Source organism: Mustela nivalis, assembly GCF_964662115.1.
Source record: "Mustela nivalis genome assembly, chromosome: 19".
NCBI classification, from domain to species: Eukaryota; Metazoa; Chordata; class Mammalia; order Carnivora; family Mustelidae; genus Mustela; species Mustela nivalis.
The window spans coordinates 15,144,150-15,285,254 of NC_139038.1; the positions used below are offsets into that span (position 1 = coordinate 15,144,150).

The 141,105-nt window shown below is 40.8% G+C and overlaps 1 protein-coding gene across 5 annotated transcripts; it reads right to left on the reverse strand.

Annotated features, from left to right (window-relative positions):
* Positions 1 to 9,923: 9,923 nt before the first annotated feature.
* Positions 9,924 to 115,463, reverse strand: TPST1 (tyrosylprotein sulfotransferase 1). Of its 5 annotated transcripts, XM_082714405.1 has the most exons (7): positions 115,268 to 115,432; positions 89,632 to 89,709; positions 76,538 to 77,483; positions 41,156 to 41,354; positions 19,694 to 19,744; positions 12,313 to 12,359; positions 9,924 to 10,463 (listed from the first exon to the last, which is right to left on the reverse strand). In XM_082714405.1, exons 3-6 carry the CDS (start codon positions 77,380 to 77,382, stop codon positions 12,342 to 12,344), a joined length of 1,113 nt encoding a protein of 370 aa, XP_082570531.1. In that variant the 5' UTR covers positions 77,383 to 77,483; positions 89,632 to 89,709; positions 115,268 to 115,432; the 3' UTR covers positions 9,924 to 10,463; positions 12,313 to 12,341. The 5 variants fall into 5 exon arrangements, with proteins under 5 accessions (XP_082570531.1, XP_082570530.1, XP_082570532.1 ...); XM_082714404.1 differs by lacking the exon at positions 89,632 to 89,709 and having other exon boundaries at positions 115,268 to 115,463; XM_082714406.1 differs by lacking the exon at positions 89,632 to 89,709 and having other exon boundaries at positions 9,924 to 10,823; positions 115,268 to 115,463.
* Positions 115,464 to 141,105: the final 25,642 nt, after the last annotated feature.

Genomic DNA, 141,105 nt, shown 5'->3' on the forward strand with positions numbered 1-141,105 from the left:
AGCTCTCGCTTTTTAAAAAAATTGAGATGTAATTGACATATAACATTATACTGGTTTCTGGTGTACAGTGATTGAATATTTGTATGAGTGGCAAAAGGCTTACCGCAGTAAAACCAGTCAATATCTAAGTCAGCTTCCTCTTCTATTTCCAATCTGATGATTCTCTCCAAGATCCCTCTGCACCCCAGGAAATCGCTCCTCCTTCCAGCTAATGGCAGTCTGGCTTTTAGCATAGAGCAGCGAGGCTATCAGGCCTAAAGAACTCCCTGCACTTCCTACCATCTCCCTTGCGCGTTAACCCTCTTCTCTGGGTTTGAGGCTTAGTCTCCAAAGCAGGCTCTGACTTTTCCAGGATTGCACTTGCTCCATCCAGTATCCCTTTTTTCTCCTGAATTTTCAGTCTCTTCTACATCATTTCTTTTGCTACAGGCTATATTTATGTGCCAGCTTCTCCCAGCATAATAAATACAAATTCTTCTTCAGCACTGCATCCTTCTCTAGGCTGCACACCGTTCTCTGTCTCTTCATAGCCAGTATCCTGACAAGAGTCCTCGCTGCTTCCTCCACTTCCTTATTCCCATCGCGAGGTAGACTTCTCCCCTTCACGAAGCTGCTGTCCCCAAGATCAGAGTGGCCTCCTAATCGCCAAGCCCAACGATCTGTCCTTCTTGAACTCTCTGAAGCATGCCCCTGTTGGCCAGTTTCTCTCTTAAAACTCCTTCTTCCTCCTTTGAATTTCATGAGCCTCTTCTGTCTCTCCTCTCTCTTTCCCATCTCCTTTGTATGGTTCATTCACCCTTCACCTCTTCAGAGCTGTTGCATCCTGGAATTAGCACTTGGCTTTCTTCTTTCTTGTTTTACATACACTCTCAAGGTGATTCTGTCCACTCCCATGGTTTCAACCACCATCTATATGTTAAAGTTCCTCAAATTTAAATTTCCAACCCAGTTGTTTCTCCTGAACTTCATATCCTTATCTTACATAAAACTGCTTCACATCTCTAACTGGATGTCCCTAAGGGCAATTCAGACTGAATCTGTTCAAAACCTGACTCAGCATCTTCCCACCAAATGTTTCCATCCTCTTATTTCCCCCAATTCTCGCTCAACTCCTTGTTTCTTATCCATTGTACACGAAGGGAGAAATACCATGACTGAGAGGAGGGAGTTAGAAGGTTGGCTTTCCCTTGCTCTCCCAGCCTTGAGAAACAAGGCCAATAGTCTTGTTTGCCAACAGCTTCCCAAGGCACAAAACCTTGGCTAATGGCCCACTTGCTCTCAATCCAGCTCAGCGCTCCCCCAGCCTCTGGTGCACCCCATTCATTACCCACCTCTATTCCTTTGCCTGGGCTTCTCTTCCTATCATCTGCTTGGAAAAATGTGACCAATGTTCACACTGGCTCTCTTACTACTTTTCTGGTCCCTCTCAAGTGTGCCTCACTGAATGGTAGAAGCTTGAAATCTAAAAGCTACTTTTCCCAGAGTACCTTGTATCCTGGATTCCACACATGACCTAATTTTCACCAAGATCAGTGCACTTGACATGTGGAGAGGGAAAGTGAACACTGATTTGGAGGCCATGATTCTTTCCCTTTTGGGAGGCAAGCTCAAATGTGGAGGAGTTGAAACTTTTCCTTTTTGCTGTGGCTGTAGCAGACTTCCTGGTTTATACCTTCCTGGATGTCAAAAAGCAGAGTGGAGGCATCTGTTTTATTGTCTTACTATATCTCTCAAGGTCTGGTACAATGCACGTCACACAGGAACTCAATAGAAGAATGCCAAAAGAAATTTGTGCAGTGATCACATTCAAATTATTATCACCATATACTTTTTCCTCTTGTATTTTATTGGTATTAGTACATAGGGTTTATATTATATTATATATATTATATATATATATATATTATATTAGTATTAGTATTGCTGTTATTAATATCAAAGAGGTAGGGAATTCCAGAATGCCATCACTCTGGGCTGGTGGGAAGGAGCTCCCGTCAAGCTGTAAGAAGTCCTAGGAGTGAACAGTAAGGGAATGTTCTTTGGTTTTGGGTTCACACTGGTGACCGTGGACATCACCGTGCAAGATGGCATGGACCCTGAAGGACTCTCATCCCAAGCTCTTTACGTATAGGCTTTTGATGAATGTTGTTTATATTTTCACTTATTAGTTATAATTAAAACAAAAATAACATGCAACAAATGTAAAAATAACATCTAGAATTCCATGAAAATGGTGTTTCATGAATGTGGTTTGAGGGTCCGTCATTGTCCTACCTACTACTGCATGTTACTTTCTTGTATCTTATGTCTCTAAGTGAGGCTGGTTCCAGTTACCTCTGGAAGCGTTTTGGTTAAATCCAGTGGGTGAACGTAATGGAGCCAAGTCCCCAGTTCTCCCACCTCATGCCCACTTCGTGTGGCATTTTCTCTGGTTTATCATTTCAGGGTTAAGCACTTCCCAGCTTAAATATCTATGACCTCCATATGATTCTAGCAAGTAGAAAAAGAATTTAGGGGAAACACAACCCTGCACCTGAGAAAACGCACCCTGTCTCCTGCTGTTGCCTTTTTTTGGGGCCTCTCCTCCATTCTACATTCTTTGTCTTCCTAGGCATCCCAACCCGCTCAGAGACTTTGTTGGGTTTGGCTCTGATGTTTGTTCTGACATTTCTTGGAATTGCTGGCCGAGAGCCCCTTTGGTTGGCTAGAAACATTAAGGTGTAATGAAATATTTAAATATCCTGAGGCAGGATAGGATTAAAATAAACTCTAAGAGGAGGGGTTTGTGTATTTTTTCTATTAAGGGACACAGAGGAATATTTTCATCTTGGCAGACCGTATAGTTTGTCTCTACTCAGCCTGCAGCTGTAGGGAGAAAGCAGCCACAGACAAGACATACACAGCACATGTGGCCAGACTTGCCTCACTGGCTCTAACTTGCCAGCCCCATGTAAGTTAAATAAATGCATCCAAATGCATTGTGATCTTTTCAAATGTGCTCCGTCCAAACATCCAAATGGCTGATAGCCTGCTTCATTTCTGATTCAAGTCTCAGTTATTTATTTGCGAAGAACAACAAATAGCCATGTCTTCAGTTTATTAATATTCCTAACTAACCATCTGAAGGCTGGATACATGAGACTTACTAGAAAACGAATGAACTGAAAGTCACTGTTAAGCCTAACTAGATGTGTAGTTTGGGCTAAGTTGCAATACTACTCAAGACCCCAATTTTCTGTTTCTTTTTTACCTGTAGGATTAGGCGGTTTGGTCTCTTATTTCTTTAAAAAAAGTATTGTTTGGGGGGTTCTCCTTGTGGTGGCAGCATGAGAGCAGAGTAGGCACTGTGGCAGCCAGTCACTGCAGAACAGCCATTGAGAAAGTTTTCTTACCCTCTTTAAGTTTAGTTGCAAGGAGTGCAGCCAAAACTGTAACCAAAAAAAAAAGCATTTGCTTCCAGAAAAATCTCAGAGAAAGTATTGTAGGCAACAGTAGTAGCTGTTGATCGGGCTCTAAAGGGACATGTGGAGAGATTCAACCAATTAGCCTGAAACTTGGGAGATAAAATTCTTCTCCCAGGATATGGAGGCCTCAAAATAGTATTTCGAGATGGTGACATTCTCGGAAAATATGTAGACTGAAATAAATCACTATTGAAATGGCATCACATGAAGCTGTCCATTCCACTGATGTTCTGAAACCTTTCCTGTAAATAATTTCCATGTCTCTTTTTCATAAACTAATGATATCTAAGAATGTAATAATAATTCATTGTTTACTTTTTTACAAAAATAATTCATGTTGATCATAGCATGTTTGGAAAACTGAGTTAAGCAGAAAGACAAAAACAAGCATCTCCACAATTCCACCACAAGACATAACACTTAATATTTTGGAACACGTCCTTTGAGTTTACCAATTTAGCTATTCTATTTAGTTTCCTACCTATCCTTTAAGTAATAAAAATGGGATCATAATAAAGAGCTTTGTGATCTCAAGTTTTCACTTAATGTAACATGAGCGTTTTTCCATGTTATTAAATGTTTTTCTATATTTATTAGCTCAGTTCTATTATGTGGATATACCACGATTCATTTAACCAGCATGCCCTTTTGCTAGATTTCTTAAGCTTTTTTATTTCCATAAACTACTGTAATGACAGTTTCTTACAGAAAGCTTTGCGCACATGCCAGAAGTATTTCCTTTTTTGTTTTCAGCTCGAAAACTTTTTCCTACGTTCAGCAGTCATTCCATGTTCGACCAGTAGGGGGCATTTTAGGCTTTCTCAGGTAAGGCCTTAAAATCATTTTTATAACACATAAGAACAAAAATAGTGGTTTTATTGTGAAAATGATTCACTTTTGGATCTTCAGTAATAATCAGCTCCAAAGGAAGAATCAAAGTCATTTATTTTTATCTGTAACAAAACTACTCTCACTCACACACACACACACACACACACAGCCCAATACTCAAATAATGAACAGCTTTGTTAGGATTTCAACACAAAATGAATAAAACTTACCTCTTTTGCCCAATTCAGAATAGCTAAGAAGGGAGCGCTTTGCTTCACACAAAGACCTAGAGTCTCTGTGGAAGACGGCAGTGGGTAGTGACGAGCAGGAAAGGGAACTCAATGCTGAAAATATGGACCTCTGGAGGAAAGACCAGACAGCTCCATGATCTACAGTTCCTCTAGAAATACAGATTTGGCTGTAACACTGAATGGAATCTTGCCTAGACCATTACTTACATATCACCGACTAGCCAGGTTTTGGTAGATGATACTACATAAATTTTGTTAGAACCTGAAATAATTGTATTATGGGCATTTTCCTTGATTTTTACCAAGACCATAAATTCCTAAAGGCAATCCTCTGCCTGTACTTTCTGGCACACCACCCAACTATACCCAGCAAATTACTAAGTACAAGGGAGGTACTTAAACAGTTGCGATCAATGCTAACGGCAAGCTTCTATTCTAGTATAAAGATTATCGAAATGCAGGGTAGTGGTTAAGGTGTTGGCTCCGCAGCCAGGGTGCCTTTGTTTGAATCCTGACTGTCACTAGCTGTACTCCTTGCTTTACCCCCAAGCCAATGTTTGTAAAATGGAGGCCATCATAGTACATACTTCAGATGGTAATTATGAAAATTAAATTATTTTAAACATATAAAATGGTTAGCGCAGGGCCTGGACCATGACAAGTTCTTGATTAAATATTACTAGATGGATTGCTTGATTAAGGGATTACTGAGGGTTCTTTTTTTTCCTCTCATTTTTAAATTCAATGATTTTCATGGCTGATGCTCTCTCCAAGCTCTTCCTGTGGCCTCCAAGGACACCAGCCTCTCTCTGGCCTTGTGGGTTCACTTGCTATGGCCAATGGCTAGGCTGGCTCTGGGAAGTTCTCGGATAGTCAGTCAGAGGGCATATGTCTACCTGGTCCCTTCTTGTTACCTCCTTTTAAATTTTACTCCAACCATCTTTCATCTGGTTAACAGGAGCACCACTTGATTTCACCAAATCACAACATCTCATAGACGGTCATCTTCATACATGTGATTGAGGAGTCAACAGGAAACAGAAACACTTTTCTCCATAGGGTGCAAAAGAAATGTGCTTGGGCCAGAAAGCAAGCAAACTTTGTGAAAGAAGGAATGTCAGCACGGATGGAAATAGCACGGCATCTGTTTCTCCAGGCCAGTTACGCTGTTGTTTCCTTCCCAGTCAGCCATTCTGTACCGTGGTTCTCTGCCCTTTTCCCATGCGTGCCCACCGCTAACACCGGAATCTCTAGGGTGGGCAGGTGTGGGGAATACAAATCCAGTCTCCTTTGGGGCCAGTCCTGGAGACAGGCTGCATTATGGTTTAAAAAAAAAAAAAACCCTTTGGGGTGCCTAAGTGGCTCAATGGGTTAAGCCTCTGCCTTTGGCTTGGGTCATGATCTCAGGGTTCTGGGATCGAGCGAGCAGCGGGGAGCCTGCTTTCCCCACCCCTCCTCTCTGCCTGCCTCTCTGCCTACCTGTGGTCCCTGTCTGTCAAATAAAATCTTAAAAAAAAAAGTCCTCCTCTCCCATTCAGATAGGCTCTAGAGGAGTATGTGACCTCCTCCCTACAAAGTTAATGATGTAAGAATAACACAGGTAGTAAACAAATCATGATTACATTAAGCTGAAGCGGACTTTGTTACTATTGGGAGGCTGCAGCAGTTGTATAGGAGAAAACGGCACTGAATACAGCCGAGCCCTTCACGAGGCTGGGATTTCCCAGGTGGAGGGGAGCGGGTTTCTAGGCATCTGGAAGAAGCAAGGAGTGAAGGCAGGAGGCGTACCATACGCGAGGAAGTGGTGAGGTCACATTGTGGAGGCAGGACGGTTTAGTGGCAATGTGTTTGGCAGCAGAGAATCAAAGAAGGCTTTGAACAAAGGATTGATTCGGCAGCAGTATTCATTTCCAACTGAGGGGGAGAGGCCTGGGCAAGTGGACTGGAAAGAGGGATGTTGAAGTCAGGCTTGGACTGAAGTGCTGCTCACCATGATGCATGATGGCACTGCCTGAGGGGCCTTGTCTAAGGGATTGATCCAGCTGAGCCTGTTTTCTCATCTGTAAAATAACATGCCAGAGGTTTCTGGGAGAATTGATAATTTACCAAGTATTTTCCTGGGTTCCTGGAATGTGCCAGGCACTTTGCTAGGTGTCAGAGATACACAAAGGGACAAGAAAAGATACAGTCTCTATCTTCCAGGAACTTACCTCTCAGGACAGGAGACTGAGAAATTAAAAAAAAAAAAAAAAAAGTCAACAGATTAAAAACTGCAAAGTCTGATAAGGTGATACCGTGAAGAAGAGAAGCAGGAAGGGCATCTACTTTTTCGTTCAAGGGGCCAGGAAAAGTCTCTCTGAGGAAATGGAGTTTATGGAGACCAGACCTGCGAAGGAGGCCTGAGGCAAAGAGCAAAGGGAAGAACATTCCAGAGAGAGGAATAGTATGTGCAAAGGCAGGAAAAGTTTGGTGTGTTTCCAGGAGATGCAAAGAACCCTAGAACATAAGGGGTGAGGTGGGGGAGGCAGAGAGAAGGGTGGTGGCTGGGTCATGGCAGTTAACATGGATTCTATTCTGAGAGAGGGGAAGGGGAAGGATAACTATGTGCGCATTGTAAAACTATTACTCCGCTGCGTGCTAAACAGAACTGGGGGGGGGGGGGAGTAGGGAAGGGATATTATCTAGGAGGCTCTCTACGGCAACAGTCTGGTAACAGATGGTACTGTCTTACGTTACAGTTGGGGCAGTGGAGCTGAAGCGAAATAGATGGCTTCAAGAAATATATATATATATATATATATATACACACACAGATATTTTTAAGATTTTACTCATTTTATTTTTATTTATTATTATTATTTATTTTATTCATTTATTCGACAGGGATCACAAATAGGCAGAGAGACGGGGGAGGGGGGGCAGGGAGTAGGCTCCCCGCTGAGCGGAGAGCCTGATGCAGGGCTCAATCCCAGGAGAGCTGAGATCACGACCCGAGCCGAACACAGAGGCTCAACCCACTGAGCCACCCAGGTGCCCCTCAAGAAATATTTTAAAGGTAGAATCAAAGATCTTGTACATGGGGAAAAAAGGGGAAGAAAAGACTCTTGGGTTTCTGGCTTGAGTGACTAGGTAGAAAATATTATTTGCTGATGGGTAAGACCAGAGGATGCAGAATTCTGAGGCCAGGTATAAGAAAACACATAAAACATCTTGTTTGGTGCCTCACACACATAAGAAGACACTCAATAAATAGAAATTACTATTATTATCTGGTCATTCTGTATTGTAGAACAATGACTTCCAGGAAACAGCTGGGAACAGAAACTTGTCCTTAAATGTAATATGTAGGCATGAAACAGAACAAGATTTGAGACAAATGGATGATACCAAGTCTTTATGAAATAAAATACAGCCAAATCTTAAGATGTTAAGATGCATGTCAATCTTCAACAAAGGAGGAAAGAATTGCATCAATGGAAAAAAGTCTCTTCAATAAGTGGTGCTGGGAAATCTTGCCACGTGCAAAAGAATGAAACTGAGTCACTTTCTTACACAATACACAAAAACTCAAAATGCATTAAAGACCTAAATGTGGAAAAAAAAAAAGACCTAAATGTGAGACCCGAAATCATAAAAACCCTAGATGAGAACACAGGCAGGAATTTCTCTGACATTAGTTGTAACATTTTTCAAGATATGTCTCATGAAGCAAGGGAAATAAAAGCAAAAATAAACTATTGGGACTTCATCAAAATAAAAAACTTCCGCACAGCAAAGAAAACAACGAATCTAAAAGGCAACCTCAGAATGGGAACAGGTATTTGCAAATGACATATCTGACAAAGGGTTAGTATCCAAAATATATAAAGAACTGATACAACTCAACACCCAAAAAACAAATAATTCAATTAAAATGGGCAGGAGACACGAACAGACATTTCTCCAAAGACATACAGATAGCGAACTGATAAGTGAAAAGATGCTTAACACCACACATCATCAGGGGAATGCAAAATAAAACCACAATGAGATCTCACCTCACACCTGTCAGAACAGCTAAAATAAAAAACACAAGAAATGACAAGTGTTGGGGAGGATGTGGAGGAAAAGGAAAAGGAACCCTTGTACACTGTTGGTCGGAACACAAACTGGTGCAGCTACTGCGGGAAACAGTATGGAGGTTCCTCAAAAAGTTAAAAATAGTATGAGCCCAATAAAGAAGATCTGATACACACACACACACACACACACACACACACAGGAATACTATGCAGCCATCAAAAGAAATGAAATCTTGCCATTTGCAACAGCATTGCTGGAACTGGAGGGTATTATGCTGAGTGAAATAAGTCAATCAGAGAAAGACAACTATCATATTATTTCTCTGATATGAGGAATTTGAGAGGCAGGGAGAGGGGTTGTGGGGGTAGGGAAAGGAAAAAAATAAACAAGATGGGATCAGGAGGGAGACAAATCATAAGACTCTTAATCTCACAAAACAAACTGAGGGTTGCCGGTGGGTGGGAGGTTATGGAGAGGGTGGCTGGGTTATGGCATTGGGGAGGGTATGTGCTATGATGAGTGCTGTAGAATGTGTAAGCCCGGTGATTCAAAGACCTGTACCCCTGGGGCAAATAATACATTAAATGTTAATAAAAATAGTTAAAAAAAATTGTATGAACCCAATAATTACACTACTGGGTATGTACCCAAAGAATACAAAAACACTAATTCAAAAGGATACATGCACCCAAATGTTTACAGCAGCATTCTTTACAACAGCCAAATTATGGAAATAGTCCAAGTATCCATCAACTGATGAATGGATAAGGAAGATGTGGCACACACACACTAACAATGGCTATTACTTGGCTATAAAAAATGATCTCCTGCCATTTGCAACAACATGGATGGAGCTAGAGAGCAGAATGCTAAGCAAAGTCAGAGAAAGACAAATACCACGTAATTCCACTCCTGTGTGGAATTTAAGAAACAAACGAATGAATGAAGAAAAAAAAGAGCAACAAACCAAAAAACAGACTCTTAACTCTAGAGAACAAACTGATGGTTAACGGAGGGGAGAGAGGCGGAGGTGGGGGATGGATGAACTGTGACAGAGATCAAGGAGAGCCCTTGCAATGAGCACTGGGCATCGTAGGAAGTACCGAATCGCCATACTGTACACCTGAAGCTAATATAACACTGTGTGTTAACTACACCGGGATTAAAATAAAAAAACTTAATTGAAGCTATGATGCAGAGAAGGAATTATCTACAATAGAGCCAACTGAAGAAACTCCGGTTTATCAGTCACCATCTGATAAGGTCTTACTGCTTCTCTGAAGTCACAGTAATGAAAACATGTAAACCACCAGAATGCTTTGCACATTTAAAGCTTTTATTTTGAAAAATAAAATACAAAAGTCATTAAGTTGTAAATGTATACGGTAATTCCTCAACTTCTCAAAAACAATACAATGAATTATTTAAATAATTAAGATATTTAATATTATCCACATCAATACATTTAAACAGGAAGTGCTCTACAAAACATTAGAACATGTACAGATAACCTATCCCAAGATGAAACTGCCCAGTTTTGCTTAGAGAATTCCATTTAAAACCCTCCCCTTAAAACAAGTTTGGAATCTGGTCAGAAAGGAGGACCAGAGCAGTTTTAGCAGAAAGCACATGCTCCCTCTGGGCTTCCTATGCAGCGGCCGTGCACGCCATGGGGATCAGGAGGGCCGCACGGGGAAGCAGATCACTCGGGAAGGCCCAGATGAGCACGGGCAGCGCACGCTCTCAGTAGAAGGAGGCTGGCAAGTGAGCGGGAGATGCGGGCCGCGCTCTGCTCATCTCAACGGGGGACAGCCAGTCCTAGAATCTCCCTCCTGTTGAAAGGCGGCAGTCTTCCCTGGGGCAGACAAACAGAGCTCGGTTACAAGCACGGAGTCACACTTTGTTCTCCCCGCACCACGCTGCCTCCTTCCCAGCTGGGGTCCCGGCATCAGCCAGGCAGACAGGGAGGAGGACAGCCGGTTCCGAGAGCAGCTGCCTCAGAAGCACTGTCCTCCCGGAGATGCTCTGTCGCCTTCCTTGCTTCTTCCCAGTCCTTCTCTCACCGCAGGTGGCCCCTACAGGCCGCAACAAGCATATGGAGGTGCAGTGATGCTGTCGAGGCAACTCAAAGGCCGAGTCCATGGACACTATATTCCATCTTGTAAAGTATTCGATACGCGGGTCCCTGTGTGTGCATTTCGTGGACGGAAGTTATCTATAAGAGGTGTGATTACTGCTGCTACATACGTCTACAGAGTGTGTGTCTAGCACCTAGCATTTCCTCCTTAGCAAAAAGGTAGTCATAAATCTTGAAACCTATTATTATTAGCTCAGAGTCTTCCATGATCTTGACATGGCATAGCCGTGTTCATGTGCTTTTTCATTCTATTATCCACTAACCCAGCAAGTCATAAAAATCTTACTCAAATCATTCAGTCTTCATTTTCTCATCAGTACAACAGGGATAATACCACCTACTTGCCAGAGTGGTTTGAACCTTGAAAGAATTCACTCATATATGTACATATATGAATATAATATTATATATTACATAGTGTGTCATATAATATGTCATTCAAAAAAAAGATTTTATTTCTTTATTTGACCTAGAGACACAGCAAGAGAGGGAACATAAGCAGGGGGAGCAGGGGAGGGAGATGCAGACCTCCCACAGAGCAGGGAGCCCGATGTGGGGTTCAATCCCGGGACCCCGAAATTATGACCTGAGCCAAAGGCAGAAACTTAATGACTGAGCCACCCAGGCACCCATGTATATGGCATTTATATATTACATATATAAAATGCTTGATATTCTATGCCTTGAACAGAGTATGCAGTCAATACATTGTTATTATATAAAATAAAATAAAACAGCAAGCAAAACTATAAGAAAAAAACAGTTTTTTAAAAAAGTTTTTCAAGTTCCAAATGATCTAAGGCATTACCACATCATTCAGAACAAAACAGAATCTTAAGGACGTGTGGGAAAGGGGCATGAGCTCTGAGAAGCAATGTTAGGAGGTCTGGGTTCAGAAACCAGCTTTTCCACTAATTGGCTGGTGTCCCTGGACATGTACGTGATGATACTCAGATATAAAGGGGACTGATAGGTATGGCTGGCCTAGCCCAACTGTAGCCCCCACCTACAAGAGACAATATAGGTTACCAACATAAGATCTCATCGTACATTAAAACCAGCAAGCACAGACTTGACCAATTTCCAAAAATACTACTGCAAAAACATTTGCACATCCAGCATGCACAGAAGCAGCACAGGGTGGTGGAAGAAGCTTTCACCTTCCTTCGATGTCACTTTGACAAATAACCCGCTCAGTTTCCTTATCTGCAAACAGGTTATTGGGATTAATGGTCTCCAGATTTCTTTCAGCTAAAATATCTTAGTATCTTATACTCCTCCTCATATTAAAAATAAAAACTAACACTGTTTGAGTGCTTACTAGGTGCCAAGCTTTTTGTAGACATTATTATGCTCAATTCTTACTACTACTCTCTTACTAATATTGTCCTCGTTTTGCAGATGAGGAAGCTAAGACACAGAGAAGCCATTTGTTCAATGCCACAGAGCCCAGATTCCAACTCGGCCAACGGACTCCAGAGCTGTGTTCTCCACTCCAGCCATACTGCCTCCTAAGAGAGCTTAAGCAGGGAAACCCAAAGACCAAAGAATGTCCCCCAACTCTCACCTCATGTATGGAAGAGGTTCCTGGCTCTGCTACTCCACTTCCTCAGTCTGTCAAAGGAAGCAAACGATATTTTAAAAGACCTTGGAAATATCAGGGATAGCCTGTCAGCTCTGATCACAGATTTTCCAATGAACTCAGTCTGCTACAACTATATAATAAAGAACCTGACTGGCCTGTCTCTAGTTCCTGGTAGGGAGACTCTAAATTCTTGGATTTTCCCGGGTAAAGGGAATATCTTCATTATTCAGGAGCTGCTTGGATCATACTGGAGTTTAAGCTACAAAATGAGATAACTCAGGATGGAGGCTGGTCACACAAAGATCACACCTGTGGTGAGAGACTTGGGACTGAGTCAGCCCAGCCTTGGGGTAGCGGATGACTGGGAATGACTTCAACTACATAGTCAATGATTCAATCAATCATGTCTATGTGATTAGATCCCAATAAAAAACTACGGATGCTGCAGTTCAGTGAAGGCACAGATGTGCTGCTGAGGGGGAAAAGTACCCTGATTCGTGGAGAATGGGCACAGCTCTGTGTCTGAGAACCTCATACCCCTGTCTCTTCATTTGGCTGATCCTGATTTGTGTCCTTTATAATAAAACTGTAAATACGGCACTTCGCGGAGTTCTGTGAGCCACTTTAGCTATACCAAACCTGAGGGTTCTGTGAGTTTCAATTTTCTAATTTATTATAAGTTAAATAAAAGTCTTTTACAGCCTTTTTCTAAGTATTTGCGTGTGGGATGCATTAAACTAACCATAGTAAGGGGCTTAAACTCCTAGTAAGGCTTTTGTGCAATTTTTTTTCTGATAGATTTGTAGAAATCCTCTATAGTCTACAAATGAATCCTTTGTTTCAAATTATTTTATCCCACTTAAGGTATACTTTTATACTCTTTATGATGCTTTCTAATAAGTAAATATTATCAATTTTAGTGGCGCCAAATTATCCATTTTAAAATTAACAATTAGTGTTTTCTATGATCTAAGAAATCCTTCCCTTTTAAGGTCATGAAGATATTCTCCTTTGTGGTCTCCTAAAAACTTTATTATTTTTGCCTTTAACGTTTAGGTTTATAATTGGCCTGGTTATGACTTTTGTGTATGCTGTGAAGCAGAGGTATCCCTTTAATTTTAGACTCAAATTTCCTTTCTTGATTCCTTCAAACTTATTATGCAAAACAGTCTTTGGATCTGACATTCCTTCAAGACTTGCCTCTTGGATTATTCTCTGGCTCCAACTGCCACACCCTACAAGTGACTGATGGCTTATTCATGACTCCATCCAGGTTTTGGGGGCATCACGCCTAGCCCAGGCTCCGGGCCCAGGGCCCCCTTGCCTGTAAAAATTGATCAGTCTTCAAGGGAGATCGGAAGTTCCTTAAAAAGACCTTTTTTCTCTCTGACTCTTGAGGACTCATTCCAACTTCTCACCCATGACCGAAATTGAGTAAACATTTGTTGAATAAATGAATGAATGGGAGGATTAAAATTGAACATACGCTAATAAGAATATGCCTTGGAAGTAGTATGAAATTCTCAAGTAATACTAATATCAACTACTAATGGCTGACTGTTATTGGACAAGGATCTGAGAAGACAGAGCCTTCAACCCCGGTGTGAGATGCAGCTTCTCCTACAGGGCCCAGCCCACTCAGTTCAGGCGCGCTTCAGGCAACACGACCTCACAGAGTCTGTGAGGAGGTATGACTCCCTCACCAATCCAATCCTTATCTGGAATGATTTTAGAAACCAAGTTCAGTGCTGAGTCTTCATTTCCTATTTACAAGCCAATTACTGATAGCAAATTCCCAGTAGTATGATTGCTGGGTCGTAGGGTTGCTCTATTTTCAACATTTTGAGGAACCTTCATACTATTTTCCATAGTGGCTACACAAGCTTGCATTCTCACCAACAGTGTAGGTGGGTTCCCCTTTCTCCGCATCTTCGCCAAGATCTGTAATTTTCTGACTTGTTAATTTTAGCCATTCTGACTGGTGTGAGGTGCTCTCTCACTGAGGTTTTGATTTGTATTTCCCTGATGCCAAGTGATGTGGAGCACTTTTCCATGTGTCTGTTGGCCATCTGGATGTCTTCTTTGCAGAAATGTCTGTTAGTATCTTCTGCCCATTTCTTAGATTATTTGATTATTTGAATTTGATAAGCTCTTTATAGATTTTGGATACTAGCCCTTTATCTGATATGTCATTTGCAAATATCTCCTCCCATTCTGTTGGTTGTCTTTTGGTTCTGTCAACTGTTTGTTCTCTTTGCTGTGCAAAAGCTTTTTATCTTGATGAAGTACCCATATTTCATTTTGCCCTTGGTTCCCTTGCCTTTGGCAATGTTTCTAGGAAGAAGTTGCTGTGATAAGTTGAAGAGGTTGCTGCTTGTGTTCTCCTCAAGGATTCTGATGGCTTCCGGTCTCACATTGAGGTCTTTCATCCATTTTGAGTCCATTTTTGTGTGTGGTATAAGAAATGGTCCAGTTTCAGTCTTCTGCATGTGGCTGTCCAATATTCCCAACACCATTTGGTAAAGAAACCTTTTTTCCATTGAACATTCTTCCCTGCTTTGTTGGAGATTAGTTGACCATAGAGTTGAGGGTCCATTTCTGGGCTCTTTATTCTGTTCCATTGATCTATGCATCTATTTTTGTGCCTATACCATACTATCTTGATGATTACAGCTTTGTAATACAGCTTGAAGTCCGGAATTGTGATGTTGCCAGCTTTCCTTTTCTTTTTCAATCTTCTTCTGGCTGTTTGGGGTCTTTTCTGGTTCCATACAAATTTTAGGATTATTTGTTTCATTTATGTGAAAAAAATCAAAAGTATTTTGATAGGGATTGCATTAATATGTAGGTTGCTCTCAGCAGTATAGACATTTTAACAATATTTGTTCTTCAAAAACCATGAGCATGGAACGTTTTTCCATTTCTTTGTGCCTTCCTCAATTTCTTTCATGAGTATTCTATAGTTTTCTGAGTACAGATCCTTTGTCTCTTTTGTTAGATTTATTCTTAAGTATCTTATGGTTTTGGGTGCAACTGTAAATGGGATTGGCTCCTTAATTTCTTATTCTTTTGTCTTATTCTTGGTGTAGAGAAATGCAACTGATTTCTGTGCATTGATTTTATATCCTGACACTTTACTGAATTCCTGTATGAGTTCTAGCAGTTTGGGGATGGAGTCTTTTGGGTTTTCCACGTAAAGTAGCATATCATTTGCAAAGAGTGAGAATTTGGCTTCTTCTTTGCTGATTCAGAGGCCTTTAATTTCTTTTTGTTGTCTGATTGCTGAGGCTAGGTCGTCTAGCACAATATAGAATAGCAGTGGTGATAGTGGACATTCCTTTGGTCTTCCTGACCTTAGGGGATAGCTCTCAGTTTGAGAATGACATTTGCTGTGGCTTCTTAAAGATGGCTTTGATGATATTGAGGTATGTACCCTCTATCCCTACACTGTGAAGAGTTTTGATCAAGAAAGGATGGTGTACTCTGTCAAATGCTTTTTCAGCATCTATTGAGAGTATCATATGGTTCTTGTTCTTTCTTTTATTAATGTAGTGGTATGACACTGATTGATTTGCAGATCCTGAACCAACCTTGCAGCTCAGGAATAAATCCCACTTGGTTGTAGTGAATAATCCTATTAATGTGCTGTTGGATCCTATTACCTAGTATTTTGGTGACAATTTTTGCATCCATGTTATCAGGGATATTGGTCTGTAATTCTCCTTTTTGATGGAGTCTTTGTCCGGTTTTGAGATCAAGATAATGCTGGCCTCAAAATGAGTTTAGAGGTTTTCCTTCTCAGGAATAGGTATTAATTCTTCTTTAAATGTTTGGTAGAATTCCCTGGGAAGCCGTCTGGCCCTGGGCTCTTGTTTCTTGGGAGATTTTTGATGACTGTTTCAATCTCCTTATTGGTTATGGGTCTGTTCTTCCTGGTTCAGTTTTGGTCATTTATATGTCTCTAGGAATGCATACAATTCTTCCAGATTGTCAAATTTGCTGGTGTACACTTGCTCATAATATGTTCTCATAATTGTTTGCATTTCTTAGTGTTGGTTGTGATCTCTCCTCTTTCATTCATGATTTTAATAATTTGGGTCATTTCTCTTTTCTTTTTGATAAGTCTGGCCAGGGGGTTATCAATTTTATTAATCCTTTCAAAGAACCAGCTCATTAGTTTCATTAATCTAGTTTCATTAATCTGTTCTACTGTTCTTTTGGTTCCTATTTCATTGATTTCTACTCTGATCTTTATTATTTCTCTTCCCCTGCTGGGTTTCGGCTTTCTTTGCTATGCTTTCTCCAGCTCCTTTAGGTGTAGGGTTAGGTTTTGTACTTGAGACCTTTCTTGTTTCTTGAGAAAGGCTTGTATTGCTATATTCCTTCCTCTCAGGACCGCCTTTGCTGCATCTCAAAGACTTTGAACTGTTGTGTTTTCATTTTCATTTGTTTCCATGAATTTTAAAAATTCTTTAATTTCCTGGTTGAGCCATTCATTTTTTAGTAGGATGCTCTTTAACCTCCACCTATTTGAGTTCTTTCCAACTTTCCTTTTGTGATTGAATTCTAGTTCTGAAGCACTGTGATCTGAAAATATGCAGGGAATGATCCCCATCTTTTGGTATCAGTTGAGACCTGATTTGTGACCCAGGATGTGATCTGTTCTGGAGAATGTTCCATGTGCACTAGAGAGGAATATGTTTTCTGTTGCTTTGGGATGGAATATTCTTAATGTATCTGTTAAGTTCATCTGGTCCAGCGTGTCATTCAAAGCCCTTATTTCCTTGTTAATCTTTTGCTTAGATGATCTGTCCATTTCAGTGAGGGGGGGGTGTTAAAGTCCCTACTATTATTGTATTATTATTGATGTGTTTCTTTGTTATTAATTGGCTTATATAATTGGCTGCTCCCATGTTAGGTGCATAAATATTTACAACTGTTAGATCTTCCTGTTGGACAGAACCTTTAAGTATGATATAGTGTCCTTCCTTGTCTCTTATTACAGTGTTTGGTTTAAAATCTAATTTGACTGCCACCCCAGCTTTCTTTTTATGGCCATTACTATGATAAATGGTATTCAACCCCCTTATTTTAAATCTGGAGGTGTCTTTGGGTCTAAAATGAGCCTCTTGCAGAAGTGTAATGATGGGTCTTGCTCTTTTATCCAATCTGATATCCTGTGTCTTGGGGCATTTAGCCCATTTAAATTCAGAGTAATTATTGAAAGATATGTACCCTGTATTGCCTGTAAGGTGACTGTTACGGTATATTGTCTCTGTTTCTTCCTGGTCTATGTTACTTTTGGGCTTTCTCTTTGCATAGAGGACCACTTTCAGTATTTCTTATAGGGTTGGTTTGGTGATCACAAACTCTTTTAGTTTCTGTTTGTCCTGGAAGCTTTTTATCTCTCCTTCTATTTTCAATGACAGCCTGGCTGGATATAGTAGTTTTAGCTACATGTTCCTCTCATTTACTACCTTGAATATATCATGCCAGTCCTTTCTGGCCTGCCAGGTCTTTGTGGATAGGTCTGCTGCCAATCTAATGCTTCTCCTCTTGTAGATTTCAAACCCCTTGTCCCAAACTACTTTCAGGATTTTCTCTGTCTCTGAGATTTGTAAAGTTGCACTAATATATGTTGGGGTATTGACCTTTTTTATTCATTTTTTTTTTTTTTAAAGATTTTATTTACTTATTTGACAGAGATTACAAGTAGGCAGAGAGGCAGTCAGAGAGAGGAGGAAGCAGGCTCCCTGCTGAGCAGAGAGCCCGATGTGGGGCTCGATCCCAGGACCTTGGGATCATGACCTGAGCTGAAAGCAGAGGCTTTAACCCACTGAGCCACCCAGGCGCCCCCCTTTTTTATTCATTTTGAAGGGATTCTCTGTGCCTCTTGGATTTTGATGGCTGTTTCCTTCCCCAAATTAGGGAGGTTCTTTGCTATAATTTGCTCTAATATATCTTCTGCCCCCTCTCTTCTTCCCGATTCTAATACTGTTTCACTTTATGGCATCACTTATCTCTCTAATTCTCTCCTTGTGATCCAATAGTTGTTTATCTCTCTTTTTCTCAGCTTCTTTATTCTCCATCATTTGGTCTTCTATATCACTAATTCTCTTTTCTGCCTCATTTATCCTAGCAGTTGGAGCCTCCATTTTTTATTGTACCTCATTAATAGCCTTTTTAATTTCAACTTGGTTAGTTTTATTTATCCAGGAAGGGATTCTCTAGTATCTTCTATGCTTTTTTCAAGCCCAACTAGTATCTTTATAATCATTACTCTGAACTCTAGTTCCGACATTTTATTAATGTCCATGTTGATTAGATCCTCGGCAGTCAATACTGTTTTTTCCCCCCCTGAGGAGAGTTTTTCCTTTTTGTCATTTTCTCCAAAGAAGAATAGATGAACAAGAGAACAAAATGCTACAAGGGTAACAGTGACCCTAGAAAAATATACACTAAACAAATCAGAAGAGATCTGGAACCAGGGGATTTAAAAAAAAAAAAAAAAAAGTCTGGCTGGTCAATAGGACAGAGCCACCCATTAGCTTTTGAATTATTTTGGTCTGTTAGAAGAAACTGCCTCCAAAATTTTAAATAAAGGAAAACTTACATATATAGAAAAATAAGGGTAAATACAATGAAGGGATGGAATAGGACTGTAAAAATGAAAATTAGAAAAAATTTTTAAAAAGGAATTGATAAGACGTTGATTAAAAAAAAAAAGAAAGATTTAAAAAAAGGGGAGAATATGATCAGTCAGGTTAATAGAACAAAGCCATACACTAGATTTAGGGTATATTTTGGTCTGTTAAAAGAATCTGCATCCCAAAATTTTAAAGAAAAAAAAAAAAAAATATATATATATATATATATATATATATATACATACACACACACACAAAAGTTAAATACAATGAAGGGATAGACTGTGACTTCCAGAAAGTGGTCATTTTTCTGTTCATAGAGTTGCTGCTATTCTTTTCTTAAATCTCCTGTTGTGTTCGTAGGTGTTCAGAATGGCTTGATAACTCTCTAGCTGAATTCTTGGGACCAGATGACATTTAGGTCTCCTATTCCTCCTCCATCTTGGAGCCTGCCTGCCAGGCTTCTTATATGTGGAATACTGTATGGTTTATACACCTCCGGCAATCAGATTTTAGTTATCGATAAAGTAGTTCCTTAATTCTGGAAGACATTGACACTGAGCTCTCTCAAATTAAGACACTGACACTGAGCTCTCTCAAATTAAAACCAACAGCTACCAGAGGCCAATTTTTACCACCAGCACAGTACTCTTTAAAAAGATCCCTCTGACACAAGAGCCCATCTATCACATTAAGAACAGAAGCAGATATAGTACCTGAGGTTTTTCTTTAAGAAATTCAGGGAGCTGAAATTCTCCTTTATAGACCTGGGGGGAAAAAAAGCCAACTGTGAATTTAAGGAAACAGTGTCATCATCACTTCACGATACTTGCAATGCCTGATGGTGGATGGATTTACTGCTTCATTCTCAGTGAGTTTTAGAATGTTAGTTTAAAAACAGTTAACATTGAAGGACTGAGTGAAATTCCCACTCACTCTGGTCTCAACTCTTGTACATTTGCCTGTGTGCTCCCAAATGTGGGCTGGCTTGGAGAGGCCTCAGAGTATCTGAAGTAGAAAAAAAGCATCCTAACATTCCAAGCCCCAATCATTTTAGCTGAGAGAGAAAACAAGCCCTGGGCCATCTCTCTCAAGCAACCAACAGAGAATTCACACAATTCAGGAACAGACTCCTCAGATATCCTTTTGAAATCTTCACCAATACAAATCTTAGATTTATTTCAAATTTTCTTTTCTTTTTGTTTTTATTCTTTCTTTTTTGTTGTTGTTGTTAAAAATTTTACTTATCTGAAAGAGAGAGAGAGTGAAATAGTGATAGCGATAGCAAGAGAAAGCATGAGCAGAGAGAAGTGGGAGAAGCAGTTTCCCTGCTGAGCAAGGAGCCTGATGCAGGGGTTGATCCCAGGACCTGAGCCAAAGTCTTACCTAACTGACCCACCTAGGTGCCCCCTGCCAATTTACTTCTCTTAATGTCCCCTATATTCTCATAATAATTTGAATATTAGAATATGAAATGATAGGGCGCCTGGGTGGCTCGGTGGGTTAAGCTACTGCCTTTGGCTCAGGTCATGATCTCAGGGTCCTGGGATTGAGTCCCGCATCGGGCTCTCTGCTCAGCGGGGAGCCTGCTTCCTCCTCTCTCTCTCTGCCTGCCTCTCTGCCTACTTGTGATCTGTCAAATAAATAAATAAAATCTTTAAAAAAAAAAAGAATATGAAATGATATATAAAGTTATATACTTTAAACCTCATAAAATCTTATAATTAAAAACTTACACTTTTTTTTTAAGATTTTATTTATTTGAGGGGCACCTGGGTGGCTCAGTCATTAAGTGTCTGCCTTCAACTCAGGTCATGATCCCAGGGTCCTGGGATCGAGTCCCATATCGGAGGTCCCTGCTCAGAGGGAAACCTGCTTCTCCCTCTCCCACTCCCCCTGCTTCTGTTCCCTCTCTCCATTTGTGTCTCTCTGTCAAATAAATAAATAAATAAATCTTAAAAAAAAAAAAGATTTTATTTATTTGAGAGAGAGAGAGCATGAAAGGGGAAAAGATCAGAGGGAGAAGCAGACTCCCCGTGGAGCTGGGAGCCTGATGTGGAACTTGATACAGGGACTCTGGGATCATGACCTGAGCTGAAGGCAGTTGCATAACCAACTGAGCCACCCAGGTGCCCTACCCTTTTCAGTATATAAAATTAGGTTGCTTTATTTTATTTTAAATATTTTATTTGTTTTTAACTCAGAGAGAGCATGTGCAAAAGCAGGGGGAGTGGCAGGTAGAAGGAGAAGCAGGTTCCCTACTGAGCAGGGAGCCAGATGTGGGACTTGGTCCCAGGACCCTAGGATCATGACCTGAGCCAAAGGCAGCCGCTTAACCTGCTGAGCCACCCAGGCAACCTTAAAATTATGTTTTAATACAAGCAATATTAAGGAAATAACTTTAGGCTAGAAGATTCAATATAGTAAGGATGTTCATTCTCCTCAACAAAGGAATTCCAATCAAAATTCTAGCATACATTTTTTTTAAAAAAGATTTTATTTATTTACTTATTTGACAGAGATCACAAGTAGGTAGAGAGACAGGCAGATAGAGAGGGGGAAGCAGGAGGGTCCCTGCTGAGCAGAGAGCCCAAAGTGGGGCTCGATCTCAGGACCCTGGGATCATGACCTGAGCCGAAGGCAGAGGTTTTAACCCACTCAGCCACCCAGTTGCCCCAATTCTAGCACACATTTTTGGGCAGGGGGGAAGAGGTGATTTTAAGCTGATTGCAAGTTATATGGAAATGCACAGAGCCAAGAATAATCAAAATAATCTTAAAAAGAACAAAGTGAGGGACTTACTCTACTAGATATTAAGGTGTATTGTTATACAGCTATAATAAGCCAATTATATAGCTCATACATATACACACATATAGTTATAATTCTTATAATATACTTTAATATATATTATTACATATATAAAGATAATAATTAAGTCACACAGAAGACAGAAAAGCTTTGGTACAAGTATGGACAAACATATCAATGAAACAGAATGAAGAACCTAGAAACAGACCCTTGTATATAGATACTTGGTTAACAATAAAGATGGCATTGCAAGCAATGCAATTAGAATGAATGAATAAATAAGTGTGGTATATAATGATACTGAATAGCAATTAAGTAAAATGAACGACTGCTATGATAACAGCACAGATGAATCCCAGCACATATGAGGAGGGGGATAAAAGCCAGGCCCCTAAAAATGACATACATGTCTCCATTTAAAATACTTCAAAGTTTGTAAAATGGCAAAACAACTTCATGATGTTAGAAATCAGGATACTGTTTACTCTGTGGAGGAGGGAGGCGGTTGTGATTGGGAAGGGTATGAAAGAGGCTTCCAGGGTACTGGAAATTTTCAGTCTTTATATGGGTACCAATTGTGAAAGTGTACTTTTTTTTTCTTATAAAGGATATTTATTTATTTATTTGTCAGAGAGAGAGAGGGCAGGCACATATATGGGTACCAATTGTGAAGGTGTACTCTCTTTTTTTTTTTTAAAGGATATTTATTTATTTATTTATTTGTCAGAGAGGGAGAGAGCAAGCACAAGCAGGGGGAGCAGCAGGCAGAGGGAGAAGCAGGCTCCCCGCTGAGCAAGGAACCTGGCAAGGGACTCAGTCCCAGGACACTGGGATCATGACCTGAGCTGAAGGCAGATACCGAATCAACTGAGCCACCCAGACATCCCAGGTTGTACCATTTATATAGCTATGATTTGTGTAATTTTTCTGTAAGTTATACTTCAAGAACAAAATTGAACAAATTAAGCCAGTAACTTAATGCTAAAAATTTACTGCCAACGCACACAAATACACACTCTTTAAATACCAGGATGTTTGTTTCAACACTGCAAAAGCAAAAAAGCTGGGAACTATTTGTGCCAATCAAAAGTAAAGAAGGTCTCCATGAGCCAAAGTTTGATAATTGATGAACTTGAGAAAGTATGGTGAGAAACTACAGATGGTTACTGGGAAGACAGTCACTGAATAGTCTCTCCGAGCAAAAATAAAGCTTCTGAATGGTGAATCCTAAAGCCCACAGACCTAAGGGATTCTTCCTTGGTTATAAGATGACTGATCGACTTCTAAAAGCAGCATTCCCTAAGAAACTCAGAGAATGAATGTACTTTCTGCCTGTCTCTTTCTCTGCAGTTTCTGAAACCTCCGTTCTTTCCCGTCCCATAGATGACTACATTAAAACAGAGATGTCGGATTTTTGGATACAAACACGTCTTCAGAGACGCATCACAGTGGAAGTTAAGGGGGTGCAGGATAACAACACCGCATCTGTCAGGGCTGTTTCAAAAGCTACTAGCATCTCTTTCAGACCCTTGAATAATCCCAGGTCATGGGGGGGTCTGGTCTAGTTGCTCCCTGAAGAACTCCTCTTACTCTGCATGTAAGAGTCTTTTCTGTTCTACCCTATCACCACAGCCCCAAAATTGTTCCGGCTTTCTGCACAGCGCTCCTCGTACCCCCAGATTACTGAGCTATAACTGCCATACAACATCGTATTACTTTCTGATTAGCTTTCTGATGAGGAAGGATCTAAGCCCCTGGAGTTGTGTTTCATGTTAATTCTGACTTCCACTGTGCCTGTCTGCAAGCGAACACAAGAACCAGTGCAGGGGCTCAAGCCAAGTGGATGTTTTTCTTGTTCCTCTTTGTGTGTTTGTTTGTTTTTTCCCACCAGATTCTCAGGTAGGGAATCTCTCCTTCTCCCTCTAGTCACGGTTCCCAACCCTTCCAAGCCCCTGGGGCATACGCTACTCAGGCTTAGTTAGGGTCCTGTGTCCTGGCTGCATCACTGAACAGAACAAGGCTCATTTGTCCTAGTCCCTCTTCCAGTTAGTGGGTTAGGTCCCCATGCAACTTTTCTTATATTCCTCATATCCTCCGACTCCCAAACCCGGCTCTCCTCTCCTTTAGCTAGACTCTTCTACCAGAATTCAAGCAGAAGGTTCAGTGAAAGCCCAGGGGGTTACCCAGCACTTCGCTGGCAGAGTGAGGCTTAGAAGGCCCCACCCAGCACTGTCAGGACAGAAAAGATGAGTAGGAACATGGAATATTGTGAGTCTTCCAGGAAGCAATAGTTCCAGAGAGATAAGGCTTATATGAAAGGGGGAAACACCCCAAATTACATGTCACAAATTTCATAAAAACAAACCAAAAAGGGGTCAGGATAAGACATCAGATAAAAGGCTAATCAAAAAATAAGTGGAAAGCTGCCTCCTTCATTATCCTTTAGGGAGCAAATGCTTCACAAGAGAGAAACTATGGCACATAGAAGAACACTTTCTACTGACAAAGCAATTCCTAGTTAGTGCAGGAAACCCAGCACTACGTTGCCTGTAAAAACTGCAAAATCAGGGATGGAATTTCCTTTGGTTAAATCAACAGTAATTTTGGACATGCTATTCTCTGGTACTAATGGACTGAGGACTGTGCTTGACAGCAATGAGCCAGGCACTCAGAATCCAAACCTTCCTACTGATCCCTCTCACCTCAGGCCCCAAAGGCATGATGAGGAGGAAAAAGTAGGCTCCTGACATGGAGGGCTCACTGGGGGATAAAAGTAGTAAGAACAGCAGTTAACAGTACTGCCTCAGGTTCGGGTTAAGCCCGTGCTTCCTATGTATTATCTCACTGAATCCCACAGTCTCTGCAGGGAGGTGTTGTTTGTTCTTATTTTACAAATGAAGCAACTAAGTCACAGAGAATTAAGTAGTTTGTCCAGTGTAGTGAAATGGGAAGCAAATAGGTACCATGATTGAACTTGCATTCTAAAAGGGTCACCCTAATTGCTCTGTTTACATTGTAGAGGGCCTAGGACAGCAGGATGGAGGTTACAGCAGTAATCCAGCCAAGAGAGGATGACAAGGAGGTGGTGAGAAGTGGTAAGTATGTCGGTCTTTATTTTTCTATATTATACAGATCAGATGTGGGGTGTGAGAGAGAAGTAGTCAAGGATCATTCCAAGGTTTTTGGCCTAAGCAACTACTAGTGGAAATATGCAGTTGCCATTAACTGACTTGGGAAATGTTCTGGCTCCAGCGTATTTTCAGGGGAAGATCAATAGCTTAGTTTTGGGTATGTTGAGCTTGAGATGTCGACTGGACAATAAATGAAAATGTCAAGTCACCAACTGGATATACAAGCCTAGAGTTCACAGAAGCCTGGGTTGGGATATATATATTTGAAAATCATCAATTTACAGATGGTGTTGAAAACCTTGATACCTGAAAAGATAACCCAGGGGCTCAGGGTAGAGAAACAACAGCAGAGGACTTAAGACTGAGATATGGGGGCATTCTGGCATGAAGAAGTCAGGGGGAAGTGGAAGAAACAGCAAAGACTGAAAAGAAGCTACCAGTAACACAGAAGGAAAACTTAAAAAGTGGCGTCCTTAAAACCAAGTGAACGAAACCTATCGAGGAGGAAGTAATCAGTTGTACCAAAAAGAGGCTGGGAGCTAAGACGGTAATTGACCAGTCAATATAGCAACATGAAGGTCACCGTCCATTTGACAAGAGCAAATTAAGTAGAATGGTAGCTGTGAAATTCTGTATGGAGTGGATGTAAAATAGAAAATGGACAGGAACTGGAGACAAGGGAGTACAGAAAACGTCAGTTCTGATGTAAAAGGAAGCAAAGAAATGAACGGCAGGGCTGGACAACGAGAATCAAGGAGCATGGGGCTGTGTGTGCGTGTTAATTAAGACAGAAGACCTAAGGGTTTATCTGTTGGTTGACAGGAAAGGTCCTGCTGGAGAGCAAAATCCAATGATGCAGGAGACGTGCGGAGATGGAACTGGGTACCCACGGGAAGGAAACGCCTTCAGATAGGAGCATGGACACGGACTCCTGTTACCCACTTTCTATCATGAGACATGAGGCTATCAGGGCTGCGACACTCCCCTCTACTACTCTCTCAAAAACTACGTAATAATTTCTGGTTAAGGTCACATTCTATAAGTTTCCACTATTAAGACAATATAAATACCACATATTTACATTTTCTTACACAACTTATTTGTTGTTGTTGTAGCTAGAGTTAGTAATAACCTCATATATTTTTAAATTAGACTCGACTTTTTAAGAGTTTTTTTTAAAGATTTTATTTATTTATTTGACAGGATGAGCAAGATCACAAGTAGGCAGAGAGACAGGCAGAGAGAGGAGGAAGCAGGCTCCCCGCTGAGCAGAGAGCCTGATGCAGGGCTCGATCCCAGGACCCTGAGATCATGACCTGAGCCCAAGGCAGACACTTACCCCCCGAGCTACCCAAGTGCCCCTTGACTCTACCTTTTAGAGCAGTTTTAGGTTTATGGAAAAACTGAGCCGAAAGTAGAATCCCCATGTGTCCTCTCCCTCTCCTACAGTTCTCCCTATTAAAATCTTGCTCTTATAACTGCGGTACATTTGTTGCAATTAATGAACTGGGATTCACTGACTGTTACTAATTAAAGTCTTCAGCTTGCACTAAGGTTCACTCTTCGTGTTGTACTTTCTATGGGTTTTGATGAATGCGTAATGACAGATACCCACTGTCCATCAAATGCAGAACCGTCCCGTTACCGTAAACCCCCTGCCCCACTTACTTACCCTCCCTACCTTCCCCCAATCTTTTTACTACCTTCAATCTTGCCTTTTCACAATGTCATAGAGTTGGAACAATAAAATATGCAGCCTTTTCTTTTTTTATATAAGAGATTTAAAAAAATATATATTTTATTTATTTGAGAGAGAAAGAGCACAACACAAGTTGGGGGGTGCAGAGAGAGAGGGAGAAGCAGATTCCCCATTGAGGAGGGAGTCCAATGCAGGGCTCGATCCCAGGACCCCACGGTCGTGACCTGAGCCAAGGATAGGCATTTCACCGACCGAGGCACCGAGGTGGCCCTCTATAGCATTTCCTTTGGAGTCTGTCAGTTCCATGTCTATGCGTACATTTCCCTGGTGTTCTTGCATGTCAGCCATTTCCCATCAAAGTCCTTACCATACTCATCATAGCTCTTTTAAGAATTTTTTTAAAATTTATTTATTTGGGGGCGCCTGGGTGGCTCCATGGGTTAAAGCCTCTGCCTTTGGCTCAGGTCATGATCCCAGGGTCCTGGGATCAAGCCCCACATCAGGCTCTCTGCTCGGCAGGAAACCTGCTTCCTCCTCACTCTCTGCCTCTCTGCCTACTTGTGATCTCTGTCAAGTAAATAAATAAAATCTTTTAAAAAATATATTTGTTAGAGAGAGAGAGAGCAGCACAGGCAGACAGAGCAGCAGGCAGAGGCAGAGGGAGAAGCAGACTCCCCGCCGAGCAAGGAGCCCGATGTGGGCCTCAATCCCAGGATGCTGGGATCATGACCTGAGCCGAAGGCTGCTGCTTAACCCACTGAGCCACCAAGGCGTCCCTCATCATAGCTATTTTAAGTACTCAGTCTGGTAATTCCAAAATTTCTGGTATATATCCAGTTTCAATACCTTCTATTGTCTCTTCCAACTGTTTATTTATTTTTTTTTTTTGCTTTTAGCACACCTTGTAGGTTTGTTTTCGTCACAAGTGGGCATGATATACTGAGTAAAAGGGGTAGGGCAAGTAAGCCTTCGGTGTGTGGTTTTACGTTTACCTGGCTAGAAATGAGCCCGTGATTACTGTTTGTTGGAGCTACGTATCAGAAGCTAAAATTTTTCAGGTGTCCTTGTTTTTGTACTCCTTGTTGCTCTTCTTTTAAAAGTAGAATCTGAGCATTGTAGTTCTTTTAGTAGCAACGCACTGCACAAGAGCCTGACTGGCGTGGTGGTAGGGCATGTGTGTTTAAGGACTGGGGGAGAAAGTGTTCTATAATCCCATAATCACATCTAAGTATTTTAGTGAGCCTGTGTGCCTGGGTCGGAACCATTGTAAGTGCTTCTCAGCTTCCCCTCTGACTCTTTTAGGTAAGACAGGAAAACTGGAGGGTCTAGAGTTGGGTAGTTCCCTTCCCCCAAGTCGGTTGGTTAGACTTTGGCAGAACAGTCTACTCGAAGGCAAGCTGTTCTAAGTGTCCCAAGCTTATTTTAAAATGGTTACTTTCCCCTTCCCTCTGTCAGAGCACCAGAGGCTTTATCTCTGATCTTTATTCTGAGAACCTTGTGGGGCTCCCTAAGACTGTGCCCCCAGAGCTTCTGAACTCTCAATCTTCTGAACTCTCCCCGAGCCTCTGGCGATTCATCGTTGACGCGTCTATGAACTCCCAGCAGCACTGCCTTCAGCGGTAGACTTCCGTTCTAGGCATCTACGATTCTTGGCGTTTACATTCCCTCTTCCATTTTCCCCCTTTCCCCAAACGTCCTTCCTGAATCCCTCCATTCACTTCCAACTGAACTGCTTGTTCTCCAGCCTTCCCACTCAGGTGTTGTCTTGGGATTTTTCTAGGAACATCCATCTTAGGTATTCATTCTTCATACCTCTACGGTTCTGATTCCCACTTCCTTGCCCAGGTCTTCCATTTACTTGGTTAATCCTCCATCTTTGGTACATTCTTCAGTAGCTCCTGAGAAAGGGTGTAATAAGAAGCAAATCTTTGTGGTGCCTGGGGGGCTCAGTCAGTTGTGTCCAACTCTTTTTTTTTTTTAAGATTTTATTTTTTTATTTAACAGAGAGAGAGAGAGATCAAAGCAGGTAGAGAGAGAGGAAGGGAAGCAGGCTCCCCGATGAGCAGAGAGCCGGATGTGGGCCTCGATCCCAGGACCTAAGATCACGACCCGAGCCAAAGGCAGAGGTTTTAACCCACTGAGCCACCCAGACGCCCCCAGCTGTGTCCAACTCTTGACTTCAGATCCAGTCATAGTGTCAGGGTCACGAGATCAAGCACCAAGTCGGTCTCTGCTTCAGATGCTCTACCTCTGCTCTCCCCCACCCCCTCTTTTTAAAATAAATAAGTAAATCCTTTTTAAAAAAAAAGGCAAATCTTTTGTGAATATATTTATTTTATCCTAATACTTGATTGAAAGTTTACCTGGTTATATAATTCTGACAAATAATTTTCTCTTTGAAATTAGAGCATTACTCCACTCTTCTCCTTTCCCATGTTTGGGTTGACAAGGCGGATATGATTCTAATGGCTGGTCCTTTCTATGTGACCTCTGCTTTCACTCTAGAAGTTTGAAAAATTTTCTTCCTATCCCTAGTGTTCTATAATTTTATGATAGATTTAAGATTTGTTTTTAAAGATTTTGTTTGACAGAGAGAGAGAGAGCAAGAGAGGGAACACAAGCTGGGGCAGTGGGACAGGGAGAAGCAGGCTTCCCGCTGAGCAGAAAGCCCGACGCGAGGCTCGATCCCAGGACCCCGGGATCATGACCTGAGCCAAAGGCAGACGCTTAATGACTGAGTCACCCAGACATCCCATGATTATGTGTCTTGATGAGATTAGTTTTCTTCACCAACTTACTGGAGATGCATGTCTTTCTGTTTCTGGAAATGTCCTTTTATTAAAATTTTGATAATTTCCTCCTTATCACTTTATTTTTCTTCAATTAGTCAAACACTGGAATACCTAAATAAAGCTTCTAATTTTTTTCCTCCCTCCAAGTCATCTGTTGGTCTTTTTGCTCTACTTTCTAAGAGATTTTCTCAACTTTACTTATTTTTTTTCTTTTATTGATTTTAATTTTTATCTTATTTTACTTTATTTATTCATTTGACACAGAGAGAGAAAGATCACAAGTAGGCAGAGAGGCAGGGAGAGGCAGAGAGGGAAGCAGGTTCCCTGCTGAGCAGAGAGTCTGATGTGGGGCTCGATCCAAGACCCCTGAGATCATGACCTGAGCCAAAGGCAGAGGCCCAACCCACTGAGCCACCCAGGTGCCCCAAATTATTTTAAAGTTACAGATACCATGCTCCTTCAGCATACACCTCTAAGAATAAGAGCATTCTTCTACATAAACCACTGTTTTAAAATTTAAAGACACACGTATGCTATAAACCCAAAACATATATAATTTACTTTTTTATTTGAGTGATTTCTTTGGAAATTGTGTCTGTTGCCAGTCGTAGCCTCTCAAATGGAAGCACACTGTCAGTACCACAAGTAAAAGCTGTAAAGCTTTTGAATATGTGGAACTCACATACTTACATGCATTTCTTTCAGACTTTAAGTGTTTTGCTCTATGAGTGGCTCAAAAGCAGTGCAGTAACCTTTATAACTTGTTAGACACAGACCTGGAAGGCCTACTAGAGAGGGCAAAGGCAGAGTTGAGCGAGCAATCCCTGTGTACTCAGGCTTTGAGCAACTGCCTTCAGACTCACAAAGTATTAGAGCTCAGAGGGGAGTAGTTTCAAACCTCTTAGTCTTTCCTTATACCTCCAGTCTCTTACAGAAAATTAACAGTAAAGCTAAAGATTTAGCTTAATTTAGAGAAATTACATTTCTCTCCTTTTTAAAAAATCTTTTCCTCTGTACAACATAGAATGTGTTCCTCTATTTAGCAATTCCATAAAAAGTGGTTTGCAGCCTCCAGACACAAGTTACCTTACCTAACTTCAGAGAATGTACATAGTATGAGTGTGCCTTCGTACATGAAGAACGCTGACCAAAAAAAAAAAAAAAAAAAAAAAAGCCGGCTGAGAAAACACACCTATAGTTAACCTCAATCTTCATCTACAGAACTGCAGTCAACTTTCTGTGCTTCACAGCCAAGATGCACAGGAGATTTGCAGAACTTCTCTACCATGAAAGAGAGAGACCAAAAGAAAGAGAAAAAGGGATCACAGAGGAAATAAAAACAATATAATGAGAAAAAGAAAATGTAAACGAACTATAATTAATATTCTTGTAGAAATAAGATGAAGGAATAAGAACAATATGGGTTTGTTTGTTTTTAAAGATTTTGTTTATTTGCGAGAGAGAAGAGAAGCACGGATTGCTGTAGGCAGAATGGGCAGAGCAGGCAGAGGGAGAAGCAGGCTTCCCGCTGAGCAAGGAGCCCGATGTGGGACTGTCATCCCAAGGCCCTAGGATCATGACCTGGGCCGAAGGTAGACGCTTAACCAACTGAGCCACCCAGGCATCCCAAGATGGTTTTTGTTTTGTTTTGTTTTTTTAAACAACAACAGAAGCAGAGAATTTAAAATTTGGAAACTTAAGAATAGGAGACCTGAAATTTAAAATCAGTAAAAGAGGGTGCCTGCTCAGCGGGGAGCCTGCTTCCCCCACTCTCTCTGCCTATTTGTGATCTCTGTCTGTCAAATAAATAAATAAATCTTTAAAAATTTTTAAAGTAATTCAGCAGCAGCAACAGCAGCAACAAAAAAAGCATGTATGTGTTCACGCACATGTACATGGAGAGATGAACAGATGAAACAACTACGGCAATATTTCAACTAATGATCTAGGTTAAAGGCATATGACGTCCTTCAGATTTTTCTCTAAGTATAAAAAGGTTGGAGAAAATCAGGGGACCAAGACAATTTTCAACACAACAAATAGATTAACTTTACAAAGCTAACTGGATTATAAGAAATATACAATCTGCATATGGGCTGAAACTGAGGATTACACTCAGATGTCGGCAACTTACTCTGTAAAAGGCCAGTGAGTAAATATTTAAAGCTTTGAGGACCACACAGTCACTTTCTAAGCTACTCAATTCTGCAAAAGTGCAGAAACACAGATAGACAATATATAAATAAACAAACACAGTGAACTCTAATAAAACTTTATTGACAAAGGCCAGATTTGGCCTGTGGGCTGTGAAGTGCCAATCCCTGCTTTAACTCAAAATCTTCTTTCAAAATAGAGAATTTTCAACAATCTCCAGAAACAGATACTAATGACCATATTATGTGCTAAGCACTATACTAGGCACTACAGACTTTAGGTGTTGCTTTTGCTTATCATTTTCTATAAAATGTGTGTGTGTGTGCACATACAAAGGTTAAAAGATTAGTCTCACAACCCATGGTTTTGAGTTCAAATTTCACTGTAAACTCTAGTTTACTCTTCCTTCTTTCTGTAAACCCACTATAAACTCTATAATATAATCCATCTATCCTTTTTTTCCTTTCTCCTTCCAATTCTAGACAAATGAACAAAACTGGATTAATCATAACCCTTAGTTCATGACAAACTTTCATCATTGGTCTATACTTGGTCTGCTATTTATCCTGTATTCACTGTTTTTAATAATGTAATAAGTATCCCTCTTGAGAAATTATGACTTGGTATTTTCACATTCAGAGAAAACAGAACTCCAGCCAGATATGATAATACAGAAAAGAATCTAGATTTTGAAATTTACATCCTTAATCCCACTGGGCTCTTGTGGCTCATTAGAAACTTATTATCTCTGAAACACAAATATGAAACAGTTGATAACATGTATGTTTACATATTCTCATTTGTCTTAAAATATTTTGGCAGCTTTGCAAATCTCAGATTGGGTTCTTGGAGAGCTCCATGGTCTTGTCTGCCTAGAAGCAACTAGGTAAATGTTATTTTCTGTATCAAGAAGAAAATTAAGGGGTGCCTGGGTGGCTCAGTCATTAAGCATCTGCCTTTGGCTCAGGTCCTGATTCCAGGGTCCTGGGATCGAGCCCCGCAACCGGCTCCTTGCACAGCAGAAGTCTGCTTCTCCCTCTCCAACTCCTCCTGGTTGTGTACCACTCTTAATGTCTCTCTCTCTGTCAAATAAATAAATAAAATCTTTAGGGGCACCTGGGTGGCTCAGTGGGTAAAGCCTCTGCCTTTGGCTTGGGTCATGGTCTCAGGATCCTGGGATTGAGGTCCGCAACAGGCTCTCTGCTCAGGGGAAGCCTGCTTCCCCCGCCTCTGCCTGCCTCTCTGCCTACTTGTCATCTTTCTCTCTGTCAAATAAATAAATAAAATCTAAAAAAAATTAATCAGCTCAGAAGCATGACCATCCACTCCAACAATGGTTTTAAGAAAACAACATGTTTCAGTGTATTGATTTTTAACTGAAGTTTGAAAAGATGGGTTGGAATGTGAATTGAATTAGGAAAGAGTAATAACTGAAATAGGAACTTATTTCTATTATATAAAGCAGTTTAACATAGCAAACTTAGCATTAAGACTTTGATTTCCAGGGGCGCCTGGGTGGCTCAGCTGGTTAAGCATCTGCCTTCCGCTCAGGTCATCATCTCAGGGTCCTGGGACTGAGTGCCAGGTCGGGCTCCCTGCTCAGTGGGGAGTCTGCGTCTCCTTCTCACTCTCCCTCTGTATATTCTCCCTCCCTCTCTCTCTCAAATAAATTAATTAAATCTTTAAAAATAAAAAGACTTTGATTTCCTGGGGAATAAGTTAAGCTTGCAGAATGATTGAAAAATCACAATATTTGACTACAGGACACTTATCAGGCAAAAGTGCAAAATCGTTTCTCTTCAAAGGTACGAAACTGAGTTTTGAGACACTGGAAGATAGTTAATACGTACAAGTACCATCAATACGGTGCCCTCGTGGCATCCTAAATGGCCTACTTTTATGGCAGTTATCACACTGAATTACAGCTAATTACAAATGTATCTTCACTATATTTCTTAAGGAGAGAGAAAACCGATCATCCTTATATCCTGGATATAGGAACAAATGGACAGTTGGGTGAAATACAGTACAGTTTTTTTCATATGTTCTTTAGAAAATAGTAAGCCCTTTTTATTCTTCAAGTATTTTCAGCCTTAGAAACTTTCCTACAGTGACAAATTTAATTAATGCTTCTGTTCTATTTCTTCTGATTTTTCCTTTAGAGATTACTATGATTCATTGGTTAATTTCTAATTTTCCTTCTCTCATACGTATACTCTCCTTTCTCCTAACGTTTTCATCTCTGTCCTTGCGCTATGCATTCCAGAAGGGCACTCCAAATGTGCTCTCTGTGTCATGCGAGTGATTTTTGTAGCATCCATTCTGCCCTTTATCATATGGTCCTTATTCTCCAGACGTGTTGTTTTCCTGGAGCTGGGACTTCAGTGGATACAGAAAGACACAGTGAGGGCACCTGGGTGGCTCAGTGGGTTAAGCCGCTGCCTTCGGCTCAGGTCATGATCCCAGGGTCCTGGGATCGAGTCCCGCATTGGGCTCTCTGCTCAGCAGGGAGCCTGCTTCCCTCTCTCTCTCTCTGCCTGTCTCTCTGTCTACTTGTAATCTCTGTCTGTCAAATAAACAAATAAAATCTTTAAAAAAAAAAAAAAAGAAAGACACAGTGACCACAGAAAGAGGGGAGATGATAGGGTTAGGATTTAGTAGACTAGCTAATTACTCTAACTTCTTGACTCTCTAGTTAGGGCAGCCCTTCCGCTCTGGAGTTGGAAACGGATGGTAACGGCGAGTCCAAGCGTTAGTATGCCTTCTTTGAGGCCACTGGTAAACTTGGGTTTAAGGAAGTAACATGGATGTGGTCCTCAATGTAATCAATGATTTACTTATTAGAAAATTTCTCCATTCTTCAGCATAAAGCTTTTTCATATCTTTGTTTTACAGTGATGTTTCTCTTTATTCAAGTATCTTTATGGAATTTTTAAAAAAAGATTTTATTTATTTTGAGAGAGAGAGAAAGAAAGTGTGCGTGCAAGTGTTGGGGAGGGACAGAGGGAAACAGACTCTCAGGCAGATTCCACACTGAGCGCAGAGCCTATGGCAGGGGTCCATCCCAGGACCCAGAGATCATGATCCGTATTCTGGTTTATTATATTCCCATTACAGATATGGATTTTCTAAGAGCTGAGTATTATTGTTTAGTATATCATTTCTGAATGTTTAGAATAGGTCTTAATTGACATAAAGAGAACTGATTTCTTTCTTTAGAATTCCAAGGAGAGTGTAAATAGCTACCCAAACAAACCTCTTGACTTCAAATGTTCTCTCTCCCTCAAAAGATGGTTTCACTAATGAAAGCAGAAAGAGAAAGATGAGAGGAAGTATGGAAAGTGCTTCTTTTAAGAGACTGGATTCCCCACAGGCCTTCACACAGGATCCCATCTGAAGATAACTGTTGTTAAAAAAGATAATTTAAATGTATTATATCAGGAATGACACAAGTAAGGAATGTGTGGCTTTTACACATAACAAAGGGTCTCCGCTGACATTTGATCTAGGCAAGTAAAAGACAAAGAAGACACTCTTTACACAGCAAATACAAATGCACGAAATTCATTACTGCGAAGAGGATTTTTGGCAGAAAATACAAGTTATTGTGACACATTTGTGAATGACTGTGCCAAAATGGTGACAGAGAAGATGAAACAAAGATTTGACTTAGATTTGACTATTCCCTTGGGATAGTCTCGGGTTTTGAGAATGACCTAGTGGACAAACTCCTGAGTACTGACGACCAGTTTTCATGCTTTTAGAACACAGTGGAAAATTTTCTGTCACCTTATCATTACCTTATTATTATTTCTATTATTTCTACCTTATTATTTCTATGTCATATCTTTTATAATTACCCACATCTTCTTCCTGTATACAAACCCAGTCTTTGCTTCTTCTGCAGCAACTAGGTATTATGCCTAGAGCAATTATTTAGTAATTATCTGTGTAATAATTAAAGTCTTATGGGGCTCCTGGGTGGCTCAGTGGGTTGGGGCCTCTGCCTTCGGCTCAGGTCATGATCCCTGTCCTAGGATCAGCCACATTGGGGCTCTGTGCTCAGCGGGGAGCCAGCTTCCTCCTCTCTCTCTGCCTGCCTCTTGCCTACTTATGATCTCTGTCTGTCAAATAAATTTTAAAAAATAAAATAAAATAATTAAAGTTTTTAAATGATAGATCTAAATATAGACCAAGGTATTCTGAGAGATGGTAAAATGTACTGCTCTGAACTTCCTCATATATTCTTCATAAAATGCCCAAAGGAACAATTCTGCCCGTTTTCAAAACCAAGGCAAAATACTGGGGGGGGGGGGGGGGGTTGGGGAGCTGGAATAAGGAATAGAATTTAATTCTACAGTTTTTGCTTTGAAGGTCTACGAAAATCTTAAGAGAATATAGTAAGTATTCCTTTAACTAAAACAGCTAAAATTTGAGTACAAGAAATCAAGAAAATGAGGAGGAGCTGAAGATTTATCATTCTTCAAATTCACCAAGCACAGCATTAGTTGGAATATTCCTACTATGTATGTCCCAGAAGCCCAATTACAGGAAAGGAGTCCAAGGGGGGATTTTTCCCTGGATGTGAAGGATGATGTGGCAAGAGCAGAGCTGAAGACGATCTTCACAGACAACCAGCACTCCAAACAGATCCAGACTCTCTCTTGGACTTGCTCTGCTTGCCTCACTGGCTTGGCTTTGCTTCCTCCACACACCCAGGAATAGGACTCCACTAGCAGTTAAGATATAATTACAGAACAATTGGTTAAAAGTAGTTCAAACACATAAAAAGTCCAGAGGTAAGGTAGATATGGTCAGTCCTGAGCTAGGCTCAGTAGCTCAGCAATCAAGGGTCCTAGGCTCTCTCTGTCCTCCTCCCGCCATCTTCAGAGTATAAGCGATATCTTCTCTTACAATCTGCAGGAAGCTACAGAAGAGCCACACATGATTTCTTCCACAGCAATGTTCAAAAGTAGGAAGGGAAAGATAAGCTCTCTTCATACAAATCTTTATTTTCTCAGACAGTTAAATGTCTCCCAGAAAACCCTAGCAGACATCTCCTGATGAAATCTGGTCACATGCTTACCCCACCCATAAGAAAGTCTAGAAAAATTAGTATCAGGAATTTTTAGTTTATTTTTTAAGAGATAGTTCCTACTAATAGGAAAAGATGGAATAGGGAATCAACAATCTCTAAGACTTCTATCACTAGTTCCTATGCCTTCTGTCAAGCTCCTTCTTGCTTGCTACAGCTGATACCTGCTTTTCCATCTGATTCCTCGCTCGTTACTAGGTCTGTCTACTCAGCTTTTCAACACGGGCAATTCATACTTTGATCTGCTTTTCAGCTCTCTCTGCAGGCTTAGTAGCTAGGTCTTTAAGCTGTTTTCTGGCTTGACTCATGTGCCCTGAGGACTCTACTCCTCCCGTCTTCTCAGTGGCACACAGATGCTTCAAGTGTAGATGAGCTAGCCTATCCTACCCCTGCTCTGGATTCCTGCTCAGTTTAGTGAACAATTCCATCGAGCTTCTGCCTACCATGGAATAAGTCTGGAAAATAAGTTCTACTGTGGTCACTGAGTTTGAAGTCTTCGTGAGCATGTAGGTAGAGATACACAAAAGGCAGCTGGAAATAAGGAACCTGGGGCTTACGAAAGAAACCCGCTGGGGGATACGGATTTACAGTCATCAACGAATAGTCTATAATCAAAGCCACATGAGTGGACGAGCTTGATCATGGGGACTACAAAACAGAAGTCCTTAATGCGAGGGGCTTTAAGGGATACCTGTGAATTCACAGAAATTGTGGATAAAATTCTGTGCATCTCTTTGTCTCTATTTCTAAGGTAGGGATCCATATATTTCATCAGATTCTCAATTAGGTTTGTAAATCTAAAAAGATTAAAAACTTATGGGAGAGTGGAAGTCTAAGACTGCAACCAAGAGGCCACTATTTACTTAAACGTGCCAGAATTTGGGATTAGAGACTATGATGGGAAAGAGTATGGAATATGTTAGCATTTAATTTCCAATTTACCATCTGAGTCATAGCAACCATCAAGCACATGATTTTCTATTCAAAATTGGGCAATATGTACCCCAAATATGTTGACTCAGATACCAATACTTCTAGACTACCCAGAATTGTATGAAAACCAGCACTTTTAGGCCTGGAGTTTCAGATTCTACATTCCCAGTCAAAATGTGAATTTCTTCCCACTCCCATCCCATTAAAAAAAAAAAAAAAAAAAAAATCTCCCTAGCTACCTTCCTTCTTTGGAGCCATTCTCACATCACACTTGACAATCAAAGATCACTTTTTAAGCATTACTTTATGAAACTTCATGATCTTCAGTGCTGGATATATTAGCCTCTGAGTTTTTGCAAGCAAAGAAGCTTTGAAAAAGACACAGATTTGGATTACAAGAAGGGCTATGAAGTCCTGCCCCACAAAACGAGAATGTCAGCTTGTATGTTTTATCATGAAGTGCTCAAAGATGCAATTATAGTTCACACTTCATCTTTTTTTTTTCCTCAAAATTATGTGTCATTTCAGAAATAGAAATGAGGGGAAGGTTTTTTATTTTTTCCCAGTGTGCATTCAGAAACCCTTTAAAAAACCACAAGTGTGTATGAAACAAATTCTCTAGTCACATGAATTCAAACCACAACATTCTTCCCAACCTACCACTCAAGCAGGCCAAGAATAATCTAGCCAGTCAGTTTGCATGTAGGAAAACTACTACTGCCTGGAAAACCCTAAATATCATTTGTACATGTTTCTGGCTTATAAGAAACATTTCACTATTGTACAAAAGAGAAAGCTATGAATTAACAATTACCAAGAGATTATCAAGGACTATGATTATGGATGTTAGACTGATGTGTACTTCATCTTTAGAATGTAAAACTTTTTTAAAACTTCAAAGATGGTTCATAAAAGAATATATGCATGTAGGTAATAACTGGGAAATGTTCAATTATATTAATCAATGAAACCTATTAAAATTAGCAAAAATAGAAAATAAAATTATTATACAGATAGTTCATATAGATAATATAGATAGATATAGATAGATAATATACCTATTATACAGATAGATTAAAAAGAAATTCTCAACATATATCGAGGAACTTAAAAAGTTTCAGGCATCTGTACCTGGTTTAATTCTACTTTCATTAATCTAACCTTAAAAAAATAATCTAAAATGTATTTTGTGCAAAGATGTTCACTGTAGCGTAATCTGTCAAACAGAAGACTGTAAGCAACAAAAGGAAAATGATAAAATAAATTACAGAACATATACTCGGGAAATATATTTTATTTATTCATTCATTTATGGACCTGCAACTGTGTTTCAGAAAGGATTTGAGGTGGTTCATATGATAATATATTATGTAACTATGAAAAATTATGTTTAAAAAAGGGAACCTACTGAGGGGCACCCGGGAGGCTCAGTCAGTTAAAGCATCTGCTTTCAGCCTGAGTCATGACCCCAGAGTCCTGGGATCGAGTCCCAGATTGGCTCCCTGCTCAGTGGGGAGTATGCTTCTCCCTCTGCCTCTGCTCTCTCTCTATCATATAAATAAAATCTTTTTTATAAAGAAAGCAAAATGCTCATGACTATTACAAGGAAAGGGCGGGATACAAAATTGTGTTTGTGTGCAAAATTAACATTATAAAACAATGCAACCTTACCTTTGTTTAACAATATGGAGAGAAGGAAGGGAAAACCACTGAAATATTAAGAACGGTATGTGTATGTAAGACACACCATAACAGACATAAGTCTATTTTCTTCTCTTATCTATTTAATTTTATGTTATATACACCAAGCTTATGTTTTTATAATTTATAAAATTTATAATTTTATATTTATAAGATTTTTATAAATAAATAAAATAAGTATTATAAAATTTATAATTTTGTAATAAAATATCTGTATATATGAAATCATAAAGAGAATAAAGGTTATTTAAAAAAATTTTTTAAACTAGCTATATATATGATGGTTTAAAAGAAGTTAGCTCTTGGGGCACCTGGGTGTCTCAGTGGGTTAAAGCCTCTGCGTTCGGCTCAGGTCATGATCCCAGGGTCCTGGGATCGAGCCCCGCATTGGGCTCTCTGCTCCTCAGGGAGCCTGCTTCCCCCCCCACCCACCCCCGTCTCTCTTTGCCTGCCTCTCTGCCTACTTTTGATTTTTCTCTCTCTCTGTCAAATAAATAAAATCTTAAAAAAAAAAAAAAAAGAGAAGTTAGCTCTTCCTACACATAGCCACTAATGTGAAAAAGGAAAACTGAAGTATGTAATACCTAAGGAAAAAATCTGCATGGAATTAACCTCATGAAATGTGTGTTTGTCAATTAAAGGTATCAAAAGAAAGACAGAATCAAGAGATGATGTAAGGTTGTAGGGAAAGAAGGACACTAACATAAGCAAGAGGATACCCGAGAAAAGGAAGGAATTTTAATCTTGACATCAAGACTATCACTAAACTTATGCTAACATAGTTGTGTTGTTTAAACTGCAGTTTTAGAAAAGAATGCATGCAGGGACAGAAGGTAGAACCATGGTTGCTAGGGGCTGGACGGAGGGGAAAAGGTAATGAGTATGTACTTCCAGTTTAGGAAAGATGAGAAAGTTCTGGAGATGGACGGTGGTGGCAGTGCACACAGTGTGGATGTACTTACCACCACTTAACTCTACACTTACAAATCGCCAAAATGCTAAATGTAATGTTACGTATATTTTAAGCAATAAAAAAAGAAAATTCTGATTTGATAGATATTATATGGGAAAGGTATACATTCAGATTAGCTCTGTGAGTTTTCAGCTTTTCTGAAACAATATTTTAAAGATCTGAGCACAATTTATTTTTTAAAAAGTTGTGATTATACTTTATTATTTATTTTTAAAGATTATTTATTTGATGGAGAAAGAGAGAGCGAGGGAGAGAACATATAAGTAGGGGGAGTGAGAGAGGGAGAAGCAGGCTTCCTGCTGAGCAAGGATCCCAACCCGGGGCTCGATTCCAGGACCTGGAGATCATGACCTCAGCCGAAGACAGATGCCCAAGGACTGAGCCGCCCAGGCTCCCCTATAATTACACTTTAATAACAGCTTTCAGTCAGAAGGTAACTTATTACATCTGTTTAATAATTCTTCTGATGTAGTCAATGTTCAGTTTTCAAGCATCAAGAAATCATGTCCCATTTAAACAAAGGTTTAAAAGTAAAGTAGTTACTAAGTTCAAAGGAAAAAAAAACCTACAAGTTGAGATCACTAATAATTCCGTTTTTTTCCTGGCAAATTTGTGGTAATCATCTATGAGAATAAATTTTCCCAACAATAAGCACCACTTCTAGAAATTGGACAAAGGAGATTAAAGAACTGTCCCCATAATTCCTGGGAAAAGTCACAGTTACCCTTCAAATGCAGTGGAAGTGTTCTCATGATAAAGCATTCTACAAATAGAATTTTTCAAACTTAAATTTCTGATCATAAAAAATAAGGAGGAAAATAAGAAAAAACCTTTCAAGACCCAAATTCCATATCCAGTTTTCTCAATTTACTTTGAAAATCTCACTTACCCTTCTAGTGTTTTCAAGGATTTTGGGATCAGGTTTTCCATAGTTCGGTGGATTGGCATACGGGTCATATCCAAGTTTGGCGAGCATGGGTGCAATCACTGCCATGTCTTGTAAAACATCCGGGGGTATCTTGCCAACCCATTTTGACAGTGCTCCCACATTGACTGGCTTGATGACTTGGTCTGTAGATCTTTCCACTCTGAAAACAATATAATATGAAGTATTTATTTAGAATACCAAAACATAATAATGTTAAAAGGCCAAAGGCAATTATTTTTGATAGCTTTAAAAACTGTAAGTGTCTGGATTATAAATCTATTGAGAAAGGGGATACTAATCAGCCTTAACACTTAAGAGCAGACCTTTTTTTAACGTCCTAAATTTGATAGCTATTATCAGCAACTTCATTTCTAGAAACAGGAAAAATGATCAGCTGAAAATATCTGCACAAAATGGGTTAACAATTATAACATACACACACATGCAAAAATAACAAAGCTAAGACTGCTTAGAAAAACAGCTGCTCAACTTACCTGAAAGGCATCAAAATTAAACAAATAAATATGTAAGATGGGCTGATGAATGACTAGAGGGACAGAGAGATGGAGAGATGTGTGGTAAAGCAAATACAGCAATAATTAATCAAAACTAGTAGGTATAATTCTTTCAATTCTTTGTATGTTTGAAATTTTTATAATAAAATATTAGGGGGGAAAGAGCCAACTATAATCCAGTAAGTAGGCAAAACATTCATTTTTCTATTTTTCTGTTGACTTCCTGAAGAATCCTTTTTTCTAAAGAAAGAAAAGAAGCACTACTTATGATTTCCAGTATTACAGAATAAATGTATCCTATCTCTTGATCTAGAAATTAACGTTGTACTTGTATGGTTATACTCCCTATATTTGACTAAATAACTCATAATCTTAGGATAAAATAAATAAATACAAGTGAAATAAACATGAAATGACACCTAGATTTAAACTGGATCTGAATTAGCAGATTTTGGCCAAATGACTGCAAAATGAAAGTGCTTAAGAAAACTTAAGAGAGTTTTACATCATAATACATAAGAAGTCCTTCAAAATAGTGTTCTAATAAAAGGTAAGACCTCCTTTTTAAAAGTATATGAGCTATCACTGCAGATAATCATTATCTGACAATGAATCCGTCAAAGGGAATCTACTCCTAAACAAAAGACAAGAGAAAATAAAATGATTATTCCTTGGGATTCTGTGAGACTACACCTTAAGGGCATGTAGGGTCTGTGTGTGGGTGTCTCAGGTGACACCCTTCCTTATAGAAGGACCCCATCAACTTTAACACAAGAGAGACCTGCTGCACTTAGAGAATGGAGACCTACATGTGGAGAGCCACCCCACTTGTTTCCAAATGGTGTATGACTGCTTTAGCTTTAAGTCAGCTGAATATGCCAACAAAAACTGAATGGCTGGTCAAGCGAAAAACACCTGGCCCTTTACAGAAAGTTTGTTGATCTCTGTTCAAAAGGATACAGTCATTAGAGAGAAAATGAGCTTTGTTCAGAAAGCCTGCTAATCTTTTCTACACAACAACCTGCAGCTGGATGGAGCTCATCAAATCCCCCTTACTCCTTCGGTCTTTCTAGAAATTAACCAATAGTTAGGCGTGAAGTGTACTAGAGCATAATTTAGTTACCATTCCAGTACCCACCAGTTTCACTGGGACCTTAAGACACACAGCCTACCAGACTAGAATTTTTCAACATCCACATCCCAGGCAGAGCACTGCAAGGCAAGATACCTGTGCATCGGCACAGTCTTCTCCAGTCCCAAGTGTCAAGGCTCCCTTCTCTCTGCAGCATTCATGATGGAAGCCATTCGTCCTCAGGGAATGGGGACAAGGCCAAAATCCTAAATAACTGAGGTGTATAAAATCTTCCAAAACACTCATTTTAAAAGCATGGATCTTACATGAGTCTTAGTTAAACACTACAGCCAGGCAGGCTGCCAAACCACAGGTCTGAATTATGATACACAGCAACTACTACAGGAAACCAAATTCTCTAGACTAAAGCAAGCGTCAGGGCTGCAACGGACATGAAAAAAAGGAATGGGTAAGAGTATACAACCCATATGGTTATATTCATTAGATGAAAACGAAAGACGAAATACAGTTAAAACTCGTATTTTCAGGGGCACCTGGGTAGCTCAGTAGGTTTAGCATTCAACTCTTGATTTTGGCTCAGGTTATGATCTCAAGGTAATGAGGACAAGCCTCACATTGGGCTCCACACTTGGCAGGGGAGTCTGCTTCTCTCTCTCTCAAACTCCCTCTTGTCCCTCCACCTGGTCGTGCACTCTCTCTTTCTCTAAACTAAATAAATATGGGGCGCCTGGGTGGCTCAGTGGGTTAAAGCCTCTGCCTTTAGCTCAGGTCATGATCCCAGGGTCCTGGGATCGAGTCCCGCATCGGGCTCTGTGCTCAGCGGGGAGCCTGCTTCTTCCTCTCACTCTGCCGGCCTCTCTGCCTACTTGTGATCTCTGTCTGTCAAATAAATAAATAACAATATTTTAAAAATAATAATAACAAAATAAAATAAATAAATCTTTTTTAAAAAGTCATGTTTTCAAAGACTATTTCATTCTTGACAATACTTAGGTTATGTCTTGTGAAAGTGGATTTTTTTTTATGTGTACACAACAGAAATTCAATTTGATGTTATAGATACAGAATCATATCAAAATATTAACAATGACAGTGATAGGATTGTGAATTTTGTATTTTTATCTAACTTTTCTGTATTTTCCAATTTTTTATAATAAGCAATGTCTTTTTCAGTCCATGGAATAGTGGAATTATAAAGATCCACACAGAAGTCTAATAACTATCTTAGCTCAACACAGTCCAAACTTATCTCCTGATCTTATCCTCAAAGTCTACTATATCCATGGCCCTCCCAATCTTAGTTGAAAACAACTCCATTCCTCTGCTATGCAGAATAAAATAAAACTGGAGCTGTCTTTTGACTACTCTGATTCCACATCCAATCCATCTGAAAATCTTATCAACTTATACTTCAAAATATATCCAAATATGATCACTTCTCATTAAATCCACAGCTACTCCTCCCCACCTCCCAGTCCAACCCAACATTCATTATCTCTCACTTGGATTTCTACAACATTCTTCTAATAGTTTCCCTATCTTCCTTTACATCCGTGCGGTCTATATGCAGTATATACACCAGATAGAGTTAGATCGTGTCACTCCTCTGTTCAAAATTCTGCAATGCCTCCCTAAGTATTCCAAATCCAAGTCCTGAAAATGAGAGGGAATCTGAGAAGCCACAAGAATAGGTCTTTTATTTTTTTCAAAGAATTTATTTATTTATTTATTTATTTATTTATTTATTTATTTGATAGATGGAGATCACAGGTAGGCAGAGAGGCAGGCAGAGAGAGAGGAAGGGAAGCAGGTCCCCCGCTGAACAGAGAGCCCGATGTGGGGCTCAATCCCAGGACCCGGGATCACGACCTAAGCCGAGGCTTTAACCCACTGAGCAATCCAGGAGCCCCAAGAATAGGTCTTTTAATCTTGACAAATCATCCACGAAAACAAAGAAACCAGATAGCAAAGCCAAAAAAACACAAACATTTAAAACAAAACTAAGTGAAAAGGTTGCCCTATAAACTCCAAAATACCCTACAAATTCCAAAATTGGTGGTTGGAAACAACCAACACAACCATAATACCTGCATGAAATGAATGAGCGGCGGGAAGGCCAAGGAAGCAACAGGACGTCTGAAAGACATCTATATGGCTGAACACTGCACACGCCATGTTGTTTACCACTAAATACCACGGTATTTAGGGGTGCTGACAGCGACCTATGCACTTGAAAATTCTTGTACAATTTTTTTTCTTTTGTTAACTAATCTCTACACACAATGTGGGGCTTGAATTCATGACCCTGAGATCAAGAGTCACATGCTCTACTGATGGAGCCAGTAGACCAGGTTATCTCCCTTTCCGTTCCTTGGGTAATCTTTAATTTCTTTCATCAGTGTTCTATAGTTTTCAAAGTACAGGCCTTTCACCTCTTTGGTAAGTTTATTCCTAGGTATCTTATTATTTTTGTTGCAGTTGTACATGGGACTGGTTTCTTACTTTCTCTGCTGCTTCATTATTGGTGCATAAAAATGCAACAGATTTCTGCACATTGACTATGTATCCTGTGACATTACCGAACTCATTCATTCGTTCTAGTAGTTTTTTGGTGGAGTCTTTTGGGTTTTCTACATATTGTCTCATGTCATCTATAAATAGTGAATGTTTTTACCTCCTCTTTACTGATTTGGATGACTTATATATTTTTTTGTTATCTGATTGCTGTGGCTAGGACTTCCAGTACTATGTTGAATAAAAGTGCTAAGAGTGGACATCCTTGTCTTGTTCCTGACCTTAGGGGAAAAGATCTCAGTTTTTTCCCATTAAGGAGGACATTAGCTGAGGGTTTTTACTGTATGACCTTTATTATGTTGAGGTATGTTCCCTTTAAACCTATTTTTGAGGGTTTTCACCATGAATAGATGTTGTACTTTGTCAAATGCTTTTCCCACATCTATTGAAATGATCATATGGGTCTTATCCTTTCTTTTATATTGATTTATTTGTGAATATTGAACCACCCTTGCAACCCAGGAATAAATTCCACTTGATCATGATGAATTACTTTTTAAATGTATTGTTTGCTAGTATTTTATTGGGAATTTCTGCACCCACGTTCATCAGGGATATTGGCCTGTGGTTATGTTCTTTTAAGTGGAATCGTCCCCTGTTTTTGGTATCAGGGTAATGCTAGCCTCACAGAATGAATTTGGAAGTTCTCCTTTCTTTTCCTTTTTTTGGAATAGTTTAAAAAGAATAGGTGTGAACTCTTCTTCAAATATTTGGTGGAATTTACCTGTGAAACTATCTGGTCCTGGACTTTTGATCACCTACTCAATTTATTTGCTGATTATCGGTCTGTTCAAGTTTTCTATTTCTTCCTGTTTCAGTTTTGGTTTGTATTTTTCTAGAAATTCATCCATTTCTTCCAGGTTGCCCAATTTGTTGATATGTAGTTTTCCATAACTTTATCTTATGCTTATTTGTATTTCTGTGGTGTTGGTTATATTTCTCCTCTCTCGTGTGATTTTGAGTTCTTTCTTTTTTTTCTTGAGAAGCCTGGTTAGAGGGTTATCAATTTTACTGATTTTTTTTTTTTTTTCAAAGAACCAGGTCCTGGCTTCACTGATGTGCTCTACTGTGTTTTTAGTTTCTAGATCACTTATTTCTGCTCTAATATTTACTATTTATTTTCTTCTGATGGTTTTAGGTTTTCTTTGTTGTTCTTTTTCTAGCTCCCGTAGGTGCCAAGGTTAGGTTATTTGAAATTTTTCTTGCTTCTTAAAGTAGGCCTGTATTGCTATAAATTTCTCTCTTAGAACCACTTGTGCTGCATCCCAGAGGTTTTGGACCACTGTGTTTTCATTTTCATTTGTTTCCATGTTCTTCTTTTAAGATTTTATTTATTTGCGAGAGAGAGAGCCCATGCATGCACATGCACACATGCAAGCCAGAGAAGGGAGAGGGAAACAAAGAGGGACAAACAGACTCTCCACTGAGCATGGGGCCCCATGTGGGGCTTGATCTCATGACCCTGAGACCATGACCTGAGCTGAAATTGAGAGGTGGCCATTAACTGACTGAGCCACACAGGTGCCCCAAGTTTCCATGTACTTCTTTATTGCTTCTTTATTTCCTAGTTGACCCATTCACTGTTTAGTAGCATGTTTTTTAATCTTCATGTATCTGTGGTCTTTCCAGACTTTTTCTAGTGGTTGATTTCTAGTTTTATACTGATGTGGTCAGAAATTATGTATGGCATAATTTTGATCTTGAATTAGTTGAGGTTTGTTTCGTGGGCTACTATGCCATCTATTCTGGAGAATGTTTCACATGCACTTGAAAAGCTGTATACTGCTGTTTTATACATTTATATAATCTGTTAGATCCATCTGTTCCTGTGGATCATTTAAAGCCACTTTTTAAAAAATATTTTATTTATTTATTTATTTGACAGAGAAAGACAAGCAAGAGAGGGAACACAAGCAAGGGGAGTAAGAGAGGGAGAAGCAGGCTTCCCACTGAGGAGGGAGCCCAATGCAGGGCTCGATCCCCAGGACCCTGGGACCATGACCCAAGCCCAAAGCAGATGCTTAATGACTGAGCCACCCAGGTGCGCCCAAAGCCATTGTTTCATTGTTGATTTTCTGTTAATATGATATGTCATTGATGTGAGGTGTTAATGTCCCGTACTATTATAGTATTATTATCAATTAGTTCCTTTATGTTTGTTACAGTTTTTGTATATTTGGATGTTCCTATATTAGGTGCATAAATATTTAAAATTGCTATATCATCTTACTGGATTGTCCTCTTTATTATTATTTTATTGACAGAGAGAGAGCACGAGAGAGCACAAATAAGCAGAGTGGCAGGGAGAGGGAGAGGGAGAGGGAGAAGCAGGCTCTTCAGCAAGCAGGAGCCCGATGCAGGGTTCGATCCCAGAACCCTGGGATCATGACCTGAGCCTAAGGCAGTGGCTTAACCGACTGAGCCACACAGGCGCCCTTGTCCTCTTTATTATTATACAGTGCCCTTGTCTCTTGTGACAGTCTTTGTTTTAAAGTCTGCTTCATCTGATGTATGTATTGCTACTGGCTTTTTTTTTTTTTTCATCCGTCTGTATGATAGATGTTTCTTCATTCAATTTACTTTCAATCTACAGGTGTCTATAGTATAAAATGGATCTCTTGTAGAGTTTATAGTGGTCTAGAGATGGGACAATTTGAACTTCAACAAAATAATAATTGCAACAGATTGAAATCATCAAATTAGTCTCTCAGAAAGATATGAAAAGAAACCAACTCATTATCTTGGAAACTACCAAATAAAGAATAACAATCAAGTATTTATCATGCTTTCTCTTCCTGTATGGCTTATAATCCTGGGTAATCAGATAGTAGATGCAGGGATATATCTCTTTATAAAATTTTTCCAAATAATATTGAGAAATGAAATCACGATTTTGCAAGATGAAACAAACTAATGGATATAGGCACTGAGGATCAAAGATTGCTAAAATCACAAAAAGAAAGACAACTATATATAACAGATAGCCTTGCCAAATCAGATCTTGAGTCTGATTAAGACTCTAGATTCAGATGCTAATTTGTATTAAATACAGAATTATGAATATGTTGGACAATCAGCAGTCCTATTGAAAAGATTTTGCAATTAGCAAAATTCAGATGGTAAATAATTTTCCTGGCTGAATGACATAGGCTCTTCAAAAGATAGTGTATGGTTATGACAGGAATTGAGCATTTGGAAATCTATAAATCAAGAGAAACTTAAAATATGTGCTAGGTTGTTTTTAACGGATGAGACTATAATATATAAGCTTGCATATTCAGATGATAAAACTGTGAAGAAACATCAGGAAGGACTTCTAAGTGTCAGAATAGTGTATAGTTTAGGGGGAAAGCCTGAGATTTATTTTGAGGTCAAGATACATGGAAAGGCTTCTGGACTGACTGGCATAGTTAAATTTTTTGACATGGACAGTAGCTATATAAGGGTGTTTGCCTTATTAAAATTCATTAAACTAATTTTTATTTTTTAAAAGATTTTTTTAAAAATTTATTCATTTGATAAGAGATCACAAGTAGGCAGAGAGGCAGGCAGATAGAGGGAGGAAGCAGGCTCCCTGCCAAGCAGAGAGTTTGATCCCAGGACCCTGGGAATCATGACCTGAGCTGAAGGCAGAGGCTTTAACCCACTAAGACACCCAGGCGCCCCTAAACTATTTCTAATTGGTCTTTACAGTGGTCTACAAGGCCTGATAGAACCTAATCTGACTTCCACACCCTCCTACACCCACTCTGCTCCAGCTCCATTGACATTTTTGCAATTGTTTGGGTAGACCAGGTATGCTCCTCACTAGTGTCTTTACAATGCTATTTTGTCTGCCTGGAACACTCTTTCCCAGATGTCTACTTGGCTAACTCTTCACCCCTAAGATTTCCTCAGATCTCATGCTGATGAGGAATACCATGATCACTCTATTTCATATTATAATCTGCCCTTCAAAATCCCCTTGGTCCATGGGACACCTGGTTGGCTCAGTCAGCAGAGCATGCAACTCTTTATCTTGGGATTGTAAATCTGAGCCCCATGTTGGATGTAGAGATTATGTAAAATTAAAAAAAAAAAAAAAAACTTTTAAAAGTCCTGGATGCCTAGGTGGCTCAGTTGGTTAAGTGACTAGTTTTGACTCAGGTCATGATTCCAGGGTCTTGGGGTCGAGTCCTGCATCAGGCTCCCTGCTCAGTGGAGAGCCTGCTTCTCCTTCTTTCTGCCCGCTGCTCTGCCTACTTGTGCTCTCTTTCCATCCCTCTGTCAAATAAATAAATAAAATAAAATAAAATTTTTTTTAAAAGTCTACTCTTTCCTAGTCCCCTTTATTCTCCTGATTTTTCTTTTTTCATAGCATTTATAACATCCTAATATGCTGTATGTTTTTCCTATTTAATGCGGTTTTGGGGGTTTTTCGTCTTTGCCCACTAGATTGTGGGCTCCATAAGGCAGCAGTTTTATGTTTTTTTTCACTTGCTCTTGCTCTCCCCTAGGACTCTTGCAGAAGTACCACCTTACCCACCAGGACTTCCCACTATCCCCTATACCCCAACTCTTAATAACCTATCTTCTACTTTCTTTCTTTCTATAGGACTCATTACCATCTGATGAACCAGATATTTAACTTGCCTATTTTTTTAATGAGATAGCTCCCAAATGCTAATGTAAGTTCCATGAAGAAAGGGCTTATTTTTATTTGTTTTGTATGTTTTGTTAACTGCTATAACCTCAGCCTATCGAACATAACCTGTGTTCCATGAAAATATGTTAGGTGAACAGTCTTTATCATATTTAGGCAGTTTTTTTCCTATTCCTTCTTAAATTTTTATTATGAATCACAACTATTTTACCAAGAGCCTTTCAACATTAAATAATATGATCATTTGGTTTTAATTTATTGATGTAATGAACTGTGTCAATAGATTTGTCTGATATAAAACATTCTTTCATTTTTGAAATACATATTATTTGGTCATAAAAGCTTATCAATCTTTCATACACTACTGAATTCTGCTTACTAATATTTTACCTACAACTATGATTTATAATTTTGGCATCAATATGGTTAAGAAAATTCTGGTTTTCTTTTGTGTAATTTCTATTGGGGTCTGGTTTCATAAAATGACCAGGAAGTTTTCTTTTCTTTTTTTTTTTTTTAAGATTTTATTTATTTATTTGAGAGAGACAGAGACAGTGAGAGAGAGCATGAGCGAGGAGAAGGTCAGAGGGAGAAGCAGACTCTCCATGGAGCTGGGAGCCCGATGTGGGATTCGATCCTGGGACTCTGGGATCATGACCTGAGCCGAAGGCAGTCGTCCAACCAACTGAGCCACCCAGGCATCCCTCCTTCTTTTTTTTATGACCTAAACTTGTTTAAACAGCACCGGACTCATTTGTAAGAAATAATTCAATTCAATTTTGGGGGTGCCTGGGTGGCTCAGTAGGTTAAAGCCTCTGCCTTCGGCTCAGGTCGAGCCCCATGTCGGGCTCTCTGCTTAGCAGGGAGCCTGTTTCCTCCTCCCTCTCTCTCTCTGCCTGCCTCTCTGCCTACTTGTGATCTCTGTCTGTCAAATGAATAAATAAAATCTTTAAAAAAAAAAAAAGAATTCAATTTTGAATCATCTATGCCTTTTTGAATATTCTCTCTTGGTTACCTTTTCAATCTCTTTGATGTTAATCAATGTATTTAAGTTCTCCATCTATCATGAAAAATTAGCTACTATCTCTGGGCTTTCAATTTATTACAAAGGTATCTTCACATATAATTCTTTTAATTTCATTTATACCTGTATTATTTCTCCTTTTTCATCCTTTAGCTGGTACACATTTGCTCTCTTATACCTTCACTGATATAGCAAAGGGTTTACCTTTTCGTCGATCATCTCAAATCAGTTTTCATTTTTATTTATCCTTTCTACCATTTTTCTCTATTTTAGTATTTTCAAGTTTATCCACATTGACTTTAGGATCCAAGACTATGACAGTGGTACCCTCTTATCCACCAGGGATACATTCCAAAACCCTCCGTGGATGCATGAAAGCACAGATAGTACCAAGCCATTTGTACACTATTTTTTTTTAACCCAAGATAAAGTTCAATTTATAAATTAGGCATTATAAGGATTAATAATAACTATTAATAAAATAGAACAATTATAACAATGTCTATGTAACAGTTTTGTAACATGGTCTCTCTCTCTCAAAATACCTGATTATACTGTATTAATGGTTTTAAGATGGTAAGTTGCCCATGTGATGAGAAAGTGAGGTGAATGATATAGGCATTGTGACACAGCATCAGGCCACTACTAACCTTCTCATATGTCAGAATGATTACTGGCTTCCAGACTCTGGTTAGCCATGGTTAACTGAAAGTGTGGAAAGCAAAACTGCCGATAAGGATGGGCACTACTATACTCCTTTGTTTACGGTATCATACCAATGTCCTAAATTTCCATATAATTTCGGTCTATTTCTAATTCTTTTCTTTTCCACTTATGAAGACAAATCAATCAATTCATATACAAGAAGATTTTGTTATTTAAGTACTAACAAGGGTCTCAGAAAGGGTAATGGGCCTAAACAGCAGCATTAACCTGGAGGTTCCAGCAGGAATGGACAGCTAAAGGTTAAACTGAGAAAAGCAGCCACCTAACAGAGACTCACTGCAACATGTACAATGTATGTACGCATTCCTACCCCATCCCCACTCTCAATATATGTTCTGTAAGGGCAGGAATTTGTGCCTCTTGTTTGCTGTTCTATCTCAAGTATTTATAATGATGCCAAGAACATAACAGAAGGTCAATAAATATTTGTTGAATAAATGAATAAACTGGAGAAATCTGTTTCTGATTCTTCAGATGAAGTCAGCATTTCTAGGTTTAGATTAACAGTTCACACAAGGTCAAGTAAAAAATAAAAATCTCTCGACTCCCTTGATTACTCTTCCTCTGCCCCGTGCCTGGTCATGTCCCAGTCCTTATTCTTTCTGTCCTTGAACATTCTGGGATGAAAGCAGCTCTGTTGTGGTTTTGTCTCTGGTTGTTTTATTTTCTCTATGCAGCAACATCTTGGTGTTTGGCCAAACTTGCATTCTTTGTAAGGAACAGATTTCGTTTCTTTTTTACAACCTACAAGTAATTGTGAAAAACTGGCACGTTCTTTCTTTTTTTTTTTTTTTTAAGATTTTATTTATTCATTTAACACAGAGGGAGAAAGAGAGAGAGAGACAGCCAGAGAGAACACAAGCACGGGGAGTGGGAGAGGAAGAAGCAGGCTTCCCGCTGAGCAGAGAGCCTGATGTGGGGCTCGATTCCAGGTCCCTGGGATCATGACCTGAGCTGAAGGCAGTTGCTTAACGACTGAGTCACCCAGGTCCCCCGGCACTTTATTTCTTGAAAGTTCACTTACTTGCTCATTCTCCTTTGGCCCTCCAGCATGAAATAACAACACATGGTAAAATGTTGGTAGTAATTGCCCTTAGCCCATTCAGGACTTTAAGATTAACATATGTATGGGGCACATTGGTGGCTCAGTTGATTAAGCATCTGCCTTTGGCACATGATCCTGGGGTCCTAGGATCAAGTAACACTGGGATCCCTGTTCAGTGGAAAATCTGGTTCTCCCTCTCCTTCAACCTCTCCCCTGCTTGTGCTTTCTCTCTCTCAAATAAATAAATAAAATTTTAAAAAATTAACACATGTGACCAAATAATATTTATTACCCTAAGGTCAAATAGGGTAATCATCAGATTATTAAAACTAGGTTTATGTTTTTACATCAAAGGTAAATTATGTTAACAAATTATATCTTAACTAAGACTTTTAGCAGTTATAAACAATGCAATTGTGGTTGAATTTCCTTCCACATGATCTAATTACATACTATTATTTACCCCAGATTTGAACAACACTGACAGAACAACGATATATATTTCAAGATTTTAAACTATCTTACATAATATAAAGTACAAACAGAGCTTTAAGAACGTCAACATTTTTTAGCATTTAATTCAAAATTTTATGTGTATACCCAGTAACTACCCTATACCAGTTTACAATCCCACCAACATTAAGAATTCCAGTTGCTTCACATCCTTGCCAACACTCTGAATTGTCCATCCATTTAAAATTAACCATTCTGGTGGACATGCAGGGGTCTCTCGCTATAGTTCTAATTTGTATTTCCTGTAATAACCCCACTCTTTCATTTACCTTTTTTTTTAAGTAGAATTGGAATGGTGAAAAGATCTCGCCTCATTAACCTATTAAGAAGTCATATGCTGCATGATGGAAGACAGCAGGGCTCCGGAAAGGTGGAAAAGACTGAAGTGCGACTTTTATCTTTTCTGTCTTAAAGTAAGTGATCTCTGGAAGACTTCCTTTTTCTATGGACCATCTTGGCCAGTGGTGAGTCAACCTATGTAGTTGACTTTATCCATGTTCTCTAATTTTTATACAGGGTCAAGTCTAGTGTTCCTTCATCTCGTCCTGAAGGGATTACCTTTAGTGTCTGCACAGGCAGATCTACTGCTGACAAATTCTCTCCGTTTTTATTTGTAAGGATTGTCTCATTTCTTCTTCATTTTTGAAGGACAGTTTTGGCAGATACACAATTCTTGAGTTCTGCCTTTCAGCACTTCGAATACACCCTCTTATGCATTCTGGAATGAATTTTTCTTTTTTAAAAGATTTTGTTTATTTGATAGAGAAACCTCACAAGCAGGCAAAGAGGCAGGAAGAAAGAGAGTGGGGGAAGCAGGCTCCCCGCTGAGCAGAGAGCCTGATGTGGGGCTGGATCCCAGGACCCTGGGATCATGATGGGAGCCGAAGGCAGAGGCTTAACCCTCTGAGCCACCCAGGTGCCCTGGAATGGATTTTTCTAATGAAAAAGGCAGCTATGGCACGAGTCCTTTTGTCCTACTGCTTTAACGATTTTCTTTGTCTCTTGAAGTTTGATTATGATGTGTCTAGGTATGGATGTCTTCGGTTTTATCCAACCTGGAGTTCACTGAATTTCTTGGATGCATTAGATACACGTTTTTCATTAAAATTGGGGTTTTCATCATTATTTCTTCAAATATTCTTTCTGCTCATTCAGTAAATCTTCTCACTGTAAGATTCCTGTTATATGTCTATTAGTACACTTAATGGTATCCCACAGGTTCCATATATATTTTTTCTATTGTTTAGATTGAATAGTAGAAATTAATTTATCTACAAATTTGCTGGTTTCTTTCTTCTTTCAGTTCAAACCTTTAGGTCTAATGAGAGAATTTTTCCTCTCACTTATTGTCAACTCCAGAACTCCTATCTGATTTCATACAGTTCCATCTCTTTACTCTCTATTTTGTGAGACACTGTTCTCATACTTTGCTTTATTTCTATTTTTATTTTTTAAAAACTGTATGTATTTACAACATGTATAATATGATATTTAAATATGAACACTGTGAAATAATAGCTACACTAAAGAAAAACATATAAAGCACCGTTTTGTGTGTGTGGTAAATATACATAAGATCCTCTCTTCACACTTCTTGTGAGTCCTTAAGTCTAAAATGAGTCTTCTGTAGCCCCCAACACCAAAATAAATCAGTGGATCTTATTTTCTTAATCCATTCAGCCACTAAAGCTGAATACATATTGAATAATTGGTAAATTTAAACTCTTTACATTTATTCTTGTTTTTGTTTTTGTTTTAAGTAATCTCTACACCCGACATGGGCCTCAAACTCATAACCCTGAGATCAAGTTACATGCTCTATCAAATGAGCCAGCCAGATGACCCTAAAGCAATTCTTGATAGGTGAGAGCTTACAGCTATTTTTTGCTGTTTTGCTACTGTTTTGTTTCCCTCTTCATTTCTTGCTGACTTCTTTCGTTTTTTGACGCCTTTATGTAATGGTTTCCCTTTGATTCTTTCTTTTTCTCTTCTAAGTATCTATGATAGGGTTTTTTTTTCTTTGTGGATACAAGGATTCTATAAAATTTCTTATAGTTACAATCTTCTGTTTTAAGTTGACAACAATCACATACAAAAATTAACTTCAATCACATACAAAAATTAACTTCAATCACATACAAAAATTCTACACTGGCCTTCACACATACATTGTTTTTTCATAGTCAGAGTTTGCATCTTTCTATAATGTATATCAATTAACTAAATTTTGTGTTTATAATTATTCTTAATGTTTTTGTTTTTTAACTTTTACATTAGGGTTAAAAGTAATTTATATACCACCATTATACTATTACATTGATTACATATTTACCTTTACCCATGAGACTTATGTTTTCATCTGGCCGTCTAGCTTGTTTTCATTTGAAATTGAAGAACTCCCTGAAGCATCCATTTCTTGTGAGGCAGGTCTAATGGTAATGAACTCCCTCAGTTCTCATCTGGGAAAAACTTTACCCTGAATTTTGCCTGAAATTTTGCCTGAATTTTAGTTCCTCTTTGGCAGTTTTTTTCTTTTGAAATTTTGAATATATCACCCCACCCTTTCCTGGCCAGTAAGTTTCTGCTGAGAAATCCACTGATATTCTTATGGGGCTCCCTTCTAAGTGATGAAACACTTTTCTCCTGATGCTTTCGAAGTTCTCTTTGTCCTTTACTTTTTTTTCCCCTTTATTTCACTTTTTAATGGAGATATAATTGACATATAACATTGTGTAAGTCTAAGATATACAATGTCCTTGACTTTTGGTAATTTGATTATAATATGTCTCAATGCAGTTTTCTTTGGGTTGATCCTTATATGGAAACTTCTGAGCTTTGTCAATCTGGGTATCAATTTCCCTCCATGATTTGGGAAATTTTCAGCCATTATTTCTTAAAAAAGATTTCTGTCCTTTTCTCTCCTTCCTCTCCTTCTGGGACTCACATAATGCCTATATGGTTTTGTTTGATGGCAGCCCATGAATCTGATAGGTTTCTTCATTCTTTATTCTTCCTTCTCTGGGTAATTTCGAGTAATATATCCTTGAGTTCTTGTCTCCTTATTGGAGAATGCTTATTTGAGTATGAGGTTAAAGCTCTCTATTGTATTCTTTAGTTCCAGACTTTAATTTTTTTAAATGATTTCTTTTTGTTGAAGTCTTTGTTTTCTTCATGTATTGTTGTCATGATTTTGTTGAGTTCTCTATCTATATTCTCTTGTAGCTTATGAGTTTCTTAAAAACAATTATTTTTAATTCTCTGACAATTTATAGATCTCCATTTCTTTGGGTTCAGTTACTGAAGTTACTGTGTTCCTCTGGTTGTCACATGTTCCCTGTTTTTGTGTTCCTTTTAGCCTTGCACTGCTGTCTTTTCATCTGAAGAAGCAGTAACTCCTTCCAACCTTCCTTAGTTAGGGAAAGATGTCCTCCAGGAGAAGACGTGAGGTCATCAGCTGGGTTAGATGTATAGCAGCTCCAAGTCCAGATGTGGAGGTGTGCCAGTTCTGGGGTCAGTGAGGACACTTGGTCTTCCAGCTGCATATGTGCAACCATGGCAAGCACCTAGTGCCATGGCTGTACATGAGCAACTGTGGTGGGCTCATCATCTCTTGGACACATGGATGGGTGTTCAGTGGTACCTGCATATGCTGGAAGCTATGCTCAGGCTTGCACATCAAGGGGGGCACGGGGGCTGGTAAGGGAGAGTGACTGTTCCAACTCGTGGCGTGGGGGCAGCATCTGGCAGCTCTGGTTCCAGGGGATGAAACGTCTCTGGCATGAGAAAGCTCTAGCAGCTGGGGTTTGCATCAGCAAAGAACACAGGAGTCCTCCGCCGTGGTAACTGTGGCTGCTGACTCTCCCTCTTTCCCAATCAGGGGAATTCATGGCCAAGGGAACTCCCTGCAACACTTTGCTGGCCTGAGGGAAAGGGCAACATAGGCAGAATGCTACCTATCCCATTTATGCAGTCATCTCTAGTCTCTGCACCCCTCTGGTTCACTGCAGTCCCCTAACTGCACCCCACCATTTTCCCAGAATTTTCCTCATCTGTGATAGTTGACTTTATCATTATTTTGGGGGGAGGGTGAGGGTTGGGATCTCGTAGTCTGCCATCCTGCTAACATTACCCTCCCTCATACTTACCCTTAGTTTTTTAGATATGGTTTGATTCCTTGAGGAACTATTTAAAATAGCTGATTTAAAGTATTTGTCAAAGTACAATATCTAGGCTTCCTCTAAACAGTTCCTATTGATATTTTTCCATTTTTATTTGCATGCCTGTACTTTTTTTGTTGAACACTGGACATTTTGCATATTATACTGTGGCGTTTCTGCAAATCAGATTCTCTCTCTTCCAGAGTTTCTCATAACTGCTACTTATTAAGTAGTTATATGTTTAGAGACTCTTCAAAATCAATTTTGTAAAGTCCGCATTCTTTGTTTATGTATGCATTGATCTATGTTCTGTTAGCTTAGAGGTCAGCTAATGATGGAGAGTTTACTTTAAATCCCTGGAACCAAAAAATCTCCCAATCATTACAGAGGACTGTTGGTTCAGAGTATACTTTAAACCCTCAGTCAGGCAGTTCACAACTCTGTCTTAGCCTTCACTTCCTGCTTCCACAGACCTTCAAGATGGGCCAGAGATGAGGCCTTAGGGCCCTCTTAGAAGTATTCCCTAGGCGTGCATATAGTCCTGCCCCAGTATATGGCTTTTAATATTCCCAGGAATATGCTGGGAGTTTTCCAAGCTGTATGGACATCTAATTCTAGGACTTTGTGTCTATTGCTTGACCCAACTATTTTCTATTGTGTCAGGTAGCAGTAATAAAATTATTTGCTTATAAATATATTTTTTTAAGATTTTATTTACTTATTGGACAGACAGATCACAAGTAGGCAGAGAGGCAGGCAGAGAGAGAGAGGAGGAAGTAGGCTCCCTGCTGAGCAGAGAGCCTGATGCGGGGGCTCGATCCCAGGACCCTGGGACCACGACCTGAACCGAAGACAGAGGCTTTAACTCTCTGAGCCACCCAGGCGCCCCTGCTTATGAATATTTTTGACAAATGCTGCTCTTCCTGCTCCCAGCAGGTTTAGCACTTGGCCAGTTGTGAGTCAGAAGAAATAACGACAAGGGTTTAAAGTCAATCTTCCAGGGAGCCTCCAACCCAGGCAAAACAAATAATTACAAATCTTTGAGCATTAGTCTGTTTTCTCAAATACCGAGAGCACAGGCTGTTATTTTAGGCTCAGCTGATCTGGGGACAGGAAATGGGACTAGTGTAAGCGGAAATGACATGAAGCTCACTCTTCTTACTGAGATTCAGCCACTCTCCATGAGTAAGTATTTCCCTAAGTTGTTGCAGACCTTTGCTTAATTACCAGAGTTCTGAAAAGTTGATTCTAACAACCTTTGCCAGTTTTTCTGTTGCTTTTACTGGAAGTACTAAATTTCAGATTTCTTGACTCTGCTATTTTTGCTTACGTCATCTCAAAATAAAACTTTAAAAGCTACTTTAAAATGCATCACTCCTAGTTTCCCAATAACTCAATTTATCAAACATTTGCTAATGACAGTTTATATTGTTGTGTGGCTATAGGGACAACTAAGAAAACTGTTTCCACTCAAGTAACATGAATTCAATAATATAAGATTTCATGTGAAATTATTAATAATTATGACACTGGAACAGAGTCCAGAAAGCTGTAATTTTAGTAAGCGTCCCAGGTAGTTCTGATATTGTAGTCTGGCTTGGAGAAAAACTGCCTTAGGTTTTCTATGGCTTCTGCATCCTAAGACAATATACTTTTAAACATAAACATATGAAGCATACATGTATTATAAAGACTTAGCTATAGAGCTGGGCAGTCGGGACAGGAGAGATGCTAACTGCAAGGCAGGGAGAAGAGGCCACGACAGAGCCTGCCTTTTGCATCTGTTCATAAGCAGTCTTGATGTTAGTTTTGTCAAGACTCAAAACAAGTCCTGAAGGGTTCCGATCTTATTGCCTCAGAGAAACGTTCCTTCACCTCTATCTAAATTGGCAAACCCACCTCTATCCCAGAATGTATTTTTTCTTTTTAAATTTATTTAATAAATACAGTATTTCTAGGTATCTTCCAACCTGTGTTTCCTTGTCAGGAAGCTGGTCATACTCTCCCTGTACCAGACCTGCCACTTTGCCTTAAAAAAAGCGACACAGGAAACAGAAAGCCTGCTCTGCGCGGGCTCCTGGGGACTGCTGGAAGGACAAGAGAACAGGGGGAAGGAGACAGCAGTAACACACGTCTATACGGACCTCCTTCCTCCATAATAAAGTCCTGAAAAAGAAAAGACATGCTATAGGTTGAAGAAAAAGCTAAAAAGAGAGGGACTTTAATTTATTTCCCAGTTGGGGTTCTGAGAGGAGACTGCTCTGTAGCCCCTCTTAATAAGCCAGGGAGCCTTACATGATCAGTATAAAAGATGAGGAGTAGAGTATGAATTTACATATCCAGAGTCCCCTGGCTCCCACATGGCGTAACCGCATTCAAAGTTTTCTGCATGCCCCAATGAAAAAGAGTAAGGGAGCACAGGATTCTTAGCAGAATTTTATTACTGCAAAATTACCATGAGAAAGGAGTTTGCCCTAGGGGTGGCAAAGAGATTCTGTAGCTGAGAGCTGTAGGTCTTACTGCCCAAGATCAGGGCTTAAACGAATATGACAGCCAGACCTCTAAAGGTCAGTATGAGCCAACAACTCAGCCACAGTGTAGAGGAGATCATGACTTAATTTGCCACAGAATGCATCCAGGAGGCCAGGAATTACCAATATCCCAGAACGAATAAGGACTCAGAGGAATAAAAGACCACACACAATCACCTAATCTTTGTCAATATATGTCACTTAAGAAAGGTTAAGTGGTTCTCTCTGCATGTATACGTGTAGTAATATATGTAGTGGTAGTGGTAAAAATAACACAAGCTGACATACTTTTATAGCGGTTGTTATGTGCCAAACACTGACCTAAGATTTCTACATACATATTAATTAATATTTCATAATATTTTACAAGCATTTGAGGTAAGCACCAGAAGTATCACCATTTTACAGATGAAGAAACTGAGGCATAAAGAGTCCTGACTCGGGGTGCCTGGGTGGCTCAGTGGGTTAAAGCCTCTGCCTTCGGCTCAGGTCATGATCTCAGGGTCCTAGGATCGAGCCCCGCATCGGGCTCTCTGCTCAAGCAGGGAGGCTGCTTCCTCCTCTCTCTGCCTGCCTCTCTGCCTGATTGTGATCTCTGTCTGTCAAATAAATAAATAAAAATCTTTAAAAAAAAAAAAAAAGATTCTGACTTGAGGCCCCATAGTAAGGGTAAAAGTCAGGATATGAACTCAAACTGACAACTTATGTATTAGGGGAAAGAAAGTGGATGTATCAAATGTATTTTTTTAATGTATGAAAATGATAAACACCTAATCTAGAATGAGTCTTACAGAGATTTTTCTAGTTCAAAAAAAAATCCAGGTATTATATGTCTCTGGATCCAGGACAACATAAACAAGTTGAAGAAGGACATAATGGTGTGATTTTGATGTGGGGTCTGGGAGGGAATGATCAAAAAAGAATTCCTGAGGGGTGCCTGGGTGGCTCAGTGGGTTAAGCCGCTGCCTTCGGCTCAGGTCATGATCTCGGGGTCCTGGGATCGAGTCCCACATCGGGTTCTCTGCACAGCAGGGAGCCTGCTTCCCTCTCTCTCTCTCTCTCTGCCTGCCTCTCTGCCTCTCTGTCTACTTGTGATCTCTCTCTGTGAAATAAATAAATAAAATCTTTAAAAAAAAAAAAAAAGAATTCCTGAGGTGTCTGCAGTGCAAAAGGGTTTTTGTTTTTTTTTTTAAGATTTTATTTATTATTTATTTGAGAGAGAGAGAGGTTGGAGGAGTACAGAGGGGGAGGGAGAGGGGAAGCAGACTCCCCACCAAGCAGAGAGCCCAACACAAGGCTCTATCCCAGGACACTGAGATCATGACTTAAGCCGAAGACAGATGCTTAACCAACTGGGCCACCCAGGTGCCCCAAAAGGTAGTTTTATTAAAGCACAGGCACAGGACCTGTAGGCAGAAAGAGCTGCACTGCCATTGTGAGGGGCAACTGATTATATACTTTTAAGTTGGGAAGGGAAGAGATAAAGAAGTTTCTAAAAGAAATTTCATGTTAGAGAAGATTTACAGGATCCTGGAGGTCTGGCTACTGTCAAACAAAGGTTGCTTGCTACTTTTACCAAAGCATTAACTTTAAGACAGTTGGCTGCTGATTATCAAACAACTGTTGCAGGACAAAACTGATAAACTGGGAAATAAGCACATGAATTTATAAATGTTTCATGAACTCAGAGATATAGTGGTGACCAAAGCCTTGAGTTAAAATTGAAGAGCTCTTAACTTTTAAAGGATCACACTAAAGCATCTATAAATAAAATGCTTCAAAATAATTCAGTGGGGCAGGGTGGGCTGGGTGACTCAGTCAGTTAAGCACCTGCCTTCAGCTCAGGTCCTGATCCCACAGTCCTGGGACTGAGTCCCGAGTTGGGTTCCCTGCTCAGAAAGGAATCTGATTCTCCTCCTTCCTCCCCCGACTTGTGTGCTCTCTCGTTCTCTTTCTCTCTCACTCTCAAATAAATAAATAAAATCTTAAAAAAAAAAAAAATTCAGGGGCACCTGGGTGGCTCAGTGGGTTAAAGCTTCTGCCTTCAGCTCAGGTCATGATCTAATCTGTCCTGGGATCAAGCCCTGAGTCAGGGTCTCTGCTCAGTGGGGAGCCTGCTTCCCTTCTTCTCTCTCTGCCTCTCTGCCTACTTGTGATCTCTGTCTGTTAAATAAATAAATAAATAAATAAATAAATAAATAAAATCTTTATTTAAAAAATTCAGTAGGAAACAATATCTGAAACAATTTTTAAAAACCCTAAATATGATATAAAATGCTGGACATGCATGAAACACTGGAAATTAGGTATTAAAGAACAATGATGCCTGAGATGAGGAACCAATATGATAAGCCTTTATAATTGTCCCAGCTTACTCCCCGAGAGGTTTATAGGCTGTGGTACAACAGGGGAACCCAGAGAGAGCTTGGTGGATTCCACAAGTTAAGGAAATGAAGCTGAAAGACAGAAAACTTGTGTGGTTAGTTTGAAGGCCAATCAAAGAGGAGAAAAGTGCACAGAAAACTTAGGAGATCTGCTAAGGAGAAAGAACCACCTGAAGTAATAACACAGAACTGTGTCCAGGGCTCACATAGGGCTGGGACTAGTACCTGTTACTACCACGGGGAATGGAATCACCCATAATTCAACAGATACTGGTAGTATTCTTAGGAAATTCTTGACTCCATACTGGGGAATAATTAGGCCTAGATGAAGCACTTCCTCTAACTTACCTAACAAATCATAAAACTGAAACACAAATAGATCAAACTATCCAAATAATTTAATTGCACTGCAGAACAAACCTTAAGAATGCAAAGAAGCAGAAAAATACAACAGATAACTAAGGGGAAAAAACAATAACAAAAAAACAGTAAAAACTGGCAAAGATACTAGAATAATAACAAATTAACACATTAAAATAATTATTCAGTATTCTCATGGAATTGAGTTATAAAAGTATATAAGACTTGTGTGACACTGTGATTTATAATAAGAGATATACCTTTGGTCTTGACCTCCCATTTCTCCCACAGAGCTCCTAAAATCCTTGGAATGTCTTAAGAATGGAGAGGAATAACACCTGTCCTTATGTTAATAAGCCCATAGGTAAACTAAGGACAGGGCTGGTTGCCAGGGGAACCAACCATGTGATATGAGGGTTGGAACTTTCAATTCCACTTCTTAACCTCCTAGAAGGGGAGAAGACTTGGAGATAGAGGTCAGTCACCAGTAGCTAATCATTTAATCAATCACACCTATGTCATGAAGCCTCCCCAAAAGCCCAAAAGGAGGAGTTCAGAGAGCTTCCAAGTTGGTGAAGGCACCCACATACCTGCAGGGCGGCACACCTCAAATTCCACAGGGAGAAAAAGCTCCTGTTCTCAAAACCCTTCTAAACCTCACCCTATGTATCTCTACATCTAGGTATTCATTTGTATCCTTTAATATCCTTTGTAATAAAGAATAAGTAAACTGGTATCCCGAGTTTTGTGAGTGGCTCTAGCAAATTAATGGAACCAACAAGGGAACTGCAGGACTCTCCAATTTGCAGCCAGTTGGTCAGAGGCATAGGTGACAACCTAGACTTGTGACTGGCAAGTGGAAGCAGTCTTGTGGGTCCAGTGGGACTGAGCCCTTAACCTGGGAAATATGACACTCTCCAGGTAAATAGTGTCATAACTGAGTTAAATTTGTGCCATATTTCATCAGTGTCCTTTGAGATTGGGAGAACTACTTGGAGGTGTGGAAAAAACACAAATAAATAGAACAAGGAAGATATAAAAGACCCAAATCAAATTGGGAATGATGAAAATTCTGAGTTGAAAAAAATACAAGATATTTATGGAAGATTAGATATATTTCGAATGATAAAATTAGTGAATATAAAAGACAAAGCAATAAAATAATCTGGAACAAAACACAAAGAGGAAAAGAATTTTTCTAATAAGAAGACGACGTTCAGTTTCTCACTGAGCATGAAAGGAGCTTGGAAGTCGCCCCTGCACCCTAACAAGTAAAAAGCTGAACAAACTGAAAGAACAACATCTTAGATCTATCAAGTAAGTGAGGTCAGAAGGCAAACCCCAAAGTGGGAGACAGACAGGCAGATACCAAGAAGTATGACTTACCAGAGCAGAAACCTCTAGGGAAAGCAGTACTGGGATGGAAAACCTAAACTACAGGGGGAAATGAACCATAAGACACTATGGACTCCAGGAAACCAACTGAGGGATTTAGAAGGGAGGGGGTGGGGGATAGGCGAGCCTGGGGGTGGGGATTAAGGAGGGCAGGGATGGCTGGGAGCACTGGGTGTTCTACGCGAACAATGAATCATGGAACATTATATCAAAAACTCAGGATGTACTGTATGGTGACTAACGAAACATAATAAAATATATATATATGTGAAGAAAAAAAAGATTCTCTCTCCCTTTCTCTCTTCCCTTCTCCTCACTCCCTCTCTAAAATAAAAATAAAAATAAAATAAAATAATAAAATTTTTTAAAAAAAGGAAAACCTGAACTATAGTTGACAAACTGCTGGAGGCTCAGAGTAGGCAAACCTATGAGTTAAAGATTTGAGGGGCACCCCCAGAGTTTTATCATCTGGAATACGACCAGGTCTCGCTGTAAAAATCAGAGAAAAACCTCCTGCTTCTGTCAGGGATAGGAGAAAAGTAACCATTTTGAAATATGCCAGAGCCTTTGTCCTTAATAAAGCCTGCCCTCAAAAGAAACTAACTGTCCAGAGGCTACCTGACCTGAGGGAAGGAAAATACTCCGGTTCAGTCCTCTCCAGTCATCCTGTTTAACCTAGGGACGGGGGCAGGGGAAGGCAACACAACAAGGGTACTTGTGAAGTTCACTGCTGAAGGGCACCAGCTCAAGACAAGACTGAGACCTACTCCTCAGACGACAGAAGGCCTCCTTGGCCCCCAACACCACAGCACCACATCACTGAAGAACTCACCAGAGTTCCTCTCACCCAGTACACATCATGCATGGCTTTCAACAAAAAAATTATAAGGCATACTAAGAGGCAAAAATCAGTTTGAAGGACTGGAAGCATCAGAACTGGATTCAGATACAGCAGGAATGTTGGAATTATAAGACCAGGAATTCAAACAACTATGATTAATGTGTAAGGGTTCTAATGGGAAAAGTGACAACATGTAAAAACTGAGATACTATACAGCACAGAGATAAAAATTCTAAGAAAGAAGAAATGCTAGGGATCAAAAGCACTGTAACAGGGGTACCTGGGTGGCTCAGTGGGTTAAGCCACTGCCTTCAGCTCAGGTCATGATCTCAGGGTCCTGGGATCAAGCCCCGCATCAGGGTCTCTGCTCAGCAGGGAGCCTGCTTCCCCCCCAACCCCACCCCTGCCTCTCTGCCTATGATCTCTGTCAAATAAATAAATAAAATCTTAAAAAAAAAAGAAACACTATAACAGACATGAAGAAGGCCTTTGATGGACTCTTTAGCAGAGTGAACACAGCTGAGAAAAAATCTCTGAGCTTTGTCAATAGAGGATGTCAACAGAAATTTCAAAACTGAAAAAAAAAAAAGAGAGAGAGAAAAAAGACGGAAAAGGGGGGTGCCTGGGTGGCTCAGTGGGTTAAAGCCTTTGCCTTCAGCCTGGGTCATGATTCCAGGGTCCTGGGATCAGGCCCAAATCGGGCTCTCTGCTCAGCGGGAAGCCTGCTTCCCCCTCTCTGTCTGCCTGCTGCTCTGCCTACTTGTGATCTCTCTCTCTCTGTCAAATAAATAAATAAATAAATAAATAAAGACGACGACAGAGGAAAAAAATCTTGCCTATACAGGGAGCAAAGATAAAAATTACCTCCAGCTTCTCTTCAGAAACCAAGCAAACAATCAAAGTGGAGTGCAATATTTAAAGCCTTGACGGGGGGGGGGGGGGGGGGGGGGGGCACCTCACATACTTATAATTCTGTATACTGTGGAACTGTTCCTCAAAAGTAAAGGGGAAATAAAGACTTTCACAGACAAACATTAAGGGAATTTGTTGCCAGTGGACCTACCTTGCAAGGAATTTAAAAGAGTTCTTTAGAACTGGGCAGAAACTTGGGATCTACATAAAGAAAGGAAAAGCATTAGAGAAGTAATAAGTGAAGGTAAATTCAAAACTTTCACTTTTCTTATTCTTAACGGCTCTACTAGAGTTTGTTAAAATAATAATAGCAATAAGGAATTTTAGTATGAATACTTATGTATAAGTGAAATGAATCAAACCAATGATACAAAGGACAGAGAATAAATAGAAATATTTTGTTATAATAAGGTACTTGCACTACCCATGAAATGGTATAGTGTTACCTGCAGACGAAAAGGCAACCACAAAAAAATTATTTTTTTTAGTATAATTCATATGCTAAGAAAGGAGAGAAAATTGAATCATGTAAGAGGCTCAGTCAAAACTATAAATGGCAAAAAGAGTGACCAAAAAAAAAAAAAAAAACCAGGAACAAAGAACAAAGTGATGAATAAAAACAAGTAATAATTATAGTAGATATTAATCCAACTATATCAGAAACATTCTGAACATCAATGGTCTAAATGTACCAATTAAAGGCAAGTTATTTTGAGAGTGGATCAAATACAAGATCCAACTATATGTTTGCTTCAAGAAACCCATTTTAAATATAAAGACACATATAGATTAAAGGTAATCTATACAAATAGATTAAAGATAATCAGGTGGATAAAGATATAACATGTTAACACCAATCAAAGGTAGAGTAGCTGTATTCATGATAATGGGATCAATTATTCAAGAAGACCTAATAATCCTTAATGTGTAGGCACCTAACAACAAAGAGTCAAAAGACATGAGGCAACAAAGGTCTAAATTTCTAGGAGAAATAGATAAGTCCATTATTATAGTTGAAGAATTTAACACACCTCTATCAGAAATGGGCAGATCCTACAGGCAGAAAATCAGCAAGGATGTAGCTGAACTCAACAACATCATCAACCAACTGGATATAACAGACATTATCGTTTCTCTCCACAACAGCAGAATGCACATACCTATCTTAGGTTCACATGGAACCTACACCAAGATAGATCACATTCAGGCCATAAAAACAAATTTGAAGAACAGAGGTTATACAATGTATTCTTTTTTTTTTTTAGATTTTATTTATTTATTGGACAGAGAGAGATCACAAGTAGGCAAAGAGGCAGGCAGAGAGAGAGGGAGGAAGCAGATTCCCTGCTGAGCAGAGAGCCCGATGCGGGACTCGATCCCAGGACCCTGAGATCACGACCTGAGCCGAAGACAGAGGCTTAACCCACTAAGCCACCCAGGCTCCCCTAATCCAATGTATTCTTGTAAACTCCAGTGGAATGAAACTAGAAATCAATAAGAGAAACATAGCTCGTAAAACTCGAAATACTTCAAGATTAAACAACACATTTCTAAATAATATGTGGATCAAAGAATAATTTTAAATATTTTAAACTAAATAAAAATGAAAATACAACTTATCAAAATATGTGCAGTGCAGTGAAAACAGTGCTTACAAGGAAGTTTACACCATTAAGTGCATATTTCAAAAAAGAAGGAGCAAAAGAAAAGAAAAGGAGCAAAAGAAGTAACAATTAGAACAGAATTCAATGAAGTTAAAAACAAGGTATCAGGGGCGCCTGGGTGGCTCAGTGGGTTAAAGCCTCTGCCTTCAGCTCGGGTCATGATCCCAGGGTTCTGGGATCGGGCTCTCTGCTCAGTGGGGCGCCTGCTTCTACCTCTCTCTCTGCCTGCCTCTGTGCCTACCTGTGATCTTTGTCTGTCAAATAAATAAATAAAATCTTAAAACAAACAAGCAAGGTATCAATAGAGAAAATAAAAGCCAAAACCTGGTTCTTTGAGAAAAATCAACAGAATTGATATAATTCAGTGCTTAAAAAAAAAGCTGTCAAGCCAAGAAATTTAAATGCGTATTACCAAGTGAAAATAGCCAATCTGAAAAGGCTACATATTGTATGACATTCTGGAAAAGGCAAAACTATGGAGACAGTAAAAAGACCAGTTGTTGCCAGGAGTTGGAAGCAGAGAGGGACAAAAAGGTGAACCACAGAGGATTTTCAGGGCAGTGAAACTATTCTGTCTATAACTGTAATGGTGGATACATGACAGTGCACATTTGCCAAAACCTACAGAACGAACACCACCACCAAGAGTGAACCCTACTATAAAATACGGACTTTGCATGAAAATTATGTATCACTGTTCGTTCGTTAACTATACAAATGTACCAGTTTGGTTCGGGATTTTGATAGTAGAAGAAGTTTTGCATATGTGGGGGCCAAGAATATATGGAAACTCCCTATACTTTCTGCTCAATTTTACAGTGAACCTAAAATTGCTCTAGGGGTGTCCAGGGAGCTCAGTCAGTTAAGCATCTGACTCTCGGTTTTAGCTCAGGGTCCTGGGACTGAGCCCCGCATCCGGCTCTCTGCTCAGCAGGGAGTCTGCTTCTTCCTCTCCCTCTCTGCCTGCTCATTCTCTCATTCTCACTCTCTCTCTCAAATAAATAAATAAAATCTTAAAAATAGACAAGCTACTAAGAGAAGCGGTTTGTAACATACATATCAGATAAAGTCTAGCAAAAAGAAAATGACAAAACTTACGCACTGGAAAATGGGCAAAAGTCACAAACAGGCATTTCACAAGAGAACCACAAATGGCCACTGAAAACATAAGGTGCTCTTCCAGGGACGTAAGGATGGTTCAATATCCTCAAATCAATCAATGCAATACATTGCGTTAACAAGAGAGCAGATAAAAACCATATGATAATTTCAATAGATGCAGAAAAAGCATTTCACAAAGTACAACATACATTCCTGATAAAAAAACATTCAACAAATTAGGCTTAGAAGGAACAAATCTCAACATAATAAAGTCCTGAAATGAAAAACAACAACAACAAAACAAAACCACCACCGCTAACATTATACTCGATGGTGAAAAACAGAACTTTTCCCCTAAAATCAGAAATAAGTCAAGGATGTCCATTCTTACCACTTTTATTCAACATAGTACTGGAAGTCCTAGCCACAGGAATCAGACAACAAAAAGAAATAAAAGACATACAAACTGGTAAGAAAGAAAGAAAGAAAACTTTCACTATTTGCAGATGACATGATACTACATACCGAAAACCCTAAAGACTCCACCAAAAAAAACACTAGAACTGATTAATGAATTCAGTAAGGTTGCAGGATAAAAAAACAATTTACAGAAATCCATTGCATTTCCTAACACTAATAATGAAGTAGCAGAAAGAAAAAAAAAATCCCATTTACAATTGCACCCAAAATAATAAAATAGAACTAGAATATAAAATAGAAATAGAATATAAACTAGAAAATAAAATAGAACTAGAATAAACAATCCTAAAATTTGTATGGAAATCAGAAAAGACCCTGCATAGCCAAAGCAACCTTGGAAAGAAAAGCGAAGCTGGAGGCATCACAGCTCTACACTTTCCGTTACATTACAAAGCTGTAGTAATCAAAACAGTATGGTAATAACACAGAAATAGATACATAGATCAATGGAACAGAATAGAGCCCAGAAATAAACCCACAATTCTACGGTCAGTTCATCTTCAACAAAGCAGGAAAGAATATGCAATGGGAAAAAGATAATCTCTTCAACAAATGATGCTGGACAAACTGGGCTGCTATCTGCAAAAGAATAAAACTGGACCACTTTCTCATATCATACATGAAAATAAACTCAAAATGGATTAAAGGCCTAAATATAAGACCCGAAACCACAAAAATCCTAGAAAAGAGCATACCTGACATCAGCTATAGCAATATTTTTCTAGATATGTCTCCTGAGGCAAGAAAACAAAAGCAAAAATAAACTACTGGGACTACATCAAAATGAAAAGCTCCTGCATAGCAAAAGAAATAATCAACAAACTGAAAGGCAACCTACAGAATGGGAGAAGATATTTGCAAATGACAAATCTGGGAAAGGGTTAGTATCCAAAATACGTAAAGAACTAATAAAATTCAACACCAAAACCCACAAATAATCCAATCAAGAACTGGGCAAAGACATGAACAGATATTTCTCCAAAGAAGACATACAGATGGCCAACAGACAAATGAAAAAATGCTCGGCATCAGTCATCATCAAGGAAATGCAAATCAAAACCACAATGAGATATCACCTCACAGCTGCCAGAATGGCTAAAATAAAAAACACTAGAAACAACAAGTGTTGGAAAGGATACAAAGAAAAAGGAACCCTCATGCACTATCTGAAGGACTGTCTTCTTCTTTACACATCTGGACTTGGCTTTTTGCCTGCCTGGAACATACAAGCTGTTGGTTCTTTTTTAGGGAATCTTTAGGAGTGACTGGATTTTGGGAAGTTAATATCCTTTACCCTCTTTGGGGCCCTTACACCTGAGCGGGGTTATTCAATACTGCCAGAAATATTTATAATTAAAATTCTTTACCCAGAGGGAAAGAAACCAATTGAGGATAATCTAGTTGGATAAGTGGATCAATGCATGAAATCATTTAAGTTACACCCCAATTCTTTGAGGAACTGAAAGCAACTGTCCTAATCTGGCAAATTGTTTGCAAAACAAAACTCAGCTCCAGAGGCAATTCAAAATTCACCTATCTCTTCACCAATCCCCAAACTCCTTTATCTCAAACAGCTTGTAAATTATTGGCCTTAGGAAAGCAAAAGTCCATCTTGGAGAAACTTCTATTCTTTCAGTCCCTTGGAGTTAGAAACACAGCCCATTATCACTGACTCCCAAGGAAGAAAGAAAGGGGGAAAGGACTTTTTAAAATGCAAACTGCTGGAAGGGCTCCGGGGCGCTGGCAGTCTCCGTAGGATTAATTCCAGAGACAAAAACCTTGCAGATTTCTTGGAATCCCATCAATACACAACCTTCCTCTGGTCCCCTGTTACTTTACAGAAGTACAAGCTACTCTAAGCCTCTAAGGTCTTACCATCAAGTCTATCAACAGGCCGAAGAAGTCTATCAGGATCCCAATCCAAAGGTCACAGTTTAGAACTGGTGATTGGGCATGTTGGAAACAGGAGAGAAAAACAGCTCAGCCCCACCTGGAAGGAACATTACCAACTGCTCCCGGCCACAGACACTGTCTGCAAAATTAGAAGGTGGTAAGCCTTGAGTCCGCATCACCCAGCTAAAGGCTCCACAAGACACCGAGCCCAATACAGACACTGCAGACCTTCAAATCAAATTACGAGGAAGAGCAGTATCCATCGTCAAGACAGACTTCCACTCAAGACGACGGATCAGGATTGCCTACTTTAACAGATCCTGAAATCTTTCTCCTTTTCCTTTCCTTTACTCTGCCATTGGCCTAGAAAGATAAAGTCTTCATCTTTCTCTCTCAGGCCACTGATACAGGTGTCAACCTCTGGAATTTAGGACAACCTTTTATTTCAGGCTAGAAGAAAATCTAACTATGGTCCTAACTTTCTAGAAGCAAAATAAGGCACCTTATTGGTCAACTCCCCTGAATTTACATCATGAGTTAAAAGGACCTACTAGGAGGCTTGCAGGATTCAGGATTCACTCCTTTTGGCAGGTCCTTACTTCCTCTGTTAGGGTTAGGGTGGGCCTCTGTAAAACTGACAGGGAGGGAAAACCCCATAAAGTGGTGGGTTGCAGTTGTATGATAGCAAAGAGGCTCAGACCAAGGACTGTCCTTGAGGAATAATTTGAATGTAAGAAATGAACAAATAAAAAACTTGGTTCTTGTTCCTAAAAGATTAAAAAAAAAAGTCTTAATACCCCATCTAACTGCAGCTTCACACCCACTGAAATGTTAACCTTTAATCACTCTACATGGGAACTTCCTGGTCAGCACTAGCAAATTTACTGTTAGACCCCAGCTATTCCCCTTAGGAGGTCAATCTTGCCTAAAACAATGGTTTCTTTCCGAATAATTTCATTTTTCCCACTGTCTCTTTATCTTTAAAAGCCTTCCCTTTTCTGTAAACTTTTGGGGCTCCCCCACTTGCTAAATGGGCTACGCCTGATACATGAATTAATAAAGCCAATTAGTTCTTTAAAATTTACTGAGTTTATTTTTATTTAATACTATCTCTGTTCTGGATCTGATTTCTAGTTTTCTCTCTGCTTTACTTACTAGAAGTTTCAGAGTGTCAATTATTGTATTATATAGTATATTATATTGTATAGTACCAAATATTGTACTATTTTTTTCTCTTGTACTTACCACTGCTACTGTATTTTTCCTTCTAACCTCTTTGTGCTTAACAGTTCTACACCTTTTTTTCTGCCCAAAGGGCAGAGAACTTCTCTCTGAATTGTAGTTATGATTCTTACACCTGCTTCTGTTTAAGGCTTATCTTTATAGTGTTTTCTGGCTTTGCTCTTTTCACCTAGTAAATCTGTTTACTGATCCTAGGTTACTTGTTTATTTTAGTCTACCTTAAGTATACCTTGGTGCACTTTTCTGTTATTGTTACTGATGATTTTTATTTGTTCCAGGTAATTTCATAGTATCTGAAAGAGTTTAAAAGCAGGAACAATGCTGTATACACTAGTAATTTCCTGAATGTTCCCAGATGGAAATGACTGAAATTCCACAAATATTCCACAATTCATGAGTCGAAGTTAATGTAAATAGCCTCAAACTTTATTCCATTTCCTACTCCAATTATCTGAGAAGCAGGCAGGCAGTAGATAACATTCCGTCATTAGCAAAATCCTACTACATATTCAATCACTTGGAGAATTCTACTAAAACCCACCTAATTGCATGTTATTTTCCTTAAAATGTACTCCTCCTTACCTTTCTGTATAAACATTTCTTGAAAGATAAAGGCAAAAAGACATTTAGAAATGCTTCAATTTTTTTTCTACTCAACTAGTTTGGAAGAAATAAAGAGATCAGTGAGCTCTGTATCATTTTTGGAGCCATAGTAATCAAGACTACAGCTCAATTTAATATAATGTTGAACAGTATGGGTAAATAATTTGTTAAAACAGAACACCGTATTCAAAGCATCAAAGGTACAACATCAATCACTGGAGAAACTATTCTACTACTTTGCCTTGAAATGACTGTCTAAAAACATCAAGGATTAATAGTGTACCTAAAATTCTATAGCTGTATCTTAATGCAGACCTAAACTTATTAGCCAGCTAAAGCAATCTGCTTCTATCTCTTCCCCACTCATTAAAACCTTTGATTTTATTTTCAGTTTTTTTTTTTTAAAGCTTAACTTATACACAGTAGTCTCTAATGAAGATTCCCTAAACCACCCCAGAATGAAAGAATGTTTTCTTCCACCAAATTCTTTCATAGAGAAACTCTCACATACATTAGCAAGTGATTAACTTATGCTCCTACTCTAACTGGAACTGACCAGGAAGGCGAGATGTACCTCTCTGACTGAAAATAACTGGAAATTCCTAAGCAAAGCAAAAAAAGCATTGCTTTTTTAGTTAACACAATAGGGGAGGTAGAACTGTGAAAGTTTTCCTTACCACTGTCTTCAATAATTTCTGCATATGTTCCTGGGTCATCTGGTAGTATCTTCAAGCCTTCAAAACTGCCTAAATATTTTTAGTACTTCAGGACTAAATAATACCACAATAAGTATTAAAATACTTATTTTAAACAATTTTTCCAGAAAAAAAATATTTATAGGAAAGAACCCAAATGTTATTTTGTTTTGTTTTTAGGTTTAAAAAATACTTGCGGGGCGCCTGGGTGGCTCAGTGGGTTAAGCCGCTGCCTTCGGCTCAGGTCATGATCTCAGGGTCCTGGGATCGAGTCCCGCATCGGGCTCTCTGCTCAGCAGGGAGCCTGCTTCCTTCTCTCTCTCTCTCTACCTGCCTCTCAGTGTACTTGTAATTTCTCTCTGTCAAATAAATAAATAAAATCTTAAAAAAAAAAAAAAATACTTGTACCGGTCCTAAAATTAAAAGGACTCAGAATACTAAGTGTTGGCAAAGCTGCAAAGCAACTAGAACACATTTCTGTAAAATATAGCCGTACGTGAATGGTACAGATCGTGTGGAAAACAAGTATCTGTTAAGGACATCTAAATATGGAGATATAGAGATGTCTTATGATCCAGCGATTCTACTCACTGGCATATACCCAAGAGAAATTAATGCTCGGTTCACCAATAGTAATGGACAGGAATGATCTTAGCCACTTTACCCATAATAGTCCCAAACTGGAAACATCAAATGTCCAGCAATGTACCAATGGATAAACTGTTATATTTATATACTAGAATATTACATAGTAATGAAAAAGAATCAACAGCTGCTCTTTACAAGGTTATGGAAGTAGCCAGGCAAAAAATAATGAATAAGCATGCTTGCATTACATGAAGTTCAAAAACAAGCAAGACTATTTCTGAACTTCACACATAACATCAGAGCCCCTTGGTGACAGAGGTCAGAACAGTGGTTTCTTTTGGGTTGAGGAAGATGTTAACCAAGAGATGGATAAAGGAGCCTCCCGAGCACTGGTAATTTTCTATATATTTATACGGATGGTGATTATACAGGTGTATACAGATGTAAACACATATCAAATTGTACACTGAATATCTGTGCATTTACTTATAGGTATGCCTTAATTTAAAAATAACTCATATGATACCAAGAATCTTGGAATAAACATTGCAAGGTCTAGTCATGGCTCTGCCAGGTGTGATTCTTGACAAGGTGCAAAACCTCAGTGGGTCTCCATGCCTCAAACTGAATGCTAAGTAAGGTCTCTTCCCCTTCTAAAATCCATTTATTTGTAGTTTCTATACAATTTCCTCAGTCTCCATGTTTGCCTTAAACATAGTAATTATATATGTAAAATAATCTTTTCCTTATTTCCACTGAAATCTACCTTGAGCATATCTCCTTAATCCCTACTTGGACAGACTGGGAGTGGGTGTGGGGATGTCTATCAGGCTTATTTTAAACCACTAGAAGGAAACAGCATCAGAATATCTGGGCCATGGGGTGCCTGGGTGGCTCAGTGGGTTAAAGCCTCTGCCTTCAGCTCAGGTCATGATCCCAGGGTCCTGGGATCGAGCCCCGCATCGGGCTCTCTGCTCAGCAGGGAATCTGCTTCCCCTTCTCTCTCTCTGCCTGCCTCTCTGCCTACTTGTGATCTCTGTCAAATAAATAAATAAAATCTTTAAAAAAAAAAAAAAAAGAATATCTGGGCCAAAATTCAAGCACATAAAGTGAAATGCTTACCTAGGAATACAGGTGATTAGAAATTAGTTACGGTCTATTATCTGGAAAGAACAATAAACTATGATGACAGTAGCTAGGACTATAATTTCCTTTGAATCAATAAAAATAACCTCGAACCATTAGAGTGATAATATCTAATAATTTATAACCAATACCCCATAAGCTAAGTGCAGAAACGCAGCTGTTCCTTTCAAATTATCTAGATCAGGAATTAATACTCCGGGTACAAGTGCGATACACTGAAAAAAGGAATCAAGAAGACACTCCTTGGTAGGAGGAAGCAGGGTACCTAAGGGAGAAGTACACTGTTTTATCTTTTCTTTCTTTCTTTTTTTTAAACAGCAGGTACCTGTTTATTACCTTTATAAATGGAAAAAAATAAAACTTACTTACACCCAACTTTTCCCCATAAGGAGAATTAAGTAGTTTCATTTTATATCCTTATTCTGGGTACATATGTCATCAAATCACAATGTCAGATCAAGTCAGAGCACCCCAGTCACCACTTCATAAGAAAGGGGAAAATGCAATGGTTTTAGAAGTATTTGAATCTAAGGAACTTCCCGTACAGATGGATTATGGATTAAGCTTCCAACCTGTGGGGTTCTGAAGGGTAAAAATCAATACCCTTCAGATGACAAAAGAATTACTACATGTTATGAAATGTCATGGAAAACAGCACTAGCCCACTGAGACCAAGGCATGGATTCTAATTCTGGTCTTTCCATCTCAATTTGAGTGAATCATTTTTACTTTCTGATTCACTTTTCCAACCTGTAAAGTGAAGGGACTGGGTTAGATCATCTTAGCCTTTATTTTTCTCTATTACTAAAAATTCCTAAATGCTTAGAATTCACCACTTGCTTACCAACATGTGAGAAGCTTCTCATGTTAATCTACACAAAAAGCCAACTATCTTTATTAATAAGAGTATCTAGAAATTAGAAATCAGGAGTCACTAAAATTGAATGATGGACATTAAGGCCTAAGGTCTGTGAAAAAGACCTTTAACTGCTATAAATTGGGTTTGCTTCCATCAAAAAAATTAAAAGAACCATAATTCTAAATATACAGATGAATTAAATAAATGAAAAGGTCTATAATGAGCTACCTAGAGAATTTTTTTTAAAACTCACTGATGAAGTTGTATCTATTCCAAAAGAGAGCTGGAGTTTACACACATACACACACCCCTTTATTGCCTGAATATAGGGTAATAAAAATAATAATGACATCTACTCACTTTGACAGAGATACTCCTCCAGCCTTCCCAATCATCTCCTCATGATGTAATACTGAGTGGTTCCATGGAATCTGAAGGAACTTTAAGAGTGTTCTCATCCACCGTTCAGGATGCAAGACAAGTTGTTCATAGTGAACTAACATGCATTTTTTATAGCCAACTTCCATACACTGGTTATACATGGTCTCTATGGCACGATTCCATTTGGTCAAACAGTCTCTGTAACTGTTCAGGTCAAACCCAGCTATGGTAACTTTCCGAGAAATCATTGAATGTACTGATGCCCGGCCATCTCGGACCATCAGGAGAAATTTGGCATTGGGGAATAACCTAGCAAGGTAAGTTAAGGATTTCAGGGCAAAGGGATCTTTATTACATAAATAAGGAGCTGGTTCTCCGTGCTTAACAATAATTTCTAGTAGGAAGGCTTGCATGGCAGAATCCAGCACTTCATCAGTGACACCAGCCTCATCCAAGCGTATTTTCTCTTTACTTGACCGCGACCACATCTGCTTCAGGGCCAGGATTCGGGGAATCACCCTGGTTTCCTCTCCACAGCGAATATCAGGGTGTGCATCTAGCATGGCCCTCATGAGTGTGGTTCCACTCCGAGGCACACCTCCAATAAATATTAAAGGCATATCTTTGTGATAGGCAAAGGTTTTATTGGCTTTGACATCCAGGCCAGTTCGCACAGTGGTCTTTATGCTCTCCAATTTGAGGGGCTGGCTACGTTCTTCTATTCGGTGATGGCATTCCATGGCGTGTTGGCCCAAGTAAAACACAGTCACAGAACTAATCACCAGACATGCCAATAGTAAGTTCTGCTTCAGTTTTCCAACCATCTTGATGTGGTTATCTTGTTATTAAACAGATAGTCTGCTCAAAATAATTTTCAGAAAATGTTCAGGCCATGGAGATTCTGTTGCAGAAAGCAGATGAACATCTAATGGGAAAAGGAAAAAGTTATTTTATCATCACATTAAGACTGTTTACCAAAAAAAAGAAATTGTTTACAACTTAGTCATCAGTGATCACCATTACATTTTAGCTAGAAAGAAGCTGAAGCAGTCTTAAATACTGTGATATTCTTGGAACATAAGTATACACAAATGCAAGCAAAAAGAAATCATTTCTAATCAGAAACAGCTTTTCTTAATGTAACAATTCTGAAGCTGGGCTGCCTGGGTGGCTCAGTGGGTTAAAGCCTCTGCCTTCAGCTCAGGTCATGATCTCAGGGTCCTGGGATCGAGCCCCGCATTGGGCTCTCTGCTCAGCAGGGAGCCTGCTTCCCTTCCTCTCTCTTTGCCTGCCTCTCTGCCTACTTGTGATCTGTCTGTCAAATAAATAAATAAAATCTTAAAAAAAAAAAAACCATACAATTCTGAAGCTAGGTACCTTACAGAGAATGGCAAAATAAAACTATTTCTATCAGTGAATCATGCAAATATTTAATATGTCCAAGTATGCCTGCAATCTAACCACTGGCATTCAGATTTGCTTCACCCCTAAGAAGTCATTTTTCTTCATTCTACTCTAAAGAGAAATTACAGAAGAAATATACAACTGCCGAAACTTTAACAAAGATTCAGTTTATTTATCCTGCAAGTCATTTATTTAGATACTACAGGCCAGATACTTGGGCTTGGCTGAGGATAAGCTTTGACAACAAATACAATGCCGTCACTCCTGCTCTCAGGAAACAGTCTCATGAGCAGACAGATGTGCAAACGATGACAAAACGCACCCAGAGCCTTAGTAGAAACAAGCCAACAGGACAAAGACAGTATAATGAAAAGAAGTACATCAGTCTACCAGAGGAAGCTATAAAAGCCTCAAAAGAAAGTAAGAGGAAGGGGTACTCTCAGCAGTAGGAACCTGTGTACAATTTCCTGCGCACCATGACACGACAGAACACAGCCCAAGAGGGAGGGTACTCTCAGCAGCAGGAACTTGCACAAAGACATGACCGAACACAGCACGTTTAGGAAAGAAGTCGTTCGGGAGAACGGGTGAGCAGTGTGTGGAGACGATTATGCAGTCATGACTGGCGAGCTCTTGGCCAGTGAAGAGGTGCATGGAGGCGAAGAGGAGACATGAAAGGAGTGACGGGAAGGTAAGCACCCGCGCAGATATGAAACGCCCGAACTCTGAATGTGCTCCGCCACGCACATGAAGATCCACCAGCAGATGAAAGGTCACACTGTCTTAAGACACTTGAGCCCAATCACTGTCCACTAAGCTACACTGACAGGAAGGCAGCCCCTGGAGAGCCGTGCTTAGAAATGAAAACAATGTTGAGTGTGCAGGTGTGCATTTGAGCAGCTCCATCAGCAGATTTACATGAAATGTCCACACAAGGCAAATTTAGGGAGACAGAAAGCAGAGGCTGGAAGCAGGAATTTAATGACAAAGGCATGAAGTGAGTTTTTGCAGGAATGGAAATGCTCTAAAACTGGACTGCTGTGTTAGTTATACACCTCTAGAAAACTTAGTAAAAATCACTGAGTTGGACGCTTACAATGGTAAATCTTATTGTATATAAGTTATACCTCAACACAGCTGGGTTTTTTTTTTTTTAAAGAATACTTTCCTAGAAAAATATTTTGAGAGTCTCAGTAGGATACACCAAGATCTGGTTTTCGTTTGCTCATATATCCATTCCTTTCACTGCGTGTCTGAACACATATTATGTGCCAGGCAATGTACTGTACTATAAAGCTACAGCATGGGAAAACAAAGTGAGAATACACTGAGATTAAACAATCAGCTTAATGAGACAGCAAAGAAAGAGTGCCCGGGTGGCTCAGTTGGTTGAGCGGCTGCCTTCGGCTCAGGTCATGATGCCGGACTTCCAGGATCGAGTCCTGCATCAGGCCCCCCGCTCCTTGGGGAGCCTGCTTCTCCCTCTGACCTTCTCCTCTCTCGTGCTCTCTCTCATTCATTCTCCCTCTAATAAATAAATAAAATCTTAAAAAAAAAAAAAAAAGACAGCAAAGAAAAAAGCACTGATTAAGAACACTAGTAGTAGGGCACCTGGGTGGCTCTGTTGGTTAAGCGTCTGACTCTTGATTTTGGCTCAGGTAATGATGTCAGGGTCATGGGCTGTGCATGGGCTGCATGGGCTGTGCTCTGGGTGTGGAGCCTATTTAAGATTCTCTCCCCGACTCCCTCTGCCCCTCCTCCCCCACCCGTGTGCTCTCCCTAAAACAAGAACAAAGAACACTGGTAGCAACACAGCACTGAACTATCTATACAGAAAACTGCACCCATGATATAAAAGACATACTTAAGATGTTCTACGAGTATTCGGTTTAAAAGGGGTCAGATGTTTTTTATAAACAGCAAAATTGCAAAATTAAGTTGCAAAATTAAGATTTAACCCTAGAATAATAATATTTTGGTTGAAAATTATTAAGCATAAATGAAGAAAACATTGCTGAAATGGAAACATTATCTATAGATGTGAGGACCAACATTTTAAGCAAAATAAATGACAATAAACCCAATCTGGACACATTCTGGCAATTTCAAATAACCTTCAAGTTCAAGTGAGAAGAAAATACTTCTGTGGGCTTTCAAAGAAAATAAGGACCAAAGGATCAAATAATAACCTGGCATCAGATGTATCTACCACACTAAACGCTTACCCTCTGGTTTCCCAGTAGTCACCGTTCTTTATTTTTCAAATAAAAAATAAAAAACAATTTTTCAAATAAATAAAAAATAAATAAAAAAATTCATTTTTCAATGATATTTGTTATTTCTCAGAGTGGGTAAAGAAAAACAAATATTTTTAAACTAAGAGGAACAGGGATGCCTGGGTAGCTCAGTCAAAGTTTCTGCCTTCAGCTCACGTCATGATCCCTGGGCCCTGGGACTGGGTCCTGAGTTGGAGTCCCTGCTCAGCAGGAAGCCTGCTTCTCCCTCTACCCCTCCCCCTTCTCCCGCTCATGTGTGCATGTGCTCGCACGCTCGCGCACACGCTTCTCTTTCTCTCTCTCGTGCGCACACGCACGCAAAAAATAAATAAAATCTTCTAAAATAATAGGGACAGACTACCTAAAAAGATTACATTTAGGTAGAGATCTGAATAGTGAACAGGATATAGGTGAAGTGCAGAGAAGAACATTCGAAGCAAAAGCAAGTAGATATGCAGAAGGCCTGCAATGGAAGGCCAGTTCAAAGCCTTCAAGGAGCAGAGTAAAGCAAGAGAAAAAGTGGGTGAATAATGAAACTTGAAAAATGGGCAGGGGTCAGATCATAAATCTTGTGGATCAGTTTAGGAATATGACATTTTATGAAAGATGCAATCAGATATGGCTGATTTAAAAATTTTAAGCAGGGAGTTACTTAATCCTGTTTTAGGTTCATATAGTCTCATTCTGGCCAAAACCATCTTGAAAAAGAACAATGCTGGAATATTCACAATTCCCAATCTGAAAACTTACTACAAAGCTAGAGTAATGAAGACCATGTAGTACTGGATACAAACAAGCATATGAAAGACTAGAATAGGATTATAAATCCAGAAATACACCTTTACATTTTTGGTAAGTTGAGTTTTCTTTCTTTTTTTTTTTAATTAAGTTTTTTATTTTAATTCCAGTATAGTTAACACACAGTGTTATATTAATTTCAAGTGTACAATATAGTGACTCAACAATTTTACACATTGATCAGTGCTCATCATGGTAAGCACATTCTTTAATCTCCATTACTTATTTCACGAATTCCCCACCCACCTCCCTCTGGTACTATCAGTTTGTGCTCTGTTACTAAGAGTCTGTTTCTTGGGGCACCTGGGTGGCTCAGTGGGTTAAGCCTCTGCCTTCAGCTCAGGTCATGATCCCAGGGTCCTGGGATCGAGCCCCGATCAGGCTCTCTGCTCAGCAGGGAGCCTGCTTCCTCCTCTCTCTCTGCCTACTTCTCTGCCTACTTGTGATCTCTGTCAAATAAATAAATAAAAATCTTTTTAAAAAAATAAATAAACAGGGACGCCTGGGTGGCTCAGTTGGTTGGACGACTGCCTTCGGCTCAGGTCATGATCCCGGAGTCCCGGGATCGAGTCCCGCATTGGGCTCCCAGCTCCATGGGGAGTCTGCTTCTTCCTCTGACCTTCTCCTCGCTCATGCTCTCTCTCTCACTGTGTCTCTCTCAAATGAATAAATAAAATCTTTAAAATAAATAAATAAATAAATAAATAAATAAACAGGGATTCATGTATCCCTTTGATTTTTTTTTTTTTTTTTTTGTAATTTGGGATTAAATACCCAGTAGTGCGATCACTAGGTCCTATGGTAGTTCTATTTTTAACTTTTTGAGGAAACTCCATGCTGTTTTCCACAGTGGCTGCACCAGGTTGCATTCCCACCAAGAGTGCACAGGGTTCCTTTTTGTGCACATCCTTATCAACACTTCTTGTTTTCACATATTTTTTTATTTTGACCATTCTGACAGGCGCAATATGATATCTCGTTGTAGTTTTGACTTGCAATTCCCTGATAATGAGTGATGTGGAGCATCTTTTGATGTGGTCAACTGATTCTTGACAAGGTTCTGAGACAACTGTGAGGAAGGAACACCGTTTTCAACAAATGGTATTAGGACAATTGGATATCCACATGTAAAAGAAAGAAGCTGAATACCTGCTCACAAAACTTTACTCAAAAGAACTAGAGGGAGGCCTGGGTGGCTCAGTAGGTTGGGCGACTGCCTTCAGCTTAGGTCAAGATCCTGGAATCCTAGGATCAAGTCCCACATCGGGCTTCCTGCTCAGCAGGGAATCTGCTTCTCCCTCTGAACTTCTCCCCTCTCATGCTCTCTCTCTTTCTCTCCTTCTCTCTCTCACATAAATAAATAAAATCTTTTAAAAAAAATTAACTAGAGACTTAAATGTCAGAGCTAAAACTATAAAACTGAGATTAGAGAGGTATAAATCTTTGTGGCTGCAGTTCCTTAGACATAAGACCAAAAGTACAAGAGACAAATTAAAAACAGATGAATTAGATTTCATCAAAATTTAAAACATTTGTGCTTCAAAGAACATCATCCTTCTTGATGTGAAAGTGAAAGACAAAAGATGGGAGAAACTAATCATATCTGATAAAGGACTCGTAGCCAGAATATATAAAGAACTATTATAATTCAACAATAAACATAAATAACCCAATTAAAAAGTAGGCAAAAACCCATACAGACATTTCTCCAAAGAAGAGACATAAATGGGCTAACATGCACATAAGATGCTCAATATTCTTCAAGAAAATGCAAATCAGAACTACTTCACACCAACTAGATGACTATGATCAAAAACACAAATAAATAACAAGTGGTGATAAAGACCTGGAGAAACTGGAATATCCACTGCGCATACGCTGCTGGTGGGTGGGACTGTAAAATGCCGCAGCCCGTTTACACAAGTTTGGCAGTTTCTCCAAAGGTTAAATGTAAAACTAACATATGATCCAGCAAGTCTACACAAGAGAAATATAAACATGTGCTCCAGAAAACTTGTGCAAAGCATCACTACTTATAGCTAGAAAACAGTAGTAACACAAATGTCCACCAACTGACAAACGCATAAATAAAACATGGTATATCCAAACAACGGGGTATTATTCAGCCATAAAAGGAGTGAAGTACTGATATACAATTCTTATACACAAACTTTGAAAACATTATGCTAATTGATTAAAAGAAACTCATAAATGACCACATATTACATGATTCCATTTATATGAAGTGTCCAAAACAGGCCAATCTGTAGAGACAGAAAAATTAGTAGTTGCCTGGGGCTGAAGCGAAAGGAAAGATGGAATTGACTACTACATGGTTTCTTTTTGGGGTGACGAAAGTGTTCTAAACCTAGATTGTAGAGAATTTTTTGGTATGTGGTTACATCTCAATAATATTGTGTTAAAACAACAACACACTACACACTTCTTAGAATGGCTAAAATAAAAAACACTGACACTATCAAGTGCTGACGAGCATGAGTAGCGGGACTTCTGTATTTCTGGGAATGCACAATGCTACATCTGAAGAAGTGTTTGGTGGATCCTGATACTGTAAACATACACTTATCATACCACCCAGTCACTGTACTCCTGAGCATTTATCCTAGAGAAACGAAATCTATGTTTACACCAACCTGCACATGAATGTCCTCAGCAGCTCTACTCATAATCACCAAAAACTAAAAACACATGCAACGTGTAAATCGGATAAACCATGGTAAATCCACTGATGGAATACTCCTCAGCACTGAAAAAGAACAAACTCTTGATACACACAACAATGTGGACGAATCCCAAAGGTAACGTATAACGTATAAAAAGAAAGAAGACAGTCTCAAAACAGTTCTATTCATAAAATATTCTTGAAAGGCAAAACTACAGATCATTGGATGCCAGAAGACTGTAAATTTATTTTTTAAGATTTTATTTATTTATTTGAGAAAGAGTGAGTGAGAGAGAGAGCATGAGCAGGGTTGGGGGAAACAAGAGGGAGACGGGAAAGCAAACTCCTCACTGAGCAGGGAGCCGGATGCTGGGCCATCATGACTTCAGCCAAAAGCAGATGCTTAACTGACTGAGCCACCCAGGATCACAAGACTATAACTTTAAAGGGATATAACACAATAAAGTTTTCTGGGATGATGGAAATATTTATTCTGTGTTCTGTGTTCTGTGGTAGTTGTTACACAAATCAATATAGTATTAAAATTCACAGAAATATGCACCGAAATAAAAAGTCTATTTTACTGTATGATAATCTTTAAAACAAAACAAAACAAAAATAATCAAGAGAAATTTGCAAGGAAATGTGGGGGACAGGGAAAAAAGATTAAAGATCAAAAACAGGAGAGTTTATGATTCTGAATCTTCCAATTAATGTTTCTGATCAAGTATTATTTAGTGGGGATAAATTCAGTGGTAATAGGAAGACATGAAACAAATGATGGGTTTCACTGACAAGAGCAGAGAAATGGTCCTAGAAAAATCTTATGTTTTCCATTTTATAAACACTGAGATGAAATAAAAATTCATTTAAGTCTGAACAAAGCAAATAAAACTTACTTAGTGAAGCAAAGAAAAGTGCTCTTAGGGAACCAAATTAACTCTAATAATGGTGGGTTTCATTCTAGGTAGTTCTTTTTTTTTTTTTTAAGATTTTTTTTTTTTAATTTATTTATTTGTCAGAGAGAGAGAGAGAGCGAGAGCGAGCACAGGCAGACAGAGTGGAAGGCAGAGTCAGAGGGAGAAGCAGGCTCCCTGCGGAGCAAGGAGCCTGATGTGGGACTCGATCCCAGGACGCTGGGATCATGACCTGAGCCGAAGGCAGCTGCTTAACCAACTGAGCCACCCAGGTGTCCCTCATTCTAGATAGTTCTATAGGCATGATTCCTCTAGCACATTTCATTTGTTTGTGCGGTGGCAGATGCATCCCGCATGTTGTATGAGGGAAGAGGAGTAATCACTAAGAAATCACTTGAAAATGGCAAAGCTTTTTGATAAAATTTAGTACTATATGTATTTTAAATTACATTTAACTTACCAACCTCTGACTTCAATATGTAATAAATAAATGAGTCTTTTTCAAAAATTATCTGAGCAACAATTTAAAATTCAGTGTACAAAAAGCAAGATACCCATAAACCAACTCTTCCCCAAGCACATATCAGATACAAAATATTCACCAACCAAAAGCTAACATGATAAGAACCACTAAGTTACTCTAGTAGCAACCAAGAGTATCTGATAACTTTGCATTAAAATATCCCAAATTCTCAGTAGAACATACAAAAAGACAAAAACTGGAAAAATATTAACATATTTATGTGTCCAGAAGCATACTTATAAAATCATCTTAATGGCTGTGTAATACTTTACTGAAAGGACTTGTAACCAAACCGTGAGTTTGCTCCTTGGTGAGTTACAGGTAGAGACTGCACCAAAGTAGAGTCAGCAAACAAAGGGAACTATTTGCAGCAAATAAAGGAAATCATGAAAAATAACTTCCAAAGCAGTGAATCCCTGAGCAGGGGTGAGCGGGTTCCTTCTATTTAGGGTTAGGACAAATACTCAGAAACGGAAGCTCTTATAAGGGTGGGCATAAGGTTGCCCTCTTGTACTTAGAAAACAGACCTATACATACATCCTATGTTATGTTATTGAAGCTTGTGCTCCTTCTAGGATGGAGACTTTAACATTACAAGGAAGCAGATATAACCGTTAGAGGGGCTATATGGGCATGCTCTGAGATCTTGTATAAACTGGATGGGATTTGGGGCTCCTTATCTCAGGAAAGGAATGCAGAGCTTTGCTTGCTTATGGAACAGCACTGGAATTTTTTTTTACCACTGATTTATTGTCCCTGCTATGGTTGGGCTAGTTCCTGGCCTGGTAGACTTAGTTTTTGCATTCCCTTTATTTCCTTAAAATTATTAACTACTGGGGCGCCTGGGTGGTGCAGTTGGTTAAGTGTCAGACTCTTGGTTTTAGCTAAGGTCGTGATCTCAGGGTCGCGAGATTGAGCCCTGCTTAGGCTCCAAGCTCAGCACAAAGTCAGCTTGAGTCTCTCTCCTTCTCTTGAGCCTTCAACTTAAGGCTCGATCTCTCTCTAAAATAAATAAATCTTAAAACAAAAAACAAAACAGAACAAAAACCCTTAACCACTTAGGTTTTTCCATTTCTTTCTCTTTTTTTTTTAAGATTTTATTTATTTATTTGACAGAGAGAGATCACAAGTAGGCAGAGAGGCAGGCAGAGAGAGAGAGGAGGAAGCAGGCTCCCTGCTGAGCAGAGAGCCCGATTCAGGACTCGATCCCAGGACCCTGAGATCATGACCTGAGCCGAAGGCAGCGGCTTAACCCACTGAGCCACCCAGGCGCCCTTTCCATTTCTTTCTAATTCTGATCTCCAAGAAAATTCTGCAAGAAGTGCGCCTGGGTAAGCAGGACATAGATCATTGCGGGGGGAGGGGGGGGCCAACAGCTGGGGGCTTAAAATGGCCTCTCAGTGGGATACCATGGTAGCTCAGTGGGTTAAACCTCTGCCTTTGGCTCAGGTCATGGTCTAAGGGTCCAGGGATCGAGCCCCATATCGGGCTCTCTGCTTGGCGGGGAGCCTGATTTCCCCCCCTCTCTGCCTGCCTCTCTGGCTACTTGTGATCTCCCTCTCTGTCAAATAAATAAATAATCTTTTAAAAATGGCCTCTCAGTGTCACAAAGGTCATATCTTTCTTTTTCTGTGGACACCTAACTCTTTCTGCTTACAGATGTACCAACATTTATTTGGCCAACTCTGTTATTATGATTTACTTGTTTTTAAACTTGCATGACTCTAACACTGTGATAAATAGTCTTGTATAAACAAACATCTTTGTCCATGTGATTATATTCTTTTCCTTTTGTTAAGATTTTATTTATTTATTTGACAGAGATCACAAGTAGGCAGAGAGGCAGGCAGAGAGAGAGGAGGAAGCAGGCTCCCTGCTGAGCAGAGAGCCCGATGCGGGACTCAATCCCAGGACCCTGAGATCATGACCTGAGCCGAAGGCAGAGGCTTTAACCCACTGAGCCACCCAGGCTATGATATTCTTAAACTAAAGTTTTGAAAGAGGAATTGCGAGGTCAAAGTGTGTGGAATACTGAGGGTGGGATATGCTCAAGTTTAAAACATTTAATACATATTTGATTCATATCCTTCTCATATCTTACATCCAAATCTGATAAAAATTCTATTGGCTCTATCTTCAAAATATAGTCACAATCTGACCACTTCATTTGCACCACCAGCATCTCTCACCAGGATTATAGAAAGATATCCTTATTTCTACTCCTGTCCCCTATTCTCAACTCAACAGTCAGAGGGATTTTTTTTTAAAGATTTTATTTATTTATTTTTCAGAGAGAGAGAGAGCGAGAACGTGCGCGCACAAATAGGCAGAGCAGCAGACAGAGGGTGAGGGAGAAGCAGGCTCCATGCTGAGCAAGGAGCCCGATGTAGGGCTCAATCCAGGACCCCAGGATCATGACCTGAGCCAAAGGCAGACGCTTAACTAACTGAGCCACCCGGGCACCCCCAGAGGGATCTTTTAAAAATTTAGTCAGAACACATCATTCCTCTGCTCACAGCCTAGTACTGTTTTTCAAAATAGCCTTGAAAAGACTTAAGACATCCAACATTAAATTTGGTTAAATTTCTTTTCTATTGATTTTGTCAAGAAATCTCTGTAGAGATCAAAAATAACACTGACAGAGGTCAGGACAATATATCTTCTTGTTCAAACTAACTGAGAAGATACCTCTTAAATTAGAAGTTTCATAAGAACTAAAATGAAGGGGTACCTGGGTGGCTCAGTGGGTTGAGGCCTCTGCCTTTGGCTCGGGTCGTAATCTTGGGGTCCTGAGATGGAGCCCCACATTGGGCTCTCTGCTCAGCAGGGAGCCTGCTTCCCCCTCCCTCTCTGCCTGCTTGTGATCTCTCTCTCTATCAAATAAAGAAATAAAATCTTAAAAAAAAAAAAAAAGAACTAAAATGAAGGCCAACTCCTGCTCTACTAAGAATAATGTGGAAAAACAAAGCCTTACGACATATCCAAGCATACTTAATAATTGTGTCAACACAGTTTGGATTTTTTTTCAAATTTTCACTTTTAATGTATTTTATATTAAATACTGTCTTACTTTTAATGTATTTTATATTAAATACTGTCTTCCCCAATACATTAAGGGGGAAAAAAGTATGTTCAATGTCCCCTTCACCATGTTTGAATTCAGGTAAGATGCTGGTCAAAGACCTTGTAAGGGGTATTAAAATGGGAAAGAAAGGGATTTGGGGTTTCCGAGAAACATTTTCATGCTTTTCACTAAGCTTATGAAGCCTACTTTTCCCTCTGTGCATGTTTCTTAATTTGAAGAATCACATAATCAGACAGCATCAGTGCTAAGAGGGGCCTAATTTGATCCAATGCTCTCATTTTATAGATACACAAATGGAGGACCTAACAGCACGTTTTTACTCACCACTTCTCTAAATCTTACCTATTCTTTTTTTTTTTTTTTTTTTTTTTTTAGATTTTATTTATTTACTTGGCACAGAGAGAGACAGCAAGTGGGAGAACACAAGCAGAGGAGGTGGGAGAGGGGGAAGGAGGCTTTCCGCAGAGCAGGGAGCTCAATGAAGGGCTCGACCCCAGGGATCATGACCTAAGCTGAAGGCAGATGCTTAACGGCTGAGCCACCCAGGCACCCCTAAATCTTACCCATTCTTCAAAGGTTGCTTTTAATTTTATCATGTATATTTTATTTACTCCAAAATCTTAAAAAAAAAGATTTTATTTATTTATTTCACACACAGAGAGACAGCAAGAACAGGAACACAAGCAGGAGGAGGGAAAGAGAGCAAAGCAGGCACCCGCTGTGCAGACAGCCTGATGTGGGGCATGATCCCAGGATCCTAGGATCATGACCACAGCCAAAGTCCGATGGGTAACGACTGAGCCACCCACACGCCCCTACTCCAAAAGATTTAAGCTCAGAAATTCAGAGTCCTTGTCTAGGTTTCATCCCCCTACCACAGCATGAGTAACAGAGCATGAGGTCACATTGTACACTGAGTCCTCAAAAAGCATTAGTAAACCAACCAAACTGGGAAGTACATTGCTCTAGACAAGAGATGCTGTGGAAATGAAGTCTCTATTCACACCTTGATATGAATTCTCCTCATTCTTTTTAAAAAGTAGCCCTATAATTTAAGTAGAAAGTACATCAAGGGGTGCCTGGGTGGCTCAGTGGGTTAAGCCGCTGCCTTCGGCTCAGGTCATGATCTCAGGGTCCTAGGATCGAGTCCTGCATCCGGCTCTCTGCTCAGCAGGGAGCCTGCTTCCTCCTCTCTCTCTCTCTCTCTCTGCCTGCCTCTCTGCCTACTTGTAATCTCTCTGTCAAATAAATAAATAAAAAATCTTTAAAAAAAAAAAAAAAAGGACATCAAAAGCTGGTCTGACCATTATCCTTATATATTCAACCACTGTGCACATGCACATACACACAAAGACACACAAAAGCACATGTATCCACACACAGAGACCTTTGTCCATTTCACTAATTTTCAAACAAGCAGTATCAGTATTTTCCCAACTGGGACATTCACAGAGCTGAGGCTGAGCTAGAAGAGAACACAAAAAAGTTCAGTCTTGGCTTTGTCTCCAGGGGAAAGAAAAAACATTAAACACTGCAACAAACATATCTGAAAAATCACTATTAATAGGACCACTGTTTCTCAGTAAGCCAAATGCAGGACTCCCAGAAATGAAAGACTCTCTAGAGAAGAGAGTGTTGACATTATACTTCCCTACTTAGATCTTTACAAATTTTATAAAGATTTCTAATCAAAAACAGTGATCAGTAAACAGAAGTAGGGGTATGGAGGTCAGTAGTCAGAAAGGCCATACCAAACACTCAGTGCACATAGTCCCAGGCCTGAGTACTCAAGAGCACATACATCACACCCTGCTTTTATAATCACAAAGTGGCCATGTGCTTAATACAAAGAAATGATGAGCAAATGCCCTAGGAAAAGATAAATTAAACAAAGTAACAATCTCTAAAATGTTTCTTTACAATGTTACCCATTAGCTCCTCTCTTCCACCTATTCAACCAATATAGGAAGTAGCAACAGCCAATGCTATTTTGCCTGCTGTCTAAACTCTGTTCCACAGTGGGTTTCTCTATTCCCTAAATTTTTTAGCAAAGGGAAACATAAGTATATCATGCCTTTAAACTTGTCAATTAATTTGTTTCCAGGGGTTAATTTAAATTACAGCTTTGCCATTCCACAGAAACTTCCATTAAACAAACTACTGTCCCAAGACTGATTCTCATGTCAGCTCAGAGCTGGGGGAACACCTTTTACTTGCCATACACTGGGGTCTGCAACTAGAACCACTGACAACAAATGGCAAATGACAAAAAGAATATAGTATACAAAGCTGATGATCTTTGGGAAGTCTACTGGAACCCATGTTCTTAAAGGAGCAGTGTTCTGGGGTTTTGTTTTCAAAAAACCCCATGGTCAAGAGGGAAAAGAGCCAGTCAAACACAAAGAATTGGACCTAATCCCTATGACATAAATAGACACAAGAGTACAAGTTAAACTCAAACAGAACATTTTCAATGATTCCAGTGAAATAAAATGATGTCTGGGAAATGCTTCAAAAATATCTGACAGCAGATTATGAGTAGGGAGGGGAGTTATACATGAAATCAGGTGGCTATGAGTTAATAACTACTAAAGCTGAGTGATGGGTACCTGAGGATTCAATATCATTTTCTCTATTTTGGGATATGACTGAAATTTTTCATAATAAATGGTTAAAGTGAAGTAAAACAAAATATTAAGTTTAAGTTGCCAAATTCTAACCTTCTCGGATCTGTAAGTCAGAGTCATTGTAGGCTAACCATTCTTCCGGATTCTTCATTCATGTTTCTCATCTATGTATACTACCCTTGAGAGAGAACACACACAAAAGCAAATTTGCTCAAAGTACATACTTTCATTCAATAATTCAATTATATAATGTTTTTACTAATCTCCTAACTTTTAGAATTTTTAATTTCTCCTTTTAGGAGAAAAAAAGCAGGCATTGAATTAATGTAATAATAATACTAAAAAAAAAAAAAAAAGCCTAGTGTATTAGACCTGGGCTCTAATCCGAAATCCATTTTTTTTAAGTTTATGAAACTAGTTAAATCATTAAGCATCAGTTTCTTCATCCGTTAAATGAAGATGATAATGATAATGAACTCTTTTTTGCACTTAAAGTAGAAATTATAAAAAGAAGACGGGAGAAAAAATGCAAAAACATTTTAAAAATCTGCAAGTTCTCTTTTTCACAATGCTGCTAAGAGAGTCAAGTGGATAATGTGTTTTAAAGGGTTTTTAAAGAATAGGAGCCTGAAACAAGATGAAGCCAAAAAGGTCGACACAAAGGCACACAATAATTAAAATGGCAAAAATTAAAAGATAATGAGAGAATCTTAAAAGCAAGAAGAAAAAAGCAGTTACATACGAGGGAAACCCCATAAAGCAATCAGTTGATTTTTTAGCAGGAACTTTGCTGGCCAGAAAATAACAGCATGATATAGTCTAAATGCTGAAAGGAAAAACCTAAAACCAAGACCCAAAGACACAGACAGACTGAAAATGAAGAAATAGAAAAAAGACATTCCGTGCAAATGGAAATGGGGGGAAAAAAATAAGCTGGGGTAGAAACACTTATATAAGACAAATTAAACTTTAAGGCAAAAACTGTAGCAAGGAACAAAGAAGAGCATTACATAATGATGAAGGGATCAAAATCAATCCAACAAGAGTACATAGCAATTCTAAATATCTATGCATCCAACAATGAAGCACCTAAATAATAAAGCAAATATTAATAGACATAAAGGGAGAAACTAATAGGAATACAAGAATAGTAAGGGATTTTAACACATTTTCATCAATGGATAGGTCATACAGGCAGACAATCAATAAGGAAACAGTAGCTTTGAATGATACATTAGACCAGAAGGTCTTAATAGAGAGATACAGAACATTCCATCCAAAGACAACAGAATACATACATTCTTTTCAAGTGCACCTGGAACATTCTCCAGGACAGATCACATTCGGCCACAAAACAAGTCTCAATAAGTTTTAAAAGACTAAAGCAATACCAAGCATCTTTTCCAACCACAATAGTATGAAACTACAAATCCACCACAAGAAAAGAACTAGAAAAACACACAACCACATGGAGGTTTAACAACATGCTACTTAACAACCAATAGGTCAATGAAAAAATCAGAGGAAATAAAAAAACACATGGAGACAAATAAAAACGGAAATACAATGGTCCAAAACTTTGGGATACAGCAAAAGCAGTTCTAAGAGGGAAATTTATAGCAATACATGCCTACCTCAAGAAACAAGAAAAATCTCAAATAAACAATCAAAACTTACACCTAAAGAATTATGGGGGAAAAAAGAATAAAGCCCAAAGTTAATATAAGGAAGGAAATAATAAACAGCAAAATTAATTAAATCAAGACAAAAAACCCACAAAAGATCAATGAAACTAAGAGCTGAATCTTTGACAAGATAAGGAAAATTGATAAACCTTTAGCCAGACTCTTCAAGTTAATAAAGAAAAAAAAACATATACATAAAATGAAAAATGAAAGAGGACAAATAACAATCAACACTGCAGAAATACAAAGGATTATAAGAAATTACTATGAAAAATGATATGCCAGTAAAACAACCTAGAAGAAAATGGTAAGTTCCTAGAAACAATCTTCCAAAACTGAATGATGAAGTAGAAAATTTGGAAAGACCCATTATAGTAACAAAATTGAATCAGTAATCGAAAACTCCCACCACACCAAAGTCCAAGACCAAATGATTTCATAGGTGAGATCTACCAAATGCTTAATTAAATAAGACTTAATACCTATTACTCTCAAACTATTCCAAAAATAGAAGAGGAAGGAAAACTCCCAAATACATTCCAAAAGGCCAACATTACCCTGACCCAAAGCCAGACAAAGACACTACCAAAAAAAAAAAAAAAAAAAAAAAAAAACTACAGAACAGTATCTCTAGTGAACATAGATACAAAAATCGCTAACAATGTATTGGCAAACTAAATTCAACAACATAGTAAAAAAAATAATCCACCACAATCAAATGGAATGTAAAAAGGTTCAATTAAAAAATGTAGGGTAGGGGCGCCTGGGTGGCTCAGTGGGTTGAGCCGCTGCCTTCGGCTCAGGTCATGATCTCAGAGTCCTGGGATCGAGTCCCGCATCGGGCTCTCTGCTCAGCCGAGAGCCTGCTTCCCTCTCTCTCGCTCTGCCTGCCTCTCCATCTACTTGTGATTTCTCTCTGTCAAATAAATAAATAAAATCTTTAAAAAAAAAAAAAAAGTAGGGTAAGGGGTGCCTGGGTGGCTCAGTGGGTTAAGGCCTCTGCCTTAGGCTTAGGTCATGATCCCAGGGTGCTGGGATTGAGTCCCGCATCGGGCTCTATGCTCAGCAGGGAGCCTGTTTCCCTCTCTCTCTCTCTGCCTGCCTCTCTGCCTACTTGTGATCTCTATCTGTCAAATAAATAAATAAAGTATTTTTTTTTTTTTTTTAATGTAGGGTGCCTGGGTGGTTCAGTCAGTTAAGTGTCTGCCTTCAGCTCGGGTCATGATCCCAGGGTCCTAGAATCAAGTCCCACATCAGGCTCCCTGCTTAGTGGAAACCCTGCTTCTCCCTATCCCTCTGCCTGCCACTCCCTGTCCTGTGCTCTCTGTCAAATAAATAAAATCTTAAAAAACAAATTAAAAATGTGATATATCACATTAACAAAAGACAAAAACCATCATATCAATATATTCAGAAAAAGCATTTGATGAAATAGAATATCCATTAATAATGAAAACGCTCAACAAAGTGGATCTAGAGGAACATATCACAACATAATAAAGACCATATGTGAAAAACCTACAGCTAACATCATACTCAATGGTGAAAAACCGGGAGATTTCTCCTAAGATCAGGAATAAAACGAAGACTCCCACTCTCATCATTTTTATTCAACATAGTACTGGAAGTCCTAGCCATAGCAATCAGATGAGAAAAATAAAAGGAATTCAAACTGGTGAGAAAGACATAATACTGTCACTATTTGCAGACATTTTTATATATAGAAAACCCTAATAACTCCCTCAAAAAACTATGAGAACCAATAAAGGAATTCAGTAAAGGTGCAGAGTACAGATTTAATACACATAATCTGTTGCATTTCTATACACTAACAACAGTTAGTATTAAAAGAAAATAATCTCATTTACAATTGCACCCGAAAGAATAAATTACCTAGATGTAATTTAACCAAGGAAGAGAAAGATCTATATTCTAAAACCTGTAAGACATTCATGAAAGAAATTGAAGACAACACAAACAAACATAAACACACAACTATCCTCATGGACTGGAAGAATTAATACTGTTAAAGTTAGAATGTCCATACCACCTACAGCAATCTACAGATTTAATGCAATCTTTATCAATATACTAATAGTATATTTCACTGAACTAGAACAATCTCAAAATTCATATGGAACCATAAAAGACCCCAAAATAAATAAAGCAGCCTTAAGGAAGAACAGAGCTGGAGGTATCACAAATCTCAGATTTCAAGATAAACTACAAAGCTATACTAATCAAAACAGCATGGTCCTGGCATGAATAAAGACATATGGATCTGCATATAGATCGGAATGCAACAGGGTAGGGAGCCCAGAAATAAAACCGTGCTTAGTCAATTAATCTATGACAAAGAAGGCAAGAATATATAATGGGGGAAAGACAGTGCCATCAATAAATGGTGATGGGAAAACTGGATATAGCTACCTACAAAAGAATGAAATTTTCTTACTTTTCTCACTTTCTTACACTCTACACAAAAATAAACTCAAAATGGATTAAAGACCTAAACGTGAGACATGAAACCATAAAACAGCTAAAAGAAAACATAAATACCAATTTCACGGACATTAGTCTTAGCAACATATGTATGAATATGTCTCTGCAGGCAAGGGAAACAAAAGCAAAAATAAACTACTGGGACTACACCAAAATAAAAAGCTTTTTCACAGCAAAGGAAACCATCAGCAAAACAAAAAGGCAATGTACTGGGTGGAGGAAGATATTTGCAAATGATATATTCAATAAAGGGTTAATGCCCAAAATATAAAAAAGAACTTAAGCAATTCAACACCAAAAAGAACAAATAAAAAATGGGCAGAGGATATGAAGATATGCATATAATTAATTAAGAAGTAAATTAAATTAATTAAATTAAAGGATATGAATTAAATTAATCATTTAATTCCACTACTAGGTATTTCATCAAATGCTTTTTCTGAATCTATTGATATGATGGCTTTTGTCTTTTGTTAATGTGATACATCACATTTTTAATTCATTTTTTAACAAATTTTCCCAAAGAAGACATACAGATGGCCAACAAATCCATAAAAGATGCTCAACATCATTAATCATCATAGAAATGCAAATTAAAACCACAATGGGATATTACCTCACACCAGTAAGAATGGGTATTCCCAAAAAGATAAGAAACAAGTGTTGAGTGAGGATGTGGGGAAAAGAGAACCCTCGTGCACTATTACTGGGAATGTAAATAGGTACAACCAATAGGCAACCACTGTGGAACACTATGGAGGTTCCTCAAAAAAATTAAAAACAGATTATCATTTAATCCAGTAATTCCACTACTAAATATTTATCCAAAGAAAATGAAATCACCCCTATGTTCACTGTAACATTATTTCTAATAGACAAAATATGAAAGCAGTCTATCAATAGATGAATGGAAAAGATGCGATACACACATTAAGTATGTATATGTGTTTGTGTGTATGTGTGTATGATGAAATAGTAGTCAGAAAAAAAGAATGAAATCTTGCCATTTGCCACATGGATAGACCTAAAGGGCATTACTGTAAGTGAAATAAATCAGACAGAAGAAGACAAGTAACCATGTAATTTCACTTATACAAGGAATGTAAAAAAAAAAAAATGAACAAACAAAAACAGACTCATAAATACAGAGAACAAACTGGTGGTTGCCAGAGTAGAGGGGGTTGGAGGAATGCGCCAAACAGGGGAAAGGAATTAAGAAGGTAGAAACTTACATTTATAAAATCGGTCACAGAGATAAAAAGTACAACATGCTGAATATAGTCACTAATACTGTAATAATGTTGCATGGTAATGGATGGTGGCTACATTTATCACTGTAGGCACTGAGTAATTCATAGAACTGTCAAATCACTATGTTGTGGGAAAAAAGCGAGAGAGAGAGAGAGAGAGAGAGAGAAGAAGAAGAAGAAGAAGAAGAAGAAGAAGAAGAAGACGACTCTTAATTAAGGAGAACAAACTGATAGTTACCAGAGGGGAGGTTGGTGGAGGTTGGTGGGGAGGATGGGTTAAATAGGTGACGGGGATTAAGGGAAAGTGCGCATCAAGAGAACTGGGTGATACATGGAATGGCTGAATCACTCTATCATATACCTGAAACTAATACAACACTGTATGTTAACTGAAACTGAAATAAAAATTTTTAAATCACTACGCTGTACACCTGAAACTAACACAACACTGTATGTCAACCATACTTCAACAATTTAAAAAAAAGACCACAGGCTGTGGCACCCTTTGCGGCACCCTTCCTGGCACTTCTCCCAGGCAGCCTGCCTGCACTCAGGACCGCTCCTCCATCCACACCTCCACACTTGCCCTCTAGTCATGCTGCCACCTCCCACGTCATACCCCTTTCTCTGTTTTAGACATGTCTCCTCAAGTGTTCTTCTCCTATCCTCCTTACCCCCAGAATCCACTGTTCCAACTTCTGTAACTTAAAGCACTTGGTAACATACACATCAGTTTGCACACTCATGCACTGTACGGTGGTTAGTTTACCCCACTAGATTATAAACTCCCCTAAAGCACAAACTAAAATACATCCATTATCATGCAGTGAGTGCATGAATATCAGATAAGCTACAAAGCATGGAAAATACAGATGAATAATACACATCTAGTGAAATTTTTTCAAATCTGTGAAATACCTACAGTGTCGTGTGAAACAAAGCAAATGTTTAACAAATGTCAAAAATGAAGCAAGAACTACAAATAAACAAAAACAAAGTAATCTGGAAGTCATAAAAATTTTTACAATTTCAATCATTATCCCAATAGGATTTTTTTTTTAAGATTTTATTTATTTATTTGACACAGAGCGATCACAAGTAGGCAGAGAGGCAGGCAGAGAGAGAGAGGAGGAAGCAGGCTCCCTGCTGAGCAGAGAGCCCGATGCGGGACTCGATCCCAGGACCCTGAGATCATGACCTGAGCCAAAGGCAGCGGCTTAACCCACTGAGCCACCCAGGCGCCCCCAATAGGATTTTTTAAACTGAATGTACAACATTTATAGCAGGTTAAAAAAAAAAAAAAGTTTTTCCAAGACTTTGGGAAAAAGGCCACACAAATATTAAAGTATTAACAAAACTTTTAACTGTTATGACACTAACAGTAAAGAAAAAAATAGCCTCAACTATGTATGCAAACATCACAAACTATGTACACAAGAAAACATCACAATTATGTACACAAATTTAATACGTTTCAAACACATCACAAAACAGTGACAATTGTTTAATTTAGGGTATTGGGTTCCCTCATCCACATTCCTACACTCATTCTGCTTCATCTACAGCTACCTGCTGCTTATGTTCTGACGCCTCCCAAACGTGCCTGCAACCAAGGCTTCTATCCCAAATCTCATTCAAAGGCAAAGGCACAACTCAACTCTTCTGTTTTATGTTCCACTGGCAGGTCAAACTCAAGGAAGACCAAAGTAAATCCCTCAACCTCAATTTCTTCTGCTGGTATGTGGGCATCCTCTCAGATGCCCACATTAAAAATCTGGGAGCCTTTTTGCAATTTCTCCCTTAACCTCTCCATGGGTAACCTGTGAAGTGCGGTCAATGCCTCTTGCTTCATGTCCCATGAATCTCTTCTCTTCCCGTTTCCTCCCCTGCTGGCATGACCTTCATCCTCACCCTCACACTTCCTCACAAGCATAACTCCATAGCCTAATAACTGGTACTATCTGACCTTCAATCAGTTTATTCATTATCCTGTTTCAGAAGTGATCTTTGTAAAATGTAAATATACTTACGACACTCACCTGCTTAAAACCTTTCCAGATATCCTCAATATCAGCACAACATGTAAGGCCCTTCCTGATCTAGCCTTTAGCCTCATCTTTCATCACTCTTCAACACCCCCCTACACACACACACTCACCTAGTGTGGCCTGTACCACGTATAACTGACTCATTCTTCAAAATTCAGTTTCAATGAGAACTCTTCTAGGAAGCTTTCCTGACAGCTTTCTGTCTTATATGACATAGGTGTCCTTCATAGCACCCTGGTACTTATCCATATCATCTTACTTCTTCTATGGATAATCTGCTTGTTTCTTCAGTGGACTGTGACGTTCTTGAAAATAGGGACTTCTGAGACATCAATGGTTTATTGTTTTTTTTTTAATTAACATTAATATAATGTGTTATTTGCCCCAGAGTACAGATCTGTGAATCATCAGGCTTACACACTTCACAGCACTCACCATAGCACATGCCCTACCCAGTGTCCATCCCCCGCCACCCTATGCCTCCCCTCCCCAAACCCCCTGCAACACTCAGTTTGTTTTGTGAGTTTAAGAGTCTCTTATGGTTTGTCTTAAGTCAATGGCTTCTTGACCACCAGTAAGTTAAAGTAACTAAATTCTGTGAGAGTTATTTAGTTATAAGTTCTTGGAAGGGACTGACAATACCATCTTTTCAGTCTCCCCTATAGCATATAACAAAATATTTGCATATTGAGCACTCAATAAATATGCACTGAGTGGCTCCACTAAAACTCTTTCTCACTAAAACCTCTGCCACCTAACATTTTCCTATGAATAGAATACTGATCTTTCCCTTTCCAACATTAAAATACAGTTTTTCACTATGTTCAGAAGGACTGACGTTTCAAAACTCACCTTTTTTTCTCCTCCGAGCATTGTTCTTCTAATCCATTCTGTTTGTTGATCGGTTTATTTCATCTACCTCTTATTAACTCACTCATTGATGAATAAATCAAATCTTATTTCTTTTAATCCCTTAGACTCCGTGCAAAAATCAGAACATAAAGTAATATTTCTGTCTTAGAATCACTGAACATAAAGAGGAACCTGAAGCTCAAAAAGGGTAACTCGTAAAGTATCTATCAATACTTTGCAAATCATTGATCAAGTTGAAACCCAGGTCTGAATCTGAAACTGCAACTGCTATTCCAGGGTGCTTACCTGTGCAATAGCTTTGTTTTCTTTGGCAGGAACAAAAAGCCATGTATGCAACAAGTATGGTTCAAATTAACTGAATATAAGACTATGTAATATTGCTACAAGGTTTTCATTAGCAAGCATATGTTTTAAGAAATATACCAAGCTTCTGAATTATCCTGATTATCAACAACTCAGATCTAATGAGATGATAAAGAAAACTCGGAATGCATGTATGCATCCTATTTCTTTGCATTAATGAGCATCACATGCACATTTACACACTTTCTGCTAATCCCTGAAGGTATCATCTAGATGGGATTAAGAATGGAGAACTAGGGCTAGTCCTAAGAGATAAAAGATATATATGGAGGCTAGAAATTAGCATGGCAATTAGCCCAACCTTCCCTATGGTTTTTATCATTTAGTTTGATTTTAGCACAGTCATTCTCACATGTAAATAAGTTCCACTTCTGTCATGAGATATTATGTCTATGACACCAAGTGCTGCAGTCAGTTAGGTGTCTCCCCTAGGCTCAGATCACAATCCCAGGTTCCTGGCATGGAGCCCTGCTGCTCAGCGGGGAGCCTGCTTCTCTCTCTCCCTCTGTTTGTTTCTTTTCTTTTCTTTTTTCAAAGATTTTATTTATTTATTTGACAGACAGAGATCACAAGTAGGCAAAGAGGCAGGCAGAGAGAGAAAGGAAGGGAAGCAGGCTCCCTGATGAGCAAAGAACCTGATGTGGGGCTCAATCTCAGGACCCTGAGATCATGACCTGAGCTGAGGCAGAGGCTTTAACCCACTGAGCCACCCAGGCGCCCCAGCCCCCTGCTTGTTTTCTCTCTCTTTCTCTCTCTCTCTCTCTCTGTAAAATAAATAAATAAAACCTTTAAGGACCAAAAAAAAAAAAAAAAGGCTGGGCCTCAAACCTCTAATGAGAAACTATAACAATCTCAATTGGAAAAACTGATATTTTTCCTTTATCATTTTGTATTCTTGTACATCTTCAAAGACTGTATGTGTGTGTACAGTCATATATTACCTAAATTTTTTAAATTTTCCAGAATAGATAATTTCCCTGGGTTCAATAATGAATGAATAAAATTTGATCCCAGCAACAATACCTAAAATGTAGAACATTCTTGCTACAAAACCTCACTCTTACACTCCAATTAAATGAACATTTATTGAACATATAAGTAACTATGATTCATCATCTGCCTTCAAAGAACTAACTTAGCAGGGGAAGAAAATAAAAAACTATATATATTACATGATATAATAATAAAAAGGTCACACAAAAGTTATGAAAAAAAAAGACATAAAGGAATTTAAAGAAAGGATTACATGCATGGGCTCACAAAAAGGTAGAGGAAAAATGACATCAAAGAATAAATCTAGAATCTCCCTGATATGAGGAAGTGGTGATGCAACATGGGGGCTTAAGTGGGTACGAGAAGAATAAATGAAAGAAGATGGGATTGGGAGGGAGACAAACCATAAGTGACTCTTAATCTCACAAAACAAACTGAGGGTTGCTGGGGGGAGGGGGTTTGGGAGAAGGGGGTGGTATTATGGACATTGGGGAGGGTATGTGTTTTGGTGAGTGCTGTGAAGTGTGTAAACCTGGTGATTCACAGACCTGTACCCCTGGGGATAAAAATATATGTTTATAAAAAATAAAAAATTATATTAAAAAAAAAAGAATAAATCTAGAAAATAAGCAGGACTCCCATTGTGGGAATGAGGGAAGAAAGAATATTTTGAGCAGAGAAAATAAGATAACAAGAAGCCTCAAAATGGAAGAAGACAGCACATATTCAGAGAATATTAATCAGCTTAGCCAGAATATAGGGGAATAATAGCAAACAAAACTGGAAAAACAGAACTGCTTAATCTCAGACTTGTCAATGACCTAAACAAATCTGCTAAAATGTAATACATAAACCCTATTACATCAATGCTTAAAAAAAAAAAAAGGCTGGAGAAAACACACCTAGCATGACAAAATAAGGACCTAAAATAAAAGTCTGATCCTCTATAATAGTAATGAGAACAATGGCAACAACAGTCAAAATCAACTCTTTCAAAAATCTAAAGATTTACCAAAGACTTGCAACAATCCAAGAAGCTTTTATTCAGGAAAAATAGCAGACTTTCAGTAAGCACAGAGAGCATTATGACATTTTAATTTGCCCTATCCCCCTCTCTTCAACTCCATGGAAGACTTGGAAACCAACAACCTGAAAACATGGTAGATGTGAACAGCAGCACTCTAGTAGCTGCTTAACAAGGCAGAAGAGGTTAGGAGCTCCCCCTAGAACCACATCTCTGGATTATTTGTCTAGCAGCTCATTGGAAAAGCTTCTTACTCAGGGCTTATATTCAGAGAACACCCCCCACCCTCCACAGTGGGAACCATCCTGCCCCCAGGGCTTTTGTTAAATCAGAGTCTTGGGATGCCTGGGTGTCTCAGTGAGTTAAGCCTCTGCCTTCGGCTCAGGTCATGTTCTCAGGGTCCTGGGATCAAGTCCTGAATCAGGCTCTCTGCTCAGCGGGAGTCTGCTTCCCCCCCCCCCCCGCCTGCCTCTCTGCCTGCTTGTGATCTCTCTCTCTCTCCATCAAATAAATAAATAAAATCTTAAAAACAAAACAAAACAAAAAAAAAACCACAACCCAGAGATACTTGCTTAATGTCACAGCTGTTGGCAGTGACAAACAGTTAAGGCAAACAATACGTACCATCAAAAATCTTAAAAGGAACGGTGCCTGGGTGGCTCAGTTGGTTAAAGCCTCTGCCTTCGGCTCAGGTCGTGATCCCAGGGTCCTGGGATTGAGCCCCGCATCAGGCTCTCTGCTCAGCAGAGAGCCTGCTTCCTCCTCTCTCTCTCTCTCTCTGCCTGCTTCTCTGCCTACTTGAGGTCTCTATCTGTCAAATAAATAATAAGAAAGAAAGAAAGAAAGAAAGAAAGAAAGAAAGAAAGAAAGAGAAATTAATTAGCAAGTCTTTAGAAAAAAAATCTTTTTTTTTTTTTTTAAGATTTTATTTATTTATTTGTCAGCGAGAGAGCGAGCGAGAGCGAGCATAGGCAGACAGAGTGGCAGGCAGAGTCAGAGGGAGAAGCAGGCTCCCCGCAGAGCAAGGAGCCAGATGTGGGACTCGATCCCAGGACGCTGGGATCATGACCTGAGCCGAAGGCAGCTGCTTAACCAACTGAGCCACCCAGGCGTCCCTAGAAAAAAAAAAATCTTAAAAGGAAAAACTGAAGAATGAAAGGTACACAGAGGACTGAGAAAAGCTCCAAAGTATCTAGAAGGCAAGCACATGCCCAGGAAAGACCTGGCAAGGCCTTAATCTCTCATCTTTAGCTTGATATTCTATATAAGGCAGAAGTAAAGGCTAAGGCACATTGTAAACTGCTGGTGCATGAAAGAAGCCACAACACACACACATACACACAGAGACAACCCCTCAGCAAAGGCTGGATGATTACAGGTTTAAGATAGTTAATGAAAACTGTCCAATCATTCACTGACCACTAAGCTCTAATCAAGCAGAGACTTCAGTGCTCACACAGAACAAAGAATATAGAATTTAAAGAATTTATCCCCAAAAGTAATAAAACAAATGACAACAAACAGTGAGAGAGAGAGATGTAATTTCCAGTGTAGCCACATTATATTATTAAAAATGTCCATTTTCAATAAACCACTATGACACACACCCAAAAACCAAGAAAGTATTGTCCATACACAGACGGAAAAAAAAAAAAAAATCTGTAAAACTATCTCTGAGGAAGCTCAGACGTTGGACTTCCTAGACAAAGACTTTAAATCAGATCATATAAATATGTTCAAGAAACTAAGATCACACCCAAAGAATCAAAGTAAATTATGAGAATAATTTCTCACCAAAGAGAGAAAATAAATAGGAATGAAAATTTATTTAAAGAAGAACCAAGAAGCACTTAGGTGGTATAGTCAGTTAAGCCTCTAATTCTTGATTTTGGCTCAGTCTTGATCTCAGGATGGTGAAATTGAGCCCCAAAGTCAGGCTCCATGCTTAAGGCTTTCTCTCCCTTGGGGGGGGGGGCTGGGGGGCTCAGTTGGTTAAGTGACTGACTCTTGATTTTGGCTCACATCATGACCTCAGGGTTGTGAGATCAAACCCTATGTAGGACTCTGCACTCAGTAGAGTCTGCTTTTCTCTTCTCTCCCTCTCACTCTGCCCCTCCCCCAGCTCATGCTCTCTAAAATAAATACCTCTTCAAAAAAAAAAAAAAAACTCTCACCCTCTGCCCCTTCCTCCTGTTCTTGTTATCTCTAAAATAAATCTTTTTTAAAAAGTTAAAAAATACATAAGAACCAAACAAATCCTAGAGCTGAAAAGTATAATTGAAATGAAAAATTCACTAAAGAGGCTCAACACCAGACTTAAGATAGAAGAATCACCTGTCTAAAGAACAGAAACAAAAAAGAATGAAGAGAAATGAACTTGTGGAATATCATCAAGCATATTAAAATACATAAAACAGAAATTCTGGAAGGAGACAAAAGAAAAAAACAAATTTATATAAGTAAGTGGTTGAAATCTTAAGTTCAATGAAAAACATTAATCTAGACTTCCAAGGAACTACATAAACCTCACATAGGGTAAGTCAAATAGATGTGCACCTAGACACAATAAAATCAAGCTCAAAAGCCAAAGACAGAAGAATGTGAAGGCACCAGGAGAAAAAATTAATCACATAAAATCCTCAACAAGATTTAACAACTGACTTCTCATCAAAAACCACAGAAGCCAGATACAGTGGGAGACAAAGTCTACACCTAGAAGAACTATCAATCAAGAATTCTATATCCAGCAAAACTATCCTTCAAAAATAAAGGAGAAATTAAGAAACTCCAATAAATAAAGCAGAGAATTTGTCACTTGGAGAGTTGTTGTACAAGAAACACAGGAAGCCCTTACTGCTAAAATGAAGGCATTAGTAAGTAAATGAAATCCACATGGAAAAATAAACAGCATCAAATAAAGATTGCTATACAAATACAAAAGACAAAAAATTAAAATATTTGAGGGGTCACCTGGGTGGCTTAGTGAGTGCTTCAGTCTGACCCCTGATCTCAGTGTTGTGAGTTCAAACCCTGTGCTGGACTCCACACTAGGCATAGAGCCGACTTAAAAAGCAATGTTTGTTTAGAACACTTTTCCTACCTGAATTAAAGACACCTGCATAAAGCAGTAATTACAAAACTGCAGTTGATGGGCTTTTAATGTAAAATGTGTAATCTGGATGAACTCAAAGGAGAAGAAATGAAAATAATTCTATTGAAGCAAAGTTCTGCATACAATGCCTCTAAATGACACAATGTACCAGATGGACTTAACAGACATATTCAGAACATTTTATCCTAAAACACATTCCTTTTTGTATACACGGAAAATTCTCCAGAATAGATCACATAACATAGGTCACAAAACAGGCCTCAACAAATACAAAAAGACTGAAAACATACCATGAACCTTTTCTGACCACAACACTATGAAATTAGAAGCCAACCACAAGAAAAAGTCTGGCAAGACCACAAGTACATGCAGGATAAACAACATGCTAATAAAACAATGAATGGGTAAACCAGGAAGAAGAAATCTAAATAAAATAAAATTTAAAAAAAAAACACGGAAACAAATGACAAAACACAACAGTCCAAAACGTTTGGGATGCAGCAAAAGCAGTGCTAAGAGGGAAGCATACACTAATACAGGTCTACCTCAAGAAGAAAAATCTCAAACAACATAACCTTACACCTAAAGGAGCTAGAAAAAAAACAAATGAAGCCTAAAACCAGCAAAAGGAATGAAATAATAAAGATTAGAGCAGAAATAAGTGATGTAGAAACTAAACTCACAATAGAACAGATTGATGAAACCAGAAGCCCATTGTTTAAGAAAAAAATCAATAAAATTGATAAAGCCTTTGCCAGACGTATTGAAAAGACAACAGAACGGAACCAAATAAATAAAATCACAAATGAGAGAGATCACAACCAATACAACAGAAATCCAAACAACTGTATAAGAATATTATAAAAATTACACACTAATGAACTGTACAACTTGGAAGAAATGGATGAAATTCTAAAAAACATATAAACTACCAAAACTAAAACAGGAAGAAATAGAAATAGAAAACTTGAACAGACTGATAATCAGCAAAGAAATTAACATGATAAACACAAGTCAGAAATAGAGAAGAACATCATCAACATGAAAAAGGATGGGGTGCCTGGGTGGCTCAGTGGGTTAAGCCGCTGCCTTCAGCTCGGGTCATGGTCTCAGGGTCCTGGGATCGAGTCCCGCATCGGGCTCTCTGCTCGGCAGGGAGCCTGCTTCCTCCTCTCTCTCTGCCTGCCTCTCTGCCTACTTGTGATCTCTCTCTGACAAATAAATAAATAAAATCTTTAAAAAAAAAAAAAGAAAGAAAGAAAAAGGACATCTAAGATAACTCACAGCTAACTTCACACTTAATGATTACCCTGTAAGATCAACAAGACTGGATGGATGTCTGCTCTCACTATTTCTATTCAATATTGTACAAGAGGTTCTAGCCAACGCAATTAGGCAAGAAAAATTAAAACGTATCCAGATTGGAAGGAAAAAGTGAGACTGTCTCTCATCAGAGATGATATATCAAGTATACATAAAATCCTTAATAACACATTAAAAAACCATCAGAACTGTTAAATGAGTTAGGGATGTTTGCAAGATATAAGACTAATATATAAGATTCAACTGTATTTCTATATTTAATAACAACCCAAAAATGGAATTAAGAAGATAATTCCACTTTACAATAGCATCAAAAGAATAAAAGATTAAGAAACAAGTTTTACCAAAAGTAATGCAAGTCTTATACATGGAAAATGAGAAGACATTACTGAAAGCAATTTAAGAAGATCTAAATAAGGGCGCTTGGGTGGCTCAGTCTTTACACGTCATGATCTTTACAGGTCATGATCCCAGGGTCCTGGGATGGGGCCCCACATCAGGCTGCCTGCTCAGCAGGAAGCCTGCTTCTTCCTCTAGCACTCGGCCTGCTTGTGTTCCTGCTCTGTCTCTCTCTCTCTCTCTCTCTCTTAAATAAATAAATAAATAAAATATTTTAAAAATAAATAAAAAAGAAGATCTAAATAAATGGGGGCATCTGGGTGGCTCAGTCAGTCAAGCGACTGCCTTTGGCTCAGGTCATGATCTCAGGGTGCTGGGATGGAGCCCCACGTGGGGCTTCTTACTCAGCAGGAGTCTGCTTCCTCCTCTCCCTTTGCCTCTCCCTCCACTCATGTGCTCCAACATGTGCTCGCTCACTCTCTCAAATAAATAAAATCTTTCAAAAGAAGATCTAAACAAATGAAAAGACATTACATGTTCATGGACTGGAAGACTAATACTGTTAAGAAAGCAATATTCCTCAAATTGATCTATAGCTTCAATGCAATCCCTTCCAAAATCCCAACTGGAGAAAGGTGTCAAGATAATTCAGAGGAGGAAAGAATAGTTTTTTTTCAGGGGTGCCTGTGTGGCTTAATCAGTTAAGCACCTGCCTTCAGCTCAGGTCATGATTGTGGGGTCCTGAGACAGAACCACATCAGACTCCTCACTCAGCGGGTAGTCTCCTTCTCCCTCTTCCTTGGCTGCTCCCCCGCTTGTACGCATTCTCTCAGCCCAATAAATAAATAAAATCTTTTAAAATTTTAAAAAAAAAAGGGTTTTTCAACACATGGTGCTGAGATAACTGAATATCTAAAACAAAAACATAAAGATAGACCACTATCTCACACTACATACAAAATTCACAAGTAAGATAAAAAACCTAAATATAAGAGCTGAAACTCTAATGCTCTTGGAATAAAACATAAGATTAAGTCTTCATGACCCTGAATCAGGCAATGGTCTGTGGCAATAAATATGGAGGCAATAAATATGAAGCCTAAATGGTTCATAAAGGGGGTGCCTGACTGGCTCAGCTCGTGGAACATGTGACTTTTGGGGTTGTGAATTCAAGCCCCATGTCAAGCATGGAGCATACTGAAAACAACAACAAAAATGAAACCTAAAGCACAAGCAACAAAAGAAAAAAATTAATAAATTGAAGTTCACAAAAATTAAAAACCTTTGTGCTTGAAAGGACACCATCAAGAAAGTGAAATGACACTTACAGAATGGGACATTTGTATTTGCAAATTATATAGCTGATTAAGTATCCAGACTATATAAAGACATCTTACAACAATAACTTAATTTTAAAATAGAACAGAGATTTCTCTCTGGAACAGAGATTTCTCTCAATACATACACACAGCCAAAAAGCACATGAAAATATGCTCAACATTATTATCTACCAGCAAAATGCAATCAAAACCACAAAATATTACTTCATCCCATTAGGATAGCTTGAATCAAAGGGTCAGATAACAATAAGTGTTGGCGAGGATGCTAAGTAATTGCAGCCTTCATAAATTGCTGGCAGAAATATGAAATGGGGCAACCACTTTGGAAAACAATCTGGCAATTCCTCTAAATGTTAGATTTAGTGTTCTAGAATTACCATATGACCAGCAATCCACACAAAAACTTGAACTCAAATGTTCAAAGCAGCATTATTCATAATAGCCTAAAAAGTGGAAACAATCTAAACACCCATTAACTGATTAACGGATAAGTCAAAAGCATTATGTCTGGGCGCCTGGGTGGCACAGTTGGTTCAGTGTCTGCCTTTGGCTCAGGTCATGATCCTAGGGTCTTGGTATCAAAACCTGCCCCGGGTTCCCTGCTCCTCGGGAAGCCTGCTTCTCCTGCCTCTGCCTCTCTCTGTCTCTCTGACTCTTATGAATAAATAAATTTTTTAAAATCTTTTTTAAAAAGCATTATAAAATAGTATTAAAATAATACAATAATATAATATTATTATTAAAATATCATTCAGCAATACAAAAAACCAAAATGCTGGTACATTCATCAACATGGAAGAACACTGGAAACATTATGCTAAGTGAAAGAAACCAGTAACCAGTAACATGAAATGTCTAGAACAGGCAAATCTACAGGATGGAAAACAGATCACTAGTTGCCCAGAAATAAAATGGGACAGCTGGGAGTGACAGGTAAGAAGTACGCAGTTTTTCTGTGGGGTAACGAAAATGTTCTAAAATTGATTGTAATGATGCATGCACAACTCTGTAAATACACTAAAAAATTTCATACCTAAGATGGACAAATAGATGGTATGGGACTTATTAACTCAATAAAGCTGTTACCAAAAAAAAAGGGAGGCTGGGACCTACACACTAAACCTCTTGGGTCGACTGCTTTCTATAACCAAAGATTTAAATAGGATCCCCAGTCTCCAAACAAAATATCAAATATGTCTAGGAAAAAAATCAGAAGTCAATCATCATACCAAGAACCAAGAATAAAAAAGATAATTAACATATACTAATACCACACATGAATCAAATGTCAGAATTACCTGACAAGGATTTTAAAGCAGCCATCATGCTTTAATGAGCAATGATACACTACTGAAACAAACAACAAAATCAAGTTTACAAGAAATAACAGATACAGAAAAGAACCAAATGGAAATTATAGAACTGAAAAATAACCACAACAAAATGTCAATAGGTGGGCTCAATCACAGACTGAATACAAGAAAAAACAAGTGAAGTTGAAACTGGAAGTAGAACAACAGGAATTACCCAACCTAAGTGCTGCTGAAAAATTATTCTAAAAAGAAAAAAAAAAAGAGAAAATTTATCCTTAAAATGGCTGAAACATCCAAAATGGCAAAAGACATAAACTTCTAGTTCTGAAAGCTAACAGAGGGGTGCCCCGCTAGCTCACTCAGTACAGCATGGAACGCACTCTTGACCTCACAGTTGTGGGGTTCAAGCCCCACACTGGGCATGGAGCCTACTTTAAAAAAAAAAAAAAATTAAAATTAAAGTTAAGAACTCCAAATAGGATAAGCCCAAACAAATCCATGCCAAGACATATCATAATTAAACTTCTGAAAGCTAAAGACAAAGAAAAAGCCTTTAAAGCAGCCAGGGAGAAGGATGCCTGGTGGCTCAGTCAATGTCTGCCTTTGGCTCAGTTCATGAACCCAGGGTCCCCAACCAGATGAGTCCTGAGTTCCCCCATCCATCTCCAGCATTCAACTCCAACTCTAGCTCAGCAGGGAGCCTGCTTCTCCCTCTGCCTGCCTCTCCCCCGTTTGTGCAAGCACACACACACACTCTCTCACTCTCTCTCTCTGAGACAAAATATTTTAAAAATAAATGAAATAAAGCAGCCAGAGAGACAGGATACATCTCATATAGGGAAACACAAATTCCACTCATACAGGATACCTCACCTAAAATCATGGAGGTCTGAAAAAGGCAGCAGAACATTTTCAAATGTTAAAAAGTAAGGAACTGGGTGCCTGGGTGCCTCAGTTGTTTAAGCGACTGCCTTCAGCTGAGGTCATGATCCCAGGGTCCTGGGATGGAGCCCCGCATCGCGCTCCCTGCTCACTGGGGAGCCTGCTTCTCCCTCTCCCTCTGCCTGCCGCTCTGCCTACATGTGCTCTCTCTCCCCCTGTCAAATAAATAAATCTTTAAAACATAAAAATAAAAAGGAACCATCAACCACAAATTCTATAAAGAAAAACCAACAAAAATATTAAGAAAACTAAAGAACACAAGAAGACAACTCTATAGTTTTTATCTTAGTTCTAACTTATTACAAAGTATATGGTACTATTATATGAGCAATTATAGGTTCTTCTTATAACAGTAATTAAATATTTGGGAATTACAAACTTCCCCCTCAAAAACACCAATGAGATTCTTTTTTTTTTTTTTAAGATTTTATTTATTTATTTGACAGAGAGAGATGACAAGCAGGCAGAGAGGCAGGCAGAGAGAGAGGAGGAAGCAGGCTCCTTGCTGAGCAGAGAGCCCGATACGGGGCTCGATCCCAGGACCCTGAGATCATGACCTGAGCCGAAGGCAGTGGCTTAACCCACTGAGCCACCCAGGCACCCCAACCAATGAGATTCTTATATGTAGATGGCTTAATGCACATTCCCTACTTTCTTAATTCTCTTAAAAAGAAGTAGTTCTGGGGCGCCTGGGTGGCTCAGTGGGTTAAGTCGCTGCCTTCGGCTCAGGTCATGATCTCAGGGTCCTGAGATCGAGTCCCGCATCGGGCTCTCTGCTCAGCAGGGAGCCTGCTTCCCTCTCTCTCTCTCTCTGCCTGCCTCTCCATCTACTTGTGATTTCTCTCTGTCAAATAAATAAATAAAATCTTTAAAAAAAAAAAAAAAAAAAAGAAGTAGTTCTGCCAATGTTCAAGACCTTTTATCAATCTGACAGGTTTTGTTCTACTTGAAAATTCCAAAGCTTGTAAGTCTAAAATCAGAGCTATTTGTTTAAAAAAGATGGAAGATACATATGTCTCAACCATCCATAAAGTCGACTTTAAATAGCATCTACTGAAGACGAGGTCTGAATGAACTTCTATAATCATGCAACAGCTTAGCCATGTTAAAAGCCAAATCATAAGAGCAAATATTATTTATCTTAATCCAATCTAATTTATTACAAGTGTGTGTTTTTTTTAAACAAGAGTGACTATCCAAGTATGACTAGTGACCTGTTAATCAGCCAAGAAACAGATGGTCATCTTGTAAACTGTGAATTCAAGATCTGTTCTACATTATTTACCAACTGATTCGTTCAACTAATTTTTATCAAGTTTTTAAAATATATTAAGTACTGTACAAGGCCGTGACAAAAAAATAAGGTATAATATTGTGACGCAAAAATTATCAGAGTAGAAACTAGGTCTTCACCCCTGGCTCCCCACCCAGAGCTCCTAAAACCCTTGGAATTTCTTGAAGGGTGAGAGGATCATCTTTTGCTATTCATAATAGGCCCCTTTCAACCCTATCTTGGAGAATGGAGACTGGATGCCAGAAGAACCAATCCCTGACCTCAGGATAGAGGGAAAGGGCTACGGATTGAGTTTATTGAGTTTATCACCGTCACCCAATGATTATGCCTACACAATGAAGCCTCCATAAAAACCCTAAGTGAAGGGATTCAGAGAGCTTCTGGGTTGGTGAACACATGGGGATGCCAGGACGATGGTGCCCCCAGGGAAAGCAAGGAAGCTCCGGGAAGCTCCATGCCCCTTCCCACATACTCTGCCCTAGGCATCTCTTCCATTTGCTGTTCCAGAGTTATACCCTTTATAATAAGCAGGTAATGGTTAAGTAAAGAGCTTTCCAGAGTTCTGTGAGTCATTACATCAAATTATTGACCTGAGGAGCGGGTTGTGGAAAGCCCCCAATTTACAGCCAGTTGGTCAAAAGTACAGGTCAGAACAGGGACTTGCAAGTGGCATAGCAGTGGGGTCTGGAGGAGGTGGGCGGGGCTAAATTCTTCATCTCTGGGGTCTGCACTTACTCCAGATAGGTGGTGTCATAATTGGGTTAAACTGTAGGACCCAAAAGGTGTCTGGACCGCTGGAGAACTGTAAGGGGAAAGCCCACATGTTTGCTGTCAGAGCAGTCATGAGCAGTGCAGAAGAAACAGCATACGTGGTCCCAGACCTCAAGGAATTCCTAGTCGTGACAAAAATTGGCCCTTGAGAAATAATTTAAACAGTATATACTTTAACAGGTACATGTACCAAATACCAGGAAAGTAAGCAACTAACCATGCCAACAAGATAACACTTATCCTAATTTTTAAAATGAGTTAAATACCATAATTCCTCAGGGTTCTATCAGTCCCTCCTCAAGCTCTCAGCCCAGTTCTCAGCCCTAGCTGCATTTTACCAATACAGAGGGAGCATGTTTTTAATTTTTTCTTTTTAAGATTTATTTGAGAGAGAGAAGGAGAGAGAGAACGAGTGGAGGGGAGAGGAGGCGACTCCCCAGGGGCCCAACATGGGGCTTGATCCCAGGACCCCAAGATCATGATGGGAGCTGATGACAGACACTTAACTGAGTCACCCAGGTGCCCAAGGAAACATTTTTTTAAATGACAAGATCTGGCACCACACCAAACCAACTGAATCAGTCTGTGTGGAAGCCTTCATCCCCTCATCCTTAACGTTTAAAGGCTCCCTAAGGTGGTTTTAAAGTAGGGCCTGGGTAAACGGAGGAAGGAGGAAGGAGGGAAGGAGGGAAGAAAGGAAGGGAGGGAGGGAGGAAGAGGTGGTGCTGGGCTTGGATATGACCATGTCTGCTCAGGAAAAACTTAACCCAGGCCTCAACCAATCTTCTGGTGGAGAAAAAGATTTCAGGTAGAAAAAATAAGAGCAATGACTGACTTACTGTAAGGAGGTGAAGGCCTAAAATAGGACAAGGAGCGTTTGTATGTACTTTTACTTACAGTAAAAGGAAGGGAAAGAAAAAGCAAACCAAGTCTGGAGCACTCAGTATCCAAGTGTGGTCGTCCAAAAGATACATGAAAATAGAGAACACCTGAAACTCAAGAAAAATGGGGACCGAATACACATCTTAGAAAACCCTAAATATACAGGTACTATTTGAAGCCCTGAAAGGAAGTATCATCACACAAGGGAATTAGAGAACAGAAAAAAGAACAAAAACTACAACTCTAAGGAAGACCCCATTAATCAGAGAAAATTAAAGAGGAAAGCATCAAGAGAAGCTTTTTGGGGACGCCTGGGTGGCTCAGTGGGTTAAGCAGCTGCCTTCGGCTCAGGTCATGATCTCGGGTCCAGGGATCGAGCCCCGCATCGGGCTCCTTGCTCAGCGGGGAGCCTGCTTCTCCCTCTGCCTCTGCCTGCCATTCTGTCTGCCTGTGCTCGCTCTCTCCCTCTGATAGATAGATAAAATCTTAAAAAAAAAAAAAAGAGAGAGAAGCTTTTTGTTTTTGTTTTGGAAGATGTAACCCTGACCATGTGCACAGAGGAGAAAAAATGAGAACAGAGAGATCCAAGACGTCCGCCTCGGCGAGGACACTCCTGCTTCCGATAAAGGGAAAGGGGATGAGACATCAGGCGCAGGCACACGGGACAATGACAGACCCTTCCTCGTTCAGGGCTAAAGACCACCTGCTTCTTCCGTGAATTTTCCGCTCGTTGTGAAGAAAGCAATGAGGAAGCATCAGGAGTAGGACAAAGAGAGGCGCGTGACAAAGTCTGCAGAAAGCCATCCAGGTTGGGGTGCCTAAGCCCGTCCCAGGCCGCCAGTCTGAGGAAAGGCAGCATCCGGCCGCGCGCACAGCACCGGCGGGGACACGACCTTCGGTCTGCTCTGGAGACCCCAGGAGAAAGAGCCGCCGTGGAGTCACCGCGGCTTGTGGACCACTAAAGCCAACGTGGCAAGCGCGGGCTCACGCCGGTATCACCGCTTTCATCACTGTGAAAAGTAACATTTATTTCACTTAAAAAAAAAAAAAAATGCAGCCACTTGCTCTGCTCGCCAGAACGCGTGGGGGGAGGCGGGGGAAGGGCTGTCCCGCTCACAGAACTCGCTGGAACTCTCAGTCCCCGGCGTTCGTGATCCCCCCAGAGCCGGTTCCGACCCCTCCACACGGGTCCCGCAGGCTCCTCAAGGAGGAAAACTCCCCGCGCGGGCCCCGCGCAGAGGCGACCGAGGGTCGCGCCCCGCACACGCGGCGTCACCGGGAGCGAACGCGGCGGGGCGGGCGGTGATCACACCGCGACGCTCCCTAGGGGTCTTCTACAAAGCCCAGGAGCATAAAACAATGTCTGACCAGAAAAAGAAAAAAAAAAAAAGCTGAACTCAGGGTTTTCTGTGAACGAATTCAAAGAGTAAAATCCGTCTGCCCCACCCGGGAGCGCGACAGCGTGTGCGGCCGGCTCCCCGCGCTCTCCCGACGGCGGGTCGGACCCCTCCGGGACCGGCCCTCTCGCGGCCCCTTCCCGAGCGCGGGGACCGGGGAGGAGGGGCCGGCGACCCCGCACAGGCACCCCGCGCCGCGCGCCTACTGTGCGCCAGGCCCCGCGCCGGCCGCCTCGCCGCGGTCCGCGCGCCTCCGGGAAAGACCGCAGATCGGGCCCCGGAGCGCGTCGGGGCGGCCGAAGGTTGCGCGTAAAGGAAAAGAAGCGCCTGCCGACCGCGAGCGGGGAAGAGGCGCGCTGGGTCAGGAAGGCAGCGGGGAGCCAGAGGGCAAAACCCCGGGACACGGGGGCGGCGGCGACGAAAGCTGCGGAGGATGCGGCTCCGAGGGCAGGGATGCGGGCGCCTCTGCGGAGAAGCCCAGGTGCAGCGCGGGCAGCCGTCCGGTCCGAGCCCCACGGGATGGGCCGGGAGGGCGGGGGTCCCGGTCCCGGACGGCGCCCCGAAGGGCTGCAGGGGCTGGAGACCCGTGCCGGCGCCGCGGAAGGGGAGCGCACGGAGCGGGGAGCGGAAGGAGCGGAGGGGCGGGGATGAGCGGGGAGGGGGCTCGCCCGCGGCGGCCAGGCGGAGGCCGGGAAACGCAGGCGCGCGGGAAGGGGAGCGGCCGCGGGCGCACAGCCGGCCGGGGCGAGGGGCGCCGCGCTCGGGGGCGGGGCGGCACGGCGGCACGGCTGCCCCGGGGCGGACTCGGGGACGTGCGCGCAGGAGGGCACGCGGGGCCGAGGGATGCCCGGACGGAGTCGGCCGGGCCCGGAGCCAGGTGGGCGGCGGGGCCGGGGCCGGGGCGGCGCTCCCAGCCGGGCCACGGCCAGCGCGGAGCCCCCTTACCTGAGACGAGTGAGGAGCCGCCGCGCCGCCTCCGCAGCATCCTGCGCTCAGCCGCTGCTCCCAGTGCCCTGGGCGGGGGCCATCCCGCCCGCCCCGGGAGTCCGCCCTCACCGCCAGGCGCCAGCGGCAGCCAGCCCGGCCCGGCCCCGCGGAGCAGCGCCGACGCGACCCGCGCCCGCGGCCGCCTCAGCAGCGACTCCCGCCGTCGCCGCCTCAGCGCCGGCCGCCAGCCTCGCGGGCGGGCCCGGGGTCACACGGACGCAGCGATTGGTTGCAGCCTGCCCGGCCCGGCCGATGTGTCGGCTCCTCTGATTGGTGGTTCTCGCTAGGGGCCGCCCGCGGGAGGCGGCAGTCGGCCCGGCGCCGGGTCCGGCGCGCGCTAAGGGGCGGGAGGGGCCTGACGTCGCGGCCGGAGGGCGTGCCTGCGTCCCTGCGCGTGCGTGCTCCCCGCGAGGCCCGCGAGCCGCCGCCTCCCCGGAGTGCGCGTTGCCTTAGCGATGGCGCGTCTGCCCTCGCTGACCTGGAGCGGGATTGGGGGCGCGGTCCACGGCGCCCCATCCCGGCGCCCGCAGCGCTCATCCGGGAAAGCCGGGCGCGCTCCAAAGGAGCTCCTCCGGGGAGCGTGGCTTCGAGGACCACCTCTCCGGCCGCGGCCGCCGGAAGCTCGCTTTCCGGAGGGAGCTCGGAGCCCGCAGCAGTCACGCCGCGCTGCGTCCCGCACGGACAGGGCGAGCGACCGCCGACCCCGCCGCAGGGCCGGGGGCCGATGCCTGAAGGAAGAAGTGACGCGGGGATGCGAGAAAAGGGGGGGACGCTGGGAGGGACGGCCGAGAGCGCCCGTAGCCGAGCCCCTCCCACCGGCGCGGCCTCGGCCGGCCTGTCGCAGCGGCGGGGGCGCGGCGGCCGTGAGGGGCCGTGAGGGACGCGCTCGCGCCGTCGCCGGAGTCGCGCTGAGGCAGCAGGGCCGCGTCCGGCCGCGGGGACACCTCGGACGCGTTCGTCGGCGGGACCTTCGGCTCCTGTCGGGGGCAGCGGGTTCGTTTCAGCGGCGTCTCGCGTCGACCCTCCGCGGGCGGAGACCGGAGGTCGCGGCCGCGGCCGAGCAGCCACGTGTCCGCAAGTGGAAGGTCGGCGGTGGCGATCCTGAGTTTCTCTTGAAGATTCTCCTTAGTTCTCTGACAGAGACCCCGAGCAGGCAGAGAGGGGGAAGCAGGCCCCCCGCGGAGCAGAGAGCCCGACGCGGGGCTCGATCCGGGACTGCGATCACGACCGGAGCCGAGGGCCGAGGCCCGACCCGCGGAGCCACCAGGCGCCCCGCCAGCCCTGATTATTCTGAAGCAAACGATGTGCCCTTGTGGCTTTTGCCTTTGAAAGCCTGGGCTTCTGCGCCCTTGAAATCCAGAGCGCACTTGCCCCGTCAGTGGGCGCCGCGGGTCCCTCAGGTGAGAGCCTCGGTTGCGTCAGCTCCTCTCCTTGGACAGAGCCCAGATCGCAAACGCTGGGGTCCGGAATCGAACCCCTGAATGTCCAGGAGGCACATTTCCTGTCAGCCACACCGGGTTGTGTCGTCCCCTGCAGAATGAGACCCGCCGTGTCCCAGTGAGCTCCGCCCAGGGACTTGCCCCGCGGTAGCCAGCGGCGCGGGAACAACGTCGATGTCCATCAACGGTTTAACACAACTCGGGGAATCCGTAGGATGAAATATTGGTCATCCGTGAAAAGGAAAGAAGCTCTGACACGCGCTGCAGTGTGGACTGTCCTACTGAAAATACTACCCTAAGTAAAAGAAAATAGTCACAGAAGACCCTATACTACGTACGCCCATTTATATAAAATGTTTGAAATAAGCAAATCCATGGAGACAGCAAGTGGACTAGTAAATGCTTTGGGCTGAGGGGATCGCGGAAAATGGGAAGTGCCTGCTAATGCATACGGGGTTTCCTTTAGGGGTGATTGATGAAAATGTCCTAAAATGGATTGTGTGATGGTTACACAATTTTATGCATATATTAAAAACCATTGGATTGTGTACTTTAAATAAGGGAATTGTATGGCATATGAGTTATATCTCAATAAAGCTGTTACTGTTTTTTTAAGATTTTACTTTTAAGTAATCTGTACACCAGCGTGGGCTCGAACTCCTGACCCCAAGATCCAGAGTCACATGCTCTATCAAATGAGCCAGCCAGGTGCCCCAAAATATTTTTATCTTTTCAAAAAAAAAGAGACAACAAACCTCTGAAAGCCCCTGGCTCTGGTGCATCTCTAAGAACAAGAGATCAGTATATCTAACTCTGTTTTTTCTTTATTCAGTTAGCAAAATCTTGTAAGCAATATGATCTGAGAAAATTTAAACAAATACCAGCATGATAAATTTCTTTGGAACGTCTAAATCAAATGAAGAAGATGGTCTGATTTGTCCCAAGCTGCTTTGGGGCAGAAGAAATGGACCACTGGGATCACAAAGCTCATCAAAAGGAAATGAGCAAGATCAGCAGGCCTAGAGCAAGAGAAAGAGAAGGAAGGAGATAGCTCTACAAAGTGATTATAGAAAGACCCAAGGGCTGCCCCCAAAGTCATTTAACTGGCCTTTTAATGTTGAGGGCTATCTCCCATTCCACTTCCTGCGTTCCAGACTCTTCAGGAAAAATGCTCACCGTGACCTGAAACCACTGCCTGTCGCCAGCCCCTCTCCTCTGCAAAACAGAATTGCAACTGACATGTTCTTCTTACTGCCCCCAAAATACTTCATCCAACTACAAGACCTGAAAACAACAACTGAGTACCCAGGTGAGGGGCTGGAGCTGTGTCTCACCTAGTAAACCATGAGAGCAAGTCCCAGATGGGGGGATCCAGGAAGAAGAGAGGACACAAATCAATTCGGTGGAGTCTGGCAGGGAGGTGGGCCCCCTGCCTGTCATCCCCCTGGCAGGATGTCTCCCAAAGCAGGACAGCTTTAGGTGGCCCAGGGGCCACACTATAAAAGGCAGCCAGAAACAAGGAGCTGCTTGAAGCAAAGCAAAGCTCAGAGTCATTTGGGAAAAGTTTTTTCTGGTTTCTAAATCTACCCCCAACCCATACAGTGTATGTTAAGAAAAAAACACTCCAAAATACACTCTTAAGTGAAAAGAACAAAGTTAAAAACAGTGTATATAATTTACCCGTTTGCATTTTTTGTGAGAACACACTCCCACCCACCCCCACACACATGCTTGTGGTTCTGAGAAAGGATCGCTAGAAGGTTGCACCGTGAATTGGAGCAGTGGCTGATTCTGGATGGAAAACTGAAGAGCTTGGGGACAGGAGTGGGAAGGAGACTTTTTTTTTTTTAACCATATCTGTATACTTAGGCACTTTTTGAAAGTTTGTGTCCTGTACTCGGCTTACCTGTTTAAAACAAATTCAGAATTAATAAAACAAACCCTCGGGCGCCTGGGTGGCTCAGTGGGTTAAGGCCTCTGCTTTCGGCTCAGGTCATGATCCCAGGGTCCTGGGATGGAGCCCCACATCGGGCTCTCTGCTCAGCAGGGAGCCTGCTTCCTCCTCTCTCTCTGCCTGCCTCTTTGCCTACTTGTGATCTCTCTCTGTCAAAAAAATAAATAAAATCTTTAAAAAATAAAAATAAAAATAAACCCTCTCTTCTGCAAAACTCACCATTCAAGTCTATATGAAGTCTATATGAACCCCTCTACATGACATGTTATGGGGCTCTGTGTGATTTAATAAGCCACCTATTCAGGACACATAGAGTGAGCGTGGGACTTTCCCTCCCCAGCCTTACCTCTTCCAGGTGACCTGCTCAGGCTCCAATAACCTCACTGAGGGCACAGACAGCTTTATCCCCGGAGCCATCCAGGGGCAATTCAAAGGACTCGGGCTTGTTTCTTCCAAACAGCCTAGGCAGCCCCCACAGGCCCAAGGAAAGAGAGGAGTGGGCAAGCTGACACCCCAGGGACAGCCTGGAACCCACTGAAGGTGACTGTGTCTTCCCGACCCTCCGTCCTGCTCTCAGCACAGGGCCTAGTGTGCGTTAAGTGAATGGATGAGTGAATGAATAGAGATAGAAATGGCAAAGGTGCAGCTGTCAAAAGCCAGCCTCGCACAGCTCCCACCTCAGGATTCATCTCCCAGGAAGGCCTGTCCCAGGGTAAGGACCATGGTATTTCACCTCCGGGAAGGAAAGCCTGGTCAACACATCGAGGAACGTTCCAGCTTGGAGGAGAACTAGGGAGGCAGCACAGCCCTCCACTGCTTTTACCTGGGGGGTAAGTTAGCTTTGATTTGGGTTTTGGTGCAGCAAATCTCCTTTCAAGGCATCGCCATTCCAGAATGTGGCGTGGACCGAGGATGGTGGCAGAGGTGAGCGGTGGAAGTGGGGAGAGGCCCTCAGATGTGGGGAAGAGAATCATGCCAGGTCCTAATTTTTAATTTTTATTCTCTATTCCAGTCCACGGGAGCTGGAAATGAGAGTCAGGAGCAGGGGGCTTGGAAACGGAAAATGGAGAAGACAGGTTATGTTTGCAAGTGAGGGAGCAGAGATCTTTCAGAGAGCACACACACGTGGCTGCCGGAGAAGCGTGGGGAGTGGAGAAGTGGGGACAAAGGCAGGTCTCAAGGCAAAGGGAAGAAATGGTAATGACAGAAGGTGACTGTGTCTTCCCGACCCTCCATCCTGCTCTCAGCACAGGGCCAAGTGTGCGTTAAGTGAATGGATGAGTGAATGAATAGAGATAGAAATGGCAAAGGTGCAGCTGTCAAGAAAGGCAAAGCAAATGGACATGGGGAAGAGAATTGGAAGGCACTCGGGGTCCTGCCTAGGTGGGCAGAGAGACAAGGTGAGGGCTCCAGAGGCAACGATCCTTACTGGAAAATTGAGGGTTAAGTTAAATTTTGGCCCAGCCTAAAGTGACTCCCAAGTCCTGGCTGATGTAGGACAAAATGAGACACTTACCTACAAATAGCATCAAAGTCCTAGGTGACACCGCACAGTGCTCTTGAAGCTTGTGGGACAGAGGGATGTGAGACAGAAAGAAAATGGTGATACAACTTAAAGAAAAGGAAAAGAAAAGAGCATGCCTCTGCACTTTCCCCACCCCTAGATCCAGGAAAAGTGGCCAGGTCAGGCCCCTCAGCCACATCAGCATTTTAAAATGAAAATCCAGCCTAGCCTATGAGCAGGCATTTTCCAAATGGCTACAGAATTCCTGCACCTTCCAAAAATACCTCTTCGTGGAATGCCTGCCAGGGAGCGAGGGCCACATGCCCAGGCTGGAACCAACCAGTCGGGCTTTCTGAGCCCGGAGCTCCCACCCACATGCTCTGCAGTCCCTAGATGCAGAAAATGCCCACTGCCCCGCAGGTAAACCCAGCCAGACAGCTCTGGGTGCTGAACCCCAGACTGGGAGCAAGGCTCTAGCTCCACTTACAACAAAAAGGATTATGTGACTTCCTGGAGTGATTTTCAGACCTGGCTCTGCATATAAACCACCTGTACAGCTTTGTAAACTAGACCCCAAGCCTCTCATGGGTTATATGAAGCAGAACCTCGGGAAGAAGCGTCACCCCAATCACAGGGCCGGGGGCGGGGTGGGGGGACAGCAACTAAAGTAGTGACTGGGAGGTGGCGCAAGGGGGACTAGAGAGATGCTAGTCAGTGATGTTCTGTTTCCCGACCTGGAAATTACCCAGTTTGTTCACTTCATGAAAACTCATCAAACTATGTCACATGTGCACTTTTCTGTATATTTGTTACACTTCATTTTTCCAAAAGTTCCAAGCTAAATTCTGCTCTCCTACCAGGTTTGAAGACCGCCGAGCCAGAGCTCCAGGGTGAGGGTCTTAGGTTACATCAGAGAAGCCGAGTGCTTGGGGCTGTATGTTGGAGTAGCTACAGGGGCTGACTCTACTCTTAGGCAAGTCTCTGACTTTCAAGGGAAAGAAGCTCTGGGGAAGGGGTGAGGGGACAGGTGGGAGGCGCTCCAGGGAACAGCTCTCTTGTCCCGCAGCCTGCCTCTTGGACAGGGCTTGCTAGGCCCTCTATGACGCAAATCAAGGGGCTATTTTCACCTGCGGCTTTGGTTTTCCTTCCCTGATGTCTTCCACCAGGCATGAGGTGCTGAAGACACAGCAATGAGCAAATCGGCCCCTGCAGTCCTTACTGGGTTTGTATTTTAATGTAGAGCCTGGCATTTAATTAGATGTGAAGGAGCTCAGGAAACACCACCCCAAAATCTAGCATTGTAGCTTAACGATTATTTTGAGTTGCAGGCAATTAGGAACAGAAAACACGGGGGAAAAGTGAGAGGGGCTGCCTGGGTGGCTCAGTGGGTTAAAGCGTCTGCCTTCGGCTCGAGTCATGATCCCAGGGTCCTCGGATCAAGCCCCGCATGGGCTCTCTGCTCAGCGGGGAGCCTGCTTCCCTTCCTCTCTCTCTCTGCCTGCCTCTCTGCCTGCTTGTGATCTCTGTCTGTCAAATAAATAAATTAAAAATATTATAAAAAAGAGAGAGAGAGGGAGAAAAAGAAAACACAGGTTCTTTGTCCTCTTCCTTTCTGCAGGAAACAGGACATAAAGGAAATTTCTATTTGTAAAGATGCTCCCCCCTCTTACCAGGAAGAGAACAACTTAGAGAGAACTGATCACCTCATCGTCAGTTGGTCTGTATAACAACCCTTACTCAATCACCCTTATCTTCCACTATATACTTAACATGTTTTGCTGTCCCTAGAAACCCAAATCCTCATTTCCCTGATGAAGTTAAAAATGTAAGCCTTTCGGGGCACCTGGGTGGCTCAGTCCGTTAAGCCTCTGCCTTTGGCTCAGGTCATGATCCCAGAGACCCAGGATCAGAATCATGCCCCACATGGGGCTCCCCACTCAGCAGGGAGTCTGCTTCTCCCTCTGCCCCTCCTCCTGCTCATGCTCTCTCTCTCTCTCTCTCAAATATAGTCTTTTAATTTTTTTTTTTAAGATTTTAAGTCTTTCAGGGGCTGCTCCCTTGCCCATCACACATGCAATGCACATTCGTGGGGAACTTGGTGCTAAACCGTTCACTGACGACTGCTTCTGGGTCAGGGTTTCCTACGTAGCAGAGCAGCTCCCTCCCTGTGATCTGCTGGAAGTCAGCCCTCATGACAAGGGCATGTAAAATAAAGGAAACAGTAGCAAAAGAAAATAAGAACATAAGCCTTTCAGCCTATGGAATGGGAGAAGATATTTGCAGATAACATATCTGATAAAGTTAGTGTCCAAAATCTATAAAGAACTCATCAAACTCAATACCCCCCAAAAAACCAAATAATCCAGTTAAGAAATGGGCAGAAGATATGAAAAGACATTTTCCCAAGAAGACATCCAGATGGCCAACAGACACATGAAAAGATGCTCAGCGTCACTCGTCTTTGGGGAAATACAAGACAGATCACGATGAGATACCACCTCACACCTGTCAGAACGGCTAAAATTAACAACCCAGGAAACAACAGGTGTTGCGAGGATGTGGAGAAAGGGGAACCCTCTTGCACTGTCGGTGTGAATGCAAGTTGGTGCAGCCCCTCTGGAGAACAGTATGGAAGTTTGTGCCTCAGAAAGTTAAAAATAGAACTGCCCTACAATTCAGCAGTTGCACTACTGCAGTATTTACCCAAAGTACACAAAAATACTGATTCGAGGGGATATATGCACCCTGAGTTTATAGCAGCTTTATCAACAACATGGAAAGAGCCCAGATGTCCTTTGACGGATGAATGGATAAAGAAGATGTGGTATATATACACAATGGAGTATTACTCAGCCATCAAAAACAATGATATCTTGCCATTTGCAACAATGTAGGTGGTGCTGGAGTGTATTGTGCTAAGTGAAATGAGTTAGAGAAAGACAAATACCATATGATTTCACTCATATGTGGAATTTAAGAAACAAAACAGATGAATATAGGAGAAAGAAAGAAAAAAGAAAGGGAGGCATAGCATAAGGGACTCTTAGAACAGACTGAAGGTTGCTGGAGGGGAGGTGGGGATTGGTTAAACGGGGGATGGGCATTAAGGAGGCCATTTGCGTGTTGAGCGCAGGGTGTTGTGGGTAAATGACGAATCACCACATTCCACTCCTGAGACCCATAGTGCAGAAGCACTCAGGACAACGAAGACTCGCTCGCCGCTCACTGTGCCCAGGTCGCCACGTCTGATCCTTCGCTCATACTCATTCTTCCACCGGCCCTGACCTCAGCCCAGCTCTGCTGTGAACATTCAGCCAACCTCCGGACACCCTGCAGATGTCAGCTCCACTGCAAGTGTCTCATCTCTGTGACTCTTCTGACTTGTGCCCCCTTTAGTCTTCCTGCTCAACTTTGCATTCTTGTTCTCTGTGTATTTGTCTGGTTCTCCTCCCTCACCCTCTGCAGGCAGGAAGGGCGTGTATGGAATTTGCTGCATATTCTCTGCGGCACCCAAAACTATTCTGGACCCACAGAGACCTTAGAATGTTTGTTGAGATGAATTAAATTGAATGATGGGACAGAGTTTCCCCTAAGAATCATCAATTCACTTTGTTCTACGTCTCTGTAATTCACAGACAAAAAACCCTATTGTTGTTTTTAACTTTATTTTGAAAAAGAATTTTTTTTAAGATTTTATTTTTTATTTGACAGATCACAAGTAGGCAGAGAGGCAGACAGAGAGAGAGAGGAGGAAGCAGGCTCCCTGCTGAGCAGAGAGCCCAATTTGGGGGCCGATCCCAGGACCCCGAGATCATGACCTGAGCTGAAGGCAGAGGCTTTAACCCACTGAGCCACCCAGGCGCCTATTTTGAAAGTTTTTAAACATAGGGGAGCCTGGGTTACTCAGTCAGTTAAATATCTGCCTTCCCCTCAGGTCATGATCCCAGAGTCTTGGGATCGAGTCCTGCATTGGGGTCCCCGCAATGCAGTAGGGAGCCTGCTTCTCCCTCACCCTCTGCCTCTCCCCCTGCTCCTGCTTGTGTTCTCTCTCTCTCTTTCTTCCTCGCAAAAGTAAGTAAAATATTTTTTAAAAAATAAATATTTTAAACATAGAAAAAATTGGTGAGAATAATACAGTTAAGTCCAGTATATATATTGTTCTCCAAGTGCCCAACTGTGGATGCACCAATTGTTAACATTCGCTACATTTGTTTGAGATCTGTCTCTATATAATTATCTGTCTATATATAATATACAATATTTTTGTTGTTCTTGAACCATGTGATAATAAATTACAGACATTGTGCCTTTTTTAAAAAAAAAGACTCTTCATTTATGTGACAGAGAGAAAGAGCCAGAGAACACAAGTTGCGGGGGTGGAACGGCAGAGGAGAGGGAGAGGCAGACTCCCCGCTGGGCAGGGAGCCCGGGCAGACGCTTATCAGACTGAGCCATTCAAGGTGCCCTGGGCCCTGTATCTTATGTTCCTTTTTATTTCACAGGTATCTCCTAAAAACAGACATTCTCTTATTCAGTGACCCAGTGAAGGAAATTTACTGAATTTATGTAATATACAGTCCATATGCACATTTTTGAATCATCACAATTATGTCCTTTTTGAAAGAGGATTTCAGCAACCCCCATTTTAACCTCAGTCTGTAATTTATTTTTTTTTTAAGATTTTATTTATTTATTGACAGAAATCACAAGTAGGCAGAGAGGCAGGCAGACAGAGAGGAGGAAGCAGGCTCCCGCTGAGCAGAGAGCCCGATGCGGGGCTCCATCCCAGGACCCTGAGGCAGAGGCTTTAAACTACTGAGCCACCCAGGCACCCCAGTCTGTAATTTCTAATTAAGTTCTTCTTTCCAGCTATCTCTGAACTCAGGCGAAGGAGCCTGCAGGCAAAGCATCCCCATGGGAAGTAAACCACCCGCTCCAGCAAAGACCGCCCTGAGCCAGCCAGACCCCACCTGTGACTGACCCCAAGACAGTGATGACCTGACGTTCACGGCAGCCTGCAGGTGTCCTCCGACCTTTGTCCCACGATTTCCTTGTAGAAACCTAGAAGTATTTTCGGCACTATGGAAAGGGTCTTTTTTTTTCCTTAGATTTTTTATTTTATTTATTTGACAGAGAGAGAAAGGGACACAGCGAGAGAGGGAGCACAAGCAGGGGGAGTGGGAGAGGGAGAAGCAGGATCCCCACTCAGCAGGGAGCCCGATGCGGGGCTCGATCCCAGGACCCTGAGATCATGACCTGAGCTGAAGGCAGACGCTTAATGACTGAGCCCCCCAGAAGCCCCTGGAGACAGCCTTGAGATGTTAGTCTTCTGTCCTCCCGGTGTGGGTGTCACTGAAATGAACCCCCTTCTGGTTTCACGGCTGTTCCTCTCCGTGTCCTTAGATGCTGTCAGCCCGGAGAGGTCGAACCCGCCCTCGTGCCCCGGCTACACACACGCGAGTTTTTCCACCCACCCGGGTGCTGCGTTTGGTTGCCCCACTTCTGCCTCTTTCCTCACTCTTGCTCTGTGTTGGAGGCATTCCACGTGTGTATTTATAAAATAGTCTTCACCTTGAGTCTGTCTGCTGTTGGGGGGCAGGAGCACCCCAGAAGGGAGCTGCCGTCACAGCAGGAGGCACACAGGTCACGTCACTCATGCGTGATGCCACTTCTAGTTAAGCAGGTTCTCCACTGTGAGTCCACAGGTCTCCCGCGGTCACGTACAAGTACCTGGTGGAAACGACTCAGAACTTCAGGGACGGTGGAACTGGCCTGTTCCCTGTCTGATGATGACTCCCGCCTGGCCCTGCTGCTCTCGCCAGTCATTCAAGGAAAGCGGAGCTGGCTGCCGTCCAGGGGCCGAGGCGCTGGAGATCGTGCACCAGGTCGGACAGAGAAGGAAAAGCAACCAGGACAGGAAGCGAAGCAGAGCCGTGGACGCGGCCCGAGCGCCGCACTGGGAGCTGAGCAGCAGCGCACCGAGGCAGGAGTGCCAGGGTCCCCAGCCCACCCCCCGCACCCCCGCAGTGCCCTGGGCAGTGAGGGAGGAGGGGTGCTGGCCCTTCACGGAACCACGCTCAGGAAAAGCACCAGTTTGCTGGAAGCAGGAAAGCCATCCTTTCCCTCCCTGTTCCCGGGTGGCCTCCAGTGGTTTCCAAATGCCCCCAAAAGCATTATTTCCAGAGAACTTTCAGGGGCCCAGTGCATCCGAAGGGTTGCAGATGTCTGGACCCGCCTGGCCCTCTCAGCCAGGCTCCCTCTAGATCCACCGCCTGCCGGCTCCCCTCTTGAAACATTCGCGGTGCTGTTGTCCTCCCCCGGGGCTGGCGGTCAAGGTGGAATGTGGGGGTGCACCGCCAAGGGCACACACAGCCCTGGACAAATTGGGCACAAGTTCCTCCATGCCCAACATGTCATACAGTCATTTCCTGTCACTGTCCTAACACGTTACCGCAAACCGAGTGGCTTAACGCAGCACAAATCTACTCTCTCAGAGTTCTGGAGGGCAGAAGTCTGAAATCAAGGTGTCGGGGGGACGTGCAGGTTCTCTAGGGGGGTCCGTCCCCACCCTGTCCAGCTCCTGGTGGCTGCGGCATTCCGTGCCTTCCTGGGCTGTACCTTCCAATTTCTGGCACTGTGGTCACATGGCCCCTTCTCCTGTCACAGAAAACTTGTCACTGGATTTCAGGCAGGATCCCGCAGACACGCAGATAATCCAGGATGATCTCACAGTAGGTCCTTATCCTGACTACATCTACAAAAGCCTTTTTTCCAGGTAAGGTCACCTTCACAGGTTTTGGGGGTGAGCACATACCTTTTGGGGGGCCACCATTCAACCCACTACAGAAGGTATCCGTGTACTTTCTTCCATTCTGCACAAATGGTAATTTTCGAAATGTTTCTCTGAATGAATCCTACACTCATGGCTAGAATTCATTGCAATAGTGCATAGGTGGCTTGTTGGCTGAGCGCCCCGCTCTTGGTTTCAGCTCAGTCTTGGTCTCGAGGTGGAGATTGTGAGATTGGGCCTGCGTGGGGCCCCAGGGCTCGGCCTGGTGTCTGCTTGTCCTTCTCCCTCCTCATCTCTCTCTGTCTTTCTCTCTTACTCTCAAATAAACAAGTAAATCTTTAAAAATAAAATAAAATAGTCCCTAATGGCTCTTTTGGGCCTACCCAGATATTTTTCTTCCCACACACAGATACCGACATGCACACATACACACACATGTGCACACACACAAAAACATCTACGCACAGAGATTTACACGTTGTACACACACGCTTGTACAGAAATGTGCGTGTGTTTTGTACTCATGCACTCGACACCTGCTAACTGAGTGCCCCCGGCCTGCCAGGCCCTGTGGAGCACAGGAGACTCAGCAGTGAAGGAGGCATCCAGCCCGAGCCTTATTTACACTCTGGTAAAATATTTACGTGCACACAATGTCCAAAACCCAAACGCAGAATACACAAGGCTGGAGGCACACGCAGGAAGCTCAGGGTCAGAAACTGCAATGGCGTAGAGAACACGGTGTGAGCGCGGAGATGGTGTCCCACACCATCCACCACGGCTGGTGCTACACAAGCGTGACAGCGCGTCATGCAGCAGCTCAGCGAGGCTTAACTACAGACCCCGGAATTCCCTTTTCGGTGTGACCCTAACTAGTGTGGGCTCCTGGCAATATTCGTGCACGAAGTCAGAGCACGGAAGGAAGGCCGCGGCCATTGGGGAGTGCGCACACGGTCCCCCCAGTGAGCCACGCGGCCGTCTGCTCCCTCTGGATCCTCTTCCTTCCTGTCTGGGAACAAGCTTCCACTCACGCCGGTGGAGCTCCAGCCTGCTCGGACCTTCCCACAATTGCATAAGCCATTATGAAATGAAACACTGAATAAAGGGAAAAAAATATATAAATAGGCTGAACTCTAATACACCAAGGTTTTATAAACACTTAGGAATTCAAATATCCTTTTTAAAAAATCAAACTACATATTGAAATACATTTCAAAATACAAAAGTTTATAATATCCTAAAACATCAAACAAAATATCAACATGAATTATAGATTATGATTCTATAACTTGTTAACAAATTCATTTAATGAGAACGGTTTCATTTAAAAGTAACCACCTGGGCACAATAGTCAAAATAGTAATTTAATCATGAAATATTGATCATGAAATACCATTATCTGATTTTCTAAATCAAAGCAATTTTAAAATGCAGAGAGTGTCTGCAAAGAAATGGAAATACATTCCTTGCTCATGGATGGAAGAACAAATTTTGTTAAAATGGTGATACTCTCCAAAGCAATCTACACATTTAATACAATCCCTCCCAAAATACCAACAGTGTTTTTCACAGAACTAGAACAAACAGTCCTAAAATTTGCATAAGACCACAAAAGACCCAGAATAGCCGAAGCAATCTTGAAAATGAAAAACAAAGCTGGAGGCATCGCAATTCCGGACTTGAACTTATATTACAAAGCTGTAGTAATCGAAGGAGTATGGTACTGGCATAAAAATAGACACGCAGATCAAGAGAACAGAATGGAAAATCCAGAAATAAACCCACAATTTTATGGTCAATTAATCTTCCACAAAGCAGCAAAGAATATGTGATGATAAAAAGAATGTCTCACCAACAAATGGTGCTGGGAAGACCAGACGGCAACATGAAAAGGAATGAAACTATAGGCTTTCTTATAATATACACAAACATAAATTCAAAACAGATTAAAGACCTAAATGTCAGCCTTAAAACCATAGAAATCCTATAAAAGAGCACACGCAATAATTTTTTTAAAAGATTTTTATTTATTTATTTATGTATTTGACAGAGATCACAAGTAGGCAGAGAGGCAGATACAGAGAGAGGAGGAAGCAGGCTCCCTGCTTCCGATGTGGGGCTCGATCCCAGGACCCTGAGATCATGACCTGAGCCAAAAGCAGAGGCTTTAACCCACTGAGCCACCCAGGAGCCCCATGCAATAATTTTTGACATCAGCCATAGCAGCACGTCTAGACAGGTCTAGACAGGTCTCCGAGGCAAGGGGAACATGAACCACTGGGACTGGACCAAAATTAAAAGCTCCTGTACGGTGAGGGACACGATCAATAAAACTAAAAGGCACCATGTGGAATAGGAGAAGATATTTGCAAATGACATAGTCAATAAAGGTTACTATCCAAAACCTATAAGGAATTCATACAACTCAATTCTCCTAAACCAAATAATCTGATTAAAAAATGGGTAAGGGGGTGCCTGGGTGGCTCAGTGGGTTAAGCCGCTGCCTTCGGCTCAGGTCATGATCTCAGGGTCCTGGGATCGAGCCCCACATGGGGCCCTCTGCTCAGCAGGGAGCCTGCTTCCCTCTCTCTGCCTGCCTCTCTCTGCCTACTTGTGATCTCTCTCTGTCAAGTAAATAAATAAAATCTTTTAAGAAAATGGGTAAAAGTCATGGACAAACATTTCTGCAAAGAAGACATCCAGATGGCCAACAGACACATGAAAAGATGCTCATCGTCACTCGGCATCAGGGAAATGCAAATCAAAACTACAATGAGCTGCCACCTCACACCTGTCAGAACGACGAAAATCAACAACACAAAAAACAACAGGTGTTGGCAAGGATGTGGAGAAAGGGGAACCTCCTACACTGTTGGTGGGAATACAAGCTGGTGCAGCCACTCTGGAAAACAGCATGGAGTTTCCTCAAAAAGTTGAAAATAGAGCAATCCTATGACCCAGCAATCATACTACTGGGAATTTGCCCAAAGAATACAAAAGCACTCATTCAAAGGGATACATGCTTATAGCAGCATTATTCTTTTTAATTTTTAAAAATTATTTATTTATTTTAAAGGTTTTGTTTATTTATTTGTCAGAGAGAGACAGAGCACAAGCAGGGTGAGCAGTGGGCAGAGGGAGAAGCAGACACTCCGCTGAGCAGGGAGCCCCAAGCAGGACTCGATCCCAGGACCCTCAGATCATGACCTGAGCCAAAGGCAGACGCTTAACAGACTGAGCCACCCAGGCGCCCAGCATTATTATTTATTTATTTATTTATTTGAGAAAGAGAGAGAATGAGAGAGAGACACACACAGAGACAGAGAATGCGTACTCACAAGAGAGGGGAGGGGGCAGAGGGAGAAGCAGCCTCCCCGCTGAGCAGGGAGCCTGAGGCCACACTCAATCCGGGGACTCTGGGATCAGGACCCGAGTGGAAGGCACTTGCTCAGCCGACTGAGCCACCCCGGCGTCCCTCCAGCAGCGTTATTTACAACAGCTAAGATACGGAAGGAGTCGTGTATCCATCAGTTGGTGAATAAAGAAGACATGGTATATAAATTCAATGGATATTATTCAACTACAAAATAGTGAAATCTTGGGGCACCTGGGTGGCTCAGTCGTTAAGGGTCTGCCTTTGGCTCAGGTCATGATCCCGGGGTTCTGAGATTGAGCCCCACATCGGGCTCCTTGCTCAGTGGGGAGCCTGCTTCCTCCTCTCTCTCTCCCCCCACTTGTGTCTCTGTCAAATAAATAAATAAAATCTTTATAAAAAAGGCGAAATTTCGCTATTTGCAATGACATGGATGGAGCTACAGAGTTTTACGTTAAGAGAAATAGTCAGTGGGGCGCCTGGGTGGCTCAGTGGGTTAAGCCGCTGCCTTCGGCTCGGGTCATGATCTCAGGGTCCTGGGATCGATCCCCATATCGGGCTCTCTGCTCAGCAGGGAGCCTGCTTCCTCCTCTCTCTCTCTGCCTGCCTGTAATCTCTCTCTGTCAAATAAATAAATAAATCTTTAAAAAAAAAAAAAAAAAAGAGAAATAGTCAGAGAAAGACAAATACCACATGAGTTCACTTATATGTGGAACTTAAGAAACAAAACAAATGAACAAAGAAAAAAGAAAAGAGAGAGAGAGAGGGAGGCTCACCAAGAAACAGGCTCTTAACTACAGAGAACAAACTGATGGTTACCAGAGGGGAGGGGGGTGGGGATGGGTGAAATAAGTGATGTGGATTAAGGATTCTACTTGTGAAGCGCTGGGTGAAACGGAAACTTAAAAATAAAGAAATATTATAAAAATATAAACAGTGTCTGGTGTTATGAGATAATTTTTCTCTAATTTTTTGTGCAAATGTTTCCAGCTGCTGAAAAACTCCTTCTGACCCTTCACTACTTGGGAGAAGGTAAGGAGATAAACCCAAATGCTTTTCTGTTGTTTAAAAAAACAAAATCCAGGTTGCCTGGGTGGCTCAGTTAGTCAAGCGTCTGCCTTCAGCTCAGGTCATGATCCCAGGGGACTGGGATAGAGTCCGACATTGCGCTCCTCGCTCAGCAGGGAGCCTGCTTCTTCCTTTTCCTGCGGTTCCCCCTGCTTGTGCTGTCTGTCTGTCTTCTTCTCCCTCTCTCTCTGACAAATAAATAAAATCTTCAAAAAAACAGACAAAATCCAGCTGAGTGCATTGTAAAGATCTCATTGGCTTTATACAATGATTCATGAGTCGACCAACAGACACAGAGTCAAAATGAAAGCCTTAGAGACCGAAGAAGATAGAAGCGAGGAGGTTAGACAAGCAAAACGCGGAGTGGCTATGGCAAGGTCACTTCCCTTTAGGAGATGGCAGGGGACTCTCACACAAATTATCTCACTAACACTGACCAGGGAATTTCTCACTGATTTAATGTTCCATTTCTGGAAGAATCAAAACTGAAATTATGTCTCGGTTTGGTAATGTGAGGTTTAAAATAAGTGATCCCATTTGGGGCATGTTGTTTTGTTTTTAACAATTCCCCCCTCTGACCAGACCCTCAGCCTGAGAGAAGTGATAAAAATTTAAGGCATTAGCACTATTCCCAGCTACCACTCTGAAGCTACTTATCCTCTGTGTGGTATTCATTGGTCACAGCATCTGGTTCACATTCTTTAAGTCAGTCATTCTCTTTGTTCCCTTTCTGATGATGTAGCCTTAGATCATTTGCTTGGTGGTTACCAGCTGTGAACATGCATTTAGAGTTTTTGAGAGAATACAGTAAGTCCAGGAGGCAGTTATGATTATTACAAACAGAATAGTTCTCAGTATCTGAAGTGCACTTCAGAGCCGTGGTCCCCAAGGCCCAAATCAAAATCAAGTAAGTCAAAGAAAGATGTTGAAGGAGTCACTTTTGTTAAGCTATGTGGATTATTCAATGATGTTGTGTTTCCACTTCCCCAAAAGTGTTAGTCCTGGTGTTGGCCAGAGCTGAGACATCTTGCTCGGCTAAATAAGGTAGTCAAAGTCTGCCCTATTATCAAAAACAACTTTGGCCAAAGAATTGAGGGAATTTTGTGGGGCAGCTATGCTTTAGAGGCAACATTGTCAAGTGGGAGGTTCTTGATCATAATCGTTTGTGGTTACTACCGACTAGGGGAATAAGGAAGTGACTTTAAAGGAAGTAACTTTAGGGTGCCTGGGTGGCTCAGTGGGTTAAAGCCTCTGCCTTCGGCTGGGGTCGTGATCCCGGTGTCCTGGGATCGAGCCCCGAATCAAACTCTCTGCTCAGCGGAGCCTGCTTCCTCCTCTCTCTCTGCCTGGCTCTCTGCCTGCTTGTGATCTCTGTCAAATAAATAAATAAATCTTTAAAAAAAAAAAAAAAAAAAGGAAGTGACTTTAAGTCCTGAATGCCTCTTGGTAATCCCTCGGTCTGTGGTCAGGACAAGAAAGTGCCTGTCATGGAGGCAAGTAAACTATAAAGATCTGTAGACCACACAAGCTGTTTTTTTTTTTTTTTTTTAAAGATTTTATTTATTTATTTATTTGACAGAGAGAAATCACAAGTAGATGGAGAGGCAGGCAGAGAGAGAGAGAGAGGGAAGCAGGCTCCCTGCTGAGCAGAGAGCCCGATGTGGGACTTGATCCCAGGACCCTGAGATCATGACCTGAGCCGAAGGCAGCGGCTTAACCCACTGAGCCACCCAGGCGCCCCCCACACAAGCTGTTTTATTTTGTTTACTTTTGCCTTGTGTCCTTTTCTTTGTAAGAGCCTGGACACAGGTTCTAAGGTTTGGGGTTATGAACCAGAGACAGGGAAACAGACCCACAGGGTTAGGAAACCTGATATAATGAAGAGGAAGCTGAGTTTGTTATAGAGAAACTAAGGCACTGGAAATCAGGGAGAAGTCTGGGGTGGCAGAACCACAGAATCATCAGAACCATGGCAAATCCAACAGACATTTGAAGCTGGATCACCTCCCTTTGCAATGCCTGAAATATATAAACAATGGTATTTCCTTTCCAGGCCAGAGCAAGGCAAAAGTTGAACAAAAGATTCATGGACCTTCATGGTGAAAGAATTAGAAAAAGGATGGGCAGATGGGAAAAGAGACATGGAAAGAAATGTTCTTGACCTCATGTCTGGGAAAGAAGCAGTCTACCTCAATGTTAGCTGCTTATTTTCCTAGTCAATTTGATTTTGAGGTCTCCAGCATTTGCACAGGACCAGACGTCATTTGGAGACTTCTTCCTTTGAGAAATTGTAATCTGGCACCGCTGTTATCCATTGTTCTCAGTTCAGTCATTTCCATGACTCACTTTTACAAAAGCATCGGAGTAAAACAATAATTGTAAATGACAAAAGATTTTAAAATACCTGCTGCTAAAGAGCTGAGGGGAGTTCACTACCGATCAGAAAAATCTGGTTATTTCTGTGACATGCAACATTTTAAGATAACTAGAATTATGACTAATAACATTACACGAGGACATATAAGATTTCTAGAAACTTCATACAATTTCTGGAACGCTTATATTAACAGAAGCATTACTTCTAACTTGAAGATGCTTCCCATGTAATTTAATATATCAAATAAGCTTAATTATTTTAATATCTCTCTTTTCATATGGCAAGAGAACAAATCTTTTAAGATGTTCCTGGGATCCACTGCAAAATCCCAAATTTAGGTGGAGGTTGAAAAAAAACTATTCAGAATTTGATTTGGGGAAGTTATTTAAAAAATGTCAAAAGGGTGGCGCCTGGGTGGCTCAGTGGATTAAGCTGCTGCCTTCAGCTCAGGTCATGATCTCAGGGTCCTGGGATCGAGTCCCACATCGGGCTCTCTGCTCGGCAGGGAGCCTGCTTCCTCCTCTCTCTCTCTGCCTGCCTCTCTGCCTGCTTGTGATCTCTCTCTGTCAAATAAATAAATAAAAATCTTTTTTAAAAAATGTCAAAAGGCTTTGGGCACTTTACTAAAAAGGCTCACAGAGCATTATGAAACAATACTAATTATGCATTTAGCCTAAGTGACAAAAAATTTCAAAGGCAAATACAGAAGTTACATAGTTCTGAGCAAAACTTAGCCCTTTCAATATTGGGAAGACTAGGTTTACTTAAGTAATCAAAGACATGATGATAAAGATAACATGAAGCACAAGAAATTATTTTGACAAAACATAAAATTTTTGCTTTCTAGGCAAATTTCTTAAAAGGTAAAAAAACAAACAAAACCCAAAAACTTTGTTTAAATTTCTTTCTTATTAAAAGAGTAAGAGCAAACCAGTAATTTAAGAAAAATGTTTCCTTCTTAATATAGAGAAAACCAAATTCTAATTTTGTACCAGTGTACTTTCAATTTTAAAATTAATTAAATTTTAAAAATTTAATTAAGGGGCGCCTGGGTGGCTCAGTCATTAAGCATCTGCCTTCAGCTCAGGTCATGATCTTTCATGGACAACTTTCTATGTCCTTTGTTCTCTTTCCCATTCTGAAACAATTAGCTTTACTTCAGGACAAAATTGCTTTCTTTTCCATCAATAAAAATGCATCTCCATTCCTCATACTTTCCTTGGTGAAAACACACATTCTATTTTCCTTGTATATAGAGATGCTTCTTTAACTATTTCTTCTAGTTTAATTAAACCCATAAAAACCTTAATTTCAAGTGAAAATTAAGAATTAAATGATTGTCCATTACTAGCAAATTTATAAATACATTTCATACTTTTTAGAAGCATATTCTTGTTCATAGTAGATTTTCCAATGTGGCACAAACATGTTTATTAATAGACCCAAGTATCTTCAGTTCCTCTATAAAAGGAAGCCAAAAGTATATAAACATATGATCAGTAATTAACATTTTATTATTTTATCTTATTTGGAAATGTTCTAGATAGTCAGTGACTCTCCATCATTTAAAGTAACTTAGCAATACTCTAAAGTTTCAAGTTACCAAAAAGATTTGGGGAAACTATTTAAGTAGACATACCATAAAACATAACTCCTGCTGAAAAATTCACTTAAAAACTCTCATCCCATTTACATCTATCTAAATCCCTTGCTCCCACAATTATATTTAAACTATCCATGGGGGTTTCATGAGACACCAGACAAAGTTAACCATCATCCTAAGCTATTTTTCTTGCTGACAAATTCTTTAACAGGGATAACATGAGCTTATTTTTCTCTTAGTAAACTTGGGCAAAATAAATGTGTTATAGTCAATGCCGAAAACACAAAGAACATACCTATTATAATTAAACCAACAAATTAAACCAGTTTTTATTTGAAGATTTATCTTAGATCACATGAATTTGAAAAATATTTGGGTTAGATTTATATTTCTCAGAGTATACTTAATTTATATGATGCTTGTGCATTTTTAAGCCAATTAAATAGAGCTCATCATCTGGAAATGTATTACACATCTATAAACATACATACATAGACATACATAAATATACAGACATCCAAAGAAATCCCATCACTCTTGTTTTAAAAAGTTTCAGTCAAAAAAAAAAAAGTTTCAGTCAAGAAATGGGATGGTAATGCAAAGCTCACTAGTTTATAAAAGAACAGATGTATCCAAATTATGTTTCTGCAACAGGTATTGGCAAGGGTGAGGAGAAAGAGAAACATTCCTGCACTGTTGGTGGGAATGCAAACTCAGGCAGCCACTCTGGAAAACAGTATGAAGTTTTCTCAAAAAGATAAAAAATATTTTAAATATTTAAAAATAGAACTGCCCTACAATTTGGGAATTGCACTACTAGGTATTTACCCAAAGAATACAAAAATACTAACAAAGGGATACGTGTACCCCGATGTTTATAGCAGCATTATCTACAATAGCCAAGTTATGGAAATAGCTCGTGTCCATCAACCAATGAATGGATAAAGCAGAGGTGTGTGTGTGTGTGTGTGTGTGTTTGTGTGTGTGTGTGTGTGTGTGTGTGTGTGTGAAATGGAATATTATTCAGTCATAAAAAGAATGAAACCCTGCCATTTGCATAACATGGATGGAACTAGAGTATTATGCTAAGAGAAATAAGTCAATCAGAAAAGATAAATACCATATAATTTTACTTATATGTGGAATTTAAGGGAAAAAAATACAAACTGAGGCATCTGGGTGGCTCAGTTTAAGCATCTAACTCCTGATTTCAGCTCATGTCATGATCCCAGGGTGGTGAGATCGAGCCCTGCATTGGGCTCTGCACTGGGTGTGGAGCCTGCTTGGGTTTCTCTCCCTCTCCCTCTGCCCTGCTCCCGCACTCAAGCACACTTTCGAAAGAAAGAAAGAAAGAAAGAAAGAAAGAAAGAAAGAAAGAAAGAAAGAAAGAAAGAAAGAAAGAAAGAAAGAAAGAAAACAAGTGAGTAAAGGTAAAAAGAGAGAGAGGGAAACCAAATAACAGACTCCTGACTGCAGAGAACAAACTGATGGTTACCAGAGGGGCGTGTGGGTGCGTGGGTTAAAAAAGTGATGAGGATTAAGGAGGGCATTTGTCATGATGAGCACCAAGTGATGTACGGAAGTGCTGAAATTAAAAAAAAAAAAAAAAACACTAAAAAAATACACCCAAATTATGTTTCTGGCCAATGAAATAATGTTACCTGCTCAGATGGCTTAGATAATTTACTAATATTTGTGGAGAAGATACTTAGTATTTTTATTTTTATTTATTTTTTTAAAAGATTTATTTATTTATTTATTTATTGGACAGAGAGATCACAAGTAGACAGAGAGGCAGGCAGAGAGAAAGAGAGAGAGAGAGAGAGAGAGAAGCAGACTCCCCGCTGAGCAGAGAGCCCAACGTGGGACTCGATCCCAGGACTCTGAGATCATGACCTGAGCCGAAGGCAGCAGCTTAACCCACTGAGCCACCCAGGCGCCCCTACTTAGTATTTTTAATATGCCAAGTTTCCAAATATCCTTTCCTTGTCTTTTTCCTTCTGATAAGAACTACCTCCCTAACATTTTCTTTCCTTTTCTTTCTTTCTTTATTTATTTGACAGAGATAAAGAGATCACAAGTAGGCAGAGAGGCAGGCAGAGAGAGAGGAGGGAGCAGGCACCCCGCTGAGCAGAGAGCCCAATGTGGGACTTGATCCCAGGACCCTGAGATCATAACCTGAGCCGAAGGCAGAGGCTTAACCCACCAAGCTGCCTAGGCACCACCTAACAGTTGCTTTTCAAAGACACAGCCTTCAGTTCCTAGAGAAAACCAGGTAGAACATTTACAATGCAAAGACACAAAGAAAGAATGCAAGTCCCTCTAAAGAGGGCTTTAGTCTCCTAAAGTCAGAATTTTTACAATACCTACAAACTTTTTTTTTTTTTTTTTTAACCTACAAGCCTTTGAGATGGATGGCAGGCGTTTAGAGATTGGTAAAAAGAATAGATAGAATTTGAATTGCTTCTAGACATGCCTTTCTATTCTTATAAAGACTCAATTTATAAGATGAGAACAGTTGTTTTTATTTATTTTTTTTAAAGATTTTATTATTTGAGAGAGCACAAGCAGGGGGAGAGGCAGAGGGAGATGGAGTAGCAGACTCCCTGCTGAGCAGGGAGAACCACTCAGGGCTTGATCCCAGGACCCTAGGATCATGACCAGAGCGGAAGGGAGATGTTTGACTGAGCCACCCAGGTACCTTGAGAATGATTGTTTTTAATTCCTCAAAGAAGTCAGTTGCAACCTAAATGACTTCAACAGCCTGTTGTATTTTTAACAGTGTAAATCCTTCATCATATGAAAACACAGCAGTATACAGAGATGCTAAAACACCAGAATGCTGATCATTGTTGCTTCACTCACCAGTGATATGGTGCTGTAATAAGAAATACATATTTGGTCTTCATCCTGGGAACCTGGCACAGAGCTCCTAAAACCTTATCATTTCCTGAATGTGAAGGGTGAGAGGAACATCTTTTGTTATTCATAATAAGCTCCTTTCAACCATGCTTGAATTTATATTAACGAGTCCCTAGGTAACTTCAGATTGGGGGTTGGTTTCCTGAGGAACCAACCATGTCATCAGAAGGTCATATCCCCAACCTCTGGGGAGGGGACAGCAGTGAAGATTGAATTAATCACCAATGCCCAGGAGTTAATCAATCATATTAGAATCTCCACAGAACCCAAAACAAAGGGGTTTTGAGAGTTTACAAATTGGTGAATACATCCTTGTGCCAGATGGTGGTATGTCCCAAACTTCTTAGGGACAGAAACTTGGGACCCTTCCAGAACTCACACAGTGTATGTCCTCATCCAGCTGTTCAATCTGTACACTTTATAACATCTTCTGTGAGTAAAATGTTTTCTTGAGTTCGGGGCACCATCCTAGTAAATTACCGATCTTGAGCAGGGTTTGTGGGAACCCCTGATCTCTAGCCGGTTGATCCCAAGTACAGGAAGCTCAGACTTGCAAGTGGTGTCTGAAATGGGGGGCAGGCTTTTGGGACTGAGCCCTTAATCTGGGGGTTCGCACTAACATCAGGCAGTTAGTTTCAGGTTTGATTTGAATTGCAGGACACCCAATTGCTGTCTGCAGAGAATTAGAGAATTGTTTGTTGTGGAAAACCCACACACTAGGTGTTAGAAGCGTTGGGAGTAGAGAATTAATTTTCCGTTAAATAGGGTGACACCATAATGTGTTTTCAATGAATGTTTCTTGAATAAATCCAAAACATTTTAGGCAATTAATCCATCTATCCTAACTCAGACCTAAATCTGGTGATTGGGTTTCCTTGCTCTGGCGGCGAAGGGAGAACTGCTCTAGGTCATTTACTTACGCTATATGGGCATTCGTTGAGTGAAACTGTGTGTAGCGTTGTGTGAGTTTTTCTAACTTTAAAAAAAATAACACCTTGAGTGAATAGGAAGTGGATTGTCCAGCACAGACCAGAGCTCCCTGTCAGTGTCTCGACTCTTCTTGGTTTTTTGCATTTTCATATGTATTTAGAATCAGCTTGTCAAGATCTATAAAGAAACATGTTGAAATTTTAGTAAGAATTATGTGTAATCTACAAATCAACTTGTATATGATTAACCTTCATACTATTGAGTTTTCTTTCCTTTTTTTTTTTTTTTTTTTTTTTTAAAGTTGGGCTTGAGAGGCGCCTGGGTGGCTCAGTGGGCTAAAGCCTCTGCCTTCGGCTCAGGTCATGATCTCAGGGTCCTGGGATTAAGTCCCATATTGGGCTCTCTGCTCAGCTGGGAGCCTGCTTCCTCTCTCTCTCTCTCTGCCTGCCTCTCTGCCTACTTGTGATCTCTCTCTGTGTCAAATAAATAAATAAAATCTTTTAAAAAATAAATTAAAAAAATAATAAAGTTGGGCTTGAGCTCACAACCCTGAGATCAAGACCTGAGCTGAGATCACCAGGTGGATGCTTAACTGATTGGGCCACCCAGGCACCCCAATATTGGGTTTCCTAATCCAGAAAATGCTATATTTCTCAAGACTCATACATAGATTAATGACTGCAAAAAAAGACTTCAAAATGGCGGGATTGTTGGTTCAGGGGAAACCCACAGAATGACTGGCTGGCACTGTCTACCTTCTTGTTTCTGCCCTTTCCCCTTTCTTTCTACTTTCAGGCTGCCCGATTATGATGTGACCTCTCTCCTGCCCACAGCTGATTGGTTCAGGGTAAGGCACCTGCTCTAGGCTGACAGGTACAGAGACAAGACCGAAAGGCTGGTGGTATTTGAGTCTGACTCTGTGTAGTTCTGGAGGCCCAACTGCATTGTTGCTTATGGGCTCCAAGAGTCCATTGTTCCTCATAATAAATCCATCTTTAGGCTTAAACTAGTTTGAGTTGGGTTTCTATCACTTGCAACCAAGAGTCCAACTAATGGCGTTGGGAAGACTTAAAATAGATATTCTCAAATAGATTTCCGGTGAGCCAGACTGAGCACCAGGCTTTAACAGGCTCACAGTTTGGACTGCACTCCACTCCCTCCGGCGCCCTTAGAAAGAGCCTCTCTAACAGAGGCCAGCAGCTAGCAAACAATCTTCGTTCCTTTGTTTCTCTATGGGAATTTTACTGCCTATGCTTGGGCTAGATAATCAGAAGTGGTCTCCCTTATCCTTTCTTATGCAGGATTTATTGAAAGTAAGCACTGGTCTTATTTCTATGTTTGGATGCCAAACTTTGGTTAGAATTTAATTACCATGTTTATCCTGAAGTCACCCATAAGGTCATTCTGAGGTCAATTTAGGTCGAACTGGCAAGTGCTATATGTCAAGATGTTAAGAGTCTCCCAAAATAAGATGGAAGCACCAGATGGGACTTCAAAAGATATACTAAAAATCTGCCTCACTTTTGCCTGTCATAGTAATGAGCCTATATACCATGAGGCAGAGAGAGGACATTAAAGAGAGGAATTTTGGATACTGTGATGTAGGGAAAAGGTATGAACTATATATACAGGTGGTTCTCAGCTTTGCTTAAGTCAAATCTTGAACAGTCTACACTTTTATACAGTTAATGCACTATGCACAGACAGACCCCACACAATTTTCAAAGGCCAAATTGGAACTTTACAATCTCAGCCAACTCGGGACGATTTCGGGCTAACTCATGAGGCTGTTGTGTAGCCGTCAACAATCCCACGTCAGCATCATCAGCTATCATT

Bases quoted from the DNA above. Each gene is read 5' to 3' on its own strand.
- TPST1 (XM_082714404.1), bottom strand. From the start codon at position 77,382: ATGGTTGGAAAACTGAAGCAGAACTTACTATTGGCATGTCTGGTGATT. The intron at 41,355-76,537 runs GTGAGTAGATGT...TATTGTTTTCAG, and splicing joins GGAGGAGTATCTCTGTCAAA to AGTGGAAAGATCTACAGACC. The intron at 19,745-41,155 runs GTAAGTGAGATT...TTTTCCCCCCAG, and splicing joins TCCTTGAAAACACTAGAAGG to GTCTATAAAGGAGAATTTCA.